A 144179-nucleotide genomic window follows, 5' to 3' on the forward strand; every position below is an offset into this window, starting at 1 on the left:
GCAATCCAAACATAATGGGATGTAGTATTCTCCTCAAAGACTCAAATGGGATCATATTGGTGGCTTTTATTGTTAGGGTTCTAGTGGATACAAATAACATTATTGAGGCAAAAGCTATACTTGAGCATGTTGAGCTTGCAATTTTATATAAGGTTGCAAACTTGATAATTGAAGGTTATTATCAAAACATAATTCAAACATTCAAAAATTTTGAATCCCCTAGTTGGAAAATCAATTACAGCCTCAATGAAGTTTTGGGGACTCCTTCCCCATTTTGGCAATAACCAAGTCCTACATTGCTTCAAAGAAGAAAATGGAATGACAAACACTTTGGCTAATAAAAGATGTCTAATAGAATTAGAAGCTCCTATCTGCTTGGGTGTAAATGTAAATATATGATCCTTAATAGAGATGAATGCAAGATTTATATACTATCTTGATGTAACCAAAATAGACCTAAAGATTATTATTATGTATACTGCATCAGTAAATTATATATATATATATATATATATATATATATATATATATATAATGCAAAGATCTTGAACTAGATATTTTTGATTGCTATAGGAGGTAATTAGCACATTGTTACTTTTCTGTGTTTCCCTTAGCAACAACTTGAGATATATATAAGGAGGAGAGTCTTGTCTATATAGAGACACAACTCTACATGGCTCATGGCCATGTAGGGTTATGTCCCTACGTGAACATGACCTTTAGTTTCCTTTAATTTATATTTAGTAATACAAATACTCTCTTTATCATAGTGTTCAATGAGATGCTCAATAGTTTAAAGGAAATCTCAATTCATTGTGTGTGTGTGTGTTTGCATGTGCATGTGTGAAATTAACAATAGGGAAATAGATGTATAAGTGTACATGCATGACCTTTAGTTTCCCTTAATTTATATTTAATACTGCTGATACTCTCTCAATTGTAGTCTTTAATGAGATGCTAAATAGTATAAAGGAATGCATGTTTCATTATATGTTACATGCACATACACATACACATAGACACACACATGCATGCACGCACCTAAACACACACACACACATACACATACACATACACATACACATACACATACATGTACACGTACACGTACACGTACACATACACATACACATACACATACACATACACATACACATACACATACACATACACATACACATACACATACACATACACATACACATACACATACACATACACATACTTATACACATAGACACACACATGCACACATACAAATGCACACCCATGTATGCACACACGCACACACACACACACTTATACATCTATTTCTCTATTATTAATTATACACACACTCTCTCTCTTACACATCTATTTCCCTATTGTTAATCTCTCTCTCTCTCTCACACACACACATACATGGGTGTAATTCATATACATATACTCAATCTAGTATGTGCTTCAATTTGATTGAATCCACATTTTAACATAGGAAACTCATACACATGCAAATACACATACACACACATAGATATATGGATGTAATCTATATACATATACTCAATCTAACATGTACTTTAATTTGACTAAAGCTACATTTTAACATTGAAAACTAATGCAATGGAAGACCCTCTTATAAATGACATTGTTAACATTTCAAGCTTTTATATTCTTTTCTTTTGGTGCATGCACGCGTGCGCGCACACACACACACACACACATAGAGACACACAGACACAGACACACATATGCGCACACATAGACACACACAGATACAAACACACACACATAGACACACATGCACGTACACGCGCGCGCGCACACACACACACACACATAGATATAATTCATATACATATACTCAATCTAATATGTACTTCAATTAAACTATATCTACATTTAACATAGGGAACTGATGTAATGGAAGACCCTCCTACAAATGACCTTATCTAGTGGATACTCCTTGACATTTCAAACTTTTGCATTCTTTTGTTTTGGCAATGTTTGTTATAGGTTAATCTATCAATTCAATGTAGCTCTCTTTGCAAATCTTGTCATTCCAAGGTGTTAATCTAATCTCCTTTATTTTAGTTTTGTGATTCATTTTTTCCTTTATTTCATGTTGTGATTCTTGGTCTTCTGTAAATGGTTGGTTTCAGTTGACATCATGTTGCACTTTCTCTTTTTGGGTAATATTTAGTGTGGTTTAGCTCCTTGATTACCTTTTTATTATTATAATGTGGTATCCTTGTGATTGGTTTGTTTGTTAGTATTCATGTGTCAGTAATAATGGATGATAACTTTTTTTTCTTGAGTTATGCTTGAATGACTTCTATATTCATTATGAATGCATGATTTTTCTCATGGTTCCACTATTGCTTTCATCTTTGTTACCTACCAACAAGGTCATCTAGGAATGTCTTTTAAAATTATCTCTTTTGGCTTCTCTCACATTTGGTCAAAAAATTTCCTTACACTATTGGAAAAGTTTGTTTGAGATACATGCAATTTTTATGTGCTCAAACTCTAATAGCATGAGTTGCAACACAAATAACATCATTATTTTTTAAAAATTAGAGCTTCTTATGATCTCAACCATTCCTCTTTATAGATGACATCTTTTCCTTTTCCACTACTTCAATTCATTTAGTGAAGGGTTGACAAAGTGTCTATGTTGGTATTTGGTATTAGTTAAGGTACGTTGCTTTTCTTATGCTCTATGTGTACTACTCGCAACCTTTTCTTCTTTTGGTTGTCTCCCTGGGTTACTAACATTTCTATTTTTTGGTTGTGGGACCTTTCTCCTCAATATTGTTCCAATCATCTAGTGTTATCTTATCCCATTTTAGATTTTCTCTACTGTGTTACCAAATTTTTGTTTGCACGTGCTTCTTTACTTAATATGTTACGCCCTATATGTGTTTCACTAAAGTGATTTTTCATATTCAAGAAAAAAATAATTGATGAAAGAGATGATGAAATTGGTGGGTAAGGAATTCACCAATGCAAGACACATGTATCATTTGAAAATGCACACTATCACTCTTGTGTTGGTATGGTACCTTGAGTTAGTCAAAGATTCAAAAACCATTAATTGTGTATTGAAATAGTTGGTGGATGGTGACATTTTTTTTGGAGTTCTCTTCCAAGTGAGTAGTGCTTGAACTTGGGTTTGCATTCTTAAAAAGGATTGAGAACCAATAGGAAGAAAAGGAGTTTAAAATTCTTGTTTGATGGTTGAGACAAGAGAAGAAAGATGCATATCATTGGGAAGCCAAGGTGGTGTAGGAAGCTTTAAAGATATCATGACAAGTAGAGGCTTTAAGCTATGAAAATGGTGGTTACACAACCACATGTGTTATTGCAAAGTAGAACAAGAATGACCAAACACACAAGTGAAAATAGTTTTGAGGTAGGCTCAAAAAATAGTCATTTGATTTAGGTTGGATTTTGATTGAAATTTTGTGCTCTTTTTTTTGTAATGGGCACTAGAAGTCCTATATGTTGAAAAAGTTAGGGAGGTTTTCATGTAGTCTCATGTGTATACTGTTATGGAATTATTGATATAAGGGTTTGATTTGCCCCTTCTTTGTAAAGTGTAATAGTGGATTTGGTATTGTCAAACTTAGATGGTGAATGGAGGTTTTTAAGTATCTAGGAGGTGGTAGTTTGCTAGTTATAAAGTACTAGTAAGGTGGTCTTTTGGTGGGTTGGTAGGGTGACTTTGGGATGTTGGTTTATACTTTAACAATTAATGTACTTAATATATTTCAATATTAATAAAAAAATATACTATTACTGATAAAACAAAGAGTTTTCAATTAAGGTAAAAACAAATTTTGAAGGGACCCAAAAACCTATAACACAAGAAGAGGAAGAAGAAGCACCACAACAAGTCAAAGGCTCCTACTTAGTAGCATTTAATGTCTAGCAACCTAAAATAATTCAACCAAACATTACCAAGGATAACTCAATGTAAGACCAAAGATACAAATGAAAGTTAAAAAAGAAAGCATTAATGATTAAAAAATATAATCTCTATAAAATAATTTTAAAAATAGTTGATAAATATTGAATACTTCAAATTCTTAACAACATAAAATTCTAGGTTGGTAGGCGAGCTTCTAGTCCCTGTCTTTTCCATACAATTAATTAGAATGTTTTTTAAAACCATAATAAACCTTCATATTTAGAGATGAGGATTAATTGAAATGTAGATATATATCTCTTCAATTATCACATTTAAAAAGTTTTTTTTATAATGAAAATTTGGCAATTTAATCTATAACTCACATCTTATAATATAAATTTTGAAAATTAGAAGAAATTATATTTTACCACAATCCTTAAATGATTATATAGATATGGAGTAATAGGAGAATACCAATAAATGGAAATATTATTTTTTGATTAAGAAAATAGGTTTTGAAGGGACCTTGAAATGTAATGCAAAACATGTCTAAAACTAAACACATGCGAAGTAAACCTGAAAGATAATCATTACACTCTACACAAAGACACAACATAACTTAGATAGTAAAGGAGGGTGCAAAAAAAATCACAAGCCCCACAAAAAAAAATTCATGGTCCAAGAAAGGATACACACTTTATAATCATAGCACTCTACAAGACATTAGATTTTAAGATTTTCCCACAACCCCCTTCTTGAGGGAATTAGGAGAAAAATGAGGGGGGAATTTCTTTGAATGTTTTCCTTTAATTTGATTCTCCCCTCCTCAATCTTGGTTTCCACAAAGCGCTAGGCCAAAAAATTAGTAGACCTATCAACACCAACAAAACCATCATCAAATCTGATAGGTACAATAGAAGCAACTCGAACAACATAAGAATCACCCATCAAAGAGCCCAAACAAGCAAGGTTTGTTGCATTACTCTTAACCATGGAAGTCACACAACCACTTCCAACCACAATAACATGTTGGTCTAAGCCAAAAATATCAAGTAGAATCTAATCAACAATAATATTAGTAACATCAGAAGTTCTATTGCTAGAACCAACCAGAGGGAGAATCATGGTAACATCCAAAAGGACAATTGTATCAACTATAACAAACAAAGGGAAAACATCAACATCCCAAACTTGGAAAATGACACTAACAACCTGGGATACTTCTACTTCAGATTTAGGAATTTTGACCACCATATAATGTAGCCACAAAGCGCCCATCCACTAAGAAGGTTTATTAAATTTGATATTTTCAACCACACTTTGCCGCAACATGTTTGGTATTAAACCATTTCCTGCATCTAAATGGGAGACCCTCATAATATATTGATTGGATACAAGAGCCAATAGGGCTACAAAGCTTAACCTACATTAGAAGACCTTTAGAAGCATCTACATTAATAAGTATCGCTACATATGTAGGGTTCACTATACTAGAGGATTATGAATCCACCATTAAGAAGTCACCTAGAGCCTCACCAACTTCCTCAAGCATATTATCATGCTAGAGATGAAGATGGAGATTAGGAAGTTGAATTGAGATAGGTATTTTGCAAAAAGATTCAGTTGTAGGATAAATGTTTTTTGCCAAAGTTTAACCATCAAAGGGAAGTGATTTTCCCAAGCAAATAAATGATTACATAGAATCACTGTCCTATCATTTACATTATCAAATTTGACAATAAAGAACTCCGTCATGAGAGGAAAGATCTAGAAATAATTAATTAGATATGGATCCCAATGCTTTGAAATCCAAGTATGAAGCTCTTTTGGAGAGGCCCAAAAAACCCTAAATTGACAAATAAGTGCATCCACCTCAAGAGCCTCGATCTATTGCTCAATATCTAAGATGGTATCCTTATTTAGATTGACTAAAATAGAGTTGCATGTAGGAAAAGCTTTAGAGACTATCACCTTACTAAAAACCCCCAAACTGTCACCAATACACATAGATTAGGTGTAAGATGGTCCTTTTGAACCCCCCAATACCTCCTTCCAAGCCTAATCTCAAAACACCATATGTAGCTAGTGAAACCACAGGGACCAAGGAAGCTGGAGCAACCTCCTACACCACAACATTCTTCTTGGCCAACATACCATCAAGAACATAAAAATCCACCAAAATGGGGGTCGTCAACCTTGCATCCACCATACTATGAATACCCACTGTGGGTACAGGGCCATCACCACTAGCTTTCAAATTGGTTAGCTAAACTACAAACTAAATTATCTTAGTCACTAGTTGCTTAAACAATAAAGTAATGATAAAAGAAACATAATAAAACCATGCAAACTCACACATGAAAGTATACATCAATGATACATGGATTTTTTTACATGGAAACCCTTAGTGAGAGGATGAAAACTATGGTGGGAGTAATATACTCACTAGCTTTTTACTAAAGATAAAAGGTTGCCTAGTTAAAGGTTACAACTGTTCTTTATGAGAACACATGTAGTTAAGAATGTTGATAATTTGTTAGGATTATAATTAGCTTGTCAGAGCTACTTTGTGGGAGGATTTACAACACTCCTTTTAGAGTTACCTTGCTAGAGCATTTAGAATAATCACTAATGAAGTATTCCTAGTTAAGAGATTACAAATAGCTTCAATAGTAAAAGATCCCATTAAAAGATCCCCCTCAAACTGATGGATTCAAAATCTGAATAACATACATGGGCTAGTGACAAAACACCCATGACTAACTTTCAAACTAGTTATTTGAACTACAAACTTAATTATCTTAGTTACCAATTGCTTAAACAATAAAGTAATGATAAAAGAAGCATAGTAGAACCATGCAAATCACACATGGATTTTAGTACATGGAAACCCTTAGTGAGAGGATGAAAACTATGGTGGGAGTAATATACCAACTAGCTTTTTACTAAAGATAAAAGGTTGCCTAGTCAAAGGTAATGACTATTCTTTCTAAGAACACATCTAGTTAAGAATGTTGATAATTTGTTAGGATTAAAATTAGCTTGTCAAAGCTACCTTGTGAGAGGATTTACAACACCCCTTCTAGGAGGCACCTTGTTAGAGGATTTACAATAATCACTAATGAAGCATGCATGTTGAAGGGCTTACAAATAGCTTCAATAGTATGAAAGAAAACTAGATGGATGATCTAAATGAATGGTGCAACTTTCCTTGTAGATCCATTATATAATAGTTGAAGATTCTCTAATCTCCTTTCTCTACCTTGGATATGTCATCTACTATTCACCTTGCCTTATAACATGTATGTTGTTTGACTATCTACTATGCAACTCTAATCTCATGGTTCACATATTATTTTCAACAACTCCTTTGACAATGAATTAGACAAAGCTATTTACTCTTTCCAATATATTTCCAATACCTAGGTGAAAAAACCACATTAAAAAATCTTTCTCAACCTGATGGATTTAAAATATGAATAACATACATGGGCTAGTGACATAACATCCACAACTACCTATGAGTAGGTACCTAGATTGGTAGGTCTGCCAATCTTTGTGTAAACCTAATGTGTAGCATTAGTTCCTTCTATCTAAGATCATTCAAACATGGATTCCTATCATATGATACTTGTTGTCTTCATATCATGTCAAATCAATGGTGACTCATCATGCTTGGTCATTACCTATGACTAGGCACTTCACCTTTATGTTTGTGTCACCTATCATAATCTCTTTTTATGATTTGATTAGTATAGGAGCCCATTGGTGGTCATTCTAATTTGATCCTTCTCGATCGTTTGCCAATAGATGACAACACTATGAGATGCTTAATGTTGGTCATCATCTTTCTCTAGTTTCCATGCCAATATGACTGATAAGTCCAATAATCTCCCCCTTTGGCATTGATGGAAAAACCTTTGACCATCCATGACCTTTTCTCTTTCATCTCTTTGACTATAATGGTGGAAGTCTTTATGTTGGTATGGACTTAATCAAAAAACCAATGAGACTCCCCCTCACCATGGTATCCTTTTTCTTGTCCCTTCTCTTGGTCTTATTGCATTATAAGTATCTACATACTCCCCTTTTCATTATTATTTTTGGCTTCAGCTTCTCTCCCCTTTTATTTGTTGCCATCTCTCCTTTGCTTATTTTTCTTCTCTCCAATTTTCCTTATGTTCTCTTCTATTATTGTTTTTTTTTCTCCCCAATTTTCACTTTATCTTATCTTCTCCCCCTTTTTGTTAGAAATGACAAAGGATAAATCATTTTTCTCATTGCCTATCAAACAGTTCTTTGTAATGGGCATGGGCATTCTCTAGCTGCACCTTCTATGAATCCTTGAGATTGGAGAGAGTGAGTGTCTCTATGTGGATATCTACCTTGTATCCTTCTATGCCATCTAAGGTACCTACCAATGACTTGGCAATCTGTATCTTTGTATCTTTGATATGCTCTAGAATAATACCTTCTAGGGGTGACAAGAAATTTTAAAGTTTTAAGAGCTTATGATTTCACTTTTCATGCTCAACCCTTATCCTTTTTATCAAATGAATGGTTTATTGAACCTTCTCTATGTATGTTTATGTTGATCATGTAAGTGGATCAAATTTTCTCATCACTTGTTGAACCTCCTATTGAGATGTCTTTATTTTCTACTCCAAATCAACCATAAAGGTACTTGGGTCAAATAACTTTTGTAGCATTAGGGTGATGGCCTTTAATGCCTCAAGCATTAAATCTTTCACATGTGCTAGAATGACCTTTCTTAGCTAAACAATATTCATGAAATTTTCTAGTCACTTGTCTTCCACTTTATTTTCTTCTACCTTTTCTATATCCTCAACTTGTCACTCAATATTGTTAACTATTTAGGTAAGTTGACTTATCAGATCAATGTTACATTTAAATGTAACCTTTAAAGCTAACTCCAAAATTATATCTCTAGTTTTAACTAGTTTCATTGCTTGTTGTTAGCTCTTGCTTCCTGGTCAAGAAATGTATACTCTCACTAATTTAGAGTGCTTCTTCAATTTCTTTGAGGTTGTATTCCCAAAATTTTCTTTCATTTTCTCAATCTCCTCATTTATTGAGATCTTCTCCACCTCTTCTTTTGTATCATGTTTAGATGATTCTCCTTCACATTCTAAGGTGGAAGAAGTTGATGATGATGATGAGGGTGACTTGTGTCAAACCTTCCTTTTTTCTTGCTAGCTTCTCTTTCTTCTTCTCCTACACTTAACTTCCTCTTCAATGACTCATTTTTCTTTAGACTATATTTTCCTTCTTGTCCTACATTTTGACACTTTTGACCTTGTTGGTGTTAGTTCTATTAAAATTCATTTATCTTTCTCGTCTTTTATCTCTTCCTCTAATACTAAAGTCTTTTCCTTTATAGGAGATTTCTCTCTTTCTAGTGTCTTCACTTTCTTGGGAGTTTTCTCTTTCTCTAGTGTCCTTTCTTTTTGTGGACTTTTCTATTAGAATATATAGTCCACCAATATAACTAGGAGGGGGGGTCGTGAATTAGTTATCCAACTAATATCACAATTATCAACCTTATTAAACTACAACCATATGAATGATATAATCAAAAACCATAACAAGATACTCATACACAATAACACTAGATATGTTAATTAGGGAAACCCTTGATTAGAGGGAAAACCCTAGTGGGGATGGTACCTACAAGATGATGTACTAATATAAATATTCCTTGTTAGAGGATGGACCATCTTAGGAGTCTATAACAACATTTAATTCATATCAATCCCTATTAGGAGAATTTGAATCCCTATTAGGAGATCCCAACCTTGTTACGAGTTGTTAAAGACATCTGGACCCATTGCCCAACAACTTCAAGAGAAGACCAATGAACCCATTGTCCAAATGATCTCTATATTATTCCTTGTAGAATAATAGAATTCTACTATACTACTCCTTCCTCTTTCTCTACTTGTCAACCAAACTTTTGCTCCTTTGGATCTTTTAACCAGATCACAAAACTTGTATTCATCATCATAGACATTCAAAAATCTTTCCATACTTGTTTTAAATTCTTCATCTTCTTCAGAATGTGAACTCTTTTTAGATTTTCTTACTCTCATAGGACATATTGAAAAAAAAGACCAAACTCTTTACATGTCCAACAAATAAAAAAAATTCATAACTTCTGACTCTCTTTTCATAAGAAGATCAATACCTTATTTGATCTTCATGTCTTCTCTAGATCTAGATCTATCTTTACTTGTGCTTCTATTCTTTTGTATGTAACAAAAGGATTCTAGATCTGCAAATTCAATGCTCATTTTTGTACACAATTATGATATCTCACCAAGAAGCTCCATCTTTTGCATATTAAAATTTCCTCCATCAGACTAAGGACTATCTATTTTTAAATAACTCACCACTACTCTCCCAAAGTTGTTAAGCTTTCTCTTCAAGGACCCGATGCTTTGCTCTGATACCAATTGTTAGCATATATAGTCCACCAACATAACTTGGCGGGGGGGGGGGGGGGGGGTGTGAATCAATTATCCAAATAATATCACAATTATCAACCTTATTAAATTTTAACCATATGAGAAATATAATCGTAAACTATAACAAGATACTCATACATAATAACACAATATATGTTAACTAGGAAAACCCTTGATCAGTGAGAAAAATTTGGTGGGGATGGTTCCCACTAGATTATGTACTAATATAAATAGTCCTTGTTAGAGGACGAACCCTATTAGGAGTCTATAACAACATATAGTACATACCAGTCCTTGTTAGGAGACTTTGAATCCCTATTAGGAGATTCCAACCCTGTTAGAAGTTGTGGAAGATAGCTAGACCCACTGCCCAAATAGCTTCAAGACAAGATTAATGAACCCATTGTCCAAATGATCTATGCATTATTCCTTGTAGAATAATAGAATTTTATTTTTCTTCTCCTTCCTCTTTCTGTCCTATCAACTAGACTTTTGTTCCTTTAGATCTTATAAAAAGATCACAAAAAATGCATTCAATAATCCCTTGGATTGTTTACATGCATTCAATAAGCACTCTGCTCATTTTTGCACTTCGCACTCCATATAATGATTGCAATACCATACATCTCAATTAAAAACAAAGAAAACTTCTTTCCTTTATACCATATCTTCAAAATAATTCCTTGAGTCAGCCTTGAGGCTTTCCCAATTAATTATCATAAGAAAATTAATTAATTGCGATTAAAATAGCATAGTTAGCTTGTATTCTATGCAAAAATTAAAACATGTGATACTAGGGCTTGCACACTTTCTGACATCATCAATAGACTATCGTTTGTCATTGATTCATGCGCATCTCTTCATTACATCTCAGATGAAAGATAGTGAACAAACATCAGGAACGAATTTCCAACTACTCTATTTTTGTACTGCTCTCTATAAATCACGTACAACTTTTGTACATCTTCAATTTATGTGTTGCGCATTGGACCATTTCATCATGACACATTACTAAACATGCCCATGACCACACATCACCAGACAATCAAACCATTGTCTGTACAACAAAGATCTCTCTATGCTACTCAATGAGTCTTCACATACTTACTGCTATGTTGACATGAATGAAAAACACAACCATGAATGCATCATATCAATTTTTTCCAATGCTTAGGATAATCCCCCAATGTCGTATCATAATCATTCATGATAATAATCTCCCCCTTTGGCATTCATGGCAGCATAGATGAAAAATATGTAAGTTCCATGAATACCAAAATAGTACTTTATTGTTGTTGTTGTTGTCATTTTCTCAAATCCTCTTCATCAATAAAATTTGAAACCATCTAGAACACTGCTTTGTTCATAATCTCTTAGGATCAGTAATAGTTGTTCACACTGAACAAATTCATCATACCCAAGGTATATTCTTCCTTTCCTCCTTCTTTCTTACATGAATCTTTCTAAATCTCCCTACTCTTCTCTCCATACCCCCATTATTTAGGAGATATTTTTCATGCATATTCTCCCCCATTGAAATCAATGTCAAAGGTCTCAATATGTCAAAATTATACTTCAATTTCTTCAACCAGCTCAATATTGACATTCTAGTCATGTTTATTATTAGTGACATACACTTAGTCAAATTGTAAGTATCTACTAAGTAGTTAGCAGAGTCAGCCAAGCATTTCAGTTGCTACTGATTCTATCATTTCTATTGAGTCCTATGGAAAAAATTTAGTTTGTGTCAAGAAATTACTTCTATGGTGATGATTATTAGTGTAAATTAAGCATTTGAGTGTATGCCAAGTTTACCAGTGCAAAATGAGTTGCACAATGCTTACTGAGTTCGTGGTTGATGTGATGCGAGTCTAGTGTTAACTAAGCTACTCAGTGTTAACCAAGTGACTCAATTTATATTGATCTTGTAGTGATAGCATTAACTAAGCTATGCAATGTGAATCAAGTGATTTGGTTTATATGTCAAGTTTTACAGTATTTAGTGAGTAACTAGTGTAGACTAAGTTCAAGACTACTTGGAAGTGATTAGTAGGGACTGAGCTTCTATGTCTACTGAGTGCATGATGATGTCGAGCATTGATAGTGGGGGTTGAGTATTAGAACCTCACTGAGTTAGTCTTTAGAACCTGAGTTTCTACACTTTGGCCAACTTTGTAATTTTATATTGGATTGGTATATATGTAATCTATTGTATCACATCCAAAGCAATTAATAAAAGTATGAAATAAGAAGAAGAGAGAATTACAAAAGGCTACAACAATATAAGGAGTAACAAAGATTTATCTATCATAGCAAGGTGATTTTTACACTCAAAATAATCTCATTCAATAAACCAAGTTGCAGATCAAAGATCAACCACTAATTCATCTTAACAGGTGGATCAGTCAAATCCTTTAACAAGGTAGACCTAACAGTCTTGTGTGAATCTCTTTACTGAGTGCATACTTCATTGTAATGTTTGTAAATCCTTTTGCAAGGTGGACCTAGTAGTCCTTATTGCTCCTAACAAGGTAGATCATCAGAAGTGATCATTGTAAGCCTTAACATGCCAACTTTATACTGCAGTGCTAAAGTTTGTTGATAGCATTGCCACCCTAGTTTTACTTTCTATTTGGAAGGTTTTTGGGTCACCAAAATTGTGTGTCAAAAGTGTTATGAATTCTTTAGTGTTTTAAGTTTCTCATGCATGCAATTAGATCAGAATATACATGAAGGATTAATTGCTAATTAAGGATTAAGTTTTATTGGTTACTGATTCACCCTTCCCCTCTCAGTAACTTAGCCTATCATAATATTTCCAACAATTGGTATCAGAGCTTTGTGGTTCTCAGAGAAAAATTTTAATAGCTTGAGCAAAGATCAAAGGCAATGAAGGTATTTAGACTTGAAAAGGCTACTAAAAATGAGAAGCTAGATTTGGAATTGGCTATTGGACAACTCAAGAAAGAAAAAGAGCAACTTTCTTAATCCTTGAAAAGAAAAAAAGATCTTGCAATTCAGATGAATGATCAACTCTACATCAAAGAAAGAATTGAAGACATCCACTCAAGTAATTTAGATTAATTTGATGAAGCAATCAAAGAACTATTGGAAAATAATATTAATCTTCAAGAAGAAGTAAGAAAACAATGAAATTTATCACCCATCCCTTCAATAGACATACATCATTGATCAGATCACTAATGCAAATGAAATCATGAATCTAAGATCAAAAAATGAAAGATTACAGAATGATCTAAACACTAAAAGGAAAACCAATGAAAGGATGATAAAATCTCAAGCAAACATGAATTGGTTGAATGAGAAAAGTCATTACAGACAAGAAGGAAAAGCAAGAATTAGATATATAGAAAAAGGTGAATCATCCAAGCAAGGAGCTCAATAGAATCAAAGACCTACTTGTAGTCACTATGGTAAGATAGGTCATAAATCAAAAAAATGTTGGAGCAATGGGAAAGAAAATTTCAATGAGAAATGCTACAATTGTAATCAGCATGGTCATAGAGCAAATGAATGCAAAGAGAAACCAAAATTTGAAGGCAAATGTCACAAATGTAAGAAGCATGGGCACAAGTCATCAGAATGAAAAACTAAGATATTGAATCCAACAAAATAGATAGTAAAAGCTATATTTGGTTGGGACTATAACACTTGGTCTAGATGTCATTACTGTGGAGAATTTAGATACATTGGAATGCATTGTGAGAAATGTCACATGAGGAAAAGAGATACTAGCAGAAGATGTTTCATTAGTACAAAACTTGATCATCTTACCAAGAACTATATGAATATTGGAAGAATTGAAGCTAAAAAGAAGGCAAAAGGTGATAGCATCATAAAATAAATGAGATAGTAATGCATTCCAAAATCTTTTGAAAATGAAAGTCCAAGCAATGATGATCAAGTCACTCAAGAATTAGCTGACTCCACCATTTCCACTTGATTTCTCAAAGGAGAGCTGGAACTAAGATACTAAAGAAAAAATCTCACATCAGTTCTAATTGACACAAGAAAAAAGATCCATATCAACATTCAAGATGCAAAGGGATCACCAAGTAAGAGATGATAGTCACTACCAAGTTACTATCCTTACTGAGTGAGGTCGGGTTGTAAGACCTTACCGAGCAAGGTCAGGAGAAACTAAGTTTTTTATGGTTACTAAGTCATGAAAGACTAATAAGTATTCAATTTGAGTGAAGTGGATGACAATTTTTCATTTGAGTGAACAATTATACCAAGAATTTATGGTAAAATCTGATAAAAAATGATGAAATCAAAGTCATCTCTCACTATGAATTTTTGAGAGCTATTTGTGCAAAGCAATATTTAGAGCATTCAAGCAATTTGAGTGAATTATTACTGAAAGTTTTTATATTCTCTCAAACCCTACTGAGTGAAGATGGCATCCTCCAGTAGCAAAACAAAATGAGGTTCAGACATGTTGGTTCAAGGTGTGGAATGGAAGGCACCAGATTTTAAGTTGACTCCTGTTGTTGGAGAAACCCTAGATCCAAGTGGAGCACAATCACAAATTACACCTATGGTACTATTAATTAATGATACTCATTCACATTTCAAAAGTTCTATTCAAGATATTATAACATTATAGATGGATGAATGTTTGAAGAAGTTATGCATTGACGATGTGTTGAAACTTGAGCATCAACATCTTGAGATAAAAGATTTAACTCACATTCCTCATATGCCATGAGATTTCCAAGTAAAATGGATAAGGTTTATCCTTAGTTGTGTACACAGTGGCTAGTTGTAGTTGGATCAACCAGTTTTGAAAGCCAAGAAGATGATCCACAAGATCATTGGTCTTCCAATGTTGGCAAAAGCAAAAATGACTAAAACCCTAAGTTAGGTTTTTGCCAACACTACATATCCTATACGGTTGAAACCAAAGATGAAAATAATATTTCCAAAAATGAAATAGATGATATCTACATTTTTTCACTTGAAGATGCATACCCTTTAGAGCTATAAGGGATCTTTCTCCATATCTCACATAATGGATGAAAGAATCCTTCAAAAACCCTTGTCGAGTGGGATGAAAGGGTAATGAAGATAAGTTGTTTCACTAACATGGAATTGAAGTTTGGAATACATGTCATCACCCACAAAATCTATAGTTTGAGCAGATTGAACAGTGTATCTTGTGAAGCAATTGATTTGGCATACAAGGTGGTAAAAAATAATCTATCACTTGACCTTGCCAAGTTACTGTTGAACCAATTCAAAAAGAACAAGAAGAGCATCAAAACTTCCAAGAATAATCAAAGTAAGCTTGGTTCACTCTTGACTTGTTTATTTTTATATGTTTAGAAGTTCTTCCCATCAAAAGGTATAGTAGTTTGGAGAAAAGGATGTACCAGTTCTTTATCAAATTAATGACTATATTGTTGAAATGGGAGAGAACTATGCAAGCATTATGGATAAATACTTTGTTGCATTCAAAGAAAATATGTATAATAGATTCAAGATTCCAAATAAGTTATTTGAAGATTACAAAGATGATGTTTGTTTCATGATTGATAGTGAAAAATTATACATTTAGGTAGTTAGGCCAAGAATAGCATGGGTACAACCTCTTGGATATGAGGTGAACATTGATGAAACCAAAGAAATAATTAAGGAAATGATAAATGAGCCTATTTCCCTAAATCTACTTATTTTGGCACTTATGATGAGGCAAAGGCTAGAATAGAACTAGAAATCAAACTCCCTTAGGAAGTTAACAAATGAAAGAAGACGATTGCCAAATTGAAAACCAATTCCACTCTTCTATTAACTAAACAAAAAGGAGAGGATGAAGAAGCAAAAGATGAAGAAAAGTTCGAGAAAGAAGAGCCACTAAAGAAGAAAGGTAAGGTAATTATTAACAAGCTTTCCAAGACATCTATTGATGTGTTCATGAGGAGATCATCTAGGAAGAAACTAGATAAATAAGGAGGAGACATAATCTTGAAGAGGTCTCCACCCACCTTTGAGGAAAGAATGGAAGAATTAGAATTAGGATCTGGCATTACAAATTTTAGGCCATTGAAATATGAGACTAGGACTATAGAGGAGCAGAAGCAAATAGAAGACATATTAATATCCAAGATGGGTAAGTAGAAGTACTCACCTGACTAGCTAGCTCAGCAGATTCCTAATGCTTTGATGGAAAAGATTAAGACAAGATGGAAGAATGCCATGAAAATTACAAAATATATATATGAGCAGACCCTGAGGCAACTTATGCCAAATTTGGATGATGAGGAGGTGAAGGAATCTTTGAAGAAAAGATAACTTTAAGATTCAACACTTGTCTTGTACTGTTGAAATATGTAGAACATGTTGTGAAGAATGCTATAAACACATGAAAGAATGTTTATCTTCTTCACAAGTTGAGTGATTTTGTAGTTAGTGTAAGTGATAAGGATGATGATGATGATCAGGAGAAATATGAAGAGATTGATATTGAAGAATTCACTCTTTTTGATAATGTAGATGATGAAGAAGAATAGGGGAAGGAAGCTAACGAGGAAGATGTACAAGATATTGAGGAGACTAACCCAGCAAAGATTGTTGTAGTGGTCATAGCCTCACTTCCTCATTCTCCAAGAAAAACATTAAAACACCAAGCCTAGAGACAACTTCAATAGGATTGATTATGACCAGCACTGAAAGCACAAACACTCAATCAATCTTTACAGTGGTCCATCTCAGTACTTCATTGATAGAAGTGTTGAGCACTTCATTTTCCAAGTAGCAAGCTCTTCCCTCTACATCAATTTTGGCTACTCAAGGTATTTCTTCTGTAGATATTTCAACAATGAGTTCGATATCCACTTTTTCAACAAGTTCTACCATTTCTACAATTGTTTCCATTCCTACCATGCAAGTAATAAGTGAAAGGATAGTTGAGACCAAGCCTCAAACGAGCACAAAATTTTTGTGAAAAGGAAAAGAGAAGGAAGAAGATATAGATCTTGATGAGGAGATTTTCGTTCCTAATTGGGACATCTCTAACCTCAATCCTAATCAAATGCATTTTTTGTAGAACTTATTTTAAAGAAATCCAAAAAGAAAAGGCTTAGAGAGGAAAGAAACAAGGAATTTAAGATAATTGAGGATGCTAAGAATATTCTAGAAGAGGCTCTAGGCATAGAGGTTGATTCTTCTCAACCAATTTTGTATCAGTTAACAGAGGTAGTCCAAAAAATATAATGAAGATTTGGATGGATAGGAAAAAAATTTTGTAGAAAGCTAAGAAAAAGTTTGAGTATAAAGTTTTAGAACTTATTGCTCAACAAATTTTTATGCATCAAGTAGAATTATCTACTATTCTAGGCTCTCTCGATATCGCCTACATCAATGTATATATACTTTTTGGTAAACTTTGTGATACATCAATCTTCAATAAGGAAATATGAGATAAATTGTCAAAGATTGATGAGGATTTGAAGGCAAGTGCACATCTATTGCAACTTGACCCAAGTAAAAGTTTTTCCACTTCAACAAGATTAGATTTTTGACAGATATGTAGGCAAAATTGCTAAGAGAAGAGGCCAGAATAAGATCAAAATTGATAGATATTCAAAACATGATTCTCCCAAACATAGATGCACTACAAAAGCACATTGCACATTCAAAAATGCTCATCCATGACAACAACTTCTCCATTGCAAACCATATGATAGAATTATCAACAGAAGTATAGATTGCATCTCACACATGAAAGGTTTTGCAAGAGAATTGGGACAATACTTTGACACTTATCCTAAAGGTATATTTAGATTTCTTGTCACATTTTGGCATTACTATATAAATATATATTGCATATATCTTTGGTATTAATGTCAAAAAGGGGGAGAAGATGTAAGAAGATGTAAGGAGAAAAGGGGAGGAAATTGAGAAAAGATTGAAAGAAGATTGGAGAAGATTGAAAGATTGTAGAGAAAATGTATATTGTATAAACAGGAGAGGATGGATGTATTGTGAAAAGGTGTAAATTATACTGTATATTATGTATGGGGGAGTATTACCATGTACAAAAATATATTTCTTACAAAACCAATTTTGAAAAACCTCAAAAATAGTATACTCTATTGAGTTGGAGACATAAGGTAATGGATGAAGATGTTCTTAAACATTCTTGAATTCAATTTTGACTAATAAGTGTTTCTGTCACTAATGCCAAAGGGGGAGATTGTTGACATTCTAGTCATCTTTGTTATTAGTGACATACACTTATTCAAATTATAAGTATCTATTGAGCAGTTAATAGTGTTAACCAAGAATTTTAGTTGCTACCAAGTTCTACAGTTGCTACCGAGTCTTTTAGATATATTTCAATTTGCACAAAGCAGTTACTACTATGGTGATGATTAGTAGTGTAAACTGAGCATCTTAGTGTATGCTAAGTTTACCAATGCAAATCAAGTTGTGTAGTGCTTACTGAGTTTTTAGTTGATGTGATATGAGTCTAGTGTTTAACTGAGATCCTTAGTTTATACCAAGCTCATAGTGATAGCATTGATTGAGCTATGCAGTGTGAATCAAGTGATTCAATTTATATAATAAGTTTCACAGTATTCACTAAGTCACCACTGTAGACTAAGTTCAAGACTACTTGGAAGTGATCCGTATGGACAAAGCTTCTACATCTACCAAGTGCATGACAATGGTGAGCATTGATAGTGGATGTTGAGTATTAGAACGAGACCAAGTCAATCTTCAGAACTTGAGTTTCTACACTTTGGCCAACTTTTTAATATTTGTGTAAACTTGTATTGTGGCCAACGTTGTAATTTTGTAATTGGATTGGTATATATGTAATGTAGTGTATTGCATCCAAAGAAATTAACAGAAATATGTTCAATAAGAAGAAGAGAGAATTACAAAAGACTACAAGAGTATAAGGAGCAACAAAAATGTATCTATCACAGCAAGGTGATTTGTACAATTAGAGGAATCTCATTCAAAAAACCAAGTTGTAGATCAGAGATTAGCAATTGCTTCATCTTAACATGTGGATTAGTGAAATCCTTTAACAAGGTAGACCTAACAGTCTAGTGTAAATCTCTTTACTGAGTGCATACTTCATTGTATGTTTGTAAATCCTTTTGTAAGGTGGACCTAGCATTCCTTATTGCTCCTAACATGGAAGATCATCATAAGTGATCATTGTAAGCCTTAACATGCCAACTTTATACTATAGTACTAAAGCTTGTGGGTATCATCCCCACCCCAATTTTACTTTCTATTTGGAAGGTTTTTGGGTCACCAAAATTGTGTATCAAAAGTGTTATGAATGCTTTAATGTTTTCAGTTTCTCATGCATGCAATTAAATCATAATATACATGAATGATTAATTGCTAATTAAAGATTAAATTTTATTGGTTATTGATTCACCCCTCCCCTCTTAGTAACTTAGCCTATCATAATATTTCCAACACTCAAGTGTCCAAAGACATTATTCAAGAAAAAATATCAAGAGTCCTCAATGACTGATTTCATCTTAGATACTCCCCCATATAGGAATCCTCAACATTCAGTCCAGTCTAAAAATAGTTCTCTGTACCACTAGATTGATGCACTTACTACATCATCTACATAGAAGTAGGAAGGGGCATAACCCCAAGCACATCTCAAGTATTCAAATGTATCTTTAAGTAAGGGCTTCATAAAGATATCTGGAATCTGATCTTTACTGCTCACATACTCTAATTTGATCTCTTTTTATGTTGTCTTCTCTCTCAACACATGATACATAATAGATATATGTTTAGTCTTAGAATTCAATACATGATTCTTAGACATACCTACTTTTATTATCATAGTAAATGATAATAGTTTCTAAAAACTCAATGCTGATATGCTTCAGTATTTGCTTCATCCACATAACTTGATTACAGTTATTTGTTTCTATGACATACCTTGCCTCAACTATGCTCTATGAAATACAATCTTGTTTCTTTCTTAGCCAAGAAACCAATCTTCTACCAAGAAAAAATTATCCACCATTGGTGCTCCTTTTGTCATCCATAATACATGCCCAATTTGTATCAGTATACGCACATATAGTAAAATCACTCAATCTATCATACCAAATTCCATAGTCAGATGTTCCTTTCAAATATCTAAATATCCTCTTAACTAATGCATAACGATACTCCTTAGGATCATCTCAAAATCTATTTACAATCCCAACTAAAATTTTTATATCTAGTCTAGTGTGAGTCAGATACTGCAAACCTCCAATCATAGATCTATACTTCTTTCGCTCAATTACAGGTGTCTCATTCTTGCTGGATAAATTATGACCAATTATCATAGGAGTACCAACAGGCTAAAAAATTTCCAATTCAAATCTCTTCAACCAGTCTTTCAAGTACTTATCTTGTGAAATGAAAATACCATTATTGTTCTGCACAATCTGTAATCCTAGGAAAAACTTCATTTCTCCTATCATGCTCATTTCAAAATCATTCTTCATCCCTTCAGAAAACTTATCACTTTCCTCATCATTACCTCAAAATATTATGTCATCAACAAATATTACTATTATTATCAAACCATTCTCAATTTCTTTCAAATACAAGTTACTATTTGTCATATCTATAGCAAATCCAAGTCTTGCCAAATAGTTGTCCAGCCTTGCATACCATGTTCTAGGTGCTTGCTTTAGTCCATATAGAGGTTTCTTTAGTTTGCACACCATGTCTTTGTCTCTTGTTAGAGAAAACTCTTTAGGTTTCTCAATGTATAGCTCTTCTTCAAGTTCGTCATTCAAGAAAACCAATTTAACATCCATATGATAAACCTTAAACTTCTTATTTGATGCATAAGCCAAGAACATCCTTACTATTTTCATTTTGGCTATAGGGGCATATGTCTCATCATAATCAATGCCTTCTTGTTTTGAATAACCTTTGCACACAAGTCTCACTTTGTTTCTCACTACTTCTCCTTTCTCATTCATCTTGTTTCTGAATAGCCATTTGGTTCCTATCACAATCTTGTCCTTAGGTCTAGGAACTAACTCCCATGTATCATTCTTCACAATCTTATCCAATTCTTCCTTCATTGCTTGAATCCAATGATCATCTTTATATGATTCATCTACACTCTTTGGTTCTACATGATAAATCAAACATAACTCCTCATTTACTTTGTTCCTTTTCATCACACCCTTATCTTTGCTCCCAATTATCTACTCTAGAGGGTGATTATTTATCAAATTCATGTTAGAGGTAGGAGTTGACATCTCAACTCTTATCTCATTTCCAGGTTCAAAACTGTATTCTCTTCTTTGCTCAACATAATTTTGAAAATCCTTGTTAGTCTCAATGATAACTTCCCCATCTTCATGGTTAGCCTTTGGATCAATAATAGTTACCAAAACTATCTATGCTATTACTTCATCTTTCTTAACTAGTTCAAGCTCATCATCACAGTCATTCAAGAATCTTTCTCTACTTGCTTTAAATTCTTCATCTTCTTTAGAATGTGAATTCTTTTCAGATTTTCTTACTCTCACAAGAAATCTTTACAAAAAATGACCAAACTCTTTACATGTCCAACAAAAAAAATTCCATACCTTCTGGCTCTCTTTTCATAAGAAGATCAATACCTTCTTTGATCTTCATGTCTTCTTTGGGTATGGATCCATCTTTACTTATGCTTCTATTCTTTTATATACAAGAAAAGGATTCTAGATCTAGAAACTCAATGCTTAGTTCTATACACAATTCTGATATCTCACCAAGAAGCTCCATCTTCTAGGTCTCAAAATTTACTCCATCAGATTGAGGACTATCTTTTTTGAAATGACTTTCCACTGATCTCCCAAAGTTGTTAAGCTTTCTCTTCAAGGACCTGATGCTCTGATACCAATTTTTAGAATATATAGTCCACCAATATAACTGAGAGGGGAGGGGTGAATTAGTTATCCAACTAATATCACAATTATCAACCTTATTAAACTTTAAGCAATGAGAAATATAATCAAAAACCATAACGAGATACCCATACATAATAACACTAGATATGTTAACTAGGAAAACCCTTGATCAGAGGGAAAACACTATTGGGGATGGTACCCACAAGATGATGTACTAATATAAAAATTCCTTGTTAGAGGATGGACCCTATTAGGAGTCTATAATAACATTCAATACATATTAGTCTGTATTAGGAGACTTTGAATCCTTGTTAGAAAATTCCAACCATGTTAGGAGTTGTGGAAGACAAATGGAACCACTTCCCAAATAGCTTCAAGGCAAGACCAATGAACCAACTGTCTAAAAGATCTATGTATTATTCCTTGAAGAATAATATAATTGTATTTTACTACTCCTTCCTCTTTCTTTGTCCTATCAACCAGACTTTTTCTCCTTCAGATCTTGTGATGAGATCACAAAATTTGCATTCAATAATATATTGGATTGCTTACACACATTCAATAAGTACTCTACTGCTTTTCACACTTCACACTTCATACAATAATCACAACACCATACATTTCCATTACAAATAAAAAAACATCTTTACTTTATACCATATCTTCAAAATAATTCCTTAAGTCAGCCTTGAGGCTTTCCTAATTAATTACAATAAGATAATTAATTAATTACAATTACAATAGCATTGTCAGGTCATAGTCTATACAAAACTTCATATATGTGATATTAGGGCTTGTACACTTGTTGATTTCATCAAAAGACTATCCTTTTTCAATGACTCACTGCACATCTCTTCATTATATCTTAGATGAAAGATAGTGAACAATCATCAGGAACTACTTTCCAAGTACTCTTCTTTTTTGCTACTCTCTATAAATCAGGTACAACTTCTATATATCTTTGACTTATGTGTTGCACATTGAACCAAATTGTCAGGACACAATGCTGAACATGTCCATGATTGCACATCACTAGGCAATCAAACCATTTTTTGTACAACAAAGATCTCTCTCTGCTACACTACCAATCTTCATAGACTTACTTCTATGTCAACATCAATAAAAAACATAGTCATGAATACAACATGTCAATGTTTTCCAATTCTTAGGATACCCCCCCCAACGTAGTATTATTAGCATTCATGCTAACATTTTCTCCTTCTCTGGAACTTTATCTTCCTTTCCTTGAGTGCCCTTTGTGACTAGTGTGGCAATGCTTTCTAGTGTCTCTATCTCCCTTTGTGCTTCTAGTGCCTTTTCTTGCTCAGTCTTTTCTAGGGATTTCTTCTTGATTAGAAGTGCATAAGTGTCTAGTGACTTTTCCTTAACCTCTTCATCAGGCTTCTCCTTCTCTAATTGAGTTGAAAGCTCAAAATATTTCTCTTTCTCATGTGTGGTTGGTTTCTCTAACATTGTATCCTTTTGTTCCTCCTGTCCCTTTTCTTCTTCCTCTTCTTCTTCTTTCTTGGCTAGGTTTTATGTGGCTTCCCTCTTAGATGTGTCTACCCTTATTGGTGAAATCTCCTTGTCTTCCCTTTCTATTAACTTCTCCTTCATCAATTAATTCTCATTTTGAAGAGTTTATTCCACTACAAGACTAGTGTGCACCTCTCTCCTAGGAAAAGTAAGTGGATTGAAATTTATAGGTGTCTCAATCAGCTCTTCTACATGTCCTCCTTCTTTGTTCTTGACTCAAGTCCTCCTATGTGGTTCTTCTTCTTCTTTTCTTCAATAAAAATACCTTTACCTTTCAAGTTAGTTGGATGAGGGAGTTGTGCCTTTGACTCTTCTTCTTTCTTCTTCATTCTAAACTCTACTATTTATTTAGCCATGATTTTCATGTTCTTTATTCAATTCTCATATAATTTCTCTAATTGACTAGTTGTTACTAGAGATACATTCTCTTGCATTGTAAAATCCCATTTGTAGGCTTCTAGTAGCACATCCTTTCAGACAAGGAGTATTATGGCCTCATCTTTGCTAGTGCATCATCCAATATTCCTTTGAATGGTAATATCTTGCTTGTCATTTCTTATATACAGTGTTCGATAGTTCTTTAAGATCATTTTCTTGTACCTTTGTTGGTATCCTACAAAATGTTCTCATGCTAACTAACAATACAACACTTATAACTTTATTCTTTTTTACTTCATTAAACTTAGCAAATCTATTTGTCAATGTTTTATAATGCCCATTGTGCATGATATTGTTGGAATTCTTTAGAATAACTGGGGGGGTGAATCAGTAATCCAAGGTCAAGATGTACAAAATAAACTTTTTAGTCCTTAATATATATATATATATATATATATATATATATATATATATATATATATATATATATATATATATATATATATATATATATATATATATATATATAACCTTAACATGCATGCATCCATTAGATCATATAGTACCTTAACTTAGTAGGTTACTATCCTTTGAGTTTATTTGCATATGACTCTCTATCTGAGCTTTCCTTCTATGATCTCCATCTATCATACCACATTTAGTGTGAGAAGTTTTTAGGGCTAGTTTACAATGGCTTCGACCACCTATGACCCAATAGTTGATACTGGTGTTCACACTACTACTTCAAAAAGCCATGGTGCCTCCATTGAACAAACATCCTCGCAAGTTCATCCTAAAAGTTTTTCATGAGGTAATCCTGATATTATCCTTCCTCTATAGGAATTTGACTCTGCATGTGAATGGTTAGAACAACATACTTTGATAGATTATTTATTGGGTAGGACTCCTCCTAAAGCCTTGCTTTGAGAATGGGTTAACAAGAGCTGGACTCCTGATGGAGTTTTCCTTAACACTATGCAAAACCTTGCCAAAGGTTTTTTTTATTTCACTTTGCCAACTCATCCCAAGCTGATGCAATTTTTAGCAATGGCCCTTGGTTAGTTCATTCCTCCCTTCTTGTGTTCCAACGAAGGTCGTAAGAGTTATAGTCTCTGACGATAAAAACCTCAGGCTAACTATTTGGCTTGAGTTCCCTAGTCTACCCTTTCCTTGTTGGTCATTTATTGAATCCATTGCCAACACTCTTGGAAAATTTGTTACTGAGGAACACAAATTTTTTTTTAATGCTCACCCTCAGTGATGTGTTTACATTAAGGTTTATCTCTCCAAGGATCTCAAGGATTCTATTGAGATTCAAGTTAGTTCCCACACCTCTTAGAAGGTGCTCTATTTGAACCTACCCAACACCTATTATAGGTGTCAGTTGACTGAATAGAAGATTAGGGATTTCCCTTTGGTAGTACTAAGGGTTAAACCCCTGCCAAATGATGCTCTTGTTAAACAAGTAGAATGAAAACAAAATGAGGAATGGACTATTGTCGGGTGCAAAGACAAGGCTTCTTCAGCTCCCAATAAGATGTATGTTGTTGTAGTTTTCATTCCTCCTATAAAAACATGAGTGCAAACCTCAACCATTGTAGGATTGATGGTGGTTTCACCAGAGTCAAATCTTATTGATTCATAGGTTTCACACTCTATTGTTTCATAGGGGATCAAGAAAGCTACAAGGGCTACCACTCCTGTTGTACTGCACACTCTACTTGTCACATCCTCCATTGCAACATAGAATGTGCTGCATTCTCATAGTCCTCCCAAATGTGTTGAGAAACCAATAGATAAGCAACAAGCAAACATTCCAAGATATTTTCCTTGTAGTTTCACTCCAATTTCTACTTTTTTACAAAAGATTTACTCCTCTCTCAAGGATGAAGAAGATATGGAGGACTTTTCATGAATTTTTTATCATGGAATGTATTAGGTCTCACAGACTTCTCTAGAAAGTACTATATCAAGGATACCTGTCATAGACTTGGGAATTTAGATTTTCTTTGTATGCAAGAAGTTAAAATTTATGGTTTCATGCTTTCTTCTGCATGTCACGCCATTTGGCTATATGATATTATCTTTTCATCTCAGCATGAAATTGGTAGAGATGGTGTAGTTACTCTCCTATCACCTTACCTTCATTCTGTTATTATTTCGCATGGTTCTGACCTCATGTAAATAATTATTTGGATTTTGTTTTCTCTTAATAATCATTCTTTTGGTATAGTTAATGTTTATGCTTCCAATGTGTCGAAGTTCTTTCTGGTAAAGAACATATCAAGTAGATTTAAATCTGATACCAAGAAACAAATACTGGGGACAAGTCTAAGGATGAGCTAAATCCTATGTTTAGCAAGGCTAAATCTTAGTTCTGGACCAATTAACAGTCATCGAGACTCACTTCACTTTAGGCTTTGCTAAGCCAAGGTGGACAAACCTAAGAGATTTATCTTATTAACTTGATACTCTTCTATGCAAGATTACCCTCTATAGCAGAAATGGTCAATATCCTTCTACAATTTGTTGACAAATTTCCTAATTGCAGTAGCTAATCACAACCAAGGAAAGTAATAACAAACAAGCCATGACCCACACTTTATCTCTTCAATACATAAAAAGGGAAATTGATGTTCATTTTAAGTTTTGATCTCTCAGCATAACCCGGGTATGCAACAACAGAGAACATGTATCCTTCAAGCTGACCAATCCCTTATCCATTGGGCATCAACTAAACCTTAACATGTAGATGGATACCTAAAGTATACTAATATATTTAGGCATATGATCTATCTATTTGACTTACAAATAGATATCAATTTTCATAACAACTCTCATACTTATGATGAAATCCTTCTTATGTAACCTGTAACCCTATCAATGTAAACACGCATTTACATGGATCTTTGTTCCAACAGCAAATTCATCCTGACATACAACCTTAATGGATTGCAACTGAGTCCACACTCTTAGTTCTCAAACATAGAACATTAAATATAACAGAAGAAAGAGATGAGAATCAGAATGAAACTAAGAAAGGTGAAACTCTTGTATTAATTTCTTTGAAAACAATACATCATCTACATATCAAAACTCAGAAAATACACAAAGAATGACTGTGTAATATAACAAATGTCTCAAAAGGAATACAATATGTTGTTCATAATAGAAGAACACTGAGAAAATGGTATCACAACTATGAGAAAATCTCAGGAAATTGGAAACAGACTAATCTCACAATCCTCTTAAAATCTTCAAAGAATTGGAACCCTTACAATCAGCAGAAAAGGAAGATATATAGGAGAGAAGATATTTCAAATATTTTAATTTGTAATTGACATCTGTCCCACTAAAAAGTCCTCAATTTGAAGTTGTTGAAACTGAACTTCCTCATCTACCTGCAATTGAAAAACCATAAATGATGCCAAAATATCTGATACATTCCCTTTTGAATAATCAACAAAATATCTCATGGAGAAAATATCAAGAATTCATCACAAACTGTATTGGGCTAGAAAAATTTGATCACAACATGTCACTTCTACTTTGTGGGGCAATTCAACTTGTGTTGTTGCCAAAAACATAACTACTTCCAACTGCATTAAAAAACCATTAGATCATCTTGAAAATTGTTGGAGAAGTCAAATCAGATAAAAATATGTCTATATCTGATTGCAATTTCATCTGCAACATTAAATTTGCACAATTCACTGAGAAGCCCCTAGAATCAAAAAAACTGCATGTCGCTGCTACCGACTGAGACCAGCTCAAAATCTGACTACAAAAATGGAAAATTTTCTCTTTTTCGATTCTAACGGTATATTACACTATACATTTTGGAATAAAAATGCCCTCTTGAGACCATTTTGAAAATTTGTCCTCCATGACTAAACAGATCCATTAAAATTGAAATTTTTAAAAAGTCATATAGTATAAACTATATAAAACTTTAAAAATAAATCAAATTTATCAATTTGAAAATCTAAGTGCTCAAATCATTTGCAATTTGTTTTTATAATCATTTTTCATTTTTCCCCTTTTTTCCCATGTGTCGATTCCAGATTTGCTCAGCGGACCCTGCACATCTTTCCATTTGAAAATATATGAAATTTTCCATATCATGAGTCTACGATATTACGATGAAATCATAATATCGTAGCTCACATCCTAAGGAATCCCAACACATGATTAATATATAATTAATATATTAAAACATTTTCACCTTCCTGTAGCATCTCTTCGTTGGAAATTCCCATGCTCTACCATACACATTCCCATGCTCTACCATACACAAGATCGTGGCATCGTAGCCCTTTTAAAATGACCTTCCTGATCATACACCAAGGCAAGTTTTGTAGCATCTCTTCATTGGAAATTCCCGTGCTCTACCATACACAAGATCATGGCATCGTAGCCCTTTTAAAATGACCTTCCCGATCATACGCCAAGGCAATTTTCATAGCATCAGAGGGCTAAAATATTTTCTTTACGACCCCATGGCAAGGGCTTCGTCGTAATATTACACATGAGATTTTTGAATCCCACAATCTTACGCCACTCGCAAGATCATAGGCCATTAAACTTAAGCTCCCAATGCTACGAACTGGTGTAACATCGTAGAGCTCCGGTTTTGGTGTTTTGACTTTGCCCCATGTGCGCCATCTTGTTCACGAGTGGACTTTGCGTCTTAAACAGAACTTTGTGGCATTTAAACTATTACTAAAGCCGAATTCCAAACAATGTGGGTTAACGTCTGCTACCTTGGGCATTAATGACCTTCCTTTGACTCGCAGCAATGCATCAACATTGTAGCTGTGGACATGGCGTGAAGCTTGAAGTGGATGCCCCCAAACTATCAACACATCACTGCAAATCCATTGGGCAACAACTATCAATGCCACGGAGACCCTATATCTTTAGTTGTGGGCCTAATGTTGGTCAATGCACCTGCCCCTTCCTAAAGTCGACCCTCCATGATATTATAGGCATACTTCAAACAATGGGCCACTGCATATGATGCCATCTCTGGTCTGTTACTAGCGTGGATTGTTCTAGTAGATGCTCGGCTCCCTCATACTTGCCGTGCACGTGGGCATCTGTCCTGTGCGAGAAACATATCTCAAAAATACTACCACCTCAACTTCGAAGCTTGAGGCTCCCCACCTTCCTCACTATGATTTGAGCACCTACAGCAGCCTGCGACTTTTTGCTTGATTTGGGCTACTTTCCCTCTGCGTGGACCTATAATATGGGACTTGGGTGCATCGCCATGGGACGGCTTTGCCCCCAAAGCTAAGGCATGCTTCGTAGTCTTCATGCACATGGATCTTCTCCCTGCTACAAGCTACGGCTTCTTCTCACAGTCAACAACATTTCTGGCCCTTTATAATTCTTGATGTGAACTTTCAATCTTAGTTCAAAGCAGGCACCTATCGCATATCTGCCCTGGTTGTTGCCAAATCTTGTGTATGAGCTTGTACCTAGATTGTCATTGCTTGTGCAGTTCTAAGCCACTTTACCATCATATGGTATATATATCTTTGTTATTAAGTAGGCCTCCATTCTTCTTGACAAATCTTAGCATGAGGAATAATAGATCCAGAAGCTCCTATTCCTCGAGATACCCTCATAAGTCCATATTGCATAAACCTTTAATTTATAAAAGAAAAAATAAATTATTGCTTGCACATATTGGTTCCATTTTCACTCACAATACCATCGATCTTCAATCGATCAAATGGAATTAGTCGGACCCAAAGTGGGTCCGGCTAAAAACTTTTCATTTCTGAACAACTGATATGGCAAAGTGATCCATTAACTTTCTCGAACTGAGTAGAACCTAATTTGATCACAAATTGATCACTAAAAACTTAATTCAATTATTTCCACAACACAGTGAAATCTATGTCAGGAGGCTTGTTGCCTGGCTTCAAAAACTGACGTAAATGCTTGGTCGGGCTCCGAAAATCAGGATCTCTATTCTCTCCCACACATTCAATAGGCCTGTCAAATCTTGTAATATGATGACATCAGAGTCAAAAGATATCGACCTCTGAACATGCCTATTTAAAATTGCCTACAAATAAACATGTCAAGAAGCTGGAAATTGTGTTTGGTTTGAGCTCTGAAAATTGGGCAAATGGGCACTTGAGGTTCTGAAAACTGGGGCATTGATACTTTTTCATGAGGAGAATATAACTCTATGATTTGGGCTTATGACGAATCACAAGGCACATTCGGCGAGGGTGCAAAGTTGGCTCGCTGGATTTGTAAGACAGTCATCATCAGTAGAAAAGTGTTTTTTGCAAATGGAATGACCTTGGGAAAGTGTGCATACGGATTCGTCAAAGCTTGAAAATTGACATACTTGTAGTATTTTTGGAGTAGAATGCAAGGAAATAAACCATTTGGTCCCATCAATCATAGGTTCAAAGATATGACATCCCAAACAAGGCTCCTGATCAATCTACACTTATGGTTATCAGTGAAACTTTAAAAATTGCAAATGGAATTGTAGTTGAAAACTAATCAAACAGATTCATCATAAGCTCAAATCTGGAGCATAGAAAGTCTTTGACCCCTAAAATATGATGCAAAAGGACTTTTCTTATTTAGGTCAACTGGTCAAAAGTTATAACTTGTCAAACAAGGCTACCCAAAATTATGAACAATATGCAGATTTACAACAAAGGTAACTGACCAACTTTGAGGGGTTCAAAACCCAGTCAAATGAATTTGAAATGATTTGAAACTTGGAACATAGGTTCTCTGTTATGCATATTAAATATTCTCAAAGTGGAAAACCATGAAACATAATCAGGTAAAAGATATTCAAAGGCAAACATGCCCTCCTGTTGATGTTTGACACTTACGCAAGAAATACAAAATGACACTAGCTCAAAGCAAGACTTTGCTGAATGGTTCAAATTTTTAGTTTATCATTATGGAACACATGGATGGGCTAAAGGAAGGGTGTTAGTAACATGAAACACCACTTAGGCATTAATTCAATAGCCGGGCACATATGCATGAAAAGCATTCACAGGGGTTCAAAGCAACTCAAAATTTGGAATAGACACTCAAAATGGGAATGCAATTTTGAGCACCAACAGTGGCTCTGCCTAGGGATGCATGCCCCTTGTGGGCATGGCAAGAAATCAGATCTCTAGATGAAGAAGACCACTCAAAAACTTTCTCCGAACAAAACTTCGAAAATAAGGAAAACTATTCTAACTATACAAGATGGTGACCCTAGGCCACTGAAACATCTTCAAAACTCTTACCTCTATCAAACACTTGATTCTCATTTATATTTCTTTGAGGTAAAATGGAAAAAACTTTTCCATCAGTTTTACCAATCATAATAAAATCTTCAACTAGCTCAGCTGGCAAAACAAAATAACTTTCCTGACTTTCATAGTGCATACTAGGGATATCCTTAACACAATGCTCACTATGAAAACAGGGATCAACATACTCAAATATACCAGGATCAAACTGATAACTATCTTCAACAGATGAAATATGCATGCTATAAATCTTTGGAAAAGGATCAGACACACCTTTGAAATGTGTATCTTCGTGTACAGCTAGTTGACATTCAGATGAGTATCCACATTTATACTCACCAATGTCATCCTTATCAATTACTGAAACCAATCTTGGGATCTCCACTAATTCTTCATAATCAGTAAATAAGTCAGTCACATTAAAACATTCATCACAAAACTTCGTGCAAGGTGCAGGAAGATTTTGAATAACCATTTCATCTAATAGCTCGCCATCATCGTCACAACTGAAATGTTGATTAGTTCTTACCTCATATGAATCATCATAAAACTTACCATGAAGTGGTGGATTATCTTCAAAGGCAACCCCATCAAGCACCTCATCTTCAAGCTCACAAAATGCAGCATCATTAGAATATTCACTGTCACAAATGGAAGAAGAACAATCTGATTTGTTATAGCAGTATGATAGTGTATCACCATTAAACTCATCCTCTACTAAATCTAAAAACTCCATGTCCTCTTCAAACAATGGATTGATCACCCCATGCAGGGATCCTTTTTGAACATTCTGACAAAAGACGGGTTGATCATCATCAAAATCTTGATCATATAAAGCATTAGTATAAACCTTAAATTCATCACGCATTTCATCTTCATGGAGACTCTCAACATATGAAGAAAAATTAGAATAAGATGAAGACTCACTTTCCATTTCTTCTACCATGCATATAGTATCCATAAATACGTTCTCTTCATTATCTTGTTTAGATAACCATTATAAAGAGACCCTGATTCATTTCTAAACCCTTCACTACATGCTGCAACTTTATTGTCTGCTGTAAAAACATTTGACAATCCTTCCTTGAAGTCTTCATACTCAAATTCGCTATCATCAATTTGACTCACCATTTCTTTATCTTCATAGCTAGAGGATAAATCACTCTCAAATTCTTCATTGACTAACTGATTTGTATAATGCAAAAATTGAGATGCATTTTCACTTTCAGATTCAGAAAAATAAATCATATCTTCACTTTCATATGACACTTCACTTCCATCATTGCTTTCCTTTTCTCCTATTGCATCTGACTCATATGGAGACATCACAACATCATTGTCTTCATCATTTTCATTTATATGATCACTTTCAGCATTTTGTTCTTCAGATTGTGACTAAGGTAACCTTGATTCACATTCTTCATCCTATGTTACCTTTCCATGGAATGTCGGATCAGAAACATCAAACTCATATTTAGAGATATAACTCTCAGCCTCCATTTTTGCACAAGACTAAGATTCAGATATAGCAACTTTATGTCTAGAAACATTAGCAACATCATCATGTACATAATCAACACTATAAGAATTTGCTACTATAGCTAATCCTTGTTCAATAATATCATCACATTGCTCATTTCTATCATAGTCTAAAATATACCTTACTATTGTAACATCACAAATATATGTGTTTTTATTTGCAATAGGTTCATTCTTTTCTACACACACATTCTGATTTGAAATTTCAATATGATTATACATTACAGCAAGGGTGTTGACATTCTGATCTGTATTTGAACACTCAACATGATATTGCTCCTTATTTTTATCTTCATTATATAAGCAAGAAGCCTTAGAGAAATGATTCCTAGTAAGTCTATATTTCAAATTATTCTCAATATCCATAGCAGTCATAAAATCCTGATATAAAGTTTGAGGTTCTTTATCCCTTAACCGATAGCTCATTTTCTTGTCAAATGCATCAAGATAAACAATTAGACTCACTTGATCATTTGGTCTACATTTCTCAGGGATTTCATTCAAAGTTCTTAAAAATCTGATATTAAATTGAGGGACAAGTTCACCATCCTCAATATGAATACATAAGAATTTACTAAATGAATTAGATATGCTCACTCTTTCTCCAAATTGCTCCATGAAGGCAACATGCAATTCACTCCAAGATGAAATAGAACACACTGGTAAAAATGAAAACCAGTCTCTAGCATCACCATCTAAAGTTTGAACAAATAATTTCATGTGCACATCCTCATGAGCAATCTCATAGTCACCCATCAAATCACTGAAAACTTGAACATGCTGACTAGTTGAAATAGAATGGTTTCCACTGAATTTAGACAAATATTTTCTAATGTCATCAGGAATGACATTTGGGAAACCATAGATACCATCAAACTGTAATGGTGTGTATCTTTTGGTAGAAAAGGATCTACAATTTTTCTCAATGGATTACATACTAGGTGGAAAGAAATCTGTCATCTCTTGCAAACTTACACTTCTCCAAATAACTTTCAAAATTTATAACTTGTAGTAGATCTGAAAATTCATCTACCAACTTAAATCTCTAACATATTCCAAGATGTAAATACATTTTTTGAAACTAGCTTTCATAGAATATGTTGAGATGCATTAAACACTTCTCCTACTTAGTGTTGAAATATCACTTGATGGAGAATACTTTTGTATAACTTACTTTCCTGAAAAGAAATTCAAGAAAGAGGAAAATACCTTATATTTGATGTTTGCAAACTTCTTCAATGTTGTGGACAACAACAAATTCAAATCTCGTCTTGATTTAGTTACTCTTGCAAAGCATCACCCATTTTCTTTACAACCTTTGCTAAGGGCCTGAGATGACTTCTTCACATCTGCATTCTAACTATTGCAACCTTCACAATACCCTTAACTTCACAATTGCACTGGTGCAAAGATATACTTCGAGTCGCCACTCACTAAGTGAGAAAAGATTTTCCCAACTTTAATAAGACAACAAGCTGGTCCATAATTTATATCAGGTATTTTAAAATTCACACACAATCTTGAAAAATCACACCCTTAACAAAGTGAAAGAAAACATAAATTCTTGACCCTTAAAAGCACAATAGCACTTTGAAAACACTTCTAGTTGAACTAATTGATAATGGAAACATTAGTGAGAATACAATCTTACTTCAACCTTCAAAGCTACTGATGTCCTAGATAAAACATCACTAGGAGGCATGAAACTTCAACATGACCTTGCTACTGATAACAAACTTTACACATGCCTTTCTTGTAATTGTATTGAATCACCTTCAGATTACAATACTCCCCAATAGATTTGCCATTTTGTTGGCAACTCAGATGGGAAAAACCATGTCAAAATATAGGACTAAAATATATAAGTTTACACTAGAGATTCTTGTCCTTTTAACAGTGAATTACTTCATAGATTCCTCAATAGAGTCACCATTTTGTTAGAGTTCTTTCTAGTAAAGAACATATCAGGTAGATTTAAACCTGATGCCAAGAAACAAAGACCAGGGATAAGCCTAAGGATGACCTAAATCCTATGTTCAGCAAGGCTAAATCTTAGTTCTGGACCAATTAACAGAGTCATCAAGACTCACTTCACTTTAGGCTCTACTAAGCCAAGATGGGAAAACCTAAGGGATTTATCTTATTAACTTGATACTCTTCTATGCAAGATTACCCTCTATAGTAGAAATAGTCAATATACTTCTAAAATTTGCTGACAAACTTCTTGATTGCAGTAGCTAATCACAACCTAGGAAAGTAATAACAAACAAGCCATGACCCACACTTTATCTCTTCAATACATAAAAAGGAAAATTGATGTTCATTTTAAGTTTTGATCTCTCAGCATAACCCAGGTATGCAACAAAGAACATGTATCCTTCAAGCTGACCAGTCCCTTCTCAATTGGGCATCAACTAAACCTTAACATGTAGATGGATACCTAAAGTATATTCATATATTCAAGCATATGATCTATCTATTTGACTTACAAACATACATCAATCTTCATAACAACTCTCATACTTATGATGAAATCCTTCCAGTGTAACCTGTAACCCTATCAATGTAAACAAGCATTTACATGGATCTTTGTTCCAATAGCAAATTCATCCTAACATACAACCTTAATGGATTGCAACTGAGTCCAAGCTCTTAGTTCTCAAACACAGAACATTACATATAATAGAAAAAGGAGATGAGAATCAGAATGAAACTAAGAAAGGTGAAACTCTTGTATTAATTTCCTTGAAAACAATACATCATCTGCATATCAAAACTCAGAAAATACACAAAGAATAACTGTGTAATATAACAAATGCCTCAAAAGGAATACAATATGTTGTTAATAACAGAAGAACACTGAGAAAATGGTATCACAACTATGAGAAAATCTTAGGAAATTGGAAACAGACTAATTTCACAATCCTCCTAAAATCTTCAAAGAATTGGAACCCTTACAATCAACAGAAAAGGAAGATATATAGGAGAGAAGATATTTCAAAATTTTTAATTTGGAATTGACATCTGTCCCACTAAAAAGTCCTCAATCTGAAGTTGTTGAAACTAAACTTCCTCATCTACCTGCAATTGAAAAACCATAAATGATGCCAAAATATCTGATACACTCCCTTTTGAATAATCAACAAAATATCTCATGGAGAAAATATCAGGAATTCATCACAAACTGTACTAGGCTAGAAAAATCTGATCACAACATGTCACTTCAGCTTTGTTAGGCAATTCAAATTGTGTTGTTGCCAAAAACATAACTGCTTCCAACTGCATTAAAAAACCATCAGATCATCTTGAAAATTGTTGGAGAAGTCAAATCAGATAAAAATATGTCTATATCTGATTGCAATTTCATCTACATCATTAAATTTGCACAATTCACTGAGTAAGCCCCCGGAATCAAAAAATTGCCTATAGCTACTACCGACTAAGACCTGCTCAAAATCTAACTACAAAAATGAAAAATTTGCTCTTTTCTAGTTCTGACGGTATAATACACTATACATTTTGGATTTAAAATGCCCCCTTGAGACCATTTTGAAAATCCGGCCTCCATGACTGAACAGAGCCATTAAAATTGAAAAATTTTAAAAGTCATTTAGTATAAACTATATAAAACTTTAAAAATAAATCAAATTCATCAATTTGAAAATCTAAGGGCTCAAATCATTTGCAATTTTTTTTTTATAATAATTTTTCATTTTTCCTTTTTGCCATGTGTCGATCCCATATTTGCTCAGCAGGCCCTGCACATCTTTCCATTTGAAAATATATGAAATTTTGCATATCATGAATCTACAATATTACGATGAAATTGTAATCTCGTAGCTCACATCCTAAGGAATCCCGATCACACAATTAATAAATAATTAATATATTAAAACATTTTCACCTTCCCGTAGCATCTCTTCATTGGAAATTACCATGCTCGACCATATGACAAGATCGTGGCATCGTAGCCCTTTTAAAATGACCTTCCTGATCATGCGCCAAGGCAATTTTCATAGCGTCGGAGGGATAAAATTTATTCTTTACGACCCCACAGCAAGGGCTCCACAATAATATCACACATGAGATTTTTGAATCCCACAATCTTACGCCAGTCACAAGATCGTAGGGCATTAAACTTAAGCTCCTGACGCTATGAACTGGCATAACATCGCAGAGGTCTAGTTTTGGTGTTTCAATCCCACAATTGGTCCCTATTTACACTTGTTAAGTCAAAATATTTGACTCTGCCCTATGTGCGCCATCTTATTCACGAGCGGACCTTGTGTCTTAAACATAACTTAGCTTTTTGGCTATGGGGATTTAAACTATTAGTAAAGCCGAATTCCAAACAATGTGGGATAACATTTGCTACCTTGGGTGTTAATGACCTTCCTTCGACCCATAACAATGCATCAGCATTGTAGCCATGGACATGGCATGAAGCTTGAAGTGGATGCCCCCAAACTATCAATACATCACTGCAAATCCATTGGGCAACAGCTATCAATGCCACAGAGACCCTGTATCTTCAATCGTAGGCCTAATGTTGGTCAATGCACTTGCCCCTTCCTAACGTGGACCCTCCATGGTATTATAGGCATACTTCAAATAATGGGCTGCTACATATGATGCCATCTCCAGTCTGTTACTAGCGTGGATTGTTCTAGTAGATGCTCGGCTCCCTCATACCTGTTTGGCACATGGGCATCTGTTCTATGTGAGAAACATATCTCAAAAATACTACCACATCAACTTTAAAGGTTGAGGCTCCCCACCTTCCTCACTATGATTTAAGCACCTACAGTAGCCTGCGACTTTTTGCTTGATTTGGGTTGCTTTCCCTCAGCGTGGACCTATAATATGGGACTTGGGTGAGTCGCCATGGGACGGCTTGCCCCAAAAGCTAAGGCATGCTCCTTAGTCTTAATGCACATGGATCTTCTCCCTGCTACAAGCTACGGCTTCTTCTCATAGTCAATAGCATTTTTGGCCCTTTATAATTCTTGATGTGAACTTTCAATCTTAGTTCAAAGCAGGCACCTATCGCATATCTGCCCTGGTTGTTGTCAAATCTTGTGTATGAGCTTGCACCTGGACTGTCATTGCTTGTGCAGTTCTAAGCCACTTTACCATCATATGGTATATATATCTTTGTTATTAAGTAGGCCTCCATTCATCTTGACAAATCTTAGCATGAGGAATAATAGATTTAGAAGCTCCTATTCCCCGAGATACCCTCATAAGTCCATATTGCATAAACCTTTGATTTATAAAAGTAAAAATAAATTATTGCTCACACATATTGGTTCCATTTTCACTCACAATACCATTGATCTTCAATTGGTCAAATGGAATCAGTCGGACCCAAAGTGGGTCCTGCTAAAAAAATTTCATTTTCGAACAACTGATATGGCAAAGTGATCCATTAACTTTCTCGAACTGACTAGAACCTGATTTAATCACAAATTGATGACTAAAAACTTAATTCAATTATTTCCACACCATTGCGAAATCTATGTCAGGAGGCTTGTTGCCTGGCTTCAAAAATTGATGTAAACGCTTGGCCAAGCTTCAAAACTCAGGATCTTTGTTCTCTCTAACACATTCAACAGGCTTGCCAAATCTTGTAATATGACGACAACAGGGTCAAAGGATACCGACCTCTGAACATGCCTATTTAAAATTGCCTGCAGATAAACATGTCAGGAAGCTGGAAATTGCGCTTGGTTTGAGCTCTGAAAACTCAACAAATGGGCACTTGAGGTTCTAAAAACTAGGGCATTGATACTTTCTCATGAGGAGAATATAACTCTATGATTTGGGCTTATGATAAATCACAGGACACATTTGGTGAGGGTGCAAAGTTGGCTACCTGGATTTGCAAGATAGTGATCATCAGTAGAAAAGTGATTTTTGCAAATGGAACGACCCTAGGAAAGTGTACAGACAGATTCATCAAAGCTTAAAAACTGACACACTTGTAGTATTTTGGGAGTAGAATGTAGGAGAATACACCATTTGGTCCCACCAATCACAGGCTCAAAGCTATGACATCCTGAATAGGGCTCCTGATCAATTTACAGTTCTAGTTACCAGTGAAACTTTAAAAATTGCAAATGGAATCGCAGTTGAAAACTAATCAAACAAATTCATCATAAGCTCAAATCTGGAGCATAGAAATTCTCTAAACCCTAGAATATGATACAAAAGGACTTTTCTTATTTAGTTCAACTGGTCAAAAGTTATAACTTTTTAAACAGGGCTACCCAGAATTATTAACAATATGCAGATTTACAACAAAGGTAATTGACCAACTTTGAGGGGTTCGAAACCTAGTCAAACAGATTCAAAATGATTTGAAACTTGGAACATAGGTTCTTTGTTATGCATATTAAATGTTCTCAAAGTGGAAAACCATGAAACATAACCGGGTAAAAGATATTCAAAGGCAAACATGCCCTCCTGTCGACGTTTGACACAAGCAAAAAACACAAAATGGCACTAGCTCAAAGCAAGACTTCGCTGAATAGTTCAAAATGTCATTTTATCATTATGGAACACATGGATGGGCTAAAGGAAGGGTGTTAGAAACATGAAACACCACTTAGTCATTAATTCAACAGCTAGGCACATATGCATGAAAAGCATTCACAAGGGTTCAAAGCAACTCAAAATTTGGAATAGGCATTCAAAATGGGAATGCAATTTTGAGCACCAATACAATGATGATGTGGAAAGATCTCAACTATGGTGTTGGATGGTTGACAACTTGCCTCCTGTAACTTGGGTGATGTGCAGTGATTTTAATATGGTTGTGCTAGCTTCTAACAAAGAAGGCATTTTTCCTTTTTGTTAGACTGTTGGTAAAAGGGAAGTGTGGTACTACATGCATAATAAAATGGGTCTATTTGATCCCAATACTAGTCATCACCAACAAAGTGGGGTCTGACACACTTGGTCTAATTCTCGAGTTGGCTCTGACCATATATTAAAATGTCTTGATCATGCTATGATTACTACACAATCTTTTTTTGCCTTTTTTGCGGATCAAGCATTACCTATCATTCCTTTGTCGGATGTGACATTGTTAGCCACTATCCCATTTATTTTTCTATTTCTTGGCAAAGAACTATCCAACGAGCTATCAAAATGTAGCTTTTCCTCAATACATCACTGGTGATGCATTCTTCCACTATTGCTCACATCCTATGTATCTGGAATTTAGAGCTATGTCCTCACTCTTAATCTAATTGGATTCAATAGTGGAATGATGCTATTACCATAACCGCTAGATTTATTCATAGCTATGGGAGGTAGTTGGCAGTTTTTAGAAAAAGGTCTTATGAAATCAATACTAAGGCCCTCAGGAAGGCTTTTGAAGCTCTTACCCTTACCATGTTTAATGTTGACTTACAAATCTAGCTTGCTAAGCTTTTCCATGATAAAAAGATTGTGGAATACTATGTTGCTGAAGGCCCCAAATCAAATCTTTCCTCCATTAGTTGGAGGTTAGTGATTAAGCTTTTAAAGAGTTCTTCCAGGCTCTTAGAGCCCATCATACCAAAGTTGCAATTAAAAAGATTAAATAGGGTAATACTATTCCCTCCAATCTCCCTAACATCCTAGAAGATTTTGTGTGTTATTATAAAAATATTTTCACTTCACAGGAAATTCAATTGCTCAAGAGGAAGCTCTCAGAAAGTGTATTTCTATTATTCCAAACTACCTAGCGGTCAAGCAATGGGCATTTTGTGGATAAATTCTCATCATTAGGGACCTCAAAGTGGTTGTCTTTTCTATGGCATTTGACAAGTCCCCTAGGTGTGATGGGTTCCCTAATAAATTTTACAAACAACTCTCAAAGTCTATAGGTCCAGACCTACAAAAAGTCTATCTGGTAGCTTACCATGATAAGATTCTAGGAGCCATTATTAACAAAGGAAATGTTAAATTCATACCTAAAGCTATTGAACCCAAGGATATCTGTAAATGGTGGCCCATCACCTTGCTAAATGTATCATACAAGATCATTGCTAAGGTGATTTCTCTTCAGATTTGTAATCTCCTTCCTTTAATTGTGCGGCTAGAGCAAACTAGTTTTATTAAGTCCATGTGTATTCTTTCCAACATCATTGTTGTTTGGGAAGGCATGGAATGGGATCACAAATCCAATCAACAAACTTTTTTTTGAAATTTGATTTTGACAATGCTTATGATTGCATTCAATGACCCTTTATTTTGGCTATTCTTTAGGCCTTGGGGTTCTGCCCTAATTTATTTAGTTTGTGGAGATGCTCTTTGGACATGCTATTTCTTGTACTACCATTAAAAATTCTCAATCTAAAGCCTTCGGGCTCTTTTGATCCATTAGGCAAGGTTGCCCTCTAGTTCTTGCTTTGTATGTTCTTGCTACTCAAGGGTTTGTTTACTTACTAGCCCACTCTATTTCCTCTAGTTTGGTTTGTGGCACTTCCTTGCCTAAATATTATTCCCAACTTATCAATGGTTATTTTGCAGATGATTCTTTTCTCACTCTTTTGGAGGATGAGGAGAACATTGCTAATGCCTTGCAATGCTTGGACACCTTTTGTCAAGCTTCTAGTTTGCCTATTCAATGGCACAAGATGTTCTATTATAGCAAATCTTTTCTTCCAACCCCACCCTACCTTGCTCAATTCAAATAGAAATGGGTTACTCATGGGAATATTTTCTACTTTTTGTGCATTCTATTTGATTTCCAAGCTTCATCGATGGACTTATGGAATGTTGTGCTCATGAAAATTGAAAATAAGTTTGACTACACGCTTACCAAACCCTTTCTCTTGTGGAAAAATTCCATATTTTCTTAAAGGTGCTGGTGGCTACTCATGTTTATTACTCCTTAGGTTGGGCTCCTTCTAGAGCTTGTTACCTTAAGTTAAAATGCTTACTTCATGACTTTCTTTGGGTATCTAGTTCTAATCACCATGGCTTTCTCTGAATTGCCTAGGATTTTTGTTGTCTACCCAAAGAGTCTAGAGGTCTTGGTCTTCTTTCCACTTAGAAAAAAGGTCTTGCACTCTATGCTTAGTGGATTATTCATACTATCACTGATGATGAAGCTCGAAAAGTGTTGGTTCAACACTACATCACTTCTAGATTTCCCGTCAATAGGCCTACATGGAAGGGATTGGCTTCCAAACCCTTCTTGCCATGTAGGAACCTGTTAACATCTAGGGATCTTTTGCTATCAAAAGCATATAGAAGGCTTGGGAAGCTATCAAGCCTTTGCTTCACTAAGCTAGTGATGAGTTTTGTGATGGGTTTTCTCTGAATCAATAGAACCTTTGGTGGTCCCCATTATTTTCCATTTAGGGCATTTCCCTAGCCAAGACTCAAGGTGCTAGTGCTCTGTGTTTTTTTAAACATAACATCAAGACCCCTAAAAACCTCTTTTCCAAGGGCTCTATGAGTCTCTACTCTTGGGAGGATATTCAAGTCCATTTTCATCTTGCTCATCAAGATTGATAGACTTTTGATCTTCTACTCTCTATATTTCCAAATCATTTAATTCACAAGGTGGGAATTCAATCTATACAACCTTGGTGGAAGGACTAGAATTGGTATCCTATAACACCCTTCACTAGTTACAAGCCAAGCTCAGGATATTGATGGCTCTCTCTTCATCTTACCATGGTGCATACTATCAACCAGTGATGGCATTTGTATTATTCTCTTTATCAATGAAGGATGTGTTTTGACACAATTTGGAGTCCTATCTTTGAGCCCAAGATTACCCATTTCACTTGGTGCCTATTTTTTCAAGGGCTTCCCCTTAGGCCATGAATCAAGCATATTGGGGTTCCTAATCGTTGATGTCCTTTTTGTGGGCAACAAAAATCATTTTTGCATATTTTATGGTTCTATAGGTGTGCTCAAAATTATTGGCAGTGGATACATGATTTCTTTAAGCCTTTTAGGCCAAAACCCTTTTTTGTGGCATATGGTTGTGTTGGGTGATTCCCCTAGGATTCCTAGGAAATTTACCTAGATTTGATATACCTTCAAGATAGAGATTTTTTTTACTTTATGGAAGGATAGGAATGTTTTTCTTTTCACTCACAACTTTCTTGATATCAATGTTGCGATGTACACTAAATAATACATTTGTAATAATGTCAGGATGCAAATTTAGGTCCAAGATAATAAAATGGCTCTGGAGGTGGCCCACCTTTAGGAACTACTCAATCATTGAGGTAACATGTCTTGAATGGTCGCCAGAGTGTCTCCCAACACCTCAGTTGACCATACTTTGCCCAAGGGCCACCATCAAGGGTACAACTCCTCTGCTCACCACTTGCACATGCCACACTTGCAAGCTCTCACCATCACTCTCCTAGTGGTGGTGATGGTAGTTGAAAACATTTGGATTAAAATGATAAGATCAAATCTTTTGTATTTCCTATGCAATCTACATACAACCAATAAGAAAAATGGAGAAGGCATGCAACCAATAATACAAGTGCAAGGAATGAGTGGGAAATAAAGATTCAATATGGATCGTAGATCCACATCTAACCCTAATTCTTCAAATGTCTTTATAAGGAAGATTAAAATTCATTGTATAAGTGAACGGACAAGGGTGTGTAAGGGAAACTATTTCAGAGTGAAGAGTATAAGATCTTAGAGGATCAAGATCAGAGAAAGCAGATCAAGTGCTTGTATTCAGCAATCAAAGGATTGTAAGTTTAGGTTTATTATTCCTAATACTCTCTAGAAATTGTATTAGAAAGGGAATTTTATGGTGATAGGTTATCTTAATAGCTATTTTGTAGATCCTTTAAATAGGTGATTAAATCCTTTAACAGGGTAACACTTCATGTAAAGTGTTTGTAAATCCTCTAACAAGGTCACATTTAAAAATGTATTGTAGCCTTTAACAGGGCAGATCATCAGAAGTGGTCAAACATTATTGCTATAGTAATTTTTTGGGTATCATCCCCACTCCAATTTTACCTTCTTATTCCTGAAGGGTTTCTGGGTTATCAAAATTTCAAGTGTTATGTGGTGATGTACATGTGTTTTTCATAATTTCTTAATGTTGATATGCATGCATGTACATTACAATATTATGTTATTAAGGATTTGTGAAAAATAGGTGAAAAGCTAATACTTCTGATTCACTCCCCACTCTCAGAAGCATTCTTTCCATTAAGATATTTCAACAATTGGTATCAGAGCAGCAAGGTTCTCACAAGGAGAAGTTTAACAACTTGGAAAAAAAGGTCTAAATATGGAAGTCTTCAAACTTGGAAAGATTATTGACAATCAAGTGATTGATGTGCAACTGGCTCTGCATAAAGTAGAGGAAGCAAGGGAGGAACTGAGAAAATCCTTGAATAGAAGGAGGGATATAGCCTTAGCTGAAAATGATACAAACTACAAGGAGATTGACACCACAAAACTGTTTCCCAATGGAGACACTAAAGAGTTTGATGCAGCAATAGCAAAACTAATGGAGAAAAATAAAGTTCAAGCAGATGAGATAAGATCTCTCAAGATGGAACATGAATCACAGGCCATAATGTTATGTTAAATCACTGAACAAAAGAAAAGAGTAGTTGAGGATAGAGTCATGATGGAAGATGACAAAAGAAATCTTATAAACAGACTTGAAGAAAAATGTATTGAATTAACAAGGATCTCAAACATGCAAATGGATACACTTGCCCAAATGATGAATCTTCATCATGAACTCAATATGAAAGATATTGAGATCTCTACTTTGAAGATGCAGAATGAACAACTGCAGAATGAATTGAACAGAGAAAAAGAGGTAGTAGAGAATCTCAACAATTCAAGTGAAGCCATCAAGTACTTTGAACAGTTGATGAAATTTCCAAGACTCGCCCATGATACATCAGGACTTGGATACAACAACACAGAAGTAGGAGAATCATCAAAGAGTGTTGAGCAAAGAAGTGACAAAGGTAAGGATTCTAAACCTACTTGTCATTACTGTAATAAAAAGGGACATACTGCTAATGTTTGCAGGAGTAGAAGAATCAATCAGCCAAACACACCCAAAAATAGGAGTTACTGTCACATGTGCAACATGCAAGGACATATGACACAAGATTACAGATCCAGAGTTACAAGGACACAAAGATTTGATGGATATTGTCATAATTGTAAGAAGTATGGACATAGAGCATTTTAATGTAGATCAAAGCCTATGTGGACATCAAATCAACCAGCAAAAAAAAAAGGAAATGAAAGTCACTACCATTGGGATTACAACACCAAGTATAACTGTCATTATTGTCAGGAATATGGACATATACCCTAGAACTGCATAAGAACACATTTCAAAGGGAACTATAAAAGATGGTTAAACCAAACCACATGTTGTTGGGCCCACTTGCCGTTGCACCAAAAGCCCTAACTGTTAGTGAACATGGAACACCACATAATTAACCACCTGTGGGCAGGGGAGCATGTCGCATCACCCAACAATCTCCCCCTCTACGCGCATACCAGGTACTTACGCGGGTTGGGAAGGCACCGGGGAGATTTGAACCCATGACCAAGCCAAAACCAGGCTCTGATACGAATTGTTGGGCCCATTTTCCATTGCACCAAAAGCCATGACTATTAGTGAACATGGAACACCTCATAATTAACCACCTGTGGGCAGGGGAGCGTGTCGCATCACCCAACACATGTTTCAGTTGCCTAAAAATTGGTCATATTAGCAGAAACTGTCCTACAAGGTCAAAGGCACCAAAGATTGAAGTAAACAAGGGCAAAGAAAAGATTGATGAGGAACACATAAGAACAGACATGAAAAAAACATGGCAGAAAAAGAATGAATCAAGTTCATCCAATGAAAGGGTCACTTCACCCACAAGGTCGAGTGATCATTTCTCATTCAATTAAACAAAAGAAAGAGCCTACAGGGATGATACATATAAGGAAGTATCATACATCAGCCCTAAACCATGAAGAAGCAATACAAAGTATAAATCTGCATGAAACAAGATGCCAAGACAAAATTTCAAATCAAGATGCCGAGTTGTCTTTGGATGCTGAGTAAAACTCCAATACATGTTGAGTTCCTAATAGCGACCGAATTGATAGCTGATGCCGAGTTGAGTAACTCCTATGGAAGCTGAGTAAAGTGGAAATATAGTGCAAGCCAAGTAAGGTTAAAAATCCTTCAGAGGCTAAGTTTGCAATTGAGCATTTAATGCGATGGAAATAGGATATATTATCACGATTTCAATCATTTTTCCTCATCACGATCAAGAAGAAAAGAAGATAAAAAGAGCAGAGCAACTTCATAGTAGAGAATCTAGCATTCCAAGTAGATTGCAACCTCTTACAACACATTTTCATAGATCTTGAGGTATTTTCATTTGTGCTGAGCTACGTAGTTTCATATTTCTGTGTAAAGGAAACCCTAGTTTGCATAAATGGCTTCGAGTTCTAAGAAAACCCAGGACAAAGAATTGTTTGAAGTCCAACTAGTATCTAATGAGGTTAGGCAACCTAATTTTTGTCCCATCCCTAAAGTTTCATATAAGAACGATCCTGCTGGAGCCCTTTCTTGCATACCCCCAAACGTTGTTATGGCTCAGGATGTAAGGAGATGCTATAATTGCAAGATTGGAGCCATAGGAGAAATGGAAATAAGAGAAGCCTTTGTGAAGTTGTGTGTCGATGGAGTCTTCAAAGATGAATACAAAATTGTTGAAAGGAAGGGTTTAACATGAGTTTTGAGTTTTTCCACCATATTTAAAACAGAATGGATCAGACTTGTGTTGAGCAGAATTCATGATGGTAGTCTGTGGTTAGAAGATGTCCCTGTCAAAATCACAAAAAGAATCATTTATAGGGTAACTAGATATCCTACCCTAGATCAGCATAAGACCTTGAGAAGTGAATCCAATGAGGTTATTGAAAAGAACACAAGTGCTCAGTGGAACAAAAGGGGAATGACAATTCACACCATTCAGGATCCTCTAGTTGAGTTCACTATTAGAGTTATTGCACATAAATTCTATCAATCTAGTAGACTCAACAGTGTGCCATGTATTGCAGTAGATGTAGGCTAAAAACTGGTGAAAAAGGATCATACTTATGATCTTGCAGAACTGCAACTACAATAGATTAATGAAAACCTAACTGCCATAAGAAGGACAAAGGGTGCACAATGCAAATTTGGAGCAGTTCTGGTTTGTGTATTCTTTTATGTTCAGAATGAATTTCCCTCTTTTGGAAAAGTTACATGGAGAAATGATAGAGCTATCATATCCCAAATGAATGAATATATAGAACAAATGGGAGACAATTTTGATACCCTAATGACAAGCTATTTTGAGGATTTCAAGAAATCTATGAAGTAAAGGGTGAGAATACCAGTTTCCTTAGTGGAAAAACATATTAATGATATATGCTTCTTAGTTGATATTGACTTCACCTATATCCAAGCAGCAGCTCCAAGGTTGAGATGGCTAAGGCCATTTGGTTATGAGATTAACATAGATGAAACATCTGCAGCCATAACTACATTATTGGTAGAAGAGACAGATAAGAGTGCCCCACACTTTGGCACTTATGATGTGGTAAGGTCAAAGATAAATATGGAATTAAAGACTGCCTCCACATTGAAGAAGAAAGATAAATTGATGAAGAAAATTAAGGAGAAATTTGGTGAAGGAATAGAGGCTAAAGTAGAAGAAGAAGATGATGATGGCAATGATGATGATGAGGATGAACAAAAGCAAGGCCAAATGGAATTAACTCAAGGCCTAGGTGAAGACAAGGAGGAAGGTGTTGAGGAAGAAGAAGCCAAGGATGCACCAACCAAAGCCGAGCCAAAGAAGAGAAAGGCAATAGAACAGCCTCCTGCTCAGTCCAAACCAAAGAAAACTACCATGCCATCACCACAAAAGACAACAACCAGAGCTGCAATGAGGGCCTCCACTCAAAAAGCTAAAGAAGATGCTACAAAGAAGAAAAAAAATCAAGGAGACACACCAAGAGCCAAGAAAAAGAAGAAAATATGTGGCTCAACTTGATACTGATGAAGAAGATCAATCTGAAAAGGTAAGCCATTTTTTAGTTGATACATTATGTAAAAAGATTGAAAATGGAGACTTAAACAAAATAAATAAAGTTGATTTCAATAAGTTCACTAAAGTTGAACAAAATAGAATAGAAGAATCAGTTTATGGAATGATGGCACAGTTCAAGTATACTCCTCTTGAACTAGATGGACAATTGCCAAATGAACTATCTAAAATTATAGAAGATAGATGACATTTTTGTTTGAAAATGGAGGAGATGAGAGAATCAACCCTAGCAAGCATACTGCCTGATTTGACTAAGGAGCAAATAGAGAAAGCAATCAAAAGGCATAATGCTAGGTTTACACCTAAGTACAGGGCATTCTTCATTCTCCAAAAAAAAATGGAAGAAATTGTACAAAGAACAACAAAATCATGGAAGAACTTGTACAAAAAGATTGAAGATTTTCTTGAAGAAGAATACAAGGAAGAAGCTACTACCCCACTGAAAGAAAGAAGAAAAAGGAGAGAAGAGAAGACAGGAGTAGAGCAAGGAAAAGAAGAAAAGAAGGAAGAAGAAGAGAAACCAAAAGAAGAAAAGAAGGAAGAAGAAGAGAAACAAGAAGAAGAGAAGAAGGAAGAAGAAGAGAAAGAAACAGAGAAGGAGGAGACACAAAAGCAAGATGAAATGGCAACAACTGAGCAAGAGCAGCAACAAGACCAGAGTGTGCAAGACACACAATTGCCACCTACTAGCCCTCCTCATGTACCCATCTTACCTACATAAATTGTAACAGTATAAGATGTTCTTGACACTTCTGCTCAGAACATCAATCCATTAACTACAGAGGATCTCAAAAGAATCCTTGACCAATCCATGCAAAAAGAAAGATTATGTGCAGATCCAGTATTGGTCAGTATGGATGAATTACAAAAACTAGTAGAAAACACAATTAGAGATAAGGTGAATCCACAAGAACCATCCTCCTTCATCTCTATAGCTATTAGTGGTCAACTTCAAATTTCAACAGTTGTAAGCCAAGTACAGTAGTAGACAAAGAAACAAAACAAACAGGATAGACTATTACATCTGATCCTACAACACAAACGCAAGGTGCACTTCCTAAAATTACTATAATTGATCAAGGTAGAGAGTAGGAGGAGAAAATAGAGGAAACCCCTAAAGAGCAGGAGGCAATACAAACATTGATAAATTTTCCTACCTCGAGGACTCCTTCACAACAACCACTGCAAGTATCTACACCAGGATCAAGTTCTAAAAAGTTGCAAGGGTACTTCACTATGGAGACCCTAAATTAGATGAGGAGATAGTCATACCAAGTTATGACTCAAAAACAATAAGCATTGATCAAATCAATGAAGTGCAAGAAGCCTTAAATAGAAGAAAAGGGCAAGAGATACTCAAGAAGGAGTATAAACAAAAACAAACACTGCATGAGATTAAAGACATCTATTAAAGACATCTTTATGGATGCCTTCAGTATTAAGTCACTAGATGAGTCCAAGAATATAATGGAACAATTGATAGATATTGACCGATGCAAAACAAGAGACAAATGCAAAACTTATAGAATGGTCTGAAAGAAAATTTCAAGGGAAAGTTAATGAAAAAATATCTAGTGAAATAGCACTTCCACTGGTCAAATTGGCAAAGGTAATAGACAAAGTGAAAAAGGTACTTGAGAATATATTCTCATTGTACACAAAGTTGTGTGACTTTTCATACTTTACACAGGAAACTAGCCAAAAGATAATGAGCATGGAGAGGAATTTAAATATTTCAAGCATGCAGCTACCCAAAGATCCAGCTCAAAGTGAGAAGCATTTTGCTCAAATGCTTCACACTCAAAAAGAAATAGTTGTATTAACAGTAGAAGAGGCCACCATCAAGGAAAAACTAATATAGCTCCAATCCTCCATAACCCCACATTTGTAAGTACTCCATAAAGAAAAAAGTCTATGCTGAAACTATTCTCAAGAAAGATCCTAATCTTTCTACTTTAGAAGAACTTATTCACCTTGCTGCATAGACTACCATCCAGCACAAGTCATTAGAAATTGCTTTGCATAATTGAGATGCTTCTCTCAGGATGATTATGGAGGTAAACAGCACATTTTTGGCAAAATATGGTCTTAACCCTTAAAACCCTTTGACATAAGTGTCAAAAAGGGGGAGACAAGATGAATGGGGAGACAAAGAGACAAGTTAAACAAGGGGAGACAAGATAAAGGGGAGCATGATATACATCATCAATTTTGGTTATCAAAATGGCACAATCAACTCGGGGGGAGTTACAATAATTTTGAGGTATACATTGTAAGTTACACAATTTTGATCAAGTTTTTAGAACCTCTATATATACCAAGCAGATTAGTGAATGTACTCATAAGGTCAGTTAAGTGTTTTTTTCACTCATGTCAAAGGGAGAGATTGTTAGTCTCAGAATGGTTTTGACATTTGAGTGCCAACACACTTAACCATTTTCTACATTGGAGCTAAGCACACTATGTATGTCGAGCCATAATATGTGCTGAGTCAGAAAAACCAATAGGTGCCGAGTGATCTTCAAGTGTCGAGTGAAGATCAAGTGTTGAGTGAGAATCAAGTGCCGAATGACTTTAAGTGTCAAGCATTATACAAGTATCGAGTGATATTTGAGTGTTGAGTCACAGATGATGCCGAGCAATACAGAAATGCAACAAGAGCCGAGTAAGCTGTTTTGTTATAAGTGTCGAGCATCAGGAATCAGTAAGTGTCAAGTAACACAAAATGTACATATGAGTTTGTAAGTTTACTAATTCAGATGTAAACCATTTTCATGGCTGACATATGATGAATCTCAAAGGATTAAAATGATAGGATCAAATCTTTTGTATTTCCTATGCAATCTACATGCAGCCAATAAGAAAAATGGAGAAGGCATGCAACCAATAATACAAGTGCAAGGAATGAGTGAGAAACAAAGATTCAATATAGATTGTAGATCCACATCTAACCCTAAGTCTTCGAATGTCTTTATAAGGAAGATTAAAATTCATTGTATATGTGAACAGACGAGGGTGTGTAAGGGAAACTATTTCAAAGTGAAGAGTATCAGATCTCAGAGGATCAAGATCAAAGAAAGTAGATCAAGTGCTTGTATTCAGCAATCAAAGGATTGTAAGCTTTCAGGTTTATTATTCCTAATACTCTCTAGCAATTGTATTAGAAAGGAAATCCTATGGTGATAGGTTAGCTTAACAACTATTTTGTAGATCCTTTAAACAAGTGATTAAATCCTTTAACAAGGTAACACTTCATGTAAAGTGCTTGTAAATCCTCTAAAAAGGTCACATTTAAAAATGTGTTGTAGCCTTTAACAGGGCAGATCATCAGAAGTGGTCAAACATTATTGTTGTAGTGATTTTGTGGGTATCATCCCCAACCCAGTTTTACCTTCTTATTCCTAGAGGGTTTTTGGGTTATCAAAATTTCAAATGTTATGTGGTGATGTACATGTGTTTTTCATAATTTCTTAATGTTGATATGCATGCATGTACATTACAATATTATGTTATTAAGGATTTGTGAAAAATAGGTTTAAAGCTAATACTTCTGATTCACCCCCCCCCCCCCTCTCAAAAGCATTCTTTCCATTAATATATTTCAATATTTAGGGGTAAGACTTGTTAGAGGACTTTATAACATTCTATTATAATGCCACCTAATTAAAGGATTTATAAATGAATGTTAGGTCAACCTTAATCCAAAGGATTTTATCCACACTAGTACAATTGATAGAAAGTAACAACTGGACTTGATCTAATAAAAACCTACAACTCACTTGCAAATTACAAATCTCTAGTTTAGTCCTCCATTCTTTTTAACATTCATACTCTTAAGATTTGATAACTTATTCACCCTTCAAGCATTCATCCCCTTAAGGCTTCTTGCTTTGTATGTCAACTGCAATCTCTTTTGTTTAGCCATTAGATGAAGCAACACTCTATTCTTCTTGTCTTCCTTAGGTTCTTGTACATGAAAACATTTTCTTCTATCATCTATCTCTATAAATAGAGAATTTACATCTTTTCCCACTTAACCATAATCATCCATTTTAGGGTTGGGTAAGATTCAATGAATCTACCCACTTTTCCATTTTAGTTCCTCTAGAAACTGCCTCTATAATCTTCCTTGAATTTGCCTCAAAATAGTTTACCTTGAATTTTGTGCCATGAATTCATCATATTTATCTTCCATGCACTTCACATAATTCAAGAAATCAAATTAGTTAGTGCAGATTCATCAAATCTTTGATTTAGCACTATTTGTTATCACTCGACATCTATACAATTTTGTCACTCAGCCAACACTAGTTCACTTAGCAAACACTAAAGTTTACTGATGCTCGGCACCAACTAAACTTTACTTAGCATATACTAACTTTCACTCAGCTTGCATTGTTTATCTCCTTTTCTCAACACCTATTGATTTTCATTTGGCTTCTATTATTTTCTACTTGACAAGACTTGGCAGACACATTTCTTACTTGATCTTCTTCTATTAAATGCTTGAGTAATATTTCGTTATAGATTTTAAGTAGATAAATAATATACTATAGTAGCAATGTCTTACTTGGTCTTAGTGCTCATTTTATATACCAAATAACACAACCTTTGTCTAGGTTCTATACCTTTGTCACTTCAACATTTTGTTCAATCTCTGAAGACTCTTTTACTTCAAGCACCAATGACAATTTCTTCTTAGCTTTCTTTTCTTTCTTTCTTTTCTTCCTCTTATATGCTTCTATTTTTTTAGGCTTGATCATGCTCACCTCCTTAGCAATATCTTTTACATTCTCTTAAGGCTCAAATGAATATCCTTGATCAGGATCAAGTTATGCCTCGACATCCACCTGTGGTTAAGAACTTGTTAGAGATCCAATAATTACCTCTACCTCCATTTATTCTTCATCTATCTCTCATATCTTCTTCTTTCTAGTGAGCTTGGAATCCTATTTTTAGGTTACCTATTTTGGCTTCTTCTTTGTTGATGCCACCTCCTAATATCTCAAAAGTATGTCTTTTACCTCCATACATGTTTTAAAGCTCAACACTATAGGGTTTTCTGGCATAGCAAGTAACATTTTAATGTGTGGCATGACCATTTCTTCAATAACTTTAGTCGGTCAGCTAAATACCTTAGTAGCAAAGGATTGGACATCCTTCTACATTGACTCTATGATTAAAAAAAATCATGTACTTTTTTAAGAATAACATACTAACTTTATTTTGTTTGTCAACCTAGGAGCATAAGCTTGTGAGAGTGGTTGCAAAGTATATGCTCTAATTCCTCTTTAAGTTATTATAACTAAAATAGGAAAGAAATGCTAAAGGAAACTAAGATAGGAACTGAAATGAAGTTTTCCTTAAAGCTCAGAGTAATGTTGAAAACATTAAATTTATTTATACACCTATGCTATAGGAATAGTTCTATTATCAATGGCTGCAGGAATAGTGGAATTCTACTTTGCAAAGAAATAGACAAGGAAATAAAATATATTCTAACAAAGCAATTCACTCACCAAGTGGCACACCTTGGATGAGTGAATAGAAAGACAGTCAAGACTAAAGGTGGAAACTTGAAATTTGTATTCTATTCATTCATAGTAAGGGATTACATCTACAAATAGGATTACACACTACTAAACAAATAATCTATTCTATCTTCCTTCTGATCAAAACTAGGAGAAATCTCCTTTCAAGGTTACAATGAAAATTATTTAAAGGAAAGCTACAACAACTTCCTACTCTTACAATCACTCCATCAACAAGTATCAATTACAAATCATAAATTTTACAATAGAAACAATATTAACTGCATTTTAACTCCTCTAAGAATATAGCAGGTTGAGAAAGCTATATTTTATGCACTGCCATAATAGAAATCACATGATAATCTGCATGCACAGTGATTCATTAATCATCTAGTTAGCTTTGACATAGTGTTGAAATGATGTCTTGAATATGCATGGAAAAAACCTACAAAACATCAAACACAACAACTTCTTCATACATATATTTATTTCATCATCAATGTTAGAAAAGGTATAACGTTCAAATTATCACTCTTGCAAATCCTATGGCTACAAGAAGGAAGTTACCCAAACATAACATAGATGAGGAAATATTTAGCAGAATGTAATATTGCTTCATCAAACCATAGAAATCCATAGATTCAAGAAAACATAGCATATATGAACAATATATACTTCAATCTCCATGTCTTAACATATAGATAGTATATTCATAAAAACATAAGTTCTTTATGTAAGCCATAGAGTCATAAAATGTTTCTTGCAAGATAATTGTCTAAAAAAAAGATAAAGATTCTCAAAATAATGGATTTTTAGAGGCTATTCATTCCCCCCAACTGATCTATTGATGATCTCTAGTAATTATGAAGTTCTTGATCCAGGCCCACACTCTCTAGTCACTAGGTGTCTTTTCACCTTGGTCATCCTCCACATAATTGAAGTAACCATAATTTTTCTTGAGCCTCTTCTAGTGCCAAACTTCAAAATTTATGTCATGGTCTTCTACTTTGTCATTTATTGCTAGTAGTGGCTATAGGAGAACTAGGGGTTTATACCTTAATGGCATTCAATGTGTCCACTAATTTCTCCCCAAGTTGATATACCAAGGAATCCTTGTTGTAGCAAAAGTCAGATTTTGTGGAGAGTGGGGTTCTCTTATTTTTAGATCATGTGGCATTCTAACCCATAGCTACCTTGAGTCAATGATTTATGTTTCAATGTCCTGAGATAAGTGTCATTCTCAGTCTATAAAAGCCTATTATCGAACTATACTCACCTTACCATGTCCTGAAGGATTTCCCAAAATAGAAATCAAATGCAGATATGTTCATCTACAATGTTGGGCTTTTGGCCTCATGAACAAGGGTTTTGTCATCTCATTCTCCCTATAGGGTGTAGCTTGATGTTCTATTTTTATTTCATTATATATCCATGAAATTGATGCCCTTAACTATAGATCCCCTACATATAGGATAGGGTTCTATTCAGTGTCATTACGTACTGCCAAATTTGAAGATACAATTCACCTAATAAAATTTTCAAGGCCATAGAAATAGATCAAAGTGCATCATAATAATCATGTGGGGTAAAGATAGAGGGGTTAAGACCTTCAACAACTCTAGTCAATTTTTAATTTGCAAACTGTTCTTTAATAAATAGAGCATATATTGGTGATGGTGACCTACATTCTATTAACTTAGGAATTAATCCTATGATCTACTCAATTCTTCTCTTCAGAACTTCATTCTGAACTTTGTTTCAACTAAAAACTCTGGTCATCAATAACATGCATTAATTTTTCTTTCTCCAAGTTCCATTGAGATCTTTCCCATAATAGCTATTGAAACAAATTAATTCCTATAGAAAAAGGTGTGGATGGATCTAGTAATGGAAATGTCTCATGATTAAAGAGGTATATCCATTCAGGTGCCAAATGATGTGTTTTGTTGACACTTTGTGGTGTGGAGCACCCTCTTTTTATTATGACAATGATTGTTTCCTCTTTTTCTTCCTTACTGGATTATGTGGCTACTATAGCTAATGTGTCCAACCCTTCTTGATCCAATTTTTTTAATACTTCTTTAACAATTTCAACTCCAAAATATGGATAATCCTCTAAAGGGAGTTCTATAGAATTTTCACTAATGTCTTGCATGACATACTTTTCTTCAAATTCCTTAAACATTTCAATTTCACTAGATTCCTTATTTTTTTCGATAAGTACATAATTAATACTCCACTCATATTCAAGTGGTAGATTCTTGGTTTTTCTCTCAATTTCATTGTCTTTAGTTTTCTATAATTATTCCTCTAGAGAGAACTCCTTTTCACTTTTAGACACCTTAAAGGTAGCTATGGGAACATAGGCTTCTAGAACCCTACTCTTGGAGAGTCTCGCACTTTGACTCATGGGTGGTGTTGATAAGCATGGGGAATTCTTTCATTTCCTCCTACTTATAGGTATTTCTACCACAGACACTTTAGGACATTTTTCTAGGTCTTTCTCCTCTTGAGAGTACAGGGGTTCATTAAGGTTACTCTCCTCATCTAGTTGTTCTAGCCTTTCAACTTCAGACTCCAAAAGTTTACATTTTTCCTTCTCAAAGGAAGACCTATTCTTAATAGATGATGGGGTTTTAGGAGCACTAGCAAGTTCTACCTCTTTTCTTTTGTTTTTATTAACAATGGAGGGTTTAGCCTTGTAAATCCTCTTTGTAGTTGGTTTAAGACTAGAGAGAGAGGTTTCAAGAGCATTTTTAGCTCTAGGGACAACTTTGTAGAAACCTATGGATTTTTTTTTCCCCTTTTTCCTATACCCTGACCTCTAGGGCCAAGCAACCTAGGCTCTACCTCCTTTAACTACAAGAACTCCTCTCATGACATAATTTCTTATGTATTTAACTCTCTTTCTAAAATTAATTTTACTAAACCATGGTGAGAGATGAATTGATCACTTCCTAATTGCACTAGAGAAGCTTTCTTCTTAATAATTTTAAACAGGATATTTGGAAGGTTTACCTATCTGTAATCATGTCATAGGTTAGCCAAAAATTTAAAATGCAAGGCATGCAAGTATTTTAAACATCCCTCACATGTGAAATACCAGATGATAAATGCAATAGGTTGAATAAAATCCATTAGCAAGGATAGCCTCAAAGTACCTTCTTTCTTATCAATGTCCAATGGTGGGTCCTGGTGTATACTAAATTGTGCCCTAGTCATCTTCAAGTCAAACTCTTTCTCCCAATTTTCACCTTTCTGGGGCAACCTAGTGGCCTCAGATATCACCTCCTTGAAGAACTCAATTCTCAGACCTTTAACCACTCCAAAACCATCCCTTAAGGTGGTCATAAATTGAAGGTCTACCTCTTCATCAAATCCATTGAAACTAAGGCAATAATATAACCATCCCCTTCTCCTAAACATTTCATAGCTGACTGCATCTCCCAAAAGAACTCGATGATCAATGGGCTACTTCCTCTATATACCTCCACCCATGATTAATTCTTGCTAAATTATGAAAAAAACCTAATATTTCAAAGCTTAGTGGATCAAGGTTTACAATATTACAACATTGACCCTGGTTTTTCAAAAAGAATGGTGTGTACTTGGGGAGTTAAATGCACCATATCTCATATATCCTTCTTGCATCAAATGTCATAATTTTTGCTTATGATTAGGTCCATAACCTAAACACATTGAAAATAATCATTAAATGTTAAATAACTACTTTTAATGTCCTTAATTGCATAATGAAAACCACAAAAGGACAAGTCACCAACCTATGATATTATATATACTTTTATTTCCAGTTATCTCAATGCAATTTGAAAGAATTTTTTTTAAAAAAATTAATATTTCCCTCCCCCAACTAAATGAAGGCATGGATCCCACTAGGCTAGGATAGGCAAGAGTGAACAATTATAAACAATACCAAATCATAACAAAACATGAATAAAATTAAATAAAATGCATGCAAAGTTATGCAGGAGGTACCAGGCAACTGCTATAGGAAAGATGTTCTGAACAAATCATTAGAATTGACAAAGTGATGGGATAGAATGGTAAGATGGAAGAGAGAAAATTTGAAGTGGAATGGATGCAAAGAAAGTACTTCCAAAAAGAAAGTGTTTAATATGAATGTCTTGATCAGAGTCAACAACTAGAAAGAGTCAAGATAGAAGATCTAGACTCAATGCCTATATGAATGGCAATATACTCATTATGCTAGAATTACTACAGGAACTCTTCATGGCTAACTAGTGTATGGTAAAGCTTGAGATATGTTGAGCTATAATTTTGCATGATGCTTAACAGTAGGAATCCTTTCAAACTCCTCTCTTGAAAAGCTAATTTTAGGATCAACTCCAAGATTTTGGGTGATCCTACAACCTACTAGAATCTGCTCAGTTGAAGATAAATGTGAATTTTCATAAGGAGGCCTTTGTTGGTTCTGAAATGATTTAGATAAGTTGTATGATCTACTTACTTCTTCAAAATAAAAACCACACAAAATGGAGTATATTTTTTGTATTTTTTGTTTTTAAGATGAATGAAATCTAAAAATGCAATTATATGAATTCTTAATTTAACCAAAGGGTTAGTAAAACAAATAATGAATATAAGGTGACAAGAAGTTTGAAAAAATAACATAAGAAGTAAATCCTAATGGACATAAACTATGGAAACAATGTGTCTGGGAGTTAACTTTTGATTGCTAAGTAACCAATGAATGTAGGAGCAACGTTTCCTTAATTCCACTACTATAATCATCAATGGGGAATTTAGTAACTATAATATGTTTCACTTTTCATCAAATCACAAGGCCATGGAGAGTGTGCTCATGCGCAATGAAAATTTATGCAGGAACAATATAATGATCTCTTCTCTAACTAAGTACATCAGTGGAATTTGTAAACATGTAGAGAACATCAAAATTAAAAGATTGCACAACTAGAAATAATGAAATAAAACTTTGGCTCAATTACATTCCATGAACATACATCCATAAAATATAACACACTTAGGCAAGATTCACTGTACTCCAAATGCAAGCACCAAAAGCATATATTATTTTAAAATAATGGTGGCCTTGATTGCATATTACAATCTTGTATTTATAAGAAATCTTCTCCTCAATTTGTGTTGAGAGTGAGAGATATTTTTATGAAATCATATGCTTCTAAACTAATAAAAAAAATCTAATTATATATAAATTGACTCTCTAACTAGTGCTTAATAGGACTCCATCCACTTTATATTATTAATTGGATGTATGATCCTTTACATTTCATAAAACAAAGAAATCTTAAGAAATAAGAAGAAGAGAGCCTTCAATTGATGTAAAAGTGTCTGAAAGTGCAAAAAATAGAAGCTCCATTTTTACTAGGCATCTGTTGGAATTGAACTACTATCAGAATGCATTTTTGATGAATGGTAAGCTCCAAATTAGGAACTCATAGTTAACTATTAGTGTACCTCTAACTTCTTCAAAATCCTTAAAGACATTGTTTCAAAAAGTGCACCAATGCAACTGGCACACCTGGCACAATAGCACACCTTAGAAAGCAGGTTCCAAAAATGAAAAATTTCACTAAGTGTCAAAATTGAAATTCTAGCATCTGGATTTTGTTCCCCCTTTATACCAGAACTATGTCTAAATATTTTCCCTTGAATTTCTCTATTATCTCAATGACCTGGGCTACATCAGAAAAATCTAAGGCATTATATTTTTCCTTTACTTTCTACCTATAGTTATCCACTTCTATACAAGTTTCTGCAAAATCTCCAAGTTCTATATCAAGCTCTAATAAAGCTTCTTCCATTCTGAATGCTTGCTGGATATCCTCATCATTAGAAACATAATAAAAAGTTTTTCAAAATTTCTCAACTATTGCCTCTACTGGTATTATCTTTTCTTGTATATCATCTTTAAAAATGTCTAGACATGCATCACTATAATGTTTCTTAGCTTCCAAAATTTGCTCTTGGGCTTGGTCCTTAAGCCTATGAATCTTTGCATGTAATGTTTCCATTACTTTATTACTATCTACAATCTTCTCTATCTAATCATCTATTTTATCTAGTTCCTCAGCTATATATACATCCATGAGCATCCGATACCTCTAGCCTTTTATTTCTTGTAATGCCTATAAGTATTTCCCCCAGGTATGCATTTCATCCATTAAAAAAAATTCTTGATTCAAAATTGCTACTAGCTTGTCCGCATTCTCCTGCATAACATGTAATAATTTAAGATTTCCTTGAATAATTAATATACCTTTCTCCTCAAAAATTTCTTGCCATTGTTAACAAGCTCTCAAAAATGGATCGAATTGGCTTGTACCCATGTCTCTTCTCTCAATTGCTACATTCAAAGTATCTTCTAGATTTGTGGGATTCAAGGGACCAACAACTTCACTTAGATATCCCTTTAGGATTTATTTTTTGATGAAAAAGTGTTATCAATTCTTTCCCATCCTGTTCTAGGCTCCTAAACACTTCATCTCTGTTTTTACCATTAGCTTTGCAATTTCCAAAATTGGCTTCCCAAGCATAACTTCCTAGATCTAATAATCCCTTGGAGTTGATTCTTCAACATTTCATTGTGGAGGAGGGATAGCTATATGAAAAAATGTCTAATTTTGATCACTCATAACAAAGGCTAGTGCTCGTGCATCCTTTGGAGGTGAATCATATTTCCTTAGAACTTCTATCAATTCTATTTTATCCTCCTCCTCAATAGTGAATTGTTGTTTCTTGTTTCTTATTACTTCTTTTCTAAGCCACCTAGGAATATGTTGTACTTGTAATACCCCAAAATTGGCTCATTGCCATGATACCAATTCTGGTCTATTTTGATCATTGCTAAAGTCCTATTTCATTAGACACATTCTTGATCTAACTTGCTACTTGACTTAATTGTCAGATGCAGAAGACCCTAATCTACATTCATCACATTTCTTATTTAATTCCTATAGTACGTACTCATATTAGTCGCATTAAACCTACTTGATTTAATTATAATTTAATTTAAAAGTATTTATACTTTATTAAATTAAATTATCTCCTAAGGCTAATGTACTATGGGATTAAATTTATTTAATTTAATAAATACGCCTATCTTGATTAATTAAATGTAATTATTTAATTAGATGGGAAAGGTATTTCTAATTAATTAAAGAAAATTATTTAATTAAATGGAAGGCTATTCTTTAATTAATTAAACAAAGTTATTTAATTAAATAGGAGTAATTCCTAATTAATTAAATATAGTTATTTAATTAAATAAGAAAGTGTCTCTAATTAATTAAATGAAATTATTTAATTAAATAGGAAATATATTTATGAGAGCATATCTCATTTTATTAAATTAAATATCTCTCCAAAAATAATTCTTCAATTCAGAAAGGGAAATTCCCAGTTCACTATTGATAAAAAAAAAATTAAATCAGTTAACTCCTTATTCTACTCAAATTAAATCAGTTAACTCCCTCTAATTTGGGAATCTTCCTTTATGACTAAACTTCATCTTCAATCTTGACCGTTGATTGAAATCGATCTAAACCATTGATGGATTCCAAGAAAGTCTATTTAAGAGACCCTCATCTCTTTCATTTTGGAGAGGATGAATTAGAATTTGCATTGAATTGCTGTTGAAATTCATACTCATATTTGCTCACCTTTTTGCATACATCTTGCATTCTTAGTTTAAATTCATTTAGCTTAATATGCATGGGTTAATCTAGTTTTGTTTCAATTAATCCTAGATTAGAATGCATTTCTCATTCTAGATTAATCTGCACAATCATATAGATTAATTTCATTTCTTAAATCCTTCGTTCTTAGAGGGTCTGGTTTCTTAAACACCTCAAATCTGAGGCTATCTAACAAGCAATTCCCTTTAGATAGAAGGCAATAGGTTGCCTTTCCGACTAATTTTTGGATGAACAATCCAATGTTCATCCCGAGATGAATCTACAAATAAGGACCATGTTGAACTGTGTGTGTTAGCAGAGGCTGCATATTCATGCATACATTTCTAGTGCCCACTGTGGGGTAGGGAAAATCAATTTTTTCTAGCCTCTTTCTGCATTTTTTAAAATCATTTTTGTGTTCTTTGTCTGTACTATTCCATATAGATTCGAGAATCTTCACGCGAGACTATTCATTTTAGTGCCAGGATCCAGAATCTTCGCTCAAAGATTCTTTTTGTATTGCGCGAGAAAGTACCTGAGTGTGCGAAACTTCACGTGGCACATGTTTCTTTGTGCAGGCCGTAATATAATTCCACGAGGGTTGAAAAACTTCTTCGCGTGGACTGTCAAGAATTTCGTACGAGACTCTACATTGATTTTTGTGTTTTCTAGTTTTTCTGCTAACTACTCACTATTTCTGGTTTTTCTGTGTTTTTTGATTTTCTGGAACAACATAACAACAGTTTGCAAGATAATTGGAAAAGCATGATAAAGTCGCTAAAAAAAAGTAAAACATCTACTAAGCATGTTGCGAGGATTACCAAGTAATTCTCTTTGATTGATAACACTTCATTTGGACCTAAATGAACATCTCTTATGTCAAGCTTGTGTGTGTTTCCTTCCATGTTCTCATTTTACAACACATGCATAATTTGATACTAGGTTGTGATCTCTATTAGTTTCATCTAGCAGGTTTAGTTACTAGTGATGGATCTAATTAGCTATCTTGGGTTATTGAACTCGCTAATCCGTCGGCCCCTCATTTCACCCTGTGGTTGCAAGATCAACACCACATTAAAGGGGAAGGGTCTACAGGAAAGAAGCGTTAAATGCTCCACTAGGCAACCCTTTTGTGCTTTCTAGAACTCACTAGTTTCTGAGTTGTGGACTCATTTTGGCTTGTGTGTGAGGTTAAATGTTCCACATCTTTGGACTCACCTCACATTAATTAAAGCGTTAAGTGTACCACCTTGTGCTCTTTGACTACTTTTGGATAGATTTGCTTTTGGGAATTAACATCTGTACATACATAGTAATTAGACCCCATGAACACTATTTGTGGATCTTGAGGGAGTGGGTTCCTAGTGAAACTCCTCTCTAAGATGGATTCCTTGTAGGTGGGGAGGATACTTTGAGCATCTCGCAGATAGATAAATCTTCAACTTGTTGATTAAGGCATCCTTTCTCCGGAGAGGTTGATAGATCACTAGGAGTTAATATCATAGATCTTTAAGAGATACTCTTAGTTTAGCATGTCAGATTAATCTATTTGCTTTGATTGGGCTAAAAGTGAAAAGGTGTCAAGACCTTGAATCTGGAAGCTAAGTCCCCTTGTGGTACACTATTGTGAGTCAGTCACCTTTAGAGAGGGTTAACCATAGCAGACAATCCCTCTATAGGGTAAATTGCGTTGATGGAACCTCGAGCGCTAATAGCCATTTTTGATGTGGTAGTGACAACCGCTATATAAATGTCCTTGTGTAAAAAATCTCATGGGTGTGGTTCATTGTGGGTTGTCAGATCTCCCCAGTAGCTCTTGAAGATTAAGTTCTCGGACTCTGTTGAAACCTTGATGCACTGGGATTAGAGGTCACCCCTGTGAATCATAAAATTTGCAAAGTCAAAACATTACTAAAAACCTTAGAGAGGCCAACTTTTTACTTTCTAGGAATGTGTGCAATGATTGCAAAACTCTTTGAAAACATACACAAATAGCTCTCCTAGGGATTAGCACAAACTAAGTCACTTGATTGTTCATGTGCAAGGTTGTTTTTTGAAATGTCCCTTTACTGATTTTTTATGATATTTCCAGCCTCAAATCTGAACTTTAAAATCAAACAACCAATATAACAAAGATCTGCCAATTTTCCAATAAAACCCAAATCGGGTATGTCCAAATTAGTGCCAAAAACTTCACAACTTCACAAATTATTAATAAATCTGAAAATGGACATTTTTACAGAGATTTCAGCAGCATAACAGCCTACAAAATGACATTTCCAGATTTGTATAGCCCTTACACAACAGATCACAAATGTAGGGCAAAACTATGCTCAATCGGGCTCCCGAAATTAACACAAAAAATGCCCGGAAACACCACAAAACACTCATAAATTATCTCAGAAGTTTAATCACGACCCAATACATATATTCAGCTCTATTTTAACATCATAAAGTCTGAAATACAACAGCAAACCAAACTGATATGAAACACTCAACGGAAAACCCAAATTCAAACCAAAAACAACCCCGAAAACACCCAAATCGGCACTATTCAGCACAAGGGCAAACTCTGTATGAGCATGCACATGGAATGGCTTCAAACTCCCATCCTTAGCCTTCTTGGAAACCTGCAAACTCCCGTTCTTGGGTCTCCTTCTCCACAGGTTTGGCAGCCTCTGAAGAACAACAAGAAAATTATCAAGAATCAAGATGTAGAATGAGCCCAAAATGCCTCCAAACCCCTTTTAAAGAGGGCATAACCCTAACTCACATCCAAGAGGGGTTAATAAAATATAATTTAATAATAATTTTTATTTATTAGTCCATTGGTTTCCAAAGATTAACCCTTTTTTCCGAAATTTCACCTTTTTGGAGCCTGTCTGCCTTAACAAAGTTTATTTTTTTTTAATTATTTGAATAGGGGACATGACAAGTCCTTCCCTCCCAAATATTGCTTGTCCTCAAGCAATGAAGGTTGGAATTTTAAAGAATATGTTCTCCTTCCCAAGTTGCATCCTCTAGTGGTAATCCTTTCCATTTGACCAAATGCTCTGTGATGCTCCTATTTCTCAACCTTTTCTCTCTTGTATCCAAAATCTCTTCTGGTATCAAAACTAATTTTCCTTCATCATCAAGAGGTGGTAATTCTGTAGATACTATGGTTTGCTGGCCTAGAACCTTCTTTAAGCAAGATACATGAAAAATATTATGTATTTTGCTGTTTGGTGGGAGCTCTAATTCATAAGCTACCTCTCCTACCTTCTTGATGATTTTATAAGGCCCATAGAACCTTGGCTTGAGTTTCTCTGCCCCACTTCTCTTCAAGGTGCTTTGCTTATATGGCTGCAACCTCACAAATACCAAATCTCCCACCTCAAAAGATCTTTCAATCCTTTTCCTGTCAGCATATATCTTTTGTTGGTTTTGTGCATGTTGTAGATTATCCTTGAGGGACCTTATTATGTCTTGGCTTTGCTTGATGAAATCACTTGCTGCGGGTACTCTGCTATCGGAAAGTATTAGATCAACAAAGGAAAGGGCATCATAACCATAAAGAGCACGAAAAGGAGGCATACCAATAGACATGTGATGAGATGTATTGTAACAATACTCCCCTAGGTGTAACCATTTCACCCAAGCATGTTGTTGATTTGAAACATAGTTCCTCAAATATCCTTCTATCCATTTATTAACTATCTCTGTTTGTCCATCTGTTTGAGGGTGATAGCTAGTACTGGGAGTGAGTTCAGTTCCTGCCAAATGAAAGAGCTCCTTCCAAAAAGAGCTAAGGAATCTACTGTCCCGGTCACTAACAATGTTTCTAGGCAAACCATGTAATCTAAAAATTTCCTTGAAGAACAATTCGGCCACTTGTGATGCCTTGAAATCAGATGTGATAGGAAAGAAATGTGCATACTTAGTTAGTCTATCTACCACCACATATATGCAATCCTTACCTTGAACTTTGGGCAACCCAGTGATGAAATCCATGGAAATACTTTCCCATTTTTGTTCAGGAATAGGAAGTGGCTGCAACAACCCTGCAGGAAAATTTTGCTCACTCTTGCTTTGTTGGCATACCATACATTCCTTAATGTGTTTAAGGACATCCTCCTTCATACCCTTCCATGAAAACCGCTCTCGAATTTGCCTGTATGTCTTGAAGTATCCCTGGTGACCAGCCAAAGGTGTGTCATGAAAGGCCCTCAATATCCTCTCCTTAGTTTTTGACCCTGGCACTAAGAAGATCCTGTTCTTGTAATAAATCAATTCATCAACAACCTTGTACCTGTTATCATCCACTAACTTATCCAAAATATTGGTGGCAAATGAATCTTTAGCATACTCTAAAATTATGGAGACTTTCCAATCAGCAGAGATAGATGATAAGGAACACAAAGTGGGCTTTCTTGAGAGAGCATCAGCAACCACATTATTCTTTCCTTTCATGTATTCAATATCAAAATCATAAGCTTGCAATTTGCTTACCTATTTTTGTTGACGATCATTCAAATCCCTTTGGTTCAAGAAGAACCTGAGGCTATTATGGTCTGTCTTTACAATGAATCTCCCACATACCAAATATTGTCTAAACTTATGAAGTGCATGCATGATTGCCAACATTTCCTTATCATAGATGGAGTACCCTTTCTCTGATTGATTTAATTTTCGACTCTCAAATGCTATTGGATGTCCCCTTTGAGTTAGGACAGCCCCTATACCTTCTCCCGAAGCATCACATTCAACAACAAAAGGTAAAGAGAAATCTGGAATTGCAAGCACAGGGCATGAACTCATTACCTCCTTAAGCTTATCAAATGTTTTTTGTGCCTCTTCTGTCCAAACAAAAGCTCCTTTCTTTGTCAAATCAGTCAAGGGGGCAGCAAGCTGAGAAAATCCCTTGGCAAATCTCCTATAGTAGCTACACAACCCGAAGAAACCTCTCAACTGTGTAAGATTAGTGGGTGGAGGCCAATCCAAAATTGCCTGGATTTTTTGTTGATCAACCTGTACTCCTTTAGAGCTTATAATATGTCCCAAATATAGGATCTCTGTCAAACCAAACTCACATTTAGATAGCTTAGCATAGAAGGATTGCTGCTCCAAGATTCCCAAAACAGTGTCTATGTGCTTTAGATGCTCTTCCCATGTTTTACTGTATATCAAGATATCATCAAAAAATACCAAAACAAATTTTTGAAGATGCTGACTGAATACCTTATTCATACAAGATTGGAATGTTGCTGGTGCATTAGTGAGTCCAAATGGCATAACAAGAAATTCAAAGTGCCCATAGTGACATCTGAAAGCAGTCTTTTCCACATCTTCACTCCTCATTCGGATTTGATGGTAGCCTGATCTTAAGTCAATTTTTGAGAAGTATACAGCACCATGTAACTCATCAATGAGTTCATCTATGCGTGGTATGGGATACCTATTTTTTATGGTCTTCTTGTTTAGAGCCCTGTAGTCTATACACATTCTCATTGTACCATCCTTTTTCTTGACAAGTACCACAGATGATGCAAATGGACTAGAGCTAGGCCTTATGAATCCCATGTCTAGGAGTTCTTTAATAGTTTTTTCAATTTCTTCCTTATAACCTCTTGGATGGCGGTATGGGGTTGTTATAACTGGTTTGGCACCCTGTTCTAACTCTATAACATGCTCAAAACCTCTATCTGGTGGTAATCCTGGAGGCAAGTCATTGAAAACTATACTATGCTTATCAAGAATATTTTGAATTTCAAAATGGAAATTACCTTGATTCTTGGGAGAGCTTGTTGGTTGGATTATGACTCCTGCTGCCCATGTTACTTGTCCTCTTCGAAAAGTCCTCTCCATCCTCTTTGCAGAGACCGCCTTAGGTGCTCCATTCGATAACCCTCTCAATATGACTTCTTTCCCATTGGAATGAAATTTAAACTCCATAGTTTGATGGTTCATGTAATAGCCTCCGATAGAGTGCAACCATTGAACACCCAATACAAGATCTGTCTCCCCAATACCAACCACATAGAAGTCATCACATAACTCATAATCTCCTAAGGTCATCTTGAGTTGTTTCACCACCCGTGTGCAAGGCATAGTGAATCCATCAGCTACAGTAACATTGAATCCCTCAAAATCTTCTGCTTTAAGCCCTCTTTTCATGACAAATCCCTCATCAATAAAATTGTGAGTTGCCCCACTATCAAGAAGAATAGTCAACCTTTGCCCTGCTAGTACCCCTCGAATTCGGAAGGGATGGTATCTTGGGACTCCTGATAATGCTGCTAAAGTGCCATCCTTGCTGATTTCTTTTACTTTCTCTTCTTCTACCTCCTCCTTAGTATCATGAAATTCCTCATGCTCATCTGAATCAGATTCTGAAGCAACTTCAATATAGTGCACTTGACCTTTCCCCAAACATCTGTGTCCTGGAACCCATGGTTCTCTACAAGTAAAACAAAGCTTTTTCCTTCGTAATTCACTCCTAGTCTCTTCATCTACCTTCTTTTTTGCCACATTTGTCACATCTTTTGGTGGTAGTGTTGGGAAAATCTTTTTCTGAAAATTTCCCTTATGTTGCCAAAGATTTGGGGGTTTTTGATTAGTGACTGATTTCATAGGCACGCAAGTTTCAAGTTGCAAGCTTCTTTTGATAGCTTCCTGTAAGGTTGAGGGTGAGAAAGCCTTAACCAAACCCTTAACAGAATCTTCTAAACCATCAAGGAAAAGATAAATGATCCTCTTTTCACTCATATCAGGTACCATAACAGCCACTTTTTGAAATTCTTCTATATACTCATTAACTGATTTGGTTTGCTTCAACTTTGACAATTCTTTAAAGTACTCTTCATCATCCTTGAGGTCAAATCTATCTATCACCCTTTGACTGAAATCTTCAAATGTAGTTACCTGATCGTGACCTTGAGTAGTCATTCCATGATACCACCAATCATAGGCTGCATCTTCCAAGTGTAGACTTGCAAATTGAATAGCATCACTCTCTTTCATGGGGTTAAGTGTGAAGAAAGTTTGTAATTTTTGTAGCCATGCTCTAGCTGAAATTTTATTTGTTCCATCAAAAGTGGGCGCTGTAAACTTGCTTATTTTATTTTTGAGCTCTCTTCCACTTGTGTCATGCTCCCTCCTATTCTCTTTCTTGGGCATCAAAGCGTTCATCATATCCACATATTCTCTAAAAGGAACTGAACTACGAAAGTCATCATCTAAGCCATTGTAAGTAGCTCTTAATGTAACCAAATTACCTGTAACCTCTTCCACTGGATTAATGGCTGGATTTGGTACTGGTGGCTCATCTGCAGGCAAGAAAATGGATTTGGTTGATTTAGATGGTGTGGATCTCCCATTTCTCGGCTCCTCTGAAGTGCTCCCTTTCTCATTAATAGATGCAATTCCTTGTAATTTTTCTGTCAATATTCGCAAAGCCTCTCTAGTTTCCGCCAAACCATCCACTGTTTGCTTCTGAGTATTTTGGATGTCTTGGAAGAATTTCTTTGCCATCTCATCTGGATCAGCCATACCTTTTTCTTCCTTGGATTTTGTACTTTTGCTTTCAACTGGGGCTTTGATCAAAATTTCTTTATTCTTTTCTCGCTGTAAATATCTTTTTTCTCTTTCACTTAGTTGCATGCAATCATAAAATATGACATGCAAGATCTGGGTAGTTATCAAAACTTGACATGCAAGATCTGGGTAGTTGTTAAAACTGACATGCAACTTCTACAAACCCTCAGGCTGGCAAGATCACGGCTCTGATACCACTGAAATGTCCCTTTACTGATTTTTTATGATATTTCCAGCCTCAAATCTGAACTTTAAAATCAAACAACCAATATAACAAAGATCTGCCAATTTTCCAATAAAACCCAAATCGGGTATGTCCAAATTAGTGCCAAAAACTTCACAACTTCACAAATTATTAATAAATCTGAAAATGGACATTTTTACAGAGATTTCAGTAGCATAACAGCCTACAAAATGACATTTCCAGATTTTTATAGCCCTTACACAACAGATCACAAATGTAGGCCAAAACTATGCTCAATCGGGCTCCCGAAATTAACACAAAAAATGCCCGGAAACACCACAAAACACTCATAAATTATCTCAGAAGTTTAATCATGACCCAATACATATATTCAGCTCTATTTTAACATCATAAAGTCTGAAATACAACAGCAAACCAAACTGATATGAAACACTCAACGGAAAACCCAAATTCAAACCAAAAACAACCCCGAAAACACCCAAATCGGCACTATTCAGCACAAGGGCAAACTCTGTATGAGCATGCACATGGAATGGCTTCAAACTCCCATCCTTAGCCTTCCTGGAAACCTGCAAACTCCCGTTCTTGGGTCTCCTTCTCCACAGGTTTGGCAGCCTCTGAAGAACAACAAGAAAATTATCAAGAATCAAGATGTAGAATGAGCCCAAAATGCCTCCAAACCCCTTTTAAAGAGGGCATAACCCTAACTCACGTCCAAGAGGGGTTAATAAAATATAATTTAATAATAATTTTTATTTATTAGTCCATTGGTTTCCAAAGATTAACCCTTTTTTCCGAAATTTCACCTTTTTGGAGCCTGTCTGCCTTAACAAAGTTTATTTTTTTTTAATTATTTGAATAGGGGACATGACATTTTTGCCCTTGCTCATTATTTTTATACATGCTTGAAATCACCTACTTACTATTCTACGTGCCTATTTATCTACCTAGTTACTAAAACGATCAAAATTTGTCAAAAATCAATTGCTATTGTAAAACTGGTCTGCCTTCTTGCACGAAATCATTTTGGTCTTGTGTGAAATCATCTGGTCCTCGCGCGAAACCATTTTGTTCTCGCGTGAAATTAAACTACTGTTATGAGTCTTTGCACGTCCGTATGAACTTCTTTGCATGAAATTAAATTACTGTCACTAACCTTCGCGCGAGCCAGAAAACTTCTTCGTGCGATCTGTGAAACTTCTTTGCACGGACTGTAAAGGTTTTTCATGTGAGATCTTGTGTCAGAATTACAAATTTGGGTTTGTTTTAGTTGTCTATGACCTACACGCTGTCTTTTTCTACATCTGTTTATCACTCTCTATCTACAAACAATTCTGAAATAGCGACACTTCGCTTAGCTGAAGACTTGTGTCTTACACCTTGACTAGTCTTGTCTCATAAGTAATTTTTTTGGTCTTTGTCTTAATGCTTTTCATACATTATGTCACATTGGTCATAATCTCTGGTTGTTCTAGCCTTTAAATCAAACCATTTGTGCCTTAGTGAACAAAATTCTTACTATTATCTTGTCATTTTTGAGACTCAGTCTTAGTGTAGTCCTTGTCTAGGTTCTAGCTTCTTATCCTTGTCTATGACTGTCACAACCAGAAGTGGCAACATGTTTTATCCTGATAATCTTAAATGTGGTCATGCTAGGGGTTGTAACTATGGCAGGGGTCGCTTACCTTTTGTTATGCAATTTGTATCTAGTTCGACTAGTGAGGCATCTTCACGATCTTCCTCACCTGCCAGGTCATCTCGAGTTCAACAAACATTTTCCAAAAATTTGCAAAAAATTAGGAATCCTTTTTACTAAGAGGATACTGAGACAGGTAGAGGTCCTGCATTCCCAAACACAATGTATGATCCTTTCTCTAGAGACCCTTTTGAAACACAACATACGAAAACTGAACACGTTCCTATAATGACTAATCGTGAACATAAACATGGTAGTCATAGTCGATATCAAGAACCACCTAGGGATGACAAAGAGAAAGAGAAGGACTATTACACTGATGAGGAACAAGAAGAGGTGGAAATCCTCCTTGAACACATAGCAAAATGTTGAAGAGACAAAAACTTTTAGAAGGTCATGGGAATCCTAATCAATGAAGAGAAAGAAAAATACTTTCTCAAATTTGCCCAAGAGGGAGCAAAGTTACCTTCTCATTTCAATGTAGAAACCATTGTCAAAACTGAAGAAGAAACTGAGACTTCCAAACTCCAAAAACAATTGAAAATTATGCAAGACCAATTGGCTCAGATGATGCAAGAGAAAGAGAAACTCACAAAGACATACACATTGGATGCTCTTCATTCATTTTTATTTGACAAAAGTATAAACATGTCGCCTTTCCCACGAGGCGTAGAACTACCTAGATATGACAAGTACTTTGGTACTACTGATCCCCAAGATCACTTGCGGGAATTTGGTGCTATGTCTATGGAGTTTATATATAATCAAACATACCTCATGCGTTTATTCCCTAGAAGCCTAGGTGGTCAGGCTTTGGAGTGGTTCTCACATTTACCTCCTAGTATCAAGATGTTTGATGAAATTTCCAATTCATTTGTTTAGCAATATTCTCATAACATTCAACATCCTATAAATATTCAAGATCTATGCAACCTTAAACAGAAGGTTGGTGAGCCTTTTCTCACTTTCCTCCAATGGTGGAGACAACTATACACTAAGTATTCCCATAAAATCCTAGAAACGGAGAAGCTTGACATTTTCATGGATAACCTCTTACCTGATTTTGGGTATAGAGTCCAACTACAAGGTTCGCATACCTTTGAAGACATGATTACATAGGTTATCCATATCAAAGAATTTATGGTCAAGAAAGGTGAGCTCACTCTTCAGAGAGACACAAAACAAGGTTCCACTTCCAATAGGGATAAAACCAAACATGTCAACAAGAACTGAGAAATTGTACATGATGGGGTTGTTGACAATGTCACACCCAAACCTGCTAAAATGGCATTTAATCTCACAAACTACCTCAAAGTGGCCAAAAATGCTGAGAAGCCTCCCCCTGACAATAAGATGTCTGGGAACAAACCGAAAAACTCATGGAAAACACAACCCAAGTGAGAGTATACATCTTTGGGAGAACCTTTGGATGTGGTTTAAAAAACATTGCTACAACACAAGCTTATCTCACCAATGGATAACCCTCATCCCTATGATCTACAACCACATCCACCATAGTGGAATGAGACCTCATTTTGTGAGTATCACCAAAACAAGGGACACAAAACCAGCAACTGTATAAACTTGCGTCATAAATTCCAAGACATGATTGATGCTGGTGATCTTGTGGTAGATGGACATAACAAAAACTTGGACCACAAGGCATTCAAAGAGCCTTTCCCTACGTATGAAAAAGGAGAGACTTTGAAACCAAAACCCTACAATAAGGTCAACTATACATATTCCAATGATGACAATGTCATTCACATGGTTGAACCTATAGATTTTGAATACTGCAATGTTATTACCATAAAGGGCAAGCAAGATAACGAAAAACCCAAGACACCATTTGTCTTGAGAGGCCCTACATCCAATAAGATGGATAATGCATCTTCACAAGACTGTGCTAACGTTGTTACTCGCTCTCATGCAAAGTTGGTGCTCAAAGGCCCTGCACCTCCTACTTCAAATCTTGAACAACACAAAGATAAAGCCCTTGTTGGTCCATCCGGTAAAGGTGCAAAACACACAACAAACTTGACTACAACCAGTTATAGTGTTCTCGATCAGTTGAAATGAACTAATGCTCAGTTTTCCATCTTTGAGCTACTTAAAATCTTGCTTGCTCATAGGTAAATTCTGGACAAAGCCCTCACTGAGGAAAACGTTCCTCAAGATCTTAATCTTGAGAAATTTCAATCCATGGTAGATCACTTGACCTCACCTTATCTTATGACCTTCTCCGAGGAGGATGATAACTCACTGAATCATCCACACAATCAGTCTCTACACATTGAGGTTATGATCCACCAGTCACGTGTTCGTCGAGTACTCATTGGCAATAGCGCTAGCCTAAATATTGTCTCTGCTGCTCTGCATAGATAATTGGATTATTCTGAGGACTCTGTTGATCCTTGACGAAAGATCACTATTAAAGCATACGATGAAGTGGAATGGAAGTCACTAGGTCTTGTGATTTTACCAATTCGTGTCGATCCTGTCGAAAGGGATGTCACTTGTTAGGTGCTTGACATTCCCTTAGCCTACAACATTCTGTTGGGATGGCCATGGATACATGAGATGCGTGTTGTGCCATCCACATACCACCAATGCATCAAATTCTCATTTCATGGCTCCAAAGTTACTATTCCTGCCACTACTAGCTACACCTACAATATGCTCAAAGTTGCTGAAATTTTTGTCCTGCTAACCATGAGTCTACTGATTGTCATGACAATAAGCTTAAACAAATTGAGTAGTCACTCAAATTGAAAGAAACTAGTATAGAATAGTACCACATTGAACCAATGCTATCATTAACGTCTCTCCCAAAGTCCCCTCGACATTTTGGGAGACCCTTAAAGGAAAAGAAGTCATTCATGCTGACACCTCATACCAAGTATAATGGCACTTTCGTTAAGGCTACAGCTCCCTTAGAAGATAAAAGTGAAAATAGAGCCATTTCTACATGGATTTACAAAGAAGAGGCTCCAGTGGACCTAACAGAACAAGCTCGAGAAATCACTCCTAAGAAATATGGACCTGGTCTTAGGCTTATCAAGTGTTTTGGTTACAAGGGAACTGGCCCTATTGGGTGCAATAACAATGGCCTAATTGATCCTATCAAAGAAAAATCTAGAAGCAACAGTGATACAACTGGCCTAGGGTTTAAGAAGGTCCCTTTCCATTTGGGATCAAATCAATTCATCCCCAAACCTAAAAGTTCATTTGAAAATGAGTCACAAGCTGAGTCAGATACTCAAGAGGAAGAATCAGATGATGAGGATCCCTACCCTCATCCTATTCCTTATGATCTTGCTAAATTATTTGTTGAGCCAGATGACTTTGTGCCACATGTTAGCACTGTGGATGATACTAGTGATTCTTCTGAGGACAATACTGAGCAACTCAAATATCATTCAGAAAAGGGAGAATCTAGTCAATCATGTCGTATTGAGTATTTGTGTAAGAATCCAAAGGCTGAAGGAGAGTATGTCCCTATCATTGTTGGTGAGTTCTATAGTCTCTCACCATGTAGCACCAATTCTCATGAATATGAGTTTGACAATCTTTCAAAAGCTACTACTGATAAACACATTGACCAAGTGCATATCTATGAAAATTGAATCAAAGTGGGTGAAACGTCTAGGGTTAGGTCATAGGGGTCTAATCCAACTAGTGTCCTAGAGTCATCAATTCCTGACATTAGTATTCTGAGGTGTTTGAATACACCTATGGATGAGATCACCGTAGGTCTCAAATTGCTGGTCCATGCACTTAATGACTATACTGTGAACGCAATTGAACCAGCCACTACTATCTCACTTGCACATCCTGAGCTTATAGACTAGAACCCTAATGCATCTAATGAAGTTCCCACATCCTAGAATGACTATGCTCTCACCTATCACCTAAATGCTATTGAACCTGTAACGTCTTCCACCAATGAGAAGAGTATCAACATGACTAAGGCTAGCATCAAATATCTCAGTCACATAATTAAAAAGAAAAAATACAAGAGGTCCAATGGTGAAAATCACATTGTGGCAGTGTCGGATCCCAAAAAAGTAAAAATAAAAGATGTATACAAGGGTGAAAACCTCTCTGAGGTGCCTACAGATGAGATATTTGATGTCCTTTCCAGTCACTTTCAAGAGAGATCATTAGTGTTAATAAAGCTGACATAGCCAATTAACCTGGGCACAGAACAACATCTTCATGTTATACATCTAGCGCAGTCATTGTCACCTGAAGAGAAGGAACAATTCATTTCCTTTTTCAAGGAAAAGATAATAAATTTTGCCTAGACATATTCTGACATGCCAGGATTGGATCCTGATCTTATCATGCATCACTTGTCCATAGCACCAGGCATCAAATCGGTTAAACAGAAGCTTCAAAAAATGCACCCTCACATTGCATTACTCGTCAAAGCCGAATTGAAGAAACTTCTAAAGGCTGGTTTCATCTGTGCAATTGATTATGCTGAATGGATATCTAGTATTGTTCCTATTTCCAAGCACGATAAATCTATTAGAGTTTGTAGAGACTTTCGTGACCTTAACTTGGCATGTCTTAAAGATGGCTTTTTGCTCCCCAATATTGATATGATCGTAGACATGATGGCTAGATATGAGATGTACTCACTTATGGATGGTTTTTCTAGATATAATTAGATAAAAATTGCACCAGAAGACCAGGAGAAAATGGCTTTCACATGTGCATGGGGAACCTTTTGTTGGAATGTGATGCCATTTGGTTTAAAGAATACTGGTGCTACATATCAATGGGTTGTTACTACAAATTTCCATGACATAATGCATAGAGCCATGGAGGACTATGTTGATGATACCTTGGTCAAAAGTGCTACACACAATACTCATCTACAAGATTTGGGTCCCATCCTAGATCATATGGAAAAATTCAGTCTTCGGCTCAATCTTAAGAAATGTGCATTTGGTGTCACATCGAGGAAATTGTTGGGATATATTGTTTCTGCAAAGGGAATTGAAGTAGATCTAGAAAAAGTACAAGCAATAATGGGCATGCCACCACCTCAGAACATCAGTTATATGAGAGGACTACAAGAAAGGCTTGAATCTATTTGCGGGTTTATTTCACAATTGGCGGATAGATCACAACCCTTCACAAAGCCCTTACATAAGGGTGTGAAATTCAATTGAAGCTAGGATTGTGAGAAAATCTTAACACAGATCAAACAATATCTTGTCAATCCACCAATCTTGATGCCTCCTATGCATGGGAATCCTTTGCTTTTATACATTTCAGCCACTGAAACATATTTGGGAATCCTATTGGCTCAGGAAGACAATGAAAACAAAGAAAGAGCTATTTATTACTTGAGCCAAACATTAGTCTCTTATGAGAAAAACTACACCATTATTGAGAAAGCTTGCTTAGCAGTTTTCTTTGTTTCCCAGAAGTTGAGACACTACATGCTTTCCCACACTACATGGCTTGTGGCTAAATAGATCCATTAAAGTACTTGCTCAGTAAGGTAGCTCACATAGGAAGATTGGCTAAATGGGTCATAATACTAAGTGAGTTTGATATCCAATATGTTGAACGCAAAGCTATAAAGGGACAGGCAATTGCAGACTAGCTGGTCGAGGCACCCATACAAAGTCTTCTACCAATAAACATTGATTTCCCAGATGAGTCAATTCTGATACTCACACATCATACATGGGTTATGTTCTTCGATGGGTCCTTCACACAACAAGGATCAGGTGCTGGATTACTCTTCATTACACTACAGAGATACTCATTGCCCAAAGCGTACAAGATTATGTTTCCTTGTACAAATAACATTGCTGAATATGAAGCTTTGATCAATGGTATGAAAATTGTAGCTGAAAGGAGAGTAGATCAGTTGGACATCTTCGGTGACTCTCAGCTTGTTATCAACCAAGTAAATGATGTGTATCAAACAAAGGATGAGAAACTAATTCCTTACAAATGCATGGTTGATGACTTGACAAAGTATTTTGGACACATCACCTTCCAACAAGTTCCACACGTAGATATTAAAGCGACGGATGCCATGGCCACTGTGGCCTCCTTGCTACAAATGCCAGAAAATGATCTCTGACATGAGTTCTTGGTGGAAGCGTTACACTACCCAGCCTATGAGACACCTGATTCCAAGATGATCTATTCTATTATAGGACAAGAATCATCCCGCTACCATCACATCTATTCCTACCTTCATAATCAAACCATTCTAGAAGGTCTGACCCAGAATGAGAAACATTACCTAATCCATAATGCTTCACATTATGTCATTATTGTTGACAATCTGTATAGGAGAGGTCTTGATAGAACACTCCTTAGGTTTTTAGAACTTGACGAGTCCAAACATGCACTAATTGATGTTCATGAAGGCATTTGCGGATCTCATTCCAATGGCCTGAAACTAGCTCGCAAACTCCTTCGTGCTAGTTACTACTAGCCTAAAATGGAGCAAGAAGCTGTTAAGTATGCTAAGTCCTGCAAGTAGTGTCAAGTACATAGGAATCTCATTCACACTCTAGCCAGAGAGCTGATTCCCTCTACTACAACATGGCCATTTCAACAATGGGCCTTCGACTTGGTGGGGTAGATTCTCCCAACCTCTTCCAATGGACATAAGTTCATTATCATGGCTATAGATTATTTTACGAAATGGGTAGAGGCAGTCCCTCTCACAGTTGCTTATGGAAAAATTGTAGCACTTTTCATCACAAACTACATCATCTATAGATATGGTGTATCATCCTCAATCATTACTGATAATGGAGGACAGTTCAAGAATAAAGACCTCAAGGAACTGTGCAAGAAATTCAAGATCACACAACATTGGTCTTTTATTTATTACCCCCAGGGTAATGGCCAAGCTGAGGCATCCAATAAGGTGATCCTCAAAATTCTTCATCGCATAGTCAGTAAGTCAGGGAGAGACTAACATCTTTAGATCAACCCAGCCCTATGGGCATATAGGATAAGCATTAGAACTCCAATAGGCATGACTCCTTTTGCGTTGGTATATGGGGTGGATGTTGTGCTTCCAATAGAGGTCAAGATTCCTACCTTGAGAATCTTTATGAAAGGCATTATCACTGATGATGACTACAAGATAGCTTGGCTTCAAGAGCTTGTGTTATTAGATGAATGATGACAAGTGGCATGTGATCATCTACGAGCATATCAACAAAGAATGGCATGAAGCTACAATTGAAGGATCAAGCCACGTGACTTCCAATTGGGTGACCTCATTCTGAGAGAGAACCCTAAGAATCACCAACAATGAATGCAAAAGGGAAAGTTTGAACCAAACTGGCTAGGTTCGTACATCATCATTGTAGTATATGGATCTGGTGCTTATCAGCTTTCCACAACCGAAGGAGAAGTGCTTAAAGAGCCTATCAACACTCTCCACCTGAAGTGGTTTTACAGTTGATTTAATCTTAGCAAGCTCTCTGTACATATCTATATGTCCTGAAAAAAATCTAAAAATTAGAAAAAGTCCTGAAAAAATTGTTACCCTGGTGAAAACCTAGCAATAGGCGCTTTGGTAACACAAAAAAAATCTAAAAAAGAGAAAAATACAAAAAAATTGGAAAACAGAAAAGTGCCATTGGTGAAAACCTTGAAACATGCATCATGGTAGCAAAAAAAGAAAAATATTGCCAAGAAGGTGAAAACCTGATAAATAGGCATCTCTTGTTCCCAATGCTCAATCTTACAACACATATTCTAGCTATTCTGTATAGTCGCTTTCATGCTTTTGCTTTCCTACTTTTCCCACTCATGTATCCATGGATTGAGTCTTGTCACAACTCGAGGGCATTCCCCTCTAGTGTCACACTTTTCGAGATTATCCTCATAGAATCTCCTTCGCGATAGTCACCAGTGGTTCTCACTATGTCTGCCTACTATTGCTAGTGTCACACTTTTTGAGATTCTCCTCATAGAATCTCCTTTGCGTCAATCACTAGTGGTTCTCATTGCGTCTACCTACTATCGCTAGTGTCATTATTTTTTTTGAGATTCTCCTCATAGAATCTCCTTCGCGATAGTCACTAGTGGTTCTCACTATGTCTACCTACTGTTGCTAGTGTCACTTTTTTTTTGAGATTCTCCTCATAGAATCTCCTTCGCGACAGTCACAAGTGGTTCTCACTTGTCTACCTACTATCGCTAGTGTCACTTTTTTTTGAGATTCTCCTCATAGAATCTCCTTTGTGACAATCACTAGTGGCTCTCACTGCGTTTTCCTACTATCACTAGTGTCACTCTTTTCAAGGTTCTCCTCATAGAATCTATTTCACAATAGTCACCAATTGTTTCAACTATGTTTGCCTACTGTTGCTAAGGTCGTGTCTCAAGGTTTCTTCATGGAAAATCTCTTGCGTCAATCACTAGTCATCCTGGCTATGTCTATCTACTGTCGCTCAGTCTTTCTTAGGTTCTTCATTGTGAAGATTCCTCTTTGACCTTAGTCACCAGTCGTTCTGATTGCATTTGCCTACTGTCGTCACCCTACTGAAGAGATTTCTTTCAAACATGTTTTGGACACTAACACTTGACATCAATCCAAAAAATGAACTCAAAAATGATATACTTGTTTGCATATGCTGGGCTTTTTCTGTGTTTGCTTTGTTTTTGGCTTTATCATATCTCCTCAAGCAACTCGATGATGTCATCTTTGACTAGAGAAGTAATGATTGGGGGCATGATCTTTTCTTTGCTTTCTATTTGTGATTTAGTTCAAATAAGTTGATTTATTCCTATAAGAGGGGTGTCCATTATAAGAGCCTCCATCTTTTATTGGATGGCCGTGTGTACCTCGACTCCTTTTATACAAATATGCCAATAAGATTGGTTCTTGTCCTTGTTTGTTGGAGTAAACTCTTCATGCTATAGTAAATAGTGATACTCATCTTGCTAAGTGAACGTACGGGTCACTGCGATATATCTAGCACACTTCTGTCTCAAGCTACGAATGCAAGGGTTGTTGCAGACAAAATGAATACTAAATACTTAGCATAAGAGGGATCTCCCATGTGTTTGGTGTGCCTATCATGCAAGCAACATTCAGATCAACCTAGCATTTATGCTCTGATGCTTATGTTAACTTGCTAAATTAAAAGGGACAAATGTTTTGGTCATTCTGGCTTCTTGTGCCTCGAATGCTTACATTTAATCCTGACAAACCAATAACCTATGTTATATTCATATTTCCATGATTGCAATGTCAGTGGGAATTGTATAACATATGAACTTTATTTTATATTCGGTGATTATTAAATATCGAGGCTTGGTAGCCAGACCTAGGGTTGCATTTAACATAGTCTTGCATTGCATACTTCACTTGCATAAGCATGGGATTCAATTGCAAATCTACTTTCACCTTCTCTAATGAGGCATTGCTGATCTCTTCAAAGAATCATGTTCTTTCACGAACTACATAAATGATCGATTAATCACCCTCTTGGCTACTTTGGTTGCTCTGAATCCATTTTTCGGGATCAAATTCAAAATTTGACACACTTAAGTGGCTCAAAATGCATTTTAAAATTTTTTTGTGCAATCCAAATCTTTCTGATAGTTTTCAATTCTTGGAATCTTTTCAACTCAAATTTGGTCTTTTGGATCTCGAAATCACTTCAGATCAACCTCCAAATTTCTTTTGATCATTCTAATCTCTTCATATTTCTTCAGATCATTCTGATCTCTTTATATTTCTTTAGATCATTCTGATCTCTTTATATTTCTTCAGATCGTTCTAATCTCTTCATATTTCTTTAGATCATTCCGATCTCTCCAAATTTCTTCAGATCGTTCTGATCTCTTCATATTTATTCAAGATCGTTTTGATCTCTTTATATTTCTTCTGATCATTCTAATCTCTTCTATATTCTACTAAACCTTGGATTTCTTCTTTATCTTTCATCACTCTCCTTACATCATACTTCTAGTGTTTCATCTTTCAATTTTGCTCCTAAGGGGGTAGGATGATTACATCATTGAACTAAATTTCAATTCATTTTGAGTCTCATTGCTTGGGGCATCTAGTTCCCATTTGATGTCCTTCTCACTTGGGGCATCTTGTCCCCCTCTTTCTGGCATCCTTGTCATCTACTTCATCTTTTCATCATTTGATCACATCTTATAACATTTCTAATCAGAGTCTGATGGACAGGTATCGAGACAGTCTAAACCCTCACTCCTAAGGATCAAGCCTCATTCTGGGGATGATTCTGTGACTCATAATTAGATCTTATCAACTTAGGTATCTAGGTGTTCTACTTGGATCCCTTTGGATTAAGCTTCATGCTGGAGATGATCCTTAAAAGCTTATCTATTCCAACTTATGTATCTAGGTGTTCTACTTGGATTCCTTAGGATTAAGCTTCGTGCTAGAGATGATCCTTAAAAGCTTATCTATTTCAATTCAAGTATCTAGGTATTCTGCTTGGATTCCTTGGGATTAAGCTCTATTCTAGAGATAGTCCTTAAAAGCTCATCAATTGGTCTCCGTAGAATCAATTTTGGAACCAATCTCTTTTTTTTGATCTGCACATCATACTTTCTAATTTTCTTTGAATTGAACGTGTTGCTTGCACATTCATTCAAAGAGGGGCAAAATGTAATACCCAAAAATTGGCTCATTGCCATGATACCAATTCTGGTCTATTTTGATCATTGCTAAAGTCCTATTTCAATAGACACATTCTTGATCTAACTTGCTACTTGACTTAATTGTCACATGGAGAAGGCCCTAATCTGCATTCATCACATTTCTTATTTAATTCCTATAGTACGTACTCATATTAGTCGCATCTAACCTACTTGATTTAATTATAATTTAATTTAAAAGTATTTATACTTTATTAAATTAAATTATCTCCTAAGGCTAATGTACTATGGGATTAAATTTATTTAATTGAATAAATATGCCTATCTTGATTAATTAAATGTAATTATTTAATTAAATGGGAAAGGTATTTCTAATTAATTAAAGAAAATTATTTAATTAAATGGAAGGCTATTCTTTAATTAATTAAACAAAGTTATTTAATTAAATAGGAGTAATTCCTAATTAATTAAATATAGTTATTTAATTAAATAAGAAAGTGTGTCTAATTAATTAAATGAAATTATTTAATTAAATAGGAAATATATTTATGAGAGCATATCTCATTTTATTAAATTAAATATCTCTCCAAAAATCCTTCTTCAGTTCAAAAAGGGAAATTCTCAGTTCACGATTGATCAAAAAAGAATTAAATCAGTTAACTCCTTATTCTACTCAAATTAAATCAGTTAACTCCCTTTAATTTGGGAATCTTCCTTTATGACTGAACTTCATCTTCAATCCTGACCGTTGATTGAAATTGATCTCAACCGTCGATGGATTCCAGGAAAGTCTATTTAAGAGACCCTCATCTCTTCATTTTGGAGAGGATGAATTAGAATTTGCATTGAATTTTTGTTGAAATTCATACTCACATTTGCTCACATTTTTGCATACATCTTGCATTCTTATTTTAAATTCATTTAGCTTAATATGCATAGGTTAATCTAGTTTTTTTTCAATTGTTCCTAGATTAGAATGCATTTCTCATTCTAGATTAATCTGCACAATCATATAGATTAATTTCATTTCTTAAATCCTTCATTCTTAGAGGGTCTAGTTGCTTAAACACCTCAAATCTGAGGATATCTAACAAGAAATTCCCTTTAGATAGAAGGCAACAGGTCACCTTACCGACTGATTTTCGGATGAACAATCCAATGTTCATCCCAGGATGAATCCACAAATAAGGACCATGTTGAAGTCTGTGTGTTAGCAGAGGTTGCATATTCACACATACAATACTAGGGATTTACATTAAGTATATGAAGGAGTTTTCTCAGCTATACTCTTCCCCTTATCACTCCTTTCTAGAGTCTTCTCCCTTTGTGAGATATTAGCACCTTGAGTCTCTATATCGATGGAGCCAACAGTTCTCACCTCAATGTCTTGGGAAGCTTGATGTCATTGTTCACTTACCTATCCTACTTCTAACACTTCATTAGTGGATACTTGTTGTGGCTCTTCTTCCTACTCTATTTCAACCTATTCAGCTTCTGTACCTAGAGGAAGACAAGTATTTGATCCCTTGTCTATACAGAATGTGACTTTTACCTAGGATATAGAAACTACCTCAGGTCCTTGTGATTCGAGGGGCATCTCCAATCCTCCTATTGAGGTTGACTAGTTGGAGTGTCTCTTATCTTATCCCTGACCAACTTAGTACCCATGGGCATAAAGTCAAAATCTTACATCTAAAAGACATCGGTGCCCATCATATCCTACTCATCTATCTATTGTTGCATCTCATCTTCTAATGTTGTAGTTTGAATGGGTTCATTAGGGATAGATGGTGTTGTGATCATGGAACTTCTTCTTCATTCCTCCTCTATGGCTTTGGCCAATCAATTCCTCCAACTCAAAAGTAAATTATCCTCTTCATCCTCATCACCCTCTTCTTCTACTTCTTCTAGAATTGGTTTAGGAACTAAGGGGAAAGGAATCACTTTCTTGATCACCTTTTGCCTCCTCTTTACTGGAGTCTTAATCTTTCTCCTTTTAGGTACAGAGGGGGAGGCTTGCTCTATTTTTCAAGGAGGGGAAACCTCTTGTTCTTCAATTTCACTTTCACCTTGGCTTGGTGTAGCTAGCAATACTTGGGAATCCTCTAGGGCTTTTGTAGCTTCTACATTTTTTGGCCCTTGTACATTTTGCTCTCCTTTCTATGGAGGTTTCAGAATTTCTCCCTCTTTTGGTCCATCTTGTTGAGGAAAATTTATCTTCCTCTTGCCCTTACCTTTACCCTTTTGAGCTTGATAATAACCAAATGGCCTATCAAGTTGGTGCACTATTTTTTGTCTTATTGGTGACTGGGTTGTAAATGCAGGCATGGTGACCTTTTCCCCTCGACCTCTAGCTGGATGGGCTTGTGTATGGAAGATCACTATCTCAAGAATTGGATAAAGTTTGAAAAGTCTCTTGATCCAATTTTTCATCAATTTGATGATGTGTCTTTCCCTTTGATTAATGTTTGAGTTCTCTTCTTTATCAATCTCAACATTCATAATAAGCCATTCACTAATCTTATCTCTAATGAATAATGGGTCAAGCAACTTCTCTGCATCCTGTTGCACTATCTTTAATGAAATATTTATCTTCAAGGCCTTCTCTAAAATATAAAAATTCATCCTAAAATAATCCCTTATGTGGACATTTTAGTCATTTGTCACATTCATCCAGTGATCTTCAATGGCCTCTTCATGCTGAAATGCTTTGCCAGCTAAGTGTTGTACTCTTCCAATGCTATCAAAATATGGCTAACAAGAGTTATACTCATCCAAGGGATATTTATCCTATTCACATTCAAAATTTGGAATATCTTATCTTCAATCCACCTGGAAAGGTCCTATAGTCATAGGCAAGAGTTGTTGGAAAATCTCCAGGAGAATTAATCTATCACTAGGATACCTAGGGAGTTTCTTAGGGTTGATAGTTGTACCTACTACCCTTAAATATGAGAATATATGGAACAAGATATAATAAGCTCTGACTAGTGATATTTGTGCACCTACCTCCTCTGATATTCTGTTTGCATAATCCCCTTCTATGAACTGGATTATCGTAAAGATGAAAGCATCATTTACATTTCTATATTCTTTTCTTTTCTCTGAAAGCCTCTTCTTCACCAGTTGAGGATATAAAATATATAGCCATTCATTTTCATCCTACATGCTACCCCTCTTATAAATCCCTAGATAATCTATCATCCTCATAGCTAAAAAGTACATGAAGTATGATCGATGCATATCCTATACCCTTGTCTCTTCTCTTGATTGTTATATTCAAAGTATCTTCTAGATTTTTGGGATCCAAGGGACCAAAAAATTTGCTTAGATATCCCTTTATAATTTCATTTTGACACCAAAATGTTATTAGTTCCACCCCATCCTATTCAAGGCTCTTAAAAACTTCCTTCATCCCTACAGTTACCATCAACTTTGCAGTTTCCAAAGTTGGCTTCCCAAGCATAACTTCCTAGATCTGATAATCCGTTGGAGTCAATTCTTCAACATTTTATTGCAAAGAAGGGATAGCTACGTGAGAAAAAAGGTCCTAATTCTAATCACTCATAACAAAGGCTAGTGCTCACACAACTTCTATCAATTCCATTCTATCCTCCTTCATAGTGAATTATTGTTTCTTGTTTCTTATCACTTCTTTTTTGAGCCACATCAGAATAAGTTTTACCAAGGATTTACCTTTAGAGGATGAAGAGTCTCATCTAATCTCTTTCCCGTATCACTCCTTTCTAGAGTCTTCTTGCTCTATGAGATATTAGTACCTAGAGTCTCTATACCTATGGAGAAAATAGTTCTCACCTCAGTGAATTGGGAAGCTTGCTATGACTGTTCACTTACCTATCCTTCTTTTGACACTTCATTAGTGGATACTTGTTGTGGCTCTTCTTTATTCTCTATTTTGACCTATTTGAAATTTGTAACTAGAGTAATAGGGGTATCTAATCCCTTTTCTACATAGAATGTGACTAGTACCTAGGATACCAGAACTAGCTTGGGTCCTTGTGATTCAAGGGGCATCTGACTCCAATCCTCCTATTGAGGTTGATTAGTTGGAGTGTCTCTTATCTTATCCCTAACCAACTCAGTACCCATGGGCATAAAGTCAAAATCTAACATCTAAAAGACATTAGTTCTTGTCACATCTTGCTCATCTATCCATTGTTGCATCTCATCTTCTGATGTTGTATTTTTAGTGGGTTCATCAAGGATAGATTGTGGTGTGATCATAAAAATTCTTCTCCATTCCTCCTCTGTGGCTTTGGCCAACTAAGTCCTTCAACTCAAAGGTAGATTATCCGCTTCATCCTCATCACCCTCTTCTTCTACTTCTTTTGGAATTGGTTTGGGAACTGACAAGAAAGGAATCACTTTCTTGATCACCTTTTGCCTCCCCTTTATTGGAGTCTTAATCTTTCTCCTTTTAGGTGCAAAGGGGGAGGCTTGCTCTATTTTTCAAGGTTGGAATACCTTTTATTATTTAGTTTTACTTTTTGCTTCGCTTGGTGTAGCTAGAACCACCTAGGGATCCTTAGGGGCTTGTATAGCTTCTACATTTTTTGGCCCTTGTACATTTTCCTCTCCTTACTGTGGAGGTGTCAGAATTTCTCCCTATTTTGGTTTGGCTTGTTGAGAAGAATTCCTCTTCCTCTTACCCTTACCTTTTGAGCCCAATAATAATCAACTATCCTATCAAGTTGGTGCACTATTTCTAGTCTTATTGGTGATTGGATTGTAAACTTAGGCATGGTGACCTTTTCTCCTCTACCTCTAGCTAGATAGGCTTGTGCATGAAAGATCATTGTCTCAGGAATTGGATCAAGTTTGAAAGGTCTTTTGATCCAATCATTCATCAATTTGATGACATGCCTTGCGCTATGATTAATGTCCAGTTCTCTTCTTTATAAATCTCGGCATTCATAATAGGCCATTTACCAATCTTATCTCTATTGAATAATGGATCAAGAAAATCCTCCATGTCCTATTGTACTATCTTCAATAGAATCTTTATCTTCAAAGCCTTATCTATAAATTACAAAGTGATCCTATAATAGTCCCTTATGTAGACATTTTAGTCATTTGTCGCATTCATCCAGTGATCTTTAATGGCCTTTTCATGCTAAAATGCTTTGCCAACTAAGTGTTGTACTCTTCCAATGTTGTCAAAATATGGCCAAGGAGAGTTATACTCATCCAAGGGATACTAATCCCATTCACATTCAAAAGTTGGAATATCTTGTCTTCGATCCACCTGGAAAGGTCCTATAGTCATAGGCTAGGTCCAACATATTTTATGTTGATTTCTAACTCTATCATAGGTAGACAAGAGTTGACAGGAAATCTCCAAGAGAATTAATCTATCATTAGGATACCTAGGTAGCTTCTTAAGGTTGATAGTTGTACCTTCTACCCTTAAAATATGAGAATGTACAAAATTGGATATAATAAGCTCTGACTAGTAATATTTGTATAGCTCTCTCCTTTGATATTCTATTCACATAATCCCCTTCTATGAATCAAATTATCACAAAGATGAAAGCATCATTTATAATTCTATATTCTTTTCTTTTCTTTGAAAGCCTCTTCTTCACTAGTTGAGGCTATACAATATACATCCATGCATTTTCATCCTGCATGCTACCCCTCTTGTAAAGCCTTGGATAATCTGTCACCCTCATGGCTAACAAGTACACCAACTATAATGTCATGTAAAAATTCCTATTGTTCTTCACTACCACTAGTTGCTCACCCAAATTCTAACTAAAAGTAGAAGCCCAATCCAATCCCATCTCTGTTTATTTATTGTCTCAATTAAATGCACCATAAAAATGTTTAGGTGCCCAGCTGCCAGCAAACCCATAACTCTACTCAAGAGTATGATTGAATATCCAATATCCTCCTTCATGTATCCTCTTGTCATGTCTACTTTGCTCACTTTCTTTCCCAGAGGAGTCTTCTCTATAATGTATGAATATTGGATGATCTCAGAAGCCTCGTCAATATGTTCCTGATACCATCTCTCTACTTGCTCATAAGTCGTTCTAATGAATTGATCCTCCCTTGAGAGATGAAACACTTTTTCAATGTTATTAGGTTGGACATTGAGAATGATCTCTCTCATTATGCTCTTGAATACCCTCTCTTTAGGAACAAAATGCTTTATGAGTGTCATTATTAGTCCTAAAGACTATACCAATACCAAGTGTGATGCTGCATTAACAACCCCTAATCAGATCAGTGTGAAGATCATCCAAGATCTCTCAGTTAGTTTGTTGTATAGTTTTAAGAACTTGTCCAAATTTGTATGACCCAAGTCTATGTCTCAAATTTCTAAATGATCATTCTAAAACTATGATTTTGTAGGAATGCCTTGAAACTTGAATACTATTGGCTTTTTTGTCATTTTCTTGCCAAGGGAGGATGAGGAAGATACCATTGAATCTGCATAAAAGTATTCCATTAACTAAGATTTTGAGGAGAAAATGAATTAATGACACCTTAAAACTGACTAGGACAAAAAACTAAAAATTTGATTGCTCAAAAATCCTTTAAAAAGTGTTTTAAACCCTAAAATGAAAGAATTGGCACATCAAGTGCATGCACATTTTTTATTAAGAAAATTTTAGAATGTATTGCACATCAGCACACCTTATGGGGTGCACTGATATGCAACCCATCTTGGGTTTGGAAGTCTTAAATAATTTAAGGTGCACATCAGCATACCTAGTTAGGTGCACTAATGTGCACCTAAACTAGGTGTTTCATTTATTTATTTTTAAATTTTTAAGTTTTTTAAACAAAAATAGATGCGTTTGATGTTTTTTGGGTGTGGAGGTGTAGAGTAGCGCACCTAGTTAGGTGCGCTACTGCACACCTTCATTTTTTAACATTTATTTGGCTTGTGTTGTACAAGGTGCTAGGCAAAAAGGTGCACCTTGTGTGTTGTATTGCTATGCTTGAAAAATCTCATAGTAGAGAATAAAAATAAGTAAGAAGCTAGAGGGAGGGTTGAGGTGTTGCATAGTTGTGTTGCTATGCATCTATACCTCACAAATGCCTTCTCCTTCCTCTTATGGGATTTTTGCACACTAGCACACCTAATGAGGTGAGTTGATGCACCTTTCTTTTACAAAAATGGCCTTCACCATCAAAATCTCTAATTTTTTACAATTGGATTCTCCAATCAGGACTTGGATGTGACCTACAACACTAGACAAGACCTCAAAAGGACTTGGATCCTAGACTAACATTCCAACTAACCAAAAAAAAAGTAGGGGGTCCCCATTTCTAGATCAAAATGGGGCATGCATTATGGAACAACAACAAGATGGTGCCCATTGACAAGTAGTTTGAAGCGAATGAGATCAATTGTAGATAATTGAATTGCACCATTTGGAAATACGACAATAATCTCATATGGTCCTAACCAGCATGTTTGGAACTTCCCTAGATTATGTTGGTACTTTGAGTCATAAAGGAGTGCCCAATCACTTACAACAAACATTTTTTGTTTGATAAACTTGTCATTTCACTATTTTCTCTGGTGTTAAATGAGCTCAATATTGTTCAATGTAGATTTCTTCCATTCATCATGACTATTTAAACTCAAGATTCAGTCCTATTGGGAAATATTGAGTTTTATCCTAAGCTCCAAGGAAGTCTTCAATATTTTATATTCAAATTCAATAGGTATTACTACTGACATACCATAAACAAGCTTGAAGGGAGTAAAACCAGTTATGGATATATAGGTGGTTCTATATGTTAGGGATAAGGTGTCTCAACCTTGGATAATTCCTATTCTTATTATTTGTTTTGTAAATTTATTTGCAAATAATGTAATTAAGTGTGAGTGTACATGTCTAGTTGGCATTTTGATGTGTCACTCAACTTGAATGTGTTGGTATCTTCAATTATGATGGATTCCTATGATGTAGAAGAGCTATCTTTGGAAGATTCCCTAAGTGCATTATATAAGTACATTGAGGGATGTAGATAGTTGTGTGAAGAAGAGTGAGTGAGTAATGTATTCTTGATAGCTACTGGATAAGTCTTCCATGTCCTAAAAGAGCTTGCATTGCAAGTGTTTTGTAATCTTTGTGTTGAAGATAATACATTGTGCAAGTTTTGGAGGGGTGGGGTTGTTTTATCGGAAGGTTTTTCCCCATCAGCATATCTTTGTGTTTATGTGTTATTATTTCTCTATCTATTTTCTGTATTCATGGTTGGCTGTAATATTATTGTTTACATAATATTGAATTTGAAATTGTAAGGATTTAAATAGAATTTGCACAATACTTTCCTTAAGAGACTAGTGTAGGAAGTTGTTTTCACACTTGATTTTCCCTGCAAGTTGTATTAGAGCTTGATCAACTTTTCATCCTAGTTGTTAGATAGGATTTTTTGAGCTAATCTCAAGTTTGAGTGGGATTTTGTGTAGATCATTCTAAATCTTATTTGCAAATTGAGATGGCTATTTCATCATATAGAAAAATGGAGGTGGAGAAATTTAATGGGAGTAATTTTGAGTTGTGGAAACTCAAGATGGAAGACTTGCTTGAAGATCATGATCTATGGGAGGAAACTTCACTTGATGTGAGACCCACAACAATATCTCAAGAAGATTGGGATCTCAAGGATCAGAAAGCTAAGGGTCTCATTAGACTCTATCTAGCTAATTCAATTATCTTGAATGTTCTTGATGAGAAGACCACAAATAGCTTGTGGAAATAGCTTGGGTTTGTGTATTAGGCCAAATCTCTGGTAAACAAGTTGTTCCTAAGGAAGAAGCCATATTCTCTAAGAATGGAGGAAGGGGGATCTATTATAGATCATCTAAATGCTTTTAATTTACTGATTGCATAGTTGACATCATTTGGTGTCAAGATTGAGGAGGAGGATTGATGTATGGCCCTATTGTGTTCCTTGTTGGATTCATGGGACCATCTTGTGATGGATCTTGGAAGTACTTTAGTCACTTTTAGAATGGATGATGTGGTGTCTTTTTTGTTATCAAAGGAGATGTAGAGAAATTCATTAGATTTGGCTAAGGAAGATCTTGCTATTCATGGTAGATCCAATGACAGAGGCAAGAAAAATGACAAGAAGTCTGGAAAGGGTAGATCCAAAACTAGTGGAAAATCAAAGACTCCTAGAAATTCCAAGGCAAAATGTTGGAACTGTGATAAGACTAGGCACTTCCATAAAGACTAAAGAGCCAAAGAAGAAGAAGAAGGCCTCAGATTTAGGTTCAAAAAAATCTCAAGAAGATGGCAATGGTTTCATTGTAGCCTTGGCAGTGCATGCATCTGATGATATGTGGTTGATAGGTTCATGTGCTTCTTTCCACATGACCTCTCATCAAAGCTAGTTCTCAAAGTATGAAGGTTTCAATGGTGGAAAGGTATACATGGGTGATGATTCTCACCTAAAGATAGTTGGATGAGGATGGGTCACTATTAGATTCCCTGATGGATAAGTAAAGGGGATCAACAGGGTAATGCACATCCCTAGTTTGACATGAAACTTATTATCTATAAGTATGTTGAATGATGTAGGTGTGCAAGTTGTTTTTTCTTAAGATGGATGTAAGATGATGAGAGGAGCTATGGTGCTTCCTAAGGGTACTAGGAGAGGCACTCTATTTCAGCTTGATGCATGAATTTTTCAATGCAATAGTTCTTTTATTTCAAAGAAGAGAGTAGCTATCACTTCATCTCCACCATCTAAATGAGCAGTAAAGAATACTATGGTTATTGGTTTCGATGGCAGTGCAACATGTGTACCTAAGGGTGAAAACTCATTGGAAGGAAAGCATCCTATAGATAAGACAATGTTGTGGCATATGATATTTGGCCACATTGGTGAGAATGGTCTCAGAACCTTGAAGAACAAGAACGTCATTGAGGGGTTAAATGATTGTCATCTTGAGTTTGACTTCTGTGAACAATTTATCTATGGTAAAAAAAATTATGTTCAATTTTACTCTAGTTCTCACAAGTCTTTTGATATTTTGGATCTTATTCATTCCAATGTATTTGGTCCTATAAAAGTTCCTTCAAGTATGTGTTTTTTGTATCTTTCATATATGATTACAGTAGAAGGACATGGATTTATTTCCTAAAAATTAAGACACGAGTCTTTAGTTGATTCAGGGAATTTAAAGCACATGTAGAGAATCAGACTAGTAAGAAGATTAAGTGTGTGAGAACTAACAATAGTGGTGAGTTTTTCTTAGCAAATTTTCAATAGTTGTATAAAGAAAAAGGAATTGAGAGGCATAAGACTACTCCTTATACCCCACAAAAAAATGGAGTTGTAGAAAGAATGAACAAGACACTGATGGAGAAGGCTAGGAGTATGCTTAGTGGAGCAGGTCTTGAACAAAACTTTTGGGCTAAAGCTATGCCCACTACTTTCTATTTGGTTAATAGATCTCCCACATTAGCTATTGTTGGTAAGAGACCCACAGAGGTGTGGTCTAGTAAGAAGCCTTCAAATAGACATCTTCATGTTTTTGGTTGTGAAGCTTATGCACATGTTCCAAAGGAGAAAATATCTAAGTTGGAAAACAAAGCTATCAAATGTATTTTCATCTTATACAGTGTTGGTATGAAAGGATGCAAGCTTTGGGATCCTATGACTAGTAAGATGTTGTGTAGCAGAAATGTTATTTTAGAGAACTAACATTTTCTCCTATTGTGCTACAACCAGATGAAAAAGAAAAGAAGGAAGATATTGTTCACTTGCCTCCTACCCTTGAGATTACTGAACAAAAAGACCATGTTCGGTCTAATGATGAGGAGAGCTCTAGTAGCTCTAATAGTTTAGAAGAACAACAAAAACAACCTCAACCTCAACCCTTGAGGAGATCAACAAGAGTAATAAACCATCTAGAAAGGTTTGGTTATTCTATGTTACATTCTAGTTGTGCCTTTTCTTTGATTACAAACACTTATGAGCCTAGATCTATGAAAGAGGCTTTGGATATGGAAGATGTAGGTTCTTGGATTGAGGCCATGGATGATGAGATGGCTTCATTGGATAAAAAGAAAACTTGGGACCTTGTACCTTTTCTTAAAGGACAAAAACCTATTGGTATCAAATGGGTGTTCAAGACGTGCAGATGGTAGTGTTGAAAGGTACAAAGCTAGATTGGTTGCAAAGTGGTATTCGTAGGTAGAGGGAATAGAGTATGGTGAAATATTCTCTCATATTGAAAATTTAACATCCATTAGATTTATGTTATCTCTTGCTATATCATATGATTTAGAGATAGAATAGATGGATGTGAAGACAACTTTCCTTCATGATGATTTGGAGGAAGAGATTTATATGTCATAGCCTGAGCACTACATTGTTAAAGGTAAAGAATCTTTGGTTTTTAGATTAAAGAAGTCACTATATGGTTTGAAACAATCTCCTAGCATGTCGTACCTTAAGTTTGATTTCTTTGTGTTGTCAATTGGATTTGTAAGATCAAAATTAGATCATTGTGTTTATTTTAGATATGAGAATGATCACCTCCTTATTGTTGCATTATATGTTGATGATATGTTGCTATTTGGGAAGGTTAAGGGTATGATTTTTTATTTTAAATCTCAATTTTCAGCATAGTTTACGATGAAAGATCTTGGGGCAACAAGGTACATAAAGGGTATGGAAATCAGTAGAGATAGGTCTAACATAAAACTTTGGTTGAGTCTGATGAAGACACAAACCACAACCAGAATGAATGCAACAAGGAAAAAGGGAATATTATTATCATTAAATTATGCTACTACATTCAGTAGATTTAAATAGACCCAAATACATGCCCTATGAGCTTACAATGGTCAGATCTTGGAGAAAAATCCTCCTCGTAGTACCTTCTCTCAAACTCCACCAAGAACTGCCTTTACAATGCCATAAATGTTCTTAAATAAACCCCAATTAGGTTTAGGGTTAGAAATACATTCTAGAATATGCCATTTGGAATCTACCATCAAAATAGTAGGTTCTAGAAATCATGTTAGAAGCTGGTGTAAAATTGGAAGAATCCAAAAATGGTAGTCCAACTTTCGAGAGGCATAACTTTTGATCTAGGACTCTAATTAATGAAACATTTACATTTCAAGAAAGCTCTCAAAGTTCTCTATAGCCCTATGGACCATATTTTCTCATCCCCCATTTTTGGGCTTGTACAAGGTCATTTAATGCCTCAAATCTAACTCAAATTAGGAGGTCTCTAGGCAACTTAAAATTATAATAACTTTCAAACTGTAAAACCTTTTGACCTAATTCTTTTTTCAAAGTGTTTTAATTATAAATATAATCATCCCTCTAACTTACACCCTCTAACTCATCATAATTATGGCTCAATTACAAAATAACCCATTTTCTACATTGACACATATCCCAAGGTGCTGAAAAACTCTAACCCAAAAAACCAATAGTGGAACTATGAGAGTTGGAATCTTTGTTTGACCCAAATGGTTATCCAAAAATGAAAACACTTAAAATAGAAACTAACACTAAGAAATTTTTTGTGTGATACAAGATCGCCCTTACATCACTGGATGCTCCTGATTCAAATACCCAAGGTAGATTGAAAAGTGACCCTGTCACTTTATAGATGGTAGAGGAAAACCCAAATGGGAAACCTCCATTGTGGATATCCAAGTTGAGTCTTCTATTGGTTTTCCTTTTCACTTCACCAGGCATTCTTCATATTGCCTATTTCTGGTACTTCGACCCACATGACTATCTAGAAGGTCTTCAATCTCTTCCTTCACCAAAGTAGGAATTGGACATGGATCCAGGATCAACCCCTCATCTACACCATTATCATGACATTTTGTTAAATCTGAAATATTGAAGATAGGATAAATGTGAATCCCATCTAGAAACTCCACCTCATATGCATTTCGTGAGTCATGTTTCTTCAAAATTTTGTAGGGACCAAATTTCTTCCTCTTCAGCTTGTTGTAGGAACCCACTGGAAAGCATTCCTTCATCAAGTATACCATAACCAAATCCCCTACTTGGAACTCCTTATGTCTCATCTTTTGATCTTCCCTAGCTTTATACTATTGGCTCATCTTGATAATATGTGCATGTACCTCCTCATGTAGATTCTTGACATGTTCAAAAAATTCTTCTGCCACAAAACTTGTCCTCTCCCCTTGCTCCATATTTCTTAGCTCTAGTGCAGTCCTTAGACTATTCCCATACACAATTTGGAATGGTGATCTACTAGTATTCCTATTTATAGAGTTATTATAAGTAAATTCTACTTGTGGTAGAATTAAATCCCATCCCTTGGGCTTATCCCCCACTAAACACCTCAACAAATTTCCTAGACTTTTATTCACCAGTTTTGTTTGTCCCTCAGTCTGTGGATGATGCATAGAACTAAACTTCAATTTTGTCCACAACTTCTTCCAAAAATTCCTCTAGAAATACCCCACAAATTTAGTATCTCTGTCAAAAATAATACTCTTTGGGAGACAATGTAGTCTCACCGCTTCTCTCAAAAACAAATCTACAATATGTATTGCATCATGAGTCTTGTGGCATAGAATAAAATGTACCATCTTGGAGAACCTATCAACCACCAAAAATAGTGAGTCATTACCCCTTTGTGTCCTCAATAATCCAAGAATAAAATCCATACTTATGTCCCCTCAAGGCTTCGATGGAATAGGCAATGGTTGATAAAGTCTAGTATTGTGACTAAATCCTTTGGCTGCTTGACATACTTGACAACTCTACACAAAATTCTTCACATCCTATGATGATTAAGGCCAAAAATAATATTCTCTAATAATGGTAATAGTCTTATCTTGACCAAAGTTTTCTACCATTCCTCCACTATGTTTCTCCTTGATCAATTTCTCCCTCATAGAACTCCTTGGAATACATAATTGACTACCCTTGAACAACATACCATCCTCAATCAAATAATCTAGCCACTTGGTCCTATCTACAGTAATAGGTTCTTTACAATCCTTAAATGCTTCACCAAAAATAAGGAACCTTAGGGTACAAATTCTTGAGTTCATCAAACCCAACCACTTCAACCTGCATTACTGTTAGCAACAATTGTCTCCTACCCAATGCATCTACTACCCTATTAGACCTTCCACTTCTATATTTCAACACAAATGTATATCTTTGCATGAACTCTACCCATTTCAAATATCTCTAATTCAATTTACCTTGGCTCTTTAGGTACTGTAATTCCTGGTGATCAATATATGAAACAAATTCTTTTTGCAATAAATAATGTCTCCATTTCTTCAAGGCTTGAACTATAGCATAGAACTCTTGATTAATAATAGAATACTTCTTTGTATCATTTATTTTTTCACTAAAATAGGTAATAGGCTTACCTTCTTGGCTAAATACAACACCAATGCCACTGCCACTCAACTAGAACACTTTATTGAAATCAAGAAGTACCAACATAGGTTGCTCTGTCACCTTCTTTTTCAACAATTCAAAACTTCTTGTAGCTCCTATAGTCCACTTGAACTCTCTTCTATCCCCCCTCATTCTTTCAGTCAGGGGTGCACATATGCCATTGAAATTTCTAATGAACCTCCTATAAAACTAACTAGACCATGGAATGACCTCACCTTAGTAGCAGACCTTGGAGTAGGCCATTCCAAGATGGCCTTTACCTTCTCGAGATCCATTTTGAGAACCTTAGTTGATACAAAAAAACCCCAAATAGACTAACTCCTTTTTGACAAAGCTACACTTCTTCAAATTAATCAACAATTCATCTTCCCTCAACCTTTCAAGGACACTACTAATGTGCAATAAATATTCATCCAAAGACTTCTTGAAAATTAAAATATCATCCAGATAGACAATAACAATTTTTTCGAAGAATTTCTTTAGTACCTCATTCATAAGATGCATAAAGGTGCCAGGCACATTCGTTAGTCCAAAGGGCATGACTAAACACTCATATAGACCCTTCTTGGTCTTGAATTTAGTCTTCCATTATCTCCCTCTCATATTTTTATATGGTGATATCCACTCTTGAGATGTATCTTTGTGAAGTACTAAGCTCCACTCAAATAGTCCTTAAGATCATCCATTCTTTGAAAAGGGATCCAATACTTGATGGTTATTCTATTTATAGCCCAAGAGTCTATACACATTCTCCACTCTCCCTCCTTCTTTGGTGCCAATACTAAAAGTACTACACATGGGCTTAGGCTCTCCCAAATCAAACCTTTCCTTAATAGCTCTTGAACTACTCTATTTAGCTCCTCAATTTCAGTAGGAGTCATCCTATGAGAACCCTTGTTAGGAAAACTAGCTCTAGGGATTAAATCTATTTGATGACTAATTTTCCTTTCTGGTGGCAACCCTTCTGGAACATTATCAAAGATGACATCTCCATACTCACTTAATAATCTTGAAACTTCAAGTGCAATTTCACTACTTCCTTCCTTATCTTTTCTAGGAATCAAAGCATAACACATACATCAATGTTTCATGCCATCCAAAAAATTCTTCCATCAACAAGACATACCCTAGCACTATCGCATACCTTTTCACCTTCCTTTATCAAGGGCTTCAGTTTGTGGAAAACTTCATCCTTATTTAGAGAGTATGTATTTGCATGACCATCATGTACAGCATTCCTATCAAACTGCTATGGCCTTCCCAACAATAAATGGAAGACATCCATTGGAATGATGTCATAAAGAACCTCATCATAGTAACTCCCAATCTTGAACTTCACCAGACATTGCTCACTAAGTAGAACCTTATGATCATCCTTCACCCAAGCAATCTAATAGGGTTGGGGGTGTTTCTCCCTCTTGAGCTTTAGCTTTGAAACCATCTCTTCTGACACCAAGTTGTTAGTGCTTCCACCATCAACAATCACATCACAACATTTACCCTCGCATTTGCACCTAGTACGAAACAAACTCCTCCTTTGTCCAGGTTCATTCTCACCACTTAGTAAGACCCTTTCATTTACTATAACCTCTCCTCTTTTTGCATCCTTTAAATGTGATGACTGTGCATCCTCATCCACATGAGAAACCCTTGCTTGTCCATCAGCTCTCCTATCTGTCCTTCCTTGGCATTGAGGGCATTCAAAGGCACAATGACCTTCTTCATTTAAATGAAAATAGGTACCATGGAAGCCTCCTATTCTAGAACCTTTTACACAACCTTTACCTCTTGCTCTCTGATCTCCAAAGTTTTGATCATGGGAGAAGTTGAAACCCTTGTTCCTCTGGTTTTAGCTAGTAGGTCCACATCTTCATTTTTCCTCTAGTTCTCATTTCGGCCTCCAAATGACCTGCCACTACCTCTTCTTTCTTGACCATGCCCTCTTTTCCTTCTTTTTTAAAGATTCTCCTCAACTCGCAAGGGAAATTGATATGCCTCTTCAATACTAGTTATTCTAACCAAACTTAACTCCTCTTGAATGCTAGGTCTTAACCCACTAAGGAAACATGCAACCTTCTCCTTGTTGCTTCTACATGCCCTACCCTGATAAGAACTTGGTAAAATTCCTCTATATATTCTTGGACAGATTTTCCCACTTTCTTTAACCCTTGCATTGTGTTGATCAAATCAAGCTCATAATCACAGGAATGAACTGCTTCTTTAGTCTATCCACCATGCGATCCCATCTTGTAATTTTCTCCTTTCATCTTCTATTTATTTCTAGCAAAACCTCTTGCCACCAGATTTTGGCATGGTCTTTCATTTTGGCCTTCACAAACTTAACCCAATCTAGGTCCCTAATATCCTCATACTCAAAATATTCCTCTAGTTCATTAATCCAGTCGATCAACTCATCCAGGTTTAGACTTCTCAAAAACATGTTAGTCTCAAATTGGATTTGATAATTGAGTGTCCACATACTTAACTAATGCTTAAGTTGGTGCCGAGTATAATACAGAAGTTGAGCTATAGTGTGTGCCAAGCTAGAGATTCAATAGGTACCAAGTGAACTTTAGGTGCCAAGTGAAGTTCAAGTTCCAAGTGATAAGTGGTGCCAAGTCACTATAGGTACTGAGAAAAGTATAGATATTGAACAAAATAGAATTACAATAAATACTGAGTGAAATAGAATTACTATACGAGCTGAGTGAGATAGAATTTCTATATGTGTTGAGAATCTATAACTAGTAAGTGTCAAGTAACATAGAATCAACATATGAGTTTGTGCCTTAAAAATTTTAGATGTAAACCATTTTTTAGCTAACATAGGATGAATCTCAAAGGATCTTGAAGATAAGATCAAATCTTTTGCATTACCTATGTAATCAACATGTAGCCAATAAGAAAAATGGAGAAGGCATGCAACCAATACAAAAAGTGAAAGAATTGAGTGGAAAATGAAGAATGAATATTGATCATAGATTCATACCTAACCCTAAGTCTTCAAAGCCTTTAAATGGAGGATGAAACCACATTATATGTGTGGATGTGAGAAGTGTATGGGTGAATTATAGTGAAGTGTAGAGGGGTGTAAAGACTTAGAAAGAGAAAAAAAACATTGCAAAATTTAGTTGATCAAGAATACACTATTAGAATTTTGAAGAGAGACATATCAGATCAAGCAAGGATTAGAATAGACAAAGCATAGCAAGGATTTGGAATTAGTAATTAAGGATTGCAAGTCATTAGGTCAAGAGTTTCTAATACTCTCTAGCAATTGTATTAGGAATGAAAATCCTATGATGATAGGTTGGTTCAATAGATATGTTGTAAGCCTTTAAACAAGGTGCTAAATACTTTAACAAGGTAACATTCCAAGTGAGTGTTTGTAAATCCTTTAACCAGGTCACTTTTAACAAGGTCCTTGAATAATGCTAGTAACAATATGATTGAAAATTTTAGATCAATCAAATGGCTTTTCCACGAGTTGGAGGAGGTCAAAGAATAGGTGAGACATATTGAGGCAAAAAGGAATGGGATGGATGCTAACAGGAGGATGGATTCAGCTAATAGGCTCAATCTGGCAGAAAGAAGGATACACAACCTAGAGAACTAAAATCACAACCTTGTGAATCAAATGTTCTCTATGTTAAGCTCCATTAACAAAAACATCATCTCTATTACGAGATGGATCAAAGACAAAGAAATGCAGGATGATGAGGAAGGAAAAGACAAGGATGAAGCCAGAATAGAGGATGACTCTGCAAAGGACAACACCATTCCTGATCAGGACTGGGGGGGCTAAAGGGCACAATAGCTAGAAGTGAAGGAGAATCAATTGGCCTTTGAGGCTACTTAGGTTATGCAAGAGCTGGAGCGAAAGAACGAGGAATAACTCTTACCTATTCTTTTATTTTTCTATGTCTTTTGGCTTTTGTTCTGCCTTTGGGCCATGGTAATACTTGTCTTTTTTCCTGGTCTTTTCTCAGAACTTTACTTTTTGGCTGGGCTTTATGCTTATTATCAACCTCTAAACTTATACTTTTTTGGCTGGGCTTTCACGCTTATTATCAGCCTTATATGTTTTAAATATTGGGTTTCAAGATCCCTATAAAACCTATTTATCTAATCAAAAACATACTGTAAAGTCTTTAACAAGATAGGCCTTTCATAGGGTAGACTATTGGAAGTGGTCAAACTTTGTAACCTTGAACAGTTACATATTGCTATAATGATACTTTGTGGGTGTCATCTGATCCCAGTTTTACCTTCTCATTTTGGATGGTTTCTGGGTTACCAAATTTGTGTGTTATCTATTTTCATGCATGTCTTTACTTTTATGTTTATTAGATAAATTATATACATGTGAATGATATCAGTTAAAAGGTTTTGAAAAGGTTAAAGTTAGTTACTTTTGATTCACCCCCCTCTTAGAAGTAAATCTTCCCACTTGAAAATTCCAACAATTGGTATTAGACTCAAGTTCTCACAAGAAGGAGCCTTACAACTTGGAGAAAAGATTTAGAAATGGAAGCCTACAAACTTGGGAAGATCATAGAGAATTAGGCAATTGATATACAACTTTTTCTACATACTTTAGAAGAAGTCAAGGAGGAATTGAAAAGATCCTTAAAGAGAAGAAGAGAGATTGCCATAGCTGAGAATGATACACAATACAAGGAGATTGACACCTCAAAACTATTTTCAAATAGAGATGCCAAAGAGTTTGATGTAGAAATAGTAGACCTAATGGAGAAGAATGGAGCTCAAGCAAAAGAAATTAGAACACTCAAGCTTGAACAAGAATCACAAGCCATGATGCTTTGTGAGGTGAGTGAATAGAAGAAAAGAGTCATTGAAGATAAGGCTATGCTAGAAGAAGACAAGAGAAACCTTGCCAACTGACTAGAAGGAAAGTTAATTAAACTTCAAGAATTTCAAACATATAGCTAGACACCCTAAGTCAAATGATGAATGCACATCATGAATTGAATGTCAACGATATTGAGATCTCTACACTAAAGATGAAAAATGAACAACTACAAAATGACCTAAAAAGAGAGAAGGAGATTGTAGAGAACTTCAACAAATCTAATGAGGCCATCAAGTACTTTAAGTAGTTACTAAAATAACCAAGGGCTAGCAATGATGCTTTAGGACTAGTATATACCAACACTAAACAAGGAGAATCATCCAAGAATGCAAAAGAAAGGAGTAACAAAGGTAAGAACACTAAACCTACTTGTCAGTTTTTTGCTAAAAAAGGACATACCTCTATTATATACAGGAGAAGGAATGTTCATTAGCATGGAAAACCTAAGAATGTGAGTCATTTTCATAAGTGAAACAAGCAAGGACATCAAGCACATGACTTCAGGACTAGGAGTATCAGAACACCAAGATTTGAAGGTCACTGCTACAATTGCAAGAAGCATGGACATAGAGCTTTTGAGTGCAGATCAAAGCCTATGTAGACACCTAATTAGCTAGAAAGAGGAAATAATCATGGAAATCACTACAATTGGGACTACAACACTAGGTATAGCTATCATTACTATCAAGAATACGGACGCATTCTTGTAAATTTCATAAGAACGCATTTCCATGGAAACTACAATAGATGGTTAAGTCAAACCCCATGTTTCAATTGCTTGAAGACTGGTCATATTAGCAAGAATTTCCCAACAAGGTAAAAGACACCCAATTTAAAGAACAAAAAAGATAAAGAGAAGGTAGATGTTGAACACATCAAAGGAGAAATGAATAAGACATGGAAGAAGAAAGATGGAAGTAGCACATCAAATGAAGTGATCTCTTCACCTAACTGGTCAAGTGGTCACACTTCAACAAACTAAGAAAAAGGATGGCATGAGGGACTGATTTACAAAGCTCTATCATACATCAGTTCCTAAAGAAGCAAGTATTAAAAAGAAGAGATCAACAAGATTAGAGATACAAAGTTAAAATTTCAAGATTTCATAAGTATTGCCTAGTTGCCGTCAGATGCCAAGTAAAATCTTAGTACATGCTGAGTCAATTGTCAAAATTAGTGAAAGTCAAATGATTAATTGCAGCCAAGTTGGTAGAGGAAGCTGAGCAAAGAGAAATTTTAGTTGAAGTTGAGTGAAGGATACTCCTATGGATTTCGAGTGATGAAAAGCAATTGGAAGCTGAGTAATGCAGAAATGCTTAAGAAGCTGAGTGGATAGTTGTAGATGTACTAAGCATTAAATGCTATGAAAATAGGTAATATTATCATGTTTTGAATCATTTTTCTTCATCACAAACAAAGAGCAAAGATGAAAAAGAGTGCAGAATGACTTCAAATAAGAGAATCCAACATTTAAACAAATTTCAATAGTGATTCAACACAATTTCATGAAATTTGAGTTATTTACATTTGTGCCAAGTTATGTAGTTTCAAATTATCCTTGTGTTCAAAACCTAAATCATAAAAATGACTTCTAGCTCTAGGAAAACATTGGAGAAAGATTTGTTTGAGCTTCAACTAGTGTCCATGAAGTAAAACAACTAGATTTTCAACCAATCCTTGAAGTGGCATATAAAAATGACCCAGTCAGAGCCCTATCTATCATACCCCCTAAGATGGTTATGGTTCAAGATGTTATAAGATGTTACAACTATAAGATTGGAGCCATAGGAGACATTGAGATGAGGAAGCCTATGAGAGATTGTGTGATAATGGAGTTTTGAAAGAAGAGTATCAGATTGTTGAAAAGATAGATTTGATACGTGCCTTAGAATTCCTCACAATTTTCAAAACTGAATGGATCGAGCTAGTGCTTAGTAGGATACATGATGGAAGTTTATGGTTGGAGGATGGTCTAGTAAAAATCACAAAGAGGATTGTACATAGAGTGACAGGGTACCCAACCCTAGATCAACCAAAGACCCTTAGGAGTGATGCCAAGGAAGCAATTGAAAAGAACACTGGTGCCAAATGAAATAAGAGAGGAATGACAACAAACACCATTCAAGACCCTCTTGCTGACCTTTCTATTAGTGTCATAGCACATAATTTCTATCAATCTAGTAGACTTAACAGTGTGCCCTACATTGTAGTGAATGTGGGTTACAAACTAGTGAAAAATGATCATACTTATGATCTTGTAGAACTACAACTGCAACAAATTAATGAGAATTTTGTAGCAATAAGAAGAACAAAGGGAGCACAATGCAAGTTTGGTGCTATTTTGATTTGCATATTCATCTATGTATAGAATGAGTTTCCTTCTTTTGGAAAAGTTGTGTGGAAATCAAATAAGTCTATCATAGCTCAAGTTAATGAATATATAGAAGAAATGGGAGCTAATTTTGAGACCCTTATGACTAGCTATTTTGAAGACTTCAAGAAAACCATGAAGCAAAGGCTAAGAATACTAGTTTCATTAGTAGAGAAGCATGTAAATGGTGTATGCTTTCTTGTAGATATTGACTATACTTATATGCAAGCTATCATACTAAGAGTTAGATGGTTAAGACCTCTTGGCTATGAAATAAATATAGACAAGGCATCAGCAGCTATAACTGCACTACTAGCTAAGGCAGTGGACAAAAGTGTACCACATTTTGGAACCCATGATGTGGTCAGGTCAAAGGTGGATATGGAGTTAATGATTTCCTCCACACTAAAGAAGAAAGACAAACTTGTAAAGAAGTTAAATGCCAAATTTGGTGAGGGCACTGCAAAAGAAGAAGAAGAAGGTGAAGAAGCAAAAGATGATGAAGAGGAACAAGGATAGGATACACTTTCTTTGATCAAAGGTATGGGTGATGATATAAAAGAAGAGGAAGGTGCCAAACAAGAAGAACCAAAGTCAAAGCCAAAGAAGAGAAAAGCTAAAAAATAGCCAGTTGCATAGCCCAAGGAGAAGAAGAAAGCAACAAAGCCAAGCCTAGTCAAGCCAACTACAAGGGCAGGTATGAGGGCAACAACCCAAGTAGCAAAGGAATAGGGGAAGAAAAAAGCCACAGAGCAAGGAGGGCTTGTAGAAAAAAAGAAAAGAACTAAATATGTTGCAGCCCTAGAGTCAAATGAAGAAAAGATAGAGTCTAATAATGATCAATTCAGATTGGTAAGGCATTCTATGAAGTCTAATCTGGAAAATGTTTGTGATAACATTAGAGATAATGTATATTTAACTAGTTTAAAGACCATTGATTTTAAGAAATTGTCAAGAGAAGAACAAAACATAGTGGAAGATTCCATCTACACTTTGATGGCCAAGTTCAAGACTGCCCCACTTGAACTTGACAATTCTATGCCTAAGGAGCTAAGCTCCATTGTAGAGAATAAATGGCATTATTGCCTTATTATGGAGAAAGAAATAAGGGAGTCAACATTGGCTCATGTGATACCAAACCTTACAAATGTGGAAATTGATTTATGGATTGACTACTATCAAGGAAGGGTAGGAAGATCCCTTTGAGGGAAGAAATGATGGGGAAGAAGTGGAGAATGAAAAAGAGGAAGAAGGAGAGAAAGAAAAAGAAGAGGAAACAATGGAGAAGACACAGCAAGGTGAAGAGGCAACAACTGAAGAGCAGCAGCCAGAATAGAGTGTCCAAGAACCCAATTGCCACCACCCAGTCCTCCACATACAATACCTACAAAAACTACAATTGTAAAGGATGTTCCTAACACCTTAGGTCAGAACATCAATCCATTGACCGTAGAGGATCTCAAAAAGATCCTTCACCAAACAACATTGCAATCAAAATTGTGTGCAAATCCTATTTTGGTGAGTGTTGAAGAATTGAAAAAAGCTATAGCATATATTAATTAGAAGAAGGTGAACACACAAGAACCACCTTCATAACCTCCCATAGGTATAGAAGATCAACCAAAAGAGCAAGTAGCATAGGATACAACTACTAAGGTTGATCACACAATCATAGCAATAACAACTGTCGAGGAGCCAACAAAGGAGCATCTAGGAAAAGATGTTCCTATAGCACAAATCCAAGGTGCACCTCCTCAAATCATTATCATTAATCAAGGTAGTAGATAAAAAGAGAAGGAAGAGGAGAAAACCCCTAAGGAAAGAGAGCAAGAGGCAATACAAACACCAGTGAACTTTCCTACCTCAGAGAGTCCTACCAAATAGCTAAGCACTGATGTAATACCACTACAAATCTTAGCACCAGGCTCGAGCTCCACCAAGGTAGCAAGGGTACTTCACTATGGAGACCCTGCACATGATGAGAAAATATTCATACCTAGTTATGACTAAAAAATAGTGAATTTGGCACAAATAAATGAAGTGCAAGAGGCACTTGAGAGAAAGAAGAAGCAAGAGATACTCAGAAATGAGTATAGACAAAAGCAAGCATTAGTGGAAATCAAAGATATATTCCTTGATGCATTTAGCTTGTCTGTACCTAATGAAACAAAGCCCATCGTGGAGCAATTGTCCAACATGGTGGACCAGGTACAAAATGAAGACCTAGATACAAATGTTAAGTTATTAGAGTGGTCTAAAAAGAAATTTCAAATGAAAGTCAATGAGAAAATATCTAGTGAGATACCACTTTCACAAGTGGAATTGGCTAAGAAAGTTGAAAAAGTGAAAACAATACTTGAGAATGTATTCTCATTGTACTCCAAATTGTGTGACTCATCATATTTCACACAAGAAACTAGCCAAAGAATATTGAGCTTGGAACAAAATCTTAAGATTTCTAGCACACAGCTACCCAAAGATCCAGCTCAAAGTGAGAAGCATTTTGCAACAATGCTTTACACCTAGAAGGAGTTAGCTATATTAACAATAGAAGAGGCCAATGTCAAGGCCAAATTGATACAGATTCAATCTACTATTACCCCAAATTTGGAAGTATTACATAAGGAAGTGGCCTATGCAGAAAATATTTTAAAGAAATATCTTAATCTTTCTACCTTAGAAGGCCTAGTACATCTTACAGCAGAGACAACCATCCAGCATAAATCACTGGAAATTTCCTTAGAAAATTGGGATGCTTCTTTGAAGATGATAATGGAGGTAAACAAATTTTTTTTGGCTAAATATTCTATTCATTCTTAGGACCCTTTGACATAGGTGTCAAAAAGGGGGAGATATTCATTGTTGCATATAATAAGAATGGGGGAGATACTACATTCTTTGATGGAGGTAATAAAGAATATCCAAAGGGAGAGATATTCAAATTTTGAGGAAGTGATAAGGAGATACAGCCAAAAGGATGCAAAAACTACAAAAATATGTGAAAGGGGGAGCAGAAACAAAGGGAGAGTACAAACAAAGAGATACAGAGTATAGACAAGGCAAAAAGTATCAGACACATCTACATGAGGCAAATTCAACACAAGATTTTTTGGTTATAGGAATGGAATTTTGGTTATAGAAATGGCACATCAACTCAAGGGGAGTTATAATCTTTTGAGGTATACAAAATTTTTTAGCAAGTTTTTGAAGTCTTTTACATATGTCGAACAGAATGTGTAGTATACTCATAGAGATCAAATTCATAATATTTAGTTAAGTGTTTTTTCCACTCATATCAAAGGTAGAGATTGTTAGTCTCAGATTGGTTTTGACAATTAAGTGTCAACACACTTAACCAATTCTTAAGTTGATGCCAAGTATAATATAGAAGTTGAGCTATAGTGTGTGCCAAGCCAGAGATTCAATAGGTATTGCGTGAAGTTCAACTACTGAGTGATAAGTGATGCCAAGTCACTATAGGTGCTGAGCAAAGTATAGATGATGAGTGAAATAGAATTACATAGATGCCAACTGAAACAGAATTACTATAGGAACCGAGTGAGATAGATTTCCTATATGTGTTGAGCATTAGGAACTAGTAAGTGCCGAGTAACATAAAATCAACATATGAGTTTGTGCCTTCAAAAACTCAAATGTAAACCATTTTTGAGCTGACATAGGATGAATCTTGAAGGATCTTGAAGATAAGATCGAATCTTTTGCATTACCTATGTAATCAGCAACCAATAGAAAAAGTGAAAGAATTGAGCAGGAAATGAAGAATGAATATTGATCATAGATTCATACCTAACCCTAAGTCTTCAAAGCCTTTAAAAGGAGGAAAAACCCCCATTATGTGTGTGGATGTGAGAAGTGTATGGGTGAATTCTAGTGACATGCAAAGGGGTGTAAAGACTTAGAAAGAGCAGAACAACATTGAAGTATTTAGTTGATCAAGAATAGAGTATCAATATTCTGAAGAGAGACATATCAAATTAAGCAAGGATCAAAACAAATAGACCAAAACAAATATTTGGAATTAGTAATTAAGAATTTCAAGTCATTAGGTCAAGACTTTCTAATACTCTCTAGCAATTTTGTTAGGAATGAAAATCCTATGATGATAGGTTGGTTTAATAGTCATGTTGTAAGCCTTTAAACAACATGCTAAATCCTTTAATAGGGTAACATTCCAAGTGAGTGTTTGTAAATCCTTTAACTAGGTAATTTTTAATAGGGTGTAAATTATTTAACAAGATAGGCCTCTCATAGGATAGACTATTGGAAGTGGTCAAACTTTGTAACCTTTAACAATTTCATATTGCTGCAGTGATACTTTGTGGGTGTCATCCCCACCCCAGTTTTACCTTCTGATTTTGGAGGCTTTATGGGTTACCAAATTTGCGTGTTATTTTTTTTCATGCATGTCTTTAATTTTATGTTTATTAGATGAATTAGATGCATTTGAATGATATCAATTAAAATTTTTTGAAAAGGTTAAAGTTAGTTACTTCTGATTCACCCCCCTCTAAGAAGTAAATCTTCCCACTTCTAAATTCCAACAAAACATACCTACGTCAATTTTAGTTATTTTTCCAAGCTTAGAAATGGCCCTAAAGAGCCTCTCCTCTACCTATTTTAGGACTTCTCTATCTCCTTCTTCGTCTGGCCCAATATTTCCTTCTTCATTTTCTTCCTCACTTTCATCATCTGTGGTAACATTCATCCCTTTACGGATCTCCTCCTGCAATTCTTGGACTTGTCTTTGGAGGGCTTTAACCTTAGGAGTAATAACTCTAGCCCTTCCACCACACTCCCTTCATGGAGGAATCTTCTTATCTCAAACCCGCAACCACACAGTCTTGGTGCAAACTACCTCATAGTCAACACTCTGTCTACACACTCAGGAAAACCTACTTTGATACCACTTGATGAAGACACAAACCACAAGAAAAATGAATGCAACAAGGGAAAAGGAAATATTATTATTAGTAAAATATGCTACTACATTCAGTACATGTAAACAGACCCAAATACATGCCCTATGGGCTTACAATGATCAGATCTTGGAGAAAAATCCTCCTCATAGTACCTTCTCTCAAACTCCACCAAGAACTACCTTTACAATGCCAAAAATGTTCTTTAATAAACCCCAATTAGGTTTAGGGTTAGTAATACATTCTATAATATGTCATTTTGAATCCATCACCAAAATAGAAGGTTCTAGAAATCATGTTAGAAGCTGATGTAAAATTAGAAGAATCCAAAAATGGTAGTCCAACTTCTAGGAGGTATAACTTTTGATCTGGGACTCTGATTGATGCACCATATATATTTATAGAAAGCTCTCAAAGTTCTGTATAGGCCTATGGATATCTTTGCTTTTCCCCCATTTTTTGGGCACGTATGAGGTCATTTAATGTCTCAAATCTGACTTAGAAGCACTCTTAGGAGGTCTCTAGACACCTTAAAAGTACAATAACTTTCAAACCATAAAGCCTTTTGACCTAATTCTTTTTATGGGGTGTTTTAAATTACAAATATAATTATCCCTCCAACTTACACCCTCTAACTCAGAAAACCAATAGTGGAACTATGAGAGTTGGAATCTTCATTTGACCCAAATGGGTATCTAGAAAAGAAAAAACTTTAAATAGAAACTAACACTAAGCATATTTTTGGGTGATACAAGATTGCCCTTAAATCACTGGATGCTCCTACATCAGACACCCAAGGTAGATTGAAAAGTGACCCTGTCACTTTATAGATGGTAGAGGAAAACCCAAATGGGCAACCTCTATTGTGGATATCCAAGTTGAGTCTTCTATTGGTTGTCCTTTCCACTTCACCATGTATTCTTCATACTGCCTATTTCTGGTACTCTGACCCACATGACTATCTAGAATGTCTTCAATCTCTTTGTTCATCGAAGTAGGAATTGGACATGGCTCCAACATCAACCCCTCATCTGCACCATCATCATGATATTCTATTAATTCTACAATATTGAAGATAGGATAAATGTGAATCCCATTTGGAAAATCCACCTCATATGCATTTTCTAAGTCATGTTTCTTCAAAATTTTGTAGGGAACAATTTTCTTCATCTTCATCTTCATCTTGTTGTAGGTACCCACTGGACAGCATTCCTTCCTCAAGTATACCATAACCAAATTGCATACTTGGAACTCCTTATGTCTCCTCTTTTGAACTGCCCTGGTCTTATACTATTGGTTCATCTTGGGAATATGTGCATGTACCTCATGTAGATTCTTGACATGTTTAGCAAATTATTTTTCCTCAGCACTTTTCCTCTCCCCTTGTTCCATCTTTCTTAGCTTTGGTGTAGTCCTTGGACTATTCCCATACACAATTTGGAATGATGATCTACCAGTACTCCTATTTACAAAATTTTTGTAAGCAAATTCTTCTTGTGGTAGAATTAAATCCAATCCCTTGGGCTTATCTCCCACTAAACACCTAAACAAATTGCCTAGACTTGTATTAACCACTTGTGTTTTTTTGTCAATCTGTGGATGAGGTGTATAACTAAACTTCAATTCCATCCTCAACTTCTTCCACAAAGTCCTCTAGAAACACCCTACAAATTTAGTATCTTTATTAGAAACAATACTCTTTGGGAGACCATGTAGTCTCACCACTTCTCTGGAAAGAAAATCTGCAATATGTACAGTATTATGAGTCATGTGGCATGGAACCATCTTGGAGAACCTATCAACCACCACAAATACTAAGTCATTACCCCTTTGTGTCCTCAACAATCCAAGAATAAAATCCACACTTATGTCCTCCCAAAGCATTGATGGAACAGGCAATGGCTGATAAAGTCTAGTATTGTGACTAAATCCTTTGGCTGCTTGACATACTTGACAACTCTGCACAAACTTCTTCACATCTTGTGACAATTGAGGACAAAAATAATGTTCTCTAATAATGGCAATAGTCTTATCTTGACCAAAGTTTCCTACCATTCCTCCACTATGTTTCTCCTTGATCAAGTTCTCCCTCATAGAACTCCTTGGAATACATAATTGACTACCCTTGAACAACATACCATCTTGAATCAAATAATCTAGCCACCTAGTCCTATCTAGAGTAATAGGTTCTTTACAAGCCTTCCATGCTTCAGAAAAATTAGGATCCTCAGGGTATAGATTCTTGAGTTCATCAAACCCAACCACTTCAACCTGCATTATTGTTAGCAATGACTATCTCCTACCCAATGCAACTGCTACCCTATTAGACCTTCCACTTCTATGTTTCAACACAAATGTATAGCTTTGCATGAAATCTACCCATTTCAAATATTTCTGATTCAATTTACCTTGGCTATTTAGATACTATAATGCCTAGTGATCAGTATACAAGAAAAATTATTTTGGCAATAAATAATGCCTCCATTTCTTTATAGCTTGAACTATTGCATAGAACTCTTGATCACAAACATAATACTTCTTCTTTGCATCATTCACTTTTTCACTAAAATAGGCAATAAGCTTACCTTTTTGCTCAATACAACCCCAATAACACTATCACTAGCATCCCAATCCACTTGGAACACTTTATTGAAACTAGGAAGTTCCAACATAGGTTTCTTTGTAACCTTCTTCTTCAACAATTCAAAACTCCTTGCAACTCATGTAATCCTCTTGAACTCTCTTCTATCTCCCCCTCATTGTTTCAATCAAGAGTGCACATATGCTGCTGAAATTTCTAATAAACCTCCTATAAAAACTAACCAGACCATTGAATGACCTCACCTCAGTAGTAGATCTTGGAGTAGGCCATTCCAAGATGGCTTTTACCTTCTCTAGAACCATTTTGAGACCCTCAGCTAATACAACAAACCCCAACTAGACTAACTCCTTTTTGACAAAGCTATACTTCTTAAAATTAATCAACAATTTCTCTTCCCTCAACCTTTCAAGAACACTACGAATGTGAAATAAATTTTCATCCAAAGACTTGTTGAAAATTAAAATATCATGTAGATAGACAATAAAAAAATTTCCTAAGAATTTCTTTAGTACGTCATTCATAAGCTGCATGAAGGTGCTTGGCGTGTTCGTCAATCCAAAGGGCATGACTAACCACTCATATAGACCCTCCTTGTTCTTGAATGCAATCTTCCACTCATCTTTCTCTCATATCTATATCTAGTGATAACCATTCTTGAGATCTATCCTTGTGAAGTACTAAGCTCCACTCAAACAACATGAGCAACCCTTGCTTGTCCATTAGCTCTCTTATCTGTCCTTTCTTGGCATTGAGGGTATTCAAAGGCACGATAACCTTCTTCATTGCAATGAAAATAGGTAGCATGGAAGCCTCCTCATCCAAAACCTTTTCCATGTCCTCTACCTCTTCCTATTTGATCTCCAAATTTTTTATCATGGGAGCAGTTAAAACCCTCATTCCTTTGATTTCAGCTAGTACCCACATCTTCATTTTTCCTCTAGTTCTCATTTTAGCCTCCAAATGACCTACCACTACCCCTTCCTGCTTGACTATGCCCTCTTTTCCTTCCATCAAACCATTTTTTTAGCTTCTCCTCAACTTGTAGGATAAACTAATATGCCTCTTCAATGCTTTTCATTCTAACCAGACTTAACTCTTCCTGAATGCTAGGTCTTAACCCACTAAGGTAATGGGCAACCTTCTCCTTGTTTGCTTTTACATGCCCTGCCCTAATAAGAACTAGGTAAAATTCCCCTATATATTCCTAGACAAATTTTCTTGCTTGCTTTAACCCTTGCATTTTCTTGAACAAATCAAGCTCATTATCAATAGGAATGAACTACTTATTTAGTTTGTCCACCATGCGATCCCATCTTGTGATTTTCTCCTTTCCTCTTCTATTTCTTTCCAACTGAACCTCTTGCCACTAGATTTTGGCATGGCCTTTCATTTTGGCCTTCACAAACGTAACCCTATCTTGGTCCCCAATATCCTCATACTCAAAATACTCCTCTAGTTCATTAATCCAGTTGATCAACTCATCTGGATTTAGACTTCCCGAAAACATACCCACATCAATTTTAGTTCTTTTTCCAAGCTTAGAAATGGCCCTAAAAATCCTCTCCTCTACTTGGTTTAGGAATTCTCTATATCCTTCCCCTTTTGGCCCAATATTTCATTCTTCTTCATTTTCTTCCTCACTTTCATCGCCTACAAAAACATCCATCCTTGCATGGATCTCCTCCTGTAATGCTTGGACTTGTCTCTAGAGGGCTCTAACCTTGGGAGTAATAACTTTGGACCTTCCACCATGCTCTCTTTATGGAGGCATCTTCTTGTCTCAAACCCACAACCACACAGTCTTGGTGCAAACTACCTCATAGTCAGCACTCTGTCTACACACTTAAGAAAACCTACTATGATACCACTTGATGAAGACACAAACCACAACTAGAATGAATGCAATAGGGGAAAGGGAATATCATTATTAGTAAAATATTCTACTACATTTAGTACATGTAAATAGACCCAAATACATGCCCTATGGGCTTACAATCGTCAGATCCTAGAGAAAAATCCTCCTCATAGTACCTTCTCTCAAACTCCACCAAGAACTACCTTTACAATGCCAGAAATGTTCTTAAATAAACCCCAATTAGGTTTAGGGTTAGGAATAAATTCTAGAATATGCCATTTGGAATCCATTTCCAAAATAGAAGGTTCTAGAAATCACATTAGAAGCTAGTGTAAAATTAGAAGAATCTAGAAATGGTAGTCCAACTTCTGAAAGGCATAACTTTTGATCCAAGACTCTGATTGATGAATCATTTACATTTTTGAAAATTTCTCAAAGCACTATATAGCCCTAAAGATATATTTTCTCTTCCTCCATTTTTTGGGCCCATATGAGGTCATTTAATGCCTCAAATCTGACTCGAAAGAACTCTTAGGAGGTCTCCGGGCAACTTAAAACTATAATAACTTTCAAACTGTAAAGCCTTTTGACCCGATTCTTTTTCTAGAGTGCTTTAAATTACAAATATAATCATCCCTCCAACTTACACCCTCTAACTCATCATAATTATAGCTCAATTACAAAATAACCCATTTTCTGTAGTGACAAGTATCTGAAGGTGCTCAAAAACTCTAACCCAAAAAACCAATAGTGGAATTATGAGAGTTGGAATATTTATTTGACCCAAATGGGTATCTAGAAATGAAAACACTTTAAATAGAAACTAACACTAAGCATATTTTATGGTGATATAGGATTGACTATACACCACTACATGCTCTTGCATTAGTGTCAGAGTAATTATGTGAAGTCTGTGTTGGAAAGATTCAACATGGTAGATTGTAGACCATTTCCTATTCTTGTTTCTATGGGAACAAAGTTATCTATAGATGATTGTCCAAAATATCCTAGTGAAGTGGAGGACATGAGTAGAGTACCTTATGTTAGTACAGTTGGCAGTCTTATGTAAGATATGGCATGTACTAGACTAGACATTGTCCAAGCAATGGGAGTTCTAAGCCAGTTTATGGCTAATCCTAGATGGGTACATTGGGATGTAGTTAAGTGATTATTTAGATATTTAAGGGGTACATTAGATTACTCCATTTTTTATCATGGTAACTCTTCTAGAGCTCCACATTCAATTTGTATTCTTGGGTTTGTGGATTTAGACCAGGCAGGTGATATTGACAGGAGGAGATCCACCAGCGCTTATGTGTTCACCATGTTTGGTGGTGCCATTAGTTGGATGAGTAAGTGATAACCTATGGTTTCTTTGTCCACTATATAAGCTAAGTACATGGCTGCTACTCATGCTTGTAAGGAATCCATTTGGCTTAGGAGATTGTGTTTTGATATTGGTGTTGATGTGGGATAGATTACTATTTGTTCTGATAGTTAGAGTGCTATTTGCCTTGCAAATAATCCAACTTTCCATGCCAGAATGAAGCACATTGATGTGCAGTTTCACTTTGTAAGAGATATGGTGGAAGATGGAAAGGTAAATTTAGAGAAGGTAGATACTATAAAGAATGTTGTAGATACATTGACAAAACTAGTGGGCATAAAGAAGTTCAAATGGTGTTCAGATTCTATGGGCCATTCAGCCTATAGCAGTTAGTTCTTGTTATGTTCCTATTGCTCTTACAAGGTGTTTGACAAGTGGGAGAATGTTAAGAATAAGGTGTCTCAAGCTTGGATAATTCCTATTCTTATTATTTATTTTGTAAAATTTTTAGTTTTGCAAATAATGTAATTAAGTGTGAGTGTACATGTCTAGTTGGCATGTTGATGTGTCACTCCTCTTGCATGTGTCAGCATCTTCAATTATGATAGATTCCTATGATGGATTCCTATGATGGATATCTATGACAGATTCCTATGAAGTGTAAGAGCTATCTTTGGAATATTTAATTGTGTGTAAGGAGATCATGACTAAAATGGTTATGATGGATTCCTATGATGTGTAAGAGCTATCTTTGGAAGATTTAATTATGTATAAGGAAATCATAACTGAAATGGTTATGATGGATTCCTATGATGCATAAAAGCTATCTTGGAAGATGCCCTAAGCACATTATATAAGCACTGTGAGGGTTGTAGATAGTTGTGTGAAGGAGAGTGAGTGAGTAGTGTATTCTTGATAGCTACTGGATAAGTCTTCTTTGTCCTAAAAGAACTTGTAGTACAAGTGTGTTGTAATCTTTTTGTTGAAGATAATACATTGTGTAGGTTTTGGAGGGGTGGAGTTGTTTTACCGAAAGTTTTTTCCCCACCGGCATATCTTTTTGTTTATGTTTTATTATTTCTCTATCTATTTTATATATTCATGGTTGGCTACAATATTATTGTTTACATAATATTGAATCTGAAATTATAAGAATTTAAATAGAATTTGCACAATACTTTCCTTAATAGATTACTGTAGGAAGCTATTTTTGCACCTGAGTTTCCTTACACTATAAGACCAAAGAGATTCAAGAAGGTGTATGGCCCAATACTTCTTATGAAGTGCTATATTCTTGGTGAGAATAGATTCCATCTCCCTATTAGTAACTTCTAATTGATCATTATCTTGAAGATGATAAGGTGATGATTTAACATGCCTAATAGTATACTCCTTCATAAGAGTACTTATCAAATTTGATGTAAACTAATTCCCTTGATCATATGTCAATTTCCTAAGAACACCAAACCATGTAAAGATTGTTCATACAAAAACTTTGCCACATTGATATCCCTTGGGTGTTTCATGGATTTAGCTTCTGCCCATTTGGTGATGTATCATTACACATCAAAATGTAGGATTTTTCTTATGAAGTACATTCAATGGGTCCTACAAATTCAATTCCCCCATTTGTCAAAGGGTGTGACAACTACTTGAGGCTATAGGAGCATTTCATCTGACTTTGTGGGTCTTCCCATTCATTGACACTTGTCATATTTCTTTGTATATCTAGTTGCATCCTTTTGCAAGCTTGACCAATAATACCTAGTTGTTAAGATTTTGAAGGCTATTCTTTTAGCTATAAATTGACCTCCATAGGCTCATCATAATAGGCCTTAAAGACAACATATATTTCATCTTCTCTTAGACACCTATGCATTACTTGATCAGGGCTAGTATAGAACATAAATCCAACAATCCATGAATAATTGAAGCTCTTCTCTGCTAGTACCTTTCTGGCTTGGGCAAAGAAGTATATTGGCATTTTTCTTGTGGTGAGGTAGTTAGCAATATCTACATACCATGGGTTTTGTGTGGCCAATAGAAAAAGGTATTCATCTAGAAAACTATCATTAATGTTACAAGCTCATCAAGGACATGCAATCGAGAAATTTGTTTACTACATTGGCCTTACCAAGTTTATCATCTATGGTGATATCAAATTCTTGCATGAGCAATAACCCTTGAGCCAATCTTCTTGAAATTTCAGGTTTTTTCACCAAATATTTTATAGCAAAATGGTCAATGTGAACAAATATCTCATATCTAGTAATGCAATGCCTAAAATTATTGAGGGCATAGATGACCACAAGTAATTCCTTTTCAATAACTATGTAATGAAATTCTTCACCTTGGAAATTCTTACTGATGAAATAAATGGCATGTTCAATAGAGTCTACTTTCTATCCGAACACAATATTGATAGCATAGTCTGAGACATGCATATGAATGTGAAAAGGTAGGCCCCAATTGGGTTCTCTCAAAATAGGTATTGTGGTAAGAACTTCGTTAAGCTACAAGAAGGATGTTGCATAGTTAGAGTCCCAAAAAAATTCAAAATCCTTTTTGAGCATGTTGTAGAGAGATGTTTCAAGTTGACTAAAGTTTTTAATAAATCTTCTAGAATATCCAGCATGTTCCAAGAAACTATGTACATCCTTCTGCTTCTCTGGAGTAGGCAAGGTACTGATGACTACAATCTTTGTTGGATCTACTTGGATGCCCTTAGATGAAATTAAATAGCCTAGGACTACCCCTTCCTTCATCATCATAAAATATTTCTCACTATTTAAAGAATGGTTATAGTCCTAACATCTTTTAAATATTGTTTCTAAATTCACTTTTGCTTCTTCAAAAGCAACACCATAAAAAATTAAATCATCCATATAGATCTCCAGACAGTCAGTAGAAATATCTAAAAAAATGGCTAGTTAATTAAATACATTAGTAACAATAGATTGAACATCCTTCTACATTAACTCTATGATTAGAAAAAATCATGTATTTTCCTAAGAATAACATACTAACTTCATTTTATTTTTCAAACCAAGAGCATAAGCTTGAGAGGGTGGCTGCAAAGTATATGCTTTGATTCCTCTTTAAGTCATTATAACTAAAACAAGAAAAAAATGTTGAAGGAAACTAAGCTAGGAACTGAAATGATATTTTCCTTAAAGCATAGAGTAATGTTGCAAATAGTAAATCTACATATGCACCTATGCCATAGGAATAGTTCAATGATTCTATTATCAATGGTTGTAGGAATGACATAATTCTACTTTGCAAATAAACAAACAAGGAAATAAAATCCATTCTAACAAAGAAATTCACTCACTAAGTGGGCCCCCTTGGATGAATTAATAGAAAGATGATCAAGACTAAAGGTGGAAACTTTAACTTTTTATTCTATTCATTCATAGTGAGGGATTATATCTGAAAACAATATTACACACTACTAAACAAACAATCTATTTTATCTTCCTTCTAGTCAAAACTAGGAAAAATCTCTTTTCAAGGTTACAGTCAAAATTATTTAAAGGAAAGCTACAACAACTTCCTACTCCTCCAATCACTCCATAAAAAAGGATCAATTACAGATCATAAATTTTATAATAGAAACACTATTAACTATGTTTTAACTCCTCCAAGAAGATAACAGGTTGAGGAAGCTATATTTGTGCACTACCATAACAAAAATTGCACAATAATCTACTTGCATTGTGATTCATCAATCATTTGGTTAGCTTTGACATAGCATTAGAAAAAATTCTTGAATATGCATGGAAAATACATACAAAACATTAAACACAACAACTTCTACATATATTTATTAATTTCATCATCAATGTTAGAAAAGGTATAATGCTCAAATGATCACGCTTGCAAATCTTATGTCTACAAGAAGGAACCTACCCAAACATAGAATGGATGAGGAAATATTTATCAGCATATAATATTCCTTCATTAAATAATAGAAATCCATAGATTCAAGAAAACACAGCATATCTGAACAATCTATACTTCAATCTCCATGTCTTAACATATAGATAGTATATTCATAAAAACATAAGTTCTTTTGCTTAAACTATAGTCATAAAATGTTTCTTGCAAGATAAAAGGTTCTCACAATAGTGGCCTTTTAGAGGCTCATCAAACTTCATATTAGAATGGTTTCAATTAGTGTGTTTATGGTTGAACAACTTGAATTATACATTTATCCGTGTTTACAAGTAAACATAGTTTCTTCATATACTCTTCTACTAGGTTGAAGGGAATCATTTCCTTTTTGTGCATCTCATCAGAAAGCTCTCGACATAACCCCATAGGATCACATTACCTTTCCCTTCTAATTTTTTGTAGAGTCAACTTATCCGGGCTAAGATGGGTTTCTCTTTTAACTAGGTGAAGGGTAGATACCTTGGGAACTCTATTCTAAAGTAAAAGAAGATGTAAACAAGAATAAATCCAAATTTCAAGATGTTCTTGTTGTGATCCCTTTTGATCTTATCCAGGCTTTATCCATGAAGTCATTCACATAGGTCAAGTGTGGTATGATCATGAATGATTTGGTATGCCCTTTAAACTGCACTCCTCGACACACTATTATACCGGCTTAAGTAGTACATCTTTTAAGAAATCACTATTGTTGCATACCTCATCTTAAGATTCATGATATCATTCACTATGAAAGCTCACCTCTCATGATGACATCTACTTAGAAATGCATATCACATTGTTGATATTTTTTTGGTGGTTATCTCCACCTCGGTGGAATTAAAGCAACCCTTTGGATCACTTCCCTCATTATTGTTGATGCTTGATGGATTTAGTCAAATGAACTTATATATGAGATATAATTTATATACATGTGTTCATTATATTTGAGATATATATTAATTTTTATATGAGAGAAATTAATATAATAACGTGTGTATCTATGTGTTAGAGAGAGAGAGAGAGAGAGAGAGAGAGAGAGAGAGAGAGAGAGAGAGAGAGAGAGAGAGAGAGAGAGAGAGAGAGAGAGAGAGAGAGAGAGAGAGTTTAAATTTATTATATTAATTATATGATTAAAAAATAGACATGTCCCATGAAGATACATGTATCTTCATGATTTATTCTCAATATAATTAATATATCATTGTCATTTGGAAAAGACATACCAAATATTATGGTGGTTTTATTACTTTTGCAACGATTGTCAGAAAATCTAACATGGTATAAAGGCCAAGTTGCAAATATAAATTATATGTTTGAATGCAATTTCACATTGTTAAGAATAAAGTAGTCTTGCAATCATGATTTGGATTGCTTTATATTCCACAATTATTCAGTTCCAAAATTATGTGAATGTTAATTTGAAGGTGAGGAACATTGAAATTTGTGCTACTATAACTAAGCTATTTGATTGTACTGAAGAGAAGGAAATTCCTAGTCAACAGTTTATATTAGTGTTTTCAAGAAAGAGGCATTCATATAGTCATGAATCATGGACATTCAAGATCCAATATCTAAGATTTAAAAGCATTAGGAAAAAAATTTAGTAATGTTGTGACATTTTTGATATACAGCTCCATCCGGCATAAGATTCAATAATAGGAACATCATCATCTTGCTAGGAATGACCCCATAGTGCATTGATGAAATCCATGCCTAATAATTGGGTAGATTCATCTTCGAGTCTCTCTTCAAATCTAGTAAAATGATTGGGGATGAAACATGCAACAATATGGAGATGAAATTGAGAGCCCAAAATGGAAAGTAGTTGTATAAGTGCGCGAGGAGCAAGTGGATAGTTGTATGGGCCAACGCAGAGGTAGTGAATGCATCAGATTGATGTGGGGTAGAGTTAAAAGAAGAATTTGTTAGTGTACCATGCAATAAATCCTAAATTTAGGATGCACATTCCAACATTCAAAACCCACTAACTGTAGGTGTGGATAACTATTGAGAGAGCCATAATATACAGCCACCACATTCCAATCATATGTAAAATTAAATTTGGGTGTACATGCATTGAGAGGATAATATGGGAATGCATATTCCAAGGGAAAAAACATTGACCATGATCCAAAAATATTTTTTTAAGAGTTTATATTTATAGTGTTACCCACAATGGGATGTCGATAAGATAGTGATAACAAAACATAGAACAACAAGGGAAAATATAGTAAACAAGGAGAAAGAATAGTTTTAAATATGTTTGAAATCAAAGACTCCTCATTGATTCATTCATCATGGCACCAAGTGGGAAAAGGATCTTTGAGAGGCTTTCAGGCTAAAGTAGGCCATGCCATGCTAACAAAATAGTCATTTCATATTTCCTAATAAATTAAATATTTCACACTCATCTCTTGTGCATTACACAGATGGAGAAGGTAGTCATGTTTTTACTTGGGCACATGTGTACAACACATGCATGAAATAGATGATGAACATAAGAAAAAAAAATATAGTGAATTGATTTTTGATATTATTATTTTAAAAGAATCATTAAAGACAAATGGATTTAATTGATATATGTTATAAGAAATCAATATGATTTCTAATTAGAAGTGATCAATCAAGAACAAGTGTAGAGATTGTGCCCATTCCTATATGAAAGCACTATTTAGAAAAATGTGAATTTCTCAAAGTTATATAAATAATTTTTATTTAAGAAATGAATGATATATTATGAGATCAATATAATATCTTATAAGAAGAGTGAAATAATTTAGTGTTATATGTATAATTTCCACATCAATGATGATGACGACAATCAAAGATGTTGATAGGTATTTACTTTGCTTGAGCATTACAATTGTTTGTTCATTACAATTTCTCTCTTATTTATTATACATAAGAATTATTAGCCTTGATCTTTTCCTCCAAGAATGTTCTTGTAGAAAAAAAGAGGGAGCCTAATATTTCAAGCAACCTTGAAAGAGATGGAGTAGATATAGGATATGATTTAGTTAACCTTTGGTGATATCACTTATATTGATTCAAAGGGAGTAAACCATTTTGAGATGGGTTCTCTAATGATCAATTATAGTAGTGAAGAGGATTGTGTCTTGTGAATATACCTCCTAACTATGTGATTTTAATAGGCCTACCCCCTGGGTATATCATGAGGAAGTGATGACTTCCAAATGATGACACTTGTATTTGCAAAAGTTATTGAAAGGTGATGATCTTACAATAACTTAATTTTCTATTATGATGGACATCTTAGGATGTCTATAGAAATCATGATAGATTATACCTTTCATGGTGGATGTTTATATGGTAAGCATTATATAAAAAAAAATTGAGTATATGGTGCATGTTATGAAAAGTAATGTTCTAGAGGCTATTACATAGAGTATGTGGTGATTATCATACAACTTGATATTTTGGAGGCCATTACTCACAGTACTTGGTGAAAGTCTTGCATCTCATTTCAGGAGGCCATTACCCAAAGAGAATTTGGTAAATGTCATATATTGTTATATTGGAGACTAATGCTCAAATATGATTTAAAAAAATGGTGAATATCATATGTTGATATTTTGCAGACCATTGCCTTATTGAGTACATGGTGAATATTAAGTGTTGATATTCTGAAGACCATTACTCAAATTTTTGGGGATATCCTTAAAGTTTTTCATTCCTAATATTACCAATGGTGTAATATTTATCTTGTTTTTATCCCCCCTTTCTAAGAGGGAGTGTTGATGTTTGATAACTTCAGTTGGATAAACTTATATATGAGATGTAATTTATATATGTCTGTTCATTATATTTGAGATATATGTTATTTTTGTAAGAGAGAAACTAATATAATTTATATATACATATAATATATGTGAGAGAGAGAGAGAGATTAAACTTATTATATTAATTATATGATTAACGAATAGACATGTCCCATGAAGGGGCATGTATCTTCATGACTTTATCAATATAAATAATATATCATTGTCATTTAAAAAATAGATACTAAATATTATGGTAGTTTTAGTACATTTGCATTGACCCATAAAAATTTTAACAATGATTTTGTAGGGTTTATCTAACCACATGTGTTGGTCATGCACTCTCCTCAACACAAACCCAGTTGGAAATATAATAGGGAAAGTAAACTCTGAGAGGGTAGAGAGGAGGGGGTGAATCAATCCTTCAAAACATTAACCATTAAATAATTCACCACACAATCTCACAATTTGCATGTAAATTGAAATACCAAACTAAAAATATTCATCCATAGCATTAAAAAAAAAAAACATTCCACACATATGACACAAGATATTTGGTTACCCAAAAACCCTCCAATGAGAGAGTAAAACTGGGGTGGGGATGACACCCACAAATCTTCACTACTACAGTTCTAAAATGTATCCAATGAAGGTTACCCTATGAAATTTCTCCCTATTAAAGGATTACAAAGACTTTTAAATCTTACCCTGTTAAAGGATTTCAACACCCTGTTAGAAGTGTGCCTAGTTAAAGGACTTCAACTTACAATGAAGTAAGCACTCTATTAAAGGATTAAAAAAATCTTGCTAGGACTACTCTATTAAGAGATTTTACTAGTTCACATGTTAGAATGTCTTAGCTTTGATCCTTTGGTCAGCACTTCTGTGCTAGATATCAGATCACCTCTTTCCTAATGTATACTCGATCATCATTGATCAGATGTATCACTTCTATCATCTCTCTACTTTCCTCTATTCTTTCTAATTGATTCTAAAATTCATATCATTTCTTACAACTCCTTAGTCACCATGAAGTCTCTATCTATGCATGAAAACTTCTCTCTTCTCTCGTCAACTCTTTAGGGTTTTTCTTCCTTAAGAAGACCTAGGTGACCTAAGATTAGGTAGGAATCAATGATTGTGATTCACTCATTTTGCCTCTTAGAAAATACCTCAAATTGATTGGTTTCATGTACTATATAGGGATTCTTAATATAGATTCATTATTATCATCTAGAATTGCAGAACGATCCTTAATTTGGCCCAAAAATGGTTTACATAGGAGTATGTACCATTACAAATAACTATGTCCAAAATTATTTACTTGGCCCTTGAAGCCTTTGATGCTCCACATCCACTACATCTTCAATGTTGTAACATGGCCTCTGAATGACGTGGCATCCACTATTCATTTGGCATCTATTAACTTGCTTGTCACTGGAGTGACTTGGCACTAACTATCTACTTGCCATATACTAGTGCTTAGCACATACTATATTTATGCTTATCTTGCATTATTAGACAACTTTTCTCAACATACACTACTTGCTCAACATGCACTAAGTATTGTTAAGTAATGAATTTAAGTGTGTTGTCACTCATATGTCAAAACCAAAATGAGATCAACAAACCCCATCTAGTCCTTGTGGAAGAAAATAGAATATCCATGACATGATGTAGAATTATTTTCTCTAAGTTCTGATGTCCATTTTTAGAAATCCATCTTTACTAAACTTATCATATAGATCACACATGTCCTTGTCATTAAGTTCTTGAATCTTAACCTTCAAGAATACACTCACATTTGGCAATGATAATGCACTCACCAGGTCTTTCTCATCTTCCTTCAGTAAAAAAATATCATATTCAATATGTTTAGTCTCTTTTGCATCATCCAACATCACTTTGTTAATCTCTTTTACCATATTGAAACCCAACTAGAAATGGATAATATACTACTTGATCAAATATGATAACACACTGTTCAAGTTTCCTTTTCAACTCACTCATATAGAATACAATTCACATAAATATCACAACAAGAAAGATAGGGTTATGAAAATTAGAAATCTCAAGAGATTTCAAATTCACAAAGTGGTAAATAGCTCTTCAATAGCCTAATTGTAGCAAAAAATAGTAATGCTAGTGTAATATTAAGATTACAATGGTAAAAAAGTATTTACCTACCACTTAACTGATGGAATTAATGTTCATGAAATATTAGCCAATGGTCATATTCTTATCATTCTCCTATCTTACTATAGGCATAATAAGTCCATCAGTATAAACAATCACTTAGTCAACTTTGATAATACAACAAGTGACTTATCGGTTAAGACATGGGGACTAGGGTCATATTAAACTTACACATATAACCCCTTAAGCTATAGTAACTTAATTTGACTCTGAGGTATCACCACTCACTGTAAAGAAAATTCATATATGAGATAGAGTACAATTATGAATTTGTCATTTTATACAAGATATAGAGATAACACTCATGTAATTATTTAAGGAAATCTTGTGAAAATTTTAATATCATTAGAGTCCATTCAATATTGTGTTTTGTGTATTTGTAGAAGGAGATGCTTATTTTTTATATCACTATTGGTTATTACATGTACTTGAGATTGATACATTCCCAAGTAATGATGTCATACTATATATATTTGATTAAAGAATCAGATCCATATAGGTGCATGACTCTATGTAGCCTATGCTATATAGGGTCATGACCTTACATGAATGCTATCTAATCCAAAACACTTGATTCATAACTAATAAAAGACACCCAATGACTATCCAAATACAAGTTTGATTGGTGACTAGCTAATACATGTCTAATCATAATATGATCGATCTTAATATGAGATCATGGACTAGTACAAATTTAGACTTATTGATGTGTTATGATTTGTCCTTAAAATATCATTAATAATGTAAATCATGTTTATTATTTGGTTTAATTTTTTAGAATAAGATGATCAAATAAATAAGTACACACGCATATATGTATGTATGTATGTATGTGTATGTGTGTGTGTGTGTGTGTGTGTGTGTGTGTATGTGTATATATAGTCACACATATAAAAATTATTTTATTCTAACTATTATTTATTATATGCTTCAATAGTACTAAAGCTATATCATTAACACTCCCTCTTAGTGAGGGAGGATTGAATCAACACAAGTATTTCAAAATGATAATATGAATTTTTATAGAGTTTGCAACTAGTGATATCATTCATATGATATTTATTAATCTTATGTTCCTATGGTATGTGCCATAGCATCAAGTCCATGATTCTTACCAAAAGAATATGTTTTATCCTAAAAGGATATGTGTTATCTAATTCTAACACATTTTGGGGCAACATGGTGCAGGGAACCAAGACAAAGTTGCATAGGTATAGGTTGAGGGATGTAATTTTGAAGGACTTTCAAAGTCATGACCACATGTAAGGTCAAATGAATCCTTGGTGCCATTATAAGCCAGGATGTCATTTGAACCAAAGGTCATTTTTGGTCAATCTAGGTTGTTTAGGTGGGAATAATGGATTTGTAGTTCCCTAGGAGCTTTTAGGAACTTTAGTAGTCATTTGAAATGTTTTAAAAGCATAGGGGGGCAATTGAGTCAAAAATTGTCAAAAAGCAAAAAAATTGCAAAAGTGCAAGAAAACTTGCAAATTGCAAAAAGTTGCTAAACAACAATTTTTGCAATAGAGGTTGTCCAACTAAAAAGGAGTTGTATGGTCCTCAAAACCATTAAAATATTAGTTTTAACCATTGGAGGACATTTATTTAAGGTCTCCACAAGAGGAGAAAGTCATTGTATAGACGGGTAAACAACATACATTGAATAAAACTTAGAATTTCTACCTTTTTCTCTATTGTTTCAATTTTGTATGGCCTGTATGGATTGGTAGTACTAAAAGTTTCATATGGTTGGATAGAGGATTTAAATATGGTTCCATTACATTTTGTTTGAAGTCTTTATCTTACATATAAAAAAAATTTACATTAGTTTTTGCAGAGGTTGTTCACATTTACCCTAAATCTGAGGGTTTCATCAAGATGGCCTCCTAACTTGCAAATCCATAGTGGGATTTCAATTCCAATATGGGAAATGAAATTTAGGAGAGGATTCTTTGAGATGGTAAAGATTCAAGGCTGTAGGTTTAGGGTACCTATTTTTACTAGCAAGCCCTAGACTGAACATAGTCTTATGTCTAGTCTAGTTTTGAAGAAGAAAGAAGGTTCAGACTTCCAAATTGATTGATTTGACCTAGTTAAAGGGTGTAGAAGGATAAATTTAATTTTAATAAGAGTTAAAAGGGGTATAACTAGGTATTTGAACCCATTTTCTCATACTTCCTTTGTAACCCAGCCTAATCTGGCCAATTAAGACTGTGACTCAAAGTGGGCATAAGTTGGCGTTGAAATAGAGTCTGAATTTGATATTTTGGAATCTCTTAGGGGTGGTTGAAAGGTTTCTAAAGAAGTGAAAATATTTTTTTTTCCTATGTAAGGTTTGGGAGTTTTACTGAGAAAGCTAATATTATCCCTAGTTGATGTGTTGGTAACAATTTTGCAAATTAGTCGTTAGGTGTTGAAAAACTTCAAACTTTGGAGTTTCTTGAGGGATTAGATCCATAGAAACCTTTTCCATCAAAAATTTGAAGTTCTAAAACCATTTAGGAATAATTTTCCATTTTAGGCCTAATGGTGAAAGGGAGTCCTTGAGATTTGTGATTGATCTAAGTTGATTGAAAACCCTAGGTTTGAGGGTTGGGCTTGTAGAGTGGAGTCCACCTGTAGGATAGATTCTACCTATATTAGAAGCCCAATGGATCAGTTAGTAACCTTGAAGGAAAATTAAGGTGATGTTTGGAAACTAGAAGTGCATTTTGTACGTTTGCTACAAGCTTTGCATCAAACAACTGAATGTAGTCTATCAGATGACAATCATGATCTTAGGGACAACTAATTAACATAGTCCATCATGAAAACTAATTAGGATGTCATGATCTCTATGGAAATGACTAAGTGTAGTCCATCATGATACATTTGTTATCATGATCTCTCGAGACAACAACTTAATGTAGTTTCCATCATGATAACATGTCAAACCATTGTTAAGATTGTTACTTTACAATAATGATTTTACAACTTTGTTAATGAAATATTGTCACCTTTCATGAAAAAATCATATTGTAATTCTTTAGAATAACTAAGAGGGGGGTGAAATAGTTATTCAAGGTCCATATGTATAAATAAAACTTTTCATAGCTTAGTGAACCCATAAAACATGTATCATCATGCATGCATCCATAAGATTATGCAATCACATAATAAATGTAGGTCACTATCAAATCAATTTGAAAAAATGTAAAAATGAAACATAATAGATTTAGAAACACACTTGACACAATGATTTACGTGGAAACCCAATTTGGAAAAAATCACTAGTAACATGTTACTTTTTTGAATTCTTCTAGAGTGATACGCTGTGAAAGGCCAACCCTATTGGAAGATTGGGGAGATTTTTATAATATTGGTTACAAGCATGAATGTTAATGATATTCCTATGGGGGAGTATTGTCGATATGCTACTATGATGATATGTTCCATTCATGATTGAGTTTGTCATTGATGTCAACATAGCAATTTTTTGTGGTATCTGACAGAAGAAAAGTGGAAAGATCAAGTTGGTACGAATGACTCATTGATTATTATAACTACCCAAGGTTATGGGAGATACTTTTGAGTATATGGTATATGTAGTTAATGTCAAAAGAACAAAGGATAAGTTTACAAGAAGTTATGTAATTTTTGGTGATGTCTATTCTGAGATAGAGTTTATAGAGGTATGTTCTGGTAAACTTGTTATATCTCTTAGTAGAGTTGTTATTTCTAGAAGAAAGGTTCATGAAATGAAGAAGACATGTTGGTGATGACATTGCTAAACTTTCTCATCATATTATAGCATGTACAGAAATTTATTCAAGTTGCAAGGCAGAATATTAATGTTATCACTAAGTGTAATGTGTTCTTAATGTGGTCCTATAATAATTAATTGAGAAGGTCTAACAACCAAATCAGGAAATTGTTTTGAGGACTTGGTATAAAAGAAGGACATTTTCCTTTATCAAGCATGACATGAATATATTTACTATAAGAAGCAAAGAGTGTGGAATGTGAAGTTAAGCAGAGTAGTGCTAAAGTGAAGGAAAGTTCATTGTTGAGGTTTTATTGAGTGATCCAAGGTTTGGTATTTGGATCCAAGGTTCGTGACCTGGTCTACAAGGTCTAATAGTGATTGGTTTAGTTGACACAACAAAGGAAAGAGAAAGGTAATAGTAAATTATTTATTGAGCAGTGAGCTCTTCTTGTAATTGAAATTGCATGTTTGGGTAGTGGGATCATCTTGCATACATTATACTACAACTCTTAATAGGGTTGGAATCTCCTAACAGGGATTCAAAGTATCCTAATAGGGACTCTATATAGTAAATATTGTAATAGACTCCTAACAAGGTCTATTCTCTAACAAGGAATATTTATATTAGTACATCATCTTGTGTGCATCACTCCCATCAAGGTTTTCCCTCTGATCAAGGGTTTCCCTAGTCAACATATCTAATGTATTTGTCTATGAGCATTTTACTATGGTTGTTGTTTATTTTTGTTGAATGGTTAAGTTTTTTTAAAGAAGATAAATGTTTTAATTATTGGATAAATGATTCATTCCCCCCCCCCCCCCCCCCCAGCCTCCTCAGTTATTTTGGTAGACTATTTTTTCTAACAATTGGTATCAGAGCCTTAGGTCCTTGAAAATAAAGTTTAACAACTTTGGCAGATCCATGGTGAATAAGTTTAGGAAAGATAGTCTAAATTTTGATGGAACAAATTATGACAGCTGGAAGGAAAAGATAAAGACACGTCTATTGTGTATGGGTCTAAGATATTGGATCTTGAAAAAATTAGAGAAGATAATCATTGTTGAAGAGGACTTGGAAACCTATATCAAGGTAGAAAGAGATCTTTACATGTGCAACATAAGAGTTAGAGAAGCACTAGAGATTACACTTCCTAGAATTGAGTACAATCAGGTAAAATGACTTGCAACTTCACATTTGATTTGCAAAGATTTGGAAAATAGTTTTGAAGGTGATGCACATTCTAAGAAACTGAGGCTACAAAGTTGGATTTGTGCATTTCAAGATGCTAAAATGATGGAAGATGAATCTGTAAGAACATATATAGATAGGATATTAGAAAGTACTGAAGGCATTAAAGCTTAAGGAGGAACCAAAGAAGATGATGAGGTTATATGCAAGATATTGAAAACTCTAACACCGCCATTTAAATCAATAGTTCAGATGATATAGTTTTTGATATCTTGTACTAAATATTTCACAAAGGATACATTTCTTGGAAGACTAGAAGTAGTTGAGAATAAAATTAGATAGTTTGGAGAATTGACCAGAATAGAGACAGCTTTTAGTGCCTTGAATATTTGACCTAACTTATCAAGGAAAACAAGTGCTAGAGGAGATTTTGCTAGCAGTAAAAGATTTGAAGAAGATAGAAAGATTGAAGAAGGAGTAGCCCTTTTAGTAAGAACAAAAAAAGGAGGTCAAAAAATTTTCAAATGTTGGACTTGTGATGAATATTGTCATTATGCATCTAAGTGTCCTAAAAGAGAGAAAAAGTATAACGGAAATCATAAACCTAGAAAAGATAGAGAGTGTTTGTATGCAAATAAAGATAATGATTCTGATGAACAAGCATTAAGTGTTAGTGATGATGAAATTGGATTTGTGGCAATTAAAGAAGAAAGTCTGGAGAAGGTAGCTTTGGTGTCGCAAGTTGAGAAGAAATCTAATTGAATAATTGACAGTGGTTGTTCACGTCATATGACTAGTGACATGAACAAGTTTTTTGACTTCAAAAGTTAGGATGGAGGAATTGTCAGAGTTGGAAGCAATGCAACATGCCAAGTTAAAGGTATTGGATCTATAACTTTTGATGGTAAAACTAATACTCAGGATGTATACTTTGTTGATGGTTTAAAGCACAATCTTTTGAGTGTTGGACAACTAGTAGAAAAATATTATCAATTATAGTTCAAAAAGAAGACATGCATGATAAAAAAACAAAGATAGAAAGGTAATTGGACCAAGAACTAGATCTAGAGGTAATGTATTTCAGTTGAATCTTACTAAAATGACATGTTTGGTTGCAAAGGTAGGTGACAATTAGTTATGGCATAAGAGATTTTGTCATATAAACTTTGATAGTATTGTGAGGACTAGCAGAGTGTTTGCGGTTAGAGATTTTCCAAAGACTGTAAAGCCTACTCACACAATTTGCAAGGAGTGTGTTTTGGCAAAGCATAATAGAACTTCTTTTCCCAGCAAGAAGTTCACCACTCCAGCAAAGTTTGAGATTATACACACAGATCTTAGGGATTCTACAAAGACTAAAGGATTCTATAGTGAAAGGTATTTTATGATTCTAGTTGATGTTTTTTCTAGAATGATGTGTGTTGCATTTCTTAAAGGGAAATCTAACACATTTGATAAGTTTAAGATATTCAAGAAGAAGGTTGGGAATGAATTTGTTATGATGATTAAATGTTTAAGATTAGATAGAGGAGGAGAATTTACTTCAAATGAGTTTAACATGTTTTGTGAAGAAAATGGAATTAAAAGATAGTTATTAGCTCCAAGAACCCAAAAACAAAATGGCATTGTAGAAAGAAGGAACAAGTCAGTTATAGAAGCTGCAAGAGCTATGTTAGTAGAGAATAATGTATCCAAGACATTTTGGAGAGAAGTTTTGAATACAGTAGTCTACACTATGAATAAAGTGCAAGTTAGGAAAGATACAAACAAGACCCCTTATAAATTAAGGTTTGGTCACATACCTACAGTTAAGTATTTTAGAATTTTTGGGAGTAAGTGTTATATCAAAAGAGAGTATGATATTTTTAAGTTCGATGCTAGAAGTGATGAAGATATGTTTCTTGGTTATTTATTGAAAAGCAAGGCTTATAGATGTTATAATTAGATAACTAGGACTATTATGAAACATGCAAATGCAAGAATTGATGAGAAATTTAGAATACAAGAGAGAATAGTTTATTGCAATTTAAATGATGATGTTGTTACTAAGACAAGGAATGATGAGGTATTTCTTGAAACTAACAATGATTTGCAAAATGAAGGAGAGCAAAGGTAGGAACAAAGATCAGAACCTTCAATAGAGCCAAGAGTTAAGATAGAAACTCCCACTTCATGAAAGAATATAATAAAGAATCACCCATCCAAATAGATCATCAGAAGAAAAGGAAAAGAAGTGATGACAACAAGTAGAGTTAATGAAGAACTATGCTTGATATCTCAAGTTGAGCCTAACAATGCAGATGAAGCATGCAAAGATGATTACTAGAAACAAGATATAGAAGAGGAATTGGATTAGATAGTAAAGAATGAAACATGGAAATTGGTCCCTAGACCAACAGACAAGAATGTGATAGGAACCAAATGGGTATTCAAGAATAAGATGAATGAAGAAGGATAAGTTGTAAGAAATAAAGCAAGATTGGTATGTAAAGGTTACTCATAGCAAGAAGGAATAGACTATGATGAAATCTATGCCCCAGTGGCTAGAATAGAAGCAGTAATATTATTCTTAGCATAGGCAACACAAAAGAAATTTAGAGTATATCAGATGGATGTCAAGTCATCATTTTTTAATGGAGAACTTGAAGATGAAGTGGACATTGAGTAGCCTAAAGGATGTCCTTTGATAGATGACAAGGACATAATGTACAGACTAAGGAAATCATTGTATAGATGGAAACAAGCACCAAGAACTTGGTATGTGAGGTTGGACAAGAATTTAACAAAACTTGGATATAGAAAAGGTATGGCAGATAGTAATCTATATTGGAAAAATAATAATGATGGTTTGATGATTTTGGTAATATTTGTTGATGATATCATATTTGGAGGAAATGATAAAGAAAGTGAAAATTTTGCTGAAGACATGAAGAAATAATTTGAGATGAGTGTGATAAGAGAGATAAAATATTTCCTAAAATTGCAGATTGTATAGAATAAAGAAGGAATCTTTATTTCTCAGACTAAGTACTTGAATGACTTACTAAAAAGGTTTGGTTTGGAAACATGTAAACTAAGTAATTGGACACAAGTTGTCAACAAAGGATGAGACACCTACTCTTGAGCAAAAAATGTACAGATCTATGATTATAGGAGTGCAATATCTTATTCACACAAGGCCAAATATAGAAAATGCAATTTGAACTGTTGCAAGATTCTAGGCTAATCCCAGAGAAGCACATTATGTAGTAGTAAAAAGAATATTTAGATATCTAAAAGGAACTTTAGAATTTAGATTGTGGTATGACAGATCTAATGATTTCACTCTAAGTGCTTACACTGATGCAAATTGGGTAGGTAGTATGGATGATAGAAATAACACCAATGGTGGAGCTTTCTTTCTTGGAGGAAGATTGGTTTCTTGGTTAAGTATAAAGTAGGATTGTACATCACAAAGTACAATAGAAGTAGAGTATATTACAGCAACAAACAATTTCAATCAAGTCATTTGGATGAAGTAGATGGTGAAGTATATAAGGATAGAAATCATTGAACATGTTGTCATACATTGTGACAACACAAGCATGATAAACATATCTAAGAGACTTTTGTTTATTTGCAAGGTATGCTTGGGGTTATGCCCCTTCCTACATCAGAGTAAATGATGTAAGGATGTATCAATCTAGGGTAACAGAGCACCATTATTTGTCTAGACTGAGTCATGATACTTCCTAAATGGGGGATTATTTGTAATGGTCAATGTCATCTGGGACTCTTGTTGGATATTATTGTGAATAGTGTCTTTTGACACTCAAGCTAGTAAGAATCAGTTGTTGTCGAGTTTGATGTAGAGATGTTGGTTGTTGAAACCTTTCACATTGATGTCAATGGGGGAGAGTATTGCATGAAAAAAATCATGAACATCATGAGGTGAAATGTTGTAGAAAGCACATTGAGGTATATCAATGGGGGAGAATGTTTGTTGAAGAGGATTTGTAAAGAAGATTAACAAAATTTTGTTGGTATTCTTGGAACTGGATATTTTTTCATCTATGTTGCCATCAATGCCAATGGGGGAGATTTTTGGAAGATTGGGGAGATTGTTAGGAGATTGGTTGCAAGAATGAATACTGATGATATTCGTATGGGGGAGTATTGTAGATATGTTTTTATGATGATATGTTGCATTCATGATTGAGTTTACCATTGATGTCAACATAGTAGTTTTCTGTGGTATCTAATAGAAGAAAAATAGAAAGATCAAGTTGGTATGGATTACTAGTTGAGTATTATAACCACCTAAGGTTATCAGAGATACTTATGAATATCTTGTATATGTAGTTAATGTCAAAATAAAAAAATATAAATCTAGAAAAAGTTATGTAAGTTTTGGTGATGTCTATTCTGAGATAGAGTTTACAGGGGTTTGTTCAAGTAAACTTGTTATATCTCTTAGCAGATTTGTTATTCTAAGAATTGAGGTTGATGACATGAAGAAGATATGTTGGTAATGGCATGGCTAAGATTTCTCATCATAATATTGTGTGTACAGAAAGATATTGCAGTTACAAGGTGGAAGATTAATGTTATCCCTAAGTGTAACATGTTCTTAATGTGGTCCTATAATAATTAATTGAGAAGGTCTAGTAGCTGACTCATGGAATTTTTTTGAGGATTTGGTATAAAGGAAGGACATTTTCCTTTATCAACCATGACATGAATATATTGACTATAAGTAGCAGAAAGTGCAAAATGCATAGTTAAGCAATGCAGTGCAGAAGTGAAGGAAACTTTATTGCTGAGGTTTTATTGAGTGATCTGAGGTTTGGTATTTGGATCTGAGGTTTGTGACCTGATCTACAAGGTTTGAAAATAATTGGTTTGGTCAAAAGAACAAAGGAAAGAGAAAGATAATATTAAATTACTTGTTGAGTAGTGAGCTCTTCTTATAGTTGAAATTGCATGTTTGGGCAGTGGGCTCATCTTGCATGCATTATACTACAACTCCTAATAGGGATTCAAAGTCTCCTAATAAGGACTCTATGTACTAAATATTCTAATAGACTCCTAAGAAGGTCCATCCTCTAACAAGGAATATTTATATTCATACATCATCTTGTGGAAATCACTCCCACTAGGGTTTTCACTCTGATCAACAATTTCCCTAGTCAACATATCTGGTGTATTTGTCTATGAGAATTTTATTATGGTAGTTGTTTACTTTGGTTGAATGGTTAAGTTTGTTTAAAGAAGATAAATTTTTTAATTGTTGTATAATTGATTCACCCCCCCCCCCCCCCCCCCCAAAAGTTATCTTGGTGAACTATTGTTTCTAAAAAATCTTGTTAAAGGTTACAATACACACTGTTAAATATGATAATATTAAATGATTTCAATCACCCTATTAGGAGTGAGCCTTGTTAGAGGACTTTAGACCATTCATTTGGAATGTCACATGGTTAAAGGATTTACAAATGACTGTTAGGTCAACCTTAATTCAAAATTTTTATCCTAGACTGATACAATTATTAGAGAGTAACAATAAGGTGTAATCTAATAACAACTTACAACTCCATTTGCAAGTTATAGATCTCTATTTCAATCCTCCATTCCACTTAGATTTCACACATTTTAGCTCTGATAGCTTGTTTACCCTTCAAGTATCCACACCCTTAAGCCTTCTTTCTTATCATGCCAATGCAGACTCTCAATAAGATTATTGAATGAAGTAATACCCTTGACTCCTTGTCTTCCTTAGGTTCTCAAACATGACAACCCTTGCTTTTGACCATCCATCCCTATAAATAGAGAATTAAGATCTTGTTTCATTCATTTTCCATCTTCCAATTTAGAGTTAGGATAGATTAGGTATGATTCAATGAATCTACCCCTCATTTTTGTTGGTCTCAGATTGGTTTTGACAATTGAGTGTCAACACACTTAACCAACTTCTAAGTTGATGCCAAGTATAATACAAATGTTAAGCTATAGTATGTGCCAAGATAGAAATTCAATAGGCACCAATTGAACTTAAGGTGTCGAGCAAGATTCAAGTGCTGAGTGATAAGTGATGTCGAGTCAATATAGGTGCCAAGTAGACTATTGATGCCGAGTAAGATAGAATTTCAATATGTGTCGAGCATCAACAACTAGTAAGTATCAAGTAACACAGAATTAGCATATGAGTTTGTGCCTTCACAAACTCAAATGTAAACCATTTTTTAGCTAACTTAGGATGAATCTTGAAGGATCTTGAAGATAAGATCAAATATTTTGCATTCCCTATGTAATTAGCATGCAACCAATAGGAAAAGTGAAAGAATTGAGTGGGAAAAGAAGAATGAATATTGATCATAGATTCATACCTAACCCTAAGTCTTCAAAATTTTTAAAAGGAGGATGAAACCCCATTATTCGTATGCATGAGTGAGATTTTATGGGAGAATGCTAACAAAGTGTAGAGGGGTGAAAGACTTAGAAAAGGAAGAACAACATTGCAAAATTTAGTTGATCAGAATAGAGCATCAACATTTTGAGTAGAAACATATCAGATCAAGAAGGATTATATCAGATTGAGCAAAACAAGGATCTGAAATTGGCAATTAAAGATTGTAAGTCAATAAGTCATCAAATTCTAATACTTTCTAGCCATTGTATTAGGAATGCAAATCCTATGATGATAGGTTGGTCTAACAACCATGTTGTAAGCCTTTCAACAAGGTGCTAAATCCTTTAACAAGGTAACATTCAAAGTGAGTGTTTGTAAATCCTTTAACTAGATCAATTTTAACAGGGTGTAAAGTCTTTAACAAGATAGGCCTTTCACAGGGCAAACCATTGGAAGTGGTCAAACTTTGTAACCTTAAATAGTTACATATTGTTATAGTGATAATTTCTGGGTGACCAAAATCTTGTGTTACCTATTTTCATGCATGCCTTTATTTTTCATGTTAAGTAGATATGTTAGATGCATGTGAATGATCTCAACTAAAAGTTTTAAAAGGTTAAAGTTAGTTACTTCTGATTCACCCCCCCTGCCCCCCCCCCCGCCCCCCCCCTCTTAGAAGGAAACCTTCCCACTTGTAAATTCCAACAATTTCATATCACTTCTAGAAAATGCTCCTTCAATCCTCTTTGAGTTTACATCAAAATGATTTCCCATGAATTTTGTGCCACCATCTCATCAATCTTATCTTCCACTTGGTTCACACAATCTAAGAAAACAAACTTGTTGGCTCAAATACATTGAATTCATGATCTTTCTAATAATGTTGGCACACAACATTAACTTGCTTCTAATGCTTAGCACATGTTGCATTGGTCGACATCCTCTATAAAATCACTTAGCATGAACTAAAGTCTATTGGTGCTCGACATCAACTAAACGTTACTCGGCATACACTAAAATAGACTTTTACTCAGCTCTAACTAATTTTTTGCTCGACTTGCCCTGACTTTGATCAGCACCTACTATCCATTCGGTCAAGCTTAGTAGAAAAATTTTGTTTAACTTGTTCTTTTGAACTTGCTTAGTGTAACCAATCTTTGCAACCTTAAGTAGATTATCAATACACTATGATATTATTGTCTTAGTTGATTCTTGTACTTCCTTTTTATATCATAACTCAACATTTCCTCTAGGTGCTATTGTTATATCTTTTGATCAAATCCTCTTCATAAATCAAACAAGTAATAGTACTTAAACCATATAAGTAGTTATCTTACCAACAAAATAGTAGGTTTGACATCAGTGATAAAAGAATGATTGAAACATATTTATCATACTTGTATTGATCTATTATCAACAATCTCCTTCTTAACAATTTCCCTCTTTGGTATTGATGGCAAACCAAACTGATCAACCAAACTGACTTAGTTTAAAATAGTAAGACCAACAAAATACAAAAAAGAAACTGATTCCTTGTATTGAAATCTCTCCCTCTATCAACAACTTTCATCTTCTAAATAGGTTAGAAAATATTTTCTATTCTAATCAAAAAACAATCAACAATCAATTCATCCCTATAAATCCCTCTGAATTACTTCTTATATCTCTGTTCTACAATATCTCCCTCTTACTAGGTAGATGTTCTCAACAAATACACTTTCTTTGTCAGTAGTTAATGTTTCTCCCTCATACTGTGTGTTAGGATTTCTCCCTCTTTTCTCAATCTCTTGTATTTCTCTCTTCAAGATCAGTTTAATCTCTTGTATTTCTCCCTCTTTCACAACAATTCCAAAGACTTGTCATCTTAATATGCAAATGTGAAGTTCTTCAGTTTCTTCTATATCACCTTGCTTGTGATTGATTTGAAGTTTCAGCTCTTTGATTACTTTAGGCAGCTCCTAAAGTAAGATCCACTACATCAATTTGTAACATATGGCAATTAGCTTGTTTGATGTGAGGCACTCCTTTTGTTACTTAGATAGCCTTTGATAGGGGGATCACCCCTAGTTTATCTCTTAGATACTCATGAGAATCCTCAGGTAATGCTTTTGTGAAGATATCAGCAATTGTCTCTTTTTTGTTAGCATATTCCATCTTCACCTCTTTATATTGAACTAATTCTCTCAAGTAATGATACTTGATTGCAATGTGCTTAGTCTTTGTGTGCATCATAGGATTATTTGATATATTATAGCACTTGTATTATCACAATAAAGTATCATTGGTTCAATGATCTCTTCCTTCATACCTTTAAGTAGTTATTTGATTCATACAATGTTTGTACAATTAATAGTAGTAGCAACATATTCAGCTTTAGCAGTACACTGTGAAGTACAATTTTGTTTCTTGCTAGTCCATGTAACCAACCTCTTGCCTAAGAGAAATGCTCCTCCACTGGTGCTCTTTCTAACATCAATTTTTCCAGCCCAATCAGCATCAGTATAAGCTCTTAATTCAAATTTCTCATTTTTCTTATAGTATAGACCATATTCCTCTATTCATTTCAGATATCTCATTATTCTGTTTATAGCCATCAAAAGATTCTCCTTGCGATTAGTAGAGAATCTTGAAACTATCCCTATAGATAATGCAATATCAAGTCTACTATGCACTACATATTTTAATTTTCCACTCATGGACTTGTATAATGTTTGATTCACCTCAATTGAATCATCATTCCTTGACAATTTTTGTCATGTCACCATAGGTGTACTTACTAGTTTGGAATCCTCCAATCCAAAATTTTTTAGTATCTTCTTGACATACTTTGACTGAGTGGTGTATATACCATATTTCATCTAATGTACTTGCAAACTCACAAAGAACTCGATCTCTCCAAACATAGACATCTCAAATTCTTGCTTCATTTCATTTGCAAAAGCCTTACATGAAGCATCTTGACCTCCAAATATGACATCATCAACAAAAAATTTAGATAAAAAAATACCTTTGCCTTTCTCTGTCTTCATGTATAGATTGCTTTTATCATTAGTCCTTTCAAATCCAATTCTCACAAGATAATAATGAAGTCTCTCATACCATGCCCTTGGTGCTTATTTCAAACTATATAAAGCTTTGTGTAATCTACATACCATGTTCTTATTGTTAACATCAACAAATCCTTCTAATTATTCTATGTAAACTTCTTCCTCTAATATACCATTCATAAATATAGATTTAACATCCATTTGATAAACATTGAAACCTTTGTATGCAAAATAAGCAAGTAGAGTTCTTACACCTTCCAATCTAGCAATAGGAGAAAATTTTTCTCCATAATCAATTCCTTCTTCTTGTGCATATCCTTTGTAGACTAATCTTGCCTTATTCCTCATGACTTCACCATTTTTATCTAGCTTATTTATTTACACCCACTTGGTGCCAATCACATTTTTGTCTTCTAGTCTAGGAACTAGAGTCCATGTCTTGTTCTTCTCAATTTGTTCAATCTCTTCTTCCATGGCTTTACTTTAGTTGACATCTTCTAAGGAATATTTTTCTTATTTGGGTTATTTCATGCTTAGAAAACATCTATCACTTCTCAATTTTTTCCTTGTCATTGGTCTAGCATCTTTATCTCCAATGATTTGTGCAGTAGGATGATGTCTTTTAATGTATTTGGACAATCTTGGTTCAGCTCTTATTTCTTCATTTGGTCTATCTACTTCAAAGTCACTATGTACATCTCCTTCAGGTAGTTTAGCATCTCTCTCATGTACACTAATCTCATAATCAAAATGTGCCTCAACTTCATTCTGTAACTTGGCATCTGAATGTAGCTCAGTTCCTGAATGTAACTCGACATTCATAGTATGTGACTCAGGGGTCACTGAAACTTGATGTTGGTTTGTAGCTTGATTTATAGCATCTTCTTCAACAGGCATACCTTCATAAAATTATACAAATGATTTGTATTCTTCTAGTTCTTTCATAGGTTCAGCCTCATGTACCTCTGTATAGTCATCAAATTTCACATTTGCACTTTCCATAAATCTATTAGTTTTAGTATTTAAACACTTGTAAGCTTAACTTCTTATGGAATAACCTAGGAATATACCTTCTTCAATTTTTGCATCTATTTTACCATTCCTAAAATATTTGATAATAAAGCATTTACTTCTATATACCTTAAAATATTTTGCAGTAGGTGAGTATTTATACCATAGGTCAAAAGGTGTTCAATGAGTACCTTTCTTGACTTGTACACGGTTCAAGGTATAGATAGTTGTACTGATAGCTTCTCTCTAGCATTTCAAAGTAACATTTTTCTCTATCGTGAGTGTCCTAGCACAATCCATTATAGACCTATTCCTCCTTTTAGTAATTTCATTTTTTGAAGAGATCCTAGGAGTAGATGTCTATCTTTTGATACCTCTATCATTACAAAACATCTCAAACTCATTTGATGTAAATTCTCCTCCTCTATTAGATCTCAAACATTTTAAACTTTTACTTTTTTCCTTCTCAACTCTTGCTAAGTACCACTTAAACATTTGGAAAGCATCATATTTCTATTTAAAAAATATAACTATCATCATTCTAGAATAATCATCAACAAGAAGCATAATGTACTTATCTCCATTGTAACTTTGCATTTCAATTGGTCCATACAAGTTAGTATGAATAATCTCTAGTATTCCTTTAGAGGTATGATTTTTACTCTTAAAACTTGACTTTGTCATTTTTACTAACTGACATTATTTTCACATTATATTATCAGACTTCTTCAACTTAGGAAAACCTCTAATTTTTCTCATGTTACTAATACTAACCAAGTTATCAAAATTAACATGACATAATCTTGTGTGTCATAGCCACACCTCATCAAATGTTATAATTAGGCAAGTAGCATATTCTATATCAAAATAAAATAAATTACTCCTAGTTTGATCACCCTTCCTAATCAATTTTCTATTAGCATCATATATCTTAGCAATCTTGTTTTCAAACTCAACCTTACATCCTAAATTATTCAATTGTAACACACTCAATAGATTATAGTTAAGTCCTTCAACATAGTAAGCCTTGTCATATAAAATATTTTATATGAGTTTGAGAGAACCTTTTTCTTTTATCAAGCATGGTGCATCATTACCAAATCTTACACTATTTCCATCATAACAATTCAAGGTAATGAACTTACTTTTATCTCAAATTATGTAATGTAAACACCCACTATCAATGATCCATCTATCATTCTTATTCACAGAAGACACAAGTGCAGTTTTATCATCTTCATTAGATTCTTCCTTCATTGCAACATACACCACTTCATCATCATGTTCATCAAGTTCATCTTTTGTTTCCTCTTTATCAATGTAGTAAGACTTCTTGCCTTTGTCTTTGTAATCCCTATTATCTTCATCTCTTCTACTTTCGTACTTGTCACCACCTTTTTAGTTCTTCTTCTTTGGACATCTAGTAGCAATATGACCAACTCCATTGTAATTGAAACAAATTATAGGTAATTTACTTATAAACTTTCCTTTACCTCTATAAAATCTACTTGCCAGTAGTGCTTCAAGTTGATCTACATCCTCATCATCTGTATCACTGTCACTAGACACATACTTTGTCTTTTTCTTCTTCTTCTGCTCATTAGGTTCTTGCAATAATAGCTTAGCTTTGAAAGCATATTCAATATTTTTAGGTTTGTAATTATCAAAGTTAGATATCTCAAAAGTATTGAACTTACATAATAGACCTTCAAGGGATAGTGTATTCCCTGGTATACATCTCAGTTCTTATATTGTAAAAATTTTAATAGCATATATAGATAGCAGTTTGCTTAAAAAATTTCTTATAGTATCATCATCTATTATACTAGTAGCTCCTATTATTGCATTAACAATAGCTTTTATCCTTGAGCAATATTGAAAAATATTTTTACCTTCTTGCATTCTCATATCATCAAACTTACCTCTGAGACTTTGAACTTAGAACATTCATGTCTCCTCCATAGATGGTGTGTAAAGCATCCCACATTTTCTTTTCACTATCAAGACTTTTAATATCATAAAATTTAGCATAGCTTAGGGTAAAGTCAATCTCTAGCATTGCCTAGTTGTGTTCTTTCTTCTTTTTAAGATCCTTGATAGTTAGGGCTCCAATAGGATCAACATGCTCAGTAGTAATGGTAGATTGTCCACGATCTACAAGTCCTCCAAAATGAAGCTTCATGAAAAAAAATTATTTAGGAAATTTATCTCTATTAATCTTGGGTATATCTATTTTTTACATCTTGATCTTTATGCTTCTAATATCTTCAAACTAGTCCTCTTAAGAAAATGGCTATGAGCCAAATTGTTGAAATTCTTAGAATAACTGGGGGGGCGGGGGAGGGGGGGGTGGTGAATCAATTATCCAAGGTCTAGATGTATAAATAAAACTTTTTTATAGCTTAGTGAATCCATAAAACATTTATCATCATGCATGCACCCATAAGATTATGCAATCACTTAAAACTCGCAGGTTACTATCAAATCAATTTGTCAAAATGTAAATATGAAACATACCAGATTCAACAACACACTTGACATAATGATTTATGTGGAAACTCAAATTGGAAAAAATAACTAGTAACATGCTACTCTTTTTCACTCTTCTGAAGTGATGCCCTATGAAAGGCCAACCCTATTAAAGGTTACAATACACACTATTAAATGTGACCCTCTTAAAGGATTTCAATCACCCTGTTAGGAGTGAGCCTTGTTAGAGGACCTTAGACCATTCACTTGTGATATAGGAGCATCAAGCTTGGATTTGGTGGAGCTATGATTTTAATAGTTAGGGATGTATTAGAGACACATTGGGAAAAAATTTATCATGATCACATAGAGATTGAATGGATTGAGTTGAAGTTTGAGCTATTTTTACCTTGTTGTTGGAACTATGTTTTCTAGTTTTTGGGTGCCTATTGTAGGATGTGCAACTAATTTTGTGCAATGAATGAGAGGATTCACATTTCAATGATTCAATAGGGCCTAGAGTACTTCCTTTTTTAAAAGGCACAAGTCCCAATTCTTTATAATTTGGGAGATATGGTGATTCTCCTAGAGTGTTGATTTTTGGTAGTTTGCACAATAGGTTTCTATTCGTGACTTTTGGGATGGATGCGTAGATATCCTTGATGAATTAGCCTTTGTAAATTTCAAGGATTGTAGAGGACGTAAAGTACTACCTTTAATTTGAAGTAAGAGTTCTAATTCAATCAAAGCTAGGAGATATCACAATTTTTCTTAGGTATCAATTTTTGAAAATTTAATTATTGTTGGAGGTTGACTTGTGGCTCTTCAAGTATTTAATGTTAGTTTTATTTAATTTAAAATTGCTAGGCCAACTTGTAGCTTAGTTGCATATAAGTAGGGGGTCTTGTAGAGTCTTTTATTTATTCATGGATGGAGTGACTCATTCATTCTAAGGAGGATTGAGTGTGGAGAGTAGCTAAAGAGTAAATTTTTCCTGAGACAATGGATAGAGCATCGAATCTGAAGTAGTTTATGCTAGGATTGTGATTAATCATCTAGCTTGGAGAAGAGCATGGAAGATGGAGCATCTGAGTAAGAGAAGATTTCTAGAGTGTGTAGACATAGTGCCAAATGTGAGGTAGTTTACACTTGGATCTTGGATAAAGTTTGAAAAGGGCTAGTAGTTGTGGCTTGGAAAATAAGGAGATTGCTTGGTGGGCTTGCAAGTACAAGTTTAGATCTTCCTTGGAGGTTTCTGCTAGACTATGATCTAGAATAGCTAGGGTTTGGATTGGATCTTGAGGGATCTTGCAAAACTATTAATTTTTTATTTGGTCATAACTAGGAAGGCCTTACAGCCTGGCACATTGCATGTAATAGTTATTTATGAATAAAATTATTGTAATTTGGTATCAAAACTTGCATTGTTATTTTTTTCCACTATGTGGTTATTTGCTAGGGCTAGGACATCTCCTTTGGAGATTTCTCCTACCCTGCACTATATCAGGTGGTATCAAAGAAAGGTTGTTCTTGAGTGTGTAGATAGATCACCAAAGTTGAGGCAGTTTGCACCAGGACTTGGGTTGGAGAAGTAGATCTAATTTGATCTTGATCTAGTGGTGCATTTTCTTTATGGAGTCCTAGATCTCTTGGTTGCAAGGTGAAAAATCATGGTTCTAACTTGCAATTGTAGAGGGCTTATAAATGGATCGACAAATGCAAAGATGGATGATTGATCTTGTTTAGGCATGATTGTAGAGAGTTTGTGGATTGCAGATCTATGGTCCTAAACTTGTGATGTGGTTCTTAATTGTTCATGTGAGGTGGTAGGTTGAAATCTAACTTGCAAAAAATTCAAGGTTGTCACAAGGAGCATGGGAAGGATTTGTTGTAGAGGGTTTGGAAAGATCTTAGAAGATTTCTCTAAGAGGATTGGATCTTGGGATGATTGCAAATCTTTGTGATATAGTGGATTAGAGGATTAATGAGATAATAGCTCAAGTGGGTTTTCTTGTGGATGTTTCTTTTTATAAAAGAGTTGAAAAACTAAAGAAAAAATTCATATGCTACTAGAGTTGGAGTCTACCGATCTAGAAGAGAATTGTTTGGTCGATTAAGAGACTTGTTTGTGAGAGAAGATGACATAACAAGGTCAAGGTGGAAGAGATTGGTTCTGCTAATTAGTTTGTGGAGTTTGATATAGAACCTATAGATTAGCTGGAGTTTGTTACTAAATATATTCCTAACCTTGTTGATGCTAGGATAGACATTAGTTTTCATGGTCATTCAGTTGGGTCTGACATGGAAATTATAGAGCACTTGTTCATGGATGATCTAGTTGCTGCTAGTGATGAGTTATGTGTTGAGACCATATTTTTGTGAGCAATGATATTTCTAGGGTTATGAATTTGGCATGTGTTTATGGAGATCTATATGTTTCTACTGAAGTAGAGTTTGTTGTTGTTGGTGTGGATCCACTAGTTTCTGATGTAGATGAGGTATTGTTGGTGAAGCATTATGTTCAATTTGTTCTTG

This window comes from Cupressus sempervirens, chromosome 6 (assembly GCF_028749045.1).
Source record: "Cupressus sempervirens isolate cs-2001-9-10 chromosome 6, ASM2874904v1, whole genome shotgun sequence".
Classification (NCBI taxonomy): domain Eukaryota; kingdom Viridiplantae; phylum Streptophyta; class Pinopsida; order Cupressales; family Cupressaceae; genus Cupressus; species Cupressus sempervirens.